This window comes from Gouania willdenowi, chromosome 16 (assembly GCF_900634775.1).
Source record: "Gouania willdenowi chromosome 16, fGouWil2.1, whole genome shotgun sequence".
NCBI lineage: Eukaryota > Metazoa > Chordata > Actinopteri > Blenniiformes > Gobiesocidae > Gouania > Gouania willdenowi.
This window is the reverse complement of record NC_041059.1, coordinates 38431751-38567987: the sequence shown is the minus strand read 5'-3', so window position 1 is coordinate 38567987 and position 136237 is coordinate 38431751. Positions and strand designations below refer to the sequence as shown.

General features: G+C 39.7%; 1 protein-coding gene and 1 pseudogene across 2 annotated transcripts; one reads left to right on the top strand and one right to left on the bottom strand.

Annotated features, from left to right (window-relative positions):
- The first annotated feature begins 8270 nt into the window (after nucleotides 1–8270).
- On the top strand, nucleotides 8271–14541 carry LOC114478468 (stonustoxin subunit alpha-like; annotated as a pseudogene).
- A 3298-nt stretch (nucleotides 14542–17839) lies between these two features.
- On the bottom strand, nucleotides 17840–100544 carry ntrk1 (neurotrophic tyrosine kinase, receptor, type 1). 2 transcript variants are annotated; one of them, XM_028470637.1, is made up of 17 exons: nucleotides 100324–100544; nucleotides 71694–71768; nucleotides 69546–69617; nucleotides 65145–65213; nucleotides 61927–62081; nucleotides 60751–60893; nucleotides 59637–59775; nucleotides 52835–53167; nucleotides 49718–49732; nucleotides 49568–49626; nucleotides 45039–45141; nucleotides 40853–41008; nucleotides 39473–39603; nucleotides 35903–36075; nucleotides 31448–31688; nucleotides 30735–30893; nucleotides 17840–20462 (listed from the first exon to the last, which is right to left on the bottom strand). In XM_028470637.1, the coding sequence occupies exons 1-17, from the start codon at nucleotides 100497–100499 to the stop codon at nucleotides 20277–20279; spliced, it is 2385 nt and encodes a 794-aa protein (XP_028326438.1). In that variant the 5' UTR covers nucleotides 100500–100544; the 3' UTR covers nucleotides 17840–20276. The 2 variants fall into 2 exon arrangements, with proteins under 2 accessions (XP_028326438.1, XP_028326439.1); XM_028470638.1 differs by lacking the exon at nucleotides 49718–49732.
- Nucleotides 100545–136237: the final 35693 nt, after the last annotated feature.

The following is a 136237-nucleotide window of genomic DNA, read 5'->3' as shown; positions in this document are numbered from 1 at the left end:
GCTTATTTAATAAAGGCTCAGTAATTGTGATTAATTGTAATTGAACTTTAGTAATTGAGAACGTATTTGTAATTGACTTTCAGAGAGAAAATCATAATTTTAATTGTGATTGTAAAGAATGTTGGTTAACGTAATCGTAATATAGCTGTAATAGAACATGGATAATTGAAGACGTAAATGTATTTTAAAAAACGTAATCTACCCCAACTCAGCAGCACACTTACCTTTTATAAGACCCCCCCATTGTGGGAACAGTTTGGGGGGAATGTTTATAAAACAAATTCAGAGTTTTAATGTGGAGTTAAAATCATGACAAAATGTGTCTTTAATGATTCACAAACACAAAACATCATTCACATGCAAATAAGAAACATACCTATTAAACTAATTCATCATGATTTACTCATACAAAAAAACGCATGCTTCTGTATGAAAACTATCCTTCAAATAAAAACAAACAGTTCTACAGCTACAAAAAAACTGTCACATGACCTTTTGCACTAATTACAGACTTCTAACAAATGGACTGTTCATTCAAAGACAAATGCCCCCAACTTTCCAAGAAATGTCCTGTTTTGTAGTTGAAAACATGTTTCTTTGTATGTGTTAAACATGTGATTTGATAGGTATGTTTCTTATTTGCAAAACCAAATGTTTGTGAATGATGGTTTGTGTTTGGAAAGCACACTGAGTTTGTGTTTGTGAATCGTATCCTGATTTTGACTCCGTAATGTAGAGAAATGAAAAGTTATTCACATGACTTGAGATTAAAAATTACTGCAATTACGTAACAATAAACATGATATTACAATCCTCCTCGAATATCAGAAAACTTTGTAAATCTGGAGAGACTGAGGTTATTTTTGTCATAATTTATATAATGTTTTTTATGTTCTTTTTAATTTAAACTAAATGCCTCAAAGGCTGAATTAAAGGCTCTAGAGGGCCAGATTGGGCCCCCGGGCCCCGGTTTGACACGACTGGTTTAGAAATCAACCAAAAGCAAATAAAAAAATAGAGAACCTATTTTGAAGCGCTTCATTATTCTAGGGTACATCATTTTTCATTATACTTTAATGTGACTATAAAAATGACAAATGTTTTTTTCTATAAAACAATCAGAAAGAAAAAGTTCTTACTTCTTTCTTCTAAATGTAATTTTTTTGGAGAATGATTTGTGCAATTTTTTTTTTAACACAATAATGATAATAATACGTATTCATGAGTGTTTTATGTTCCTTTTTCTCAACACAACAGAAACAACAGGATCAGTCAAACCTCCACAAAATGTGAACAAAGAAGTGACTAACACACAAAGATTTGTTCAAAATAACACAAAATAATAATAATTTAACAATATGCAAGAATAACATTCATTAAATGATAAAAATCAACACAGTCAACAAAAATACATCATTCAAATACTGAACTGAGTGTGTTTAATATTATTTTAAAACTTTTTTAAAAAGTTTTTTTTACATACATCATGAATAAAATGCACTATTATTATGATTTAATCAAACAGATAATTGTACTTTCTGAAAATTAATAAAACAAGTGTTCACGTTTACAAAATAAAAGCTTGTCAGTTTTTATCACAAATAAAACTGAAAACAATGTTCAGAGTTAGACGTAAATATCCTTAGACCATATAAATGAAAAGTGTCTTTCCTCAGAGGAACCCATGGCTGTATGTTTGAGGTGTGTGTGATGTTCTCCACAGGGCGGACACCGGGTGGAGAAGGTCCAGATCCTGGAGCAGACGGTCCTGTTCCTGCAGAGCTCTGCATCCAGAGCTGTGGAGAACAACAGCTTCCAGGACGGCTTCTCCTCCTGCCTGCATCGAGCTGCCAGCTTCCTGTCCCCGGAGGCCTCTGCTCTGAGGCTCGGGGCCACACTGCGGCCGTTGGCCCCCCAGGCCGACACCGACAGGGACGCCCCACTGCAGTACGACAGCAGAGGGCGTGCGCAGGACTCTGGACTCCCATACCGTCTCCCCCAGCCTGAGGCCAGGAACCGGGCCCAGGCTACAAGCTCCAAACGAAGCCCGGCCAGGGACTCCCTGGTCAGGCCGAGCCTGTGGAGACCCTGGTCCTGATCCAGACCTCTGAACTATTGCGCAATAACAACTTCCTGTTTGTTTAAAGTCCCAGAAACCAAAGAAATGCACATCTATCATTTGCAACATTTGCAACAGGAAGCTTTCTTTGAATTGATTAACTTGTGCTTGTCCTTCCTCGAAATGTAAATAGTGTCTGTCTGTGTCAACCCCCCCCCCCCCCCCTTACTCTCTCTTTATATTTAATCACCGTGAACGAGAACCAGGACCGGCCCACAGGTGAGTACTGACGTCACGTCTGTTGTCATGCTTCCAGCTGCTGGAGTTGATCCTGACTGTCACGTCACATTTGCAGGTGGTGAATTCATGCTGTGAGGAGCTCCGCCCCTCCGTGGCTCTGTGACCATTTTGCACATTAATTTATTGTTGATGTCTCCCTATGGCGAGCAGACTCCTCATGTTTGATATACAATAAACTTATCCCATGAATCCAGCGGCGTCTGTGTCCCTGTGTGTGTGAAAGTCAAACAGAATAAGACATCAAAAATATTAGCCAGTTAGCAATATTAGGTTAAGATGTTCACTTCTGCAAGAAAGCATGAACTCTTGTTGTTGTGGTTTCAACAATATATCCAGATCTTTTCAAACAGCAGAGCAGCAGCTCTGAACATCTTCTCCGTTGGCGGGCGCCATGTTTGTTTTGACACTGCTTGGCACAGGAAATATGACATTCTTTCTATACAGCTCTGATTGGCTCGGTCTTTTTTGAGCCAAGCAAGTGAGCAGAAAGTGGTTGCATTACCTTACCTACTTTCTTAAAAAAAGTAGGGAAGTGGGTGGGGCTTATCAGCAGGCTAGAGTGAAGTTACTCTAGTGTTCAAACCTATGTCACGAGACGGAACTGAGGCTCAAGCGCAGACAGCACAACAGGAGGCACAGATACAATTAACTGATTTATTTCACAAAAACTGAATACAACAGAAAACCTACCAGCGCCCTAAGTGGGGTGGTGGAGAAATTAAGTGCTGAGCTAACTGAGGGAGACCTAATACTAAGATTAACTAAAAACGATCAGGAAACTACTGATGAAAAAACAGAACCCTAGGTCTAAAGGCATAAACTCAGAATGACTAACCTAACAAAGGAAACCTCTGAACCCCAAATGGGCAGGAACACAGAGACGCTCGAGCTGCAGCCAACGCGACCGCAACGAAGGAGCCTGGCACAGGAGTGGGGAAGAACCAGCTGAAGGGTGGAGTGAGCTGAGGGATTCCAGCGGTGATGATGGTTCCAGGAGGGAAGGAAGCAGGAGAGCTCCCATCGGCTGAGAGGGTCAGAGTCTGCAATGCTTACAGTTTGGCGTCGGTTTGTGGTCTGCCGGTGTCTTAAGTAGTGGTGTGACCACTCCCCGCCGCAGCTGGAAGCAATCCTGATGATTAGAGTTGAGTAGTCTGGATAGTGAGGCATGGAGACCACCAGATGGTGCCAACGGACCAGTTCAGGAGATGCCAGAGGTAGAGGGCATGACAGTACCCCCCCTCCTACGTGCGCCTCCAGGCGCACGACCAAAACGTTCAGGACGCCGCCGCTTGAGATCCCTGATTAGGTCAGGGCAAAGGATCTGACTGCGGGGAACCCAGCTCCTCTCCTCAGGCCCGTAACCCTCCCAGTCCACGAGAAACTGGAGGCCGCGACCCCTGCGGCGGACATCCAGCAAGCGCCGAACCGAGTAGGCGGGCGAGTCATCCACCATCCTGGGAGGAGGGGGGGGGGGGACAGGAGGAGCCAGGGGGGAGTCCCTGGCGGGCCTGACCTGCGAGACATGGAACGTGGGGTGAATTTTCAAAGTTCTGGGAAGGGTGAGACGTACCGCTGTCGGACTGATGATCTTCTCCACGGGGAAGGGACCGATGAACCGGGGTGCCAGCTTTCTGGATTCGACCTTCAGAGGGAGGTCCTTGGCCCTCAACCAGACTCGTTGGCCCACAGAGTAGGTTGGTGCCGGGCAGCGACGGCGGTTGGCCTGCCGCTCCATCCTCTCAGTTGATTGAATAAGTCTGGCCCTGGCCCTGTCCCAGACCCTTTTGATCTGGCTGACGAAGGTCTGTACAGAGGGAACGGAGAGTTCCTGTTCCTGGGAGGGGAACAACGGAGGTTGATAGCCGAGGGAGCACTGAAAAGGAGACATCCCCAGAGAAGAGTTTATCTGTGAATTGTGTGCATACTCCACCCAGGCCAGATGCTCAACCCAGGCAGTGGGGTTGGAGGAGACCAGACACCGGAGGTACGTCTCCAGAGACTGATTGGCCCGCTCCGCTTGGCCATTAGACTGGGGGTGAAAGCCAGAGGTGAGACTGGGGGTGGCCCCTAGGGCAGCGCAGAAGGCCTTCCAGACTCCGGAGATGAACTGTGGACCCCGGTCCGAGACAATGTCTGCTGGTATCCCATGCAACCGGAAGACGTGGTCAACTAGGAGGGATGCCGTCTCCCTGGCTGAGGGGAGTTTGGGAAGGGCGACGAAGTGTGCTGCTTTGGAAAAACGATCAACAATGGTGAGGATGACCGTGTTACCTCCAGAGGGGGGTAGCCCCGTGACGAAATCCACAGCGATGTGTGACCAAGGCCGAGTGGGCACCGGGAGTGGTTGAAGGAGACCCGAGCTGGGTCTGTAAGGGGTCTTGCCCCGGGAGCAGGTGGGGCAAGCGGCGACAAAGTCCCGAGTGTCCCTTTCGAGAGAGGGCCACCAAAACCTCTGCCGAAGGATGGCTGTGGTCCGGAAGCCCCCAGGATGGCAGGCGAAGCGAGAGGTATGAGCCCACTGGAGCACCTGGGTACGCACAGACTCAGGAACATAGAGAACATTAGGCGGGCAGTTACCTGGGATTGGCTGTTGGGACTGTGCTTGACGGACCTGATCCTCCACTTGCCAGGTTAGAGAGGCGACAAGACGAGCAGGGGGAAGGATAGATTCAGGGTCACCAGAGGGTTCGTCGCAGGAGAACTGACGAGACAGGGCATCCGGCTTGATGTTACGGGACCCCGGGCGATACGTGAGGGAAAACTGGAAGCGACCAAAAAACAGCGCCCAGCGGGCCTGCCGAGAGTTCAATCTCCTGGCTGAACGAATGTACTCCAAGTTCTTATGGTCTGTCCAGACAATGAATGGGTGCTCTGCCCCCTCCAGCCAGTGCCGCCACTCCTCTAGAGCGAGCTTGACCGCCAACAGCTCCCGGTTCCCCACATCGTAGTTCCGTTCTGCTGGGGTCAGGCGGCGAGAGAAGAAGGCACAGGGATGCAGCTTTTGGTCAGATGGGGTCCTCTGGGAGAGTACGGCCCCAACCCCGGAGTCGGAGGCATCCACCTCGACCACAAACTGAAGGTGGGGATCTGGCTGAACAAGGATAGGCGCAGAGGTAAAGCGTACCTTGAGGGACTGAAATGCTTGCTCGGCCTTGGGGGTCCACTGGAAGGGAATTGAGGTGGAGGTCAGGGCTGTGAGAGGGGCTGCCACCCTACTATAGTCACGGATGAAGCGGCGGTAAAAGTTAGCGAAGCCCAAAAAACGCTGTAACTGTTTCCGGGTCTCTGGCTGGGGCCACTCGGAGACAGCCGATAGCTTGGCCGGGTCCATCATAACACGTCCTGGGGAGATGACAAAACCCAAAAATGATACTGTAGTAATGTGAAACTCACACTTCTCCGCTTTAGCAAAAAGGCGGTTCTTCCACAGGCGCTCCAAAACCAGGCGGACATGGCGGACGTGTTCCTCTTGGTCTCTGGAATAAATCAGGATATCGTCTATGTAAACAAACACAAAGTGGTTGATCATATCCCGGAGCACATCGTTAACCAGGTTCTGGAAGACGGCGGGGGCATTCGTGAGGCCAAAGGGCATTACTAAGTACTCAAAGTGTCCCAGGGGGGTATTAAAACCCGTCTTCCACTCATCTCCCTCTCTTATTCTCACTAAATGATAAGCATTTCTCAGGTCTAGTTTGGAGAACACTTTGGCCCCATGGAGGAGGGTGAAGGCCGAGTTTATCAGAGGTAGAGGGTACTTGTTCTTCACGGTTATATTATTTAGGCCCCGAAAGTCAATACAGGGTCGCAGGGACCCGTCCTTCTTATTTACGAAAAAGAATCCCGCACCTACCGGAGAAGTGGAGGGCCGAATGATACCTGCTGCCAGGGAGTCCCTTATGTAAGTTTCCATGGCGGCCTGCTCGGGTTTAGAGAGGTTGTACAGACGGCCAGAGGGCAAAGTGGCTCCAGGCAGGAGCTCGATGGCACAGTCGTAGGGCCGGTGAGGAGGCAAGGATAGGGCATCCTCTTTACTGAAGACTGGACCTAGGTCATGGTAAACCTCAGGAACGCCGGACAGGTCCGGAGGCCGAGGATCTGGCTTGGGATTTACTGGAGCAGGGGATGGGGCTGAACGGAGACAGTTAGCATGACACCCAGTACTCCAGGACTTAACCTGGCTGCCGCACCAGTCAATGGAGGGGTTATGTTTAATCAGCCAGGGGTGCCCCAGCACCAACTGTGGGCGAGAATGTTCCAACAAGTGAAAGGTTAGTGTTTCATGATGGTTACCTGCTAACCGGAGGGTGACAGGAACTGTTCTCCGGTGGATCGTGGCCAGGGGGAGGCCGTTGAGAGCACGGGCCTCCACGGGAGAATCCAGTGGCACCGACGGGATGTAGAGCTGCCTGGCGAGGTCCGAGTCAAGGAAGTTCTCCTCGGCCCCAGAATCCACCAGCACGGTCACAGAAAGTGAGTGGTTCTGATAGCTGAGTGTAGCGGGTAGCTGTAACAGATGAGGGGAGGTGGAAGCAGTCCGGCTCACTCGTAGACTCCCTGTCACGAGTGAGCCCTCTTTTTTGCTGGTCTCTTGGGGCAGGAAGCAATGAAGTGCCTCCATGGCCTCGGAGGCAGCCTCAGGGAACGGTGTGGGCGTAGCAGGCTGGAGAGTGGGACTCAGTCGGCGGGAGGGTGCTGAGTCCCTCCAGTGTGCGCGCTCTCTGCGCCTCTCCCTCAAGCGATTGTCAAGCCGGATGGCGAGGGAGATTAGGGCCTCCAGGCTGCCCACCTCCTCCTTGGTGGCGAGTTCATCCTTCAGAGCCTCGGACAGTCCCCTATAGAATGACCTCTGGAGGGCCGGATCGTTGAACCCACTGGTAGCTGCAAGGGCCTGGAATTCCACGGAGTACTCTGCAACACTGCGGGCCCCCTGCCTCAGGGCCATGAGGCGATCTCCAGCGTCTCGCCCCCGAACTGGGTGATCGAAGACGCGCCTCATGTCTGCAGAGAAGCGGGAGTAGGAGGTGCAGATCTCCCCCTGTTTCTCCCACACAGCTGTTCCCCAGTCCCGTGCAGGCCCCCGTAGAAGGCCAATTAGATATGCGATTTTAGCCCTATCGGACGCGTAGGAGGTCGGTTGTAACTCAAAGACGAGTGAAACCTGAGTCAAGAAGGCCTGGCAAGAGCCGAGATCTCCAGCATAGCGCTCAGGAACCGGAACCGTGGGTTCACGGCCTACTGTGGCCAGGGCAGAGGGAGAGCCTACAACCGTCGTCTCGGGGGCATTAATGGGGGTAGGCTGGCAACCTGACGCAGCTAGTGAAGAGGCTAACACGGACTGCTGACCAGTAAGGTGAGACATTTGGCTGATTAGAGCTTTAACGCTAGACACGAGAGTCTTGAGTAGCTCATCATGCCGGCCTAGAATTGCGTCATGACTAACTACAGCATGATGAGCGGCTGAGGCCTCATCTGTAGTGCGGTCTGCTGAGCTCATTATGGCCAAACTGTACTGTCACGAGACGGAACTGAGGCTCAAGCGCAGACAGCACAACAGGAGGCACAGATACAATTAACTGATTTATTTCACAAAAACTGAATACAACAGAAAACCTACCAGCGCCCTAAGTGGGGTGGTGGAGAAATTAAGTGCTGAGCTAACTGAGGGAGACCTAATACTAAGATTAACTAAAAACGATCAGGAAACTACTGATGAAAAAACAGAACCCTAGGTCTAAAGGCATAAACTCAGAATGACTAACCTAACAAAGGAAACCTCTGAACCCCAAATGGGCAGGAACACAGAGACGCTCGAGCTGCAGCCAACGCGACCGCAACGAAGGAGCCTGGCACAGGAGTGGGGAAGAACCAGCTGAAAGGTGGAGTGAGCTGAGGGATTCCAGCGGTGATGATGGTTCCAGGAGGGAAGGAAGCAGGAGAGCTCCCATCGGCTGAGAGGGTCAGAGTCTGCAATGCTTACAGTTTGGCGTCGGTTTGTGGTCTGCCGGTGTCTTAAGTAGTGGTGTGACCACTCCCCGCCGCAGCTGGAAGCAATCCTGATGATTAGAGTTGAGTAGTCTGGATAGTGAGGCATGGAGACCACCAGATGGTGCCAACGGACCAGTTCAGGAGATGCCAGAGGTAGAGGGCATGACAACCTAAGAAGCAGCAGAGAGAGAGTCAGAGGTTTTGTTTTGCTTCAATTGTTTATGAACAGATTTTAAATGAACATAAATAGAACAAAAGCTCTTCTGGTTGTTTTCCCGCCCTTTGTTAATTCTGAACACAGATTTTAAACTATACAAAGACACTTGCCTCCCGACTCGAACCCTTAATGGCCGCTTTTTCACTTTTTACACTTTCTGGCTAAGAAAATCCGGCAATCAGTCTCCCTTCACCCAATTGTTATACAGGACACTAAGCAATGCATCTCTTTGTATGCTGATATTTTGCTCTTTATCCAAAACATCTCTCAGTCCCTAGCTTATTTGTTAGATATTTTCCATAATTTCAGACAGATTTCTAGATATAAAATTAACTGGAATAAATCTGCACGACTGCCGTTAAATCCTTTTGACAGATTGTAAGCCATCTCCTTAAACATTCCTATTGTTGACGCTTTAAATATTAGGGAATCATGGTCAGCTCCTTGGTTTAATATACATTATCTTTAAATTACAAAAATGTACTTTCAGAGGTTAGGAATGACTTACAGAGATGGAAAAAGTTCCCCTTTCTCCTCAATTCCCACATATCAGTTATTAAAATGAATATCCTCCCACAAATTAATTTTTATTGCTTCATGCTTCCTCTACCCCCACCCAGTGGTTGCTGGAAAGAGTTGCACTCTGCTGTCTCTAAATGTATATGGGGGAAAAAGAAGGCTAGATAGAAACTCTCAACGCTCCAAAAAGCAAACAGGCTTGGTTGACGAGTCCAAACCTCCAACTCTGCTATTGGTCCTTTGTTTTACGCCCTGTTTCTAAATGGCTGAACCCTTCTATATTTGTTTCTTGGTGTCCAATTGAGAAAAACATCATCCACTCAGGTAAACTGCAGGACTTAATATATTCCAATATTTTCCCAAAACAAACACAAACAAAGTTTGGCATCATCATCACTGAGCTTATCTCCGTCTGGCAACACACAAGTTGCGATATTACCTCAAAATGGTTTCTGCATTCACCCATATTTCATAACTATTCTCTACAGGTAGGAGGACACCTAATCGCATTCTCCACATGGAGCAAGAAATGTGTGAAGACTTTTTGGGGTAGGGGGCTTATAATCATTCCAATAAATTTAAAATATATTTATCTTACCAGGAAGCTCTTTCTTTTTCTACCTTCAGCTGCGCTCAGCAATGGTGTTCCCTGGAACAACTTACTGTCCAGCCATTTATTTCATGCATTCATTACTAAACCCAACAGCATAGTTTCTACATTTTATACTTCAGTGAAAAGCTTTGTTTTTACCAGGGATGAATTCATCAGTCACCACCTTTGTTTATGTGATTTTCTGCTCTTTAGTGTTGCACACTTCATAGAGACAGTCACGCTCAAATTCCACTTTAGAAATGAACTTTTTATTTTCCTTCTACAAATGAAAGAATGGGAAACCACACAGCTGAGCATCCAATAACTGAGCAGCCACGAGTCCCATTTATTTAGTTAGAGCATGAAAAATACTGAAGAATACTGAAAAATGATGAAGATTTTTGTTTTTTACTGTTCATTAATTGATAAATTTGACATCTCAAACACACTGCATTGTGGGATGGGGTCAAAGGTCACAGAAAGCCAAAGTCGTGCATGAAAAAAGTCCAAACTGTGGAGGATTTTAAATGTCACAAGTTAACAAAGGTTTAAAGTTTAAGGAAAGTGAAAGGATGAACTCATAGCACTTTGGTTTACAGCCTGAGACCCAAAGTAGACAATTATTCCTTCAAAATAAGAGCAAATATCAGCTGCTAAACATGAACACAACAATCTGCTGGCTTTAGACAGCCTGAAAGTGTCTTTGGCATCTTCTTGACTGATGGTGGAGGAAAAAGACAGAGCTTGTTTGTGAATTGAAAGGAATATGCACACACAGAATCACGTAATAACACTTATTGAGGCTAAGTTATCTAGAATCACATTTGTATCATAAAGTTCATGACCATTTTGTTCCACGTTTGATGTTTTTCAGGATCTGGTCTCTCGGTGGGAAACATACACAATACAAACACTGGATCACATGTTCATCTCACAATAGTCTATTTAAAACCATTTCTACTGTTTCCATTTCACAAGTGCATCAGTGCTGTTTGAGCAGTCCCTAATGACACAATGTGGGTGGGGCTTATTGACTAAAGGCCTTTAAATACTCAACCATCTTCACAGCACTGCATTTACATTCATTACTCACAGTGAACTAAGTATTGCTGAGGTTCTTCAAGTTAATGTGAGATCTTAATCAAGTGATGAATAGATATGAAGTAGAATATTAGATGAGTTGTTAAATCTGTGGTTTTCCCACAGACTGAGTCTCTGTGGTCTCTCAGAGAGAAGCTGTGTAGCTCTGTCCTCAGTCCTCCAGTCTGAAACATCTGGACCTGAGTACCAACCAGCTGCAGGATTCAGGAGTGAAGCTGCTGTGTGAAGGACTGAAGAGTCCTCACAGTAAACTGGACTCTCTCAGGTCAGTTCCAGCACGTTGCTTCTCACCTACATTTTACTAGAACATTGTGTTGGTTGTTGTCCTCTTCCTGTCAGATGACAGATCTCCTCACTTGTTTCCTGAGTTCTTGATGTTCTTCTGAACCCAGTCTGTCAGGTTGTCTCATCACCGATGTGGGCTGTGCTTCTCTAACAGCAGCTTTGAGATCCAACTCTTCCAGTGTGAGAGAGCTGGACCTGAGCTACAACCATACAGGAGACTCAGCAGTGAAGCTGCTCTCTTCCAGACTGGAGGATCCACAGCACAAACTGCAGACTCTGAGGTGAGAGCACATCACAGGAGCTCATCTTTTCCTAAACACCTCCTTTCTTTACATGTTCTCAATCATCACTTTGATGTGACTAACATGGTTTCTCACGCTTGATTCAGGGTTGGCCTCAATTAGAATTGTAATCGCTTAATTGATAATTAATTATTATTATGGCCATATTATAAACGTAATTTAAAAAATCTGTCACCGTTGCCATCATAATTGAATTGTAAGTGAGTTCAGATAATTGACTTTATAATTGTTATTACCCTAGAAATTCTATAAACTGTCAATTACAAATTAATTCACCAAAAACAGGTCTATGGCTTACACATGTGTAGTTAACAAATCTTAAAATATGTTTCATATTAAGTTTTCCCACTACCTGCCAGTGAATTTTCACACCCATACAGATGTTGAAGGTTAGAAGAGTTAGGATATAAATAGAATGTTTTTTAATAGGGACGATGCAATTCTAGAGTAACAATACTGTGAAAGTAACTGATGCTTTGAAAGAGTTTATAGCTATTGCTTAATTCCACCTCTTTTACGGAATACATTATAATCAATGCACTAAAATATAAATGTAAAGATACTAAAATGACATCATACACACAAAAAAATCACATATAATCATCACAACGTTACATAAATAAAAGTTAGTAAAATTGTATTTGAACTTTAGTAACTGGGAACATATTTGTAATTGACTTACAGGGGCAAAATAATAGTATTTATAATTGGAAAAAATGCAGGTTATCATAATCTACCAATAAAAGCAAGAAATATGGCTTCAATTTAGTGCCAAAAACCCAAGCGCATAAAAACTGTAATCGCACAGAGTTAGATCACTTTCTGCGCGCGCCATGTCTTTCTGCGCGTGCGCGGTGCCTTTTTGCGCGCTTGCCATCTTGGTCTGTGCGCTTGCGGGGATCTCTCTGCGCGCGGCAATGTTGAGTTTTGGCACTTTGGGGGCGGGCATTGCATGGATGGCACCTCCTGTCTGATTGGTCACTTGAAAAATGGTCAGAGCCAATCAGAGGTACAGTAGGGCGGGTCATCACAGTATAAAGTCTGTGGCTGTTTCCTGGGACAAAAAATAAAAAGTTATCTCTCAGATTTCATTTGATTTTAATTTATTTTTTTAACTTTGTTAGCTAAACCGACTCCTGGTCATGGCACGTGCGCAGAAAGTGATCTAACTGTGTGCAATTACAGTTTTTATGTGCTTGGGTTTTTGGCACTAAATTGACGCCATAAAGAAAGTTCTGTATGCGTGTGTGTTTGTGGAACAAATATCTCCCCGGCGCTGTGTCTGTTCAACTTGAAACTTTGTCAACGGCTTTCAAAATACCAAGTGTGTGCATCCGTCATTTTGGAATAATTTGGTGGTGCAAAACGTTCATTTTAGTTTTAAGATTACGGCTCCCTCTCGGTACTGTACTGCTTCTTCCGGTTCCGGGTTCATGACGTCACTGTGTTGCAGTTTGTTTGGGTTTAAAAAATAAGGTCAATATTAAAAAAGTTTTTGTACTTCTAAAAGTTATTTAAGTTAATACTTCATGTTTTTTTTTTTTTTTTTTTATTATACCCATGATCCCAAACTTCCTTTAAATCACGGGTCACAAAGTCTACTTCCTCCACCCTCTCCATTACTGTGCGCAGCGGCACCATATTACCATGCTTCTTCAGACAGAGGAATATACCTTTTTTGTGAGCGGATGGGTCCACAACACGGCTCCATGATGATTATCGTTTGTTCTGCGCAAGGGTGAGTGATATACTAGCAAAGCTCTCGAGTCTAATTAGGTGCATGCGTGCGGCTGATGTGCATGCGTGTGTGTGAGATTGCGCCCACGGAGGAGTCCACGAACAGGTAGTGAGACACACACACACACGATAATCACCCCTGCACTAAGAAATGTTAAATGCTAAATGAATACTTTTATTTGTACGAATTTATGTCTTTTATCAAATTCTACCTAAACCGCTGCATTGGTACAAACTTTATTTATCAATTCATCATGCGCATGTCCCATAGAATTAAACCAGGGAAATTGCACACACTATTTTACTTTGCACCTGCAAATATATGTATGTATGTACACCTTTTTTGTACATCCAACCTTCAAACACGTACTCATTTGGCTATAATTGCTAACTCTAACCATGACTAAGCTCACGCTATATGAATACATACTTCCGATGGGCACTGTACTAGTCATAATTGAATTGTAATTGAAGAAGTAAGTAAAAAATGTAATTAACTTTAACCCTGGCTTGATCACACTTTGGGCTATTTGAACGATCTCTGTAACCAATCACAGGCTGGGATGTTGAAAATCCAGCTGTTTTTGTATTTCATCCTTTTACGATCTCACCGGCGCAAATGTAGAAAACGAATGAAAGTGTGTGTCAAAGTGAGGAGCTGTGCTTCATGTTGGACTGTAAATCACTGCCTGTGTTTGCTCCTGCAGGGGGCGGAGCCAGGCGGAGAGCAGTATTTAAAAGCTGGTGTGAGGAAGTGTAAGTGTGTCTGCACACACAGCTGATCGTTGAGCTGTTTATTCATTCAAAGTCTCCTCAGTATACTCTGAGTGAATGAACATGTCAGAGATAGAGAAAGAATGAAGCATCACATGTGTCCATGATAAACTACAGCGCTGTGCGTTTTGTGTCTCCATCAGATTTCTGTCACATTCAACTGGACAAAAACTCCATCAACACAAAGCTCAGACTGTCTGACAACAACAGGACGGTGACATATGTGAAGGAGGAGGAGCCTTATCCTGATCATCAGGACAGATTTGATTCCTGGGAGCAGGTGCTGTGTAATACTGGTCTGACTGGTCGCTGTTACTGGGAGGTGGAGTGGAATGGAGATGTTGATATATCAGTGAGTTACAGAAGAATCAGAAGGAAAGGAGGGAGTGATGATTCTGTGTTTGATCGTAATAATCAGACCTGGAGTCTGATCTGCTCTAAAGGTTTTTACGTCTTCATTCACAATATCAAACACACACAGACTTCCTGTCCCTGTCCTTCCTCTGGTAGAGTAGGAGTGTATGTGGACTGTCCTGCTGGACGTCTGTCCTTCTATGAAGTCTCCTCTGACTCTCTGAGACACTACAGCGTCTCCTTCACTGAGCCTTTGTATCCTGGGTTTGGATGTTGGTCCTCTGGTTCCTCAGTGTCTCTGTGTCCTCTGTGAGAGAAACGTGTGTGTGTGTGTGTGTGTGTGTGTGTGTGTGTGTGTGAGAGAGCACTAAATGACCAGCAGGGGGCGGAACAGCCCAACAATCATAATGTTTTCAGCCGAGGTTGAAAAGAGCTGCACATTTTTGTTTTTAGAATCAGAATCAGAATCAGAATCAGAAATGTTTTATTTGCCATGTACAGTTTTGAGGACAGTACAAGGAATTTGACTTGGTGGTTGGTGCACAAAACAAGCAACAAAAAGAAATAAAAGAAATAAAAACAAAACAACAAAGAACAACCCAGCAACAATAATAATAATAATAATGATAAATATAAAGGATGAGGGATAAATAAAGGATAGATAGAGAATAAAGGATAAATAGGATAAATATAAATATAAATATATATATACAGTGCAGCAGGTATCAAGCTGGTGGAGGTGGTGATCGGGTGGGGGGGGGGGGGGGGGGGGGGGGGGTTCAGTGGGTGACTTGGGGTGTGTTCATGTGGATGGTGGCAGAGGGAAAGAAGCTGTTTTTGTGTCTGGAGGTTCTGGTCCTGATGGACCGAAACCTCCTACCAGAAGGGAGAGATTGAAACAGTTTATGACCGGGGTGGGAGGGGTCGGCCACAATCTTTCCTGCACGCCTCAAAATCCTGGAGGCGTACAGGTCCTGGAGGGAGGGCAGATTGCAGCCGATGACCTTCTCTGCAGAGTGGATGATACGCTGCAGTCTGGCCTTGTCCTTGGCCGTAGCTGCAGCGTACCAGATGGTGATGGAGGAGCAGAGGATGGACTGGATGATGGAGCTGTAGAAGTTCACCATCATCTTTGTTGGCAGACTGAACTTCTTCAGCTGCCGCAAAAAGTACATCCTCTGCTGAGCTTTTTTGATAAGGGAGCTGATGTTCAGCTCCCACTTGAGGTCCTGAGTGATGATGGTCCCCAGGAAGCAGAAGTACTCTACAGAGCTCACTGTAGAGTCTCCCAGGGTGAGGGGGGTGAGAGGGGCTGGGTTCTTCCTGAAGTCTGCTATCATCTCCACTGTCTTTAAAGCATTGAGCTCCAGGTTGTTCTGGCTGCACCAGGACACCAGCCGGTCTGTCTCCCACCTGTAGTCGGACTCGTCTCCATCAGCGATGAGACCGATGATGGTCGTGTCGTCTGCAAACTTCAGGAGTTTGACCGACTGGTGAGAGGAGGTGCAGCTGTTGGTGTACAGGGAGAAGAGCAGAGGAGAAAGAACACAGCCCTGAGGAGATCCAGTGCTGATGGTCCGGGGAGCAGAGATGGTTTTTCCCAGCTTCACGTGCTGCTTCCTGTCAGACAGGAAGTCTGTGATCCACCTGCAGGTGGAGTCTGGCACGTTCAGCTGGGAAAGCTTGTCCTGAAGGAGAGCTGGGATTATTGTATTAAAAGCAGAGCTGAAGTCCACAAACAGGATCCTGGCGTAGGAGCCTGGGGAGTCCAGGTGCTGGAGGATGAAGTGGAGAGCCAGGTTTACAGCATCGTCTACTGACCTGTTGGATCTATAGGCAAACTGCAGGGGGTCCAGGTGGGGGTCGGTTTAGTATAAAAAGTTTAACTTCTCTGAATAAAATTCTGCTCCACAAAAGAAGCTGCTGGACTTTATGTGACAAACTGACATGAATATGATTTGTGCAGGAGGTGAAGTGTGTGTGTGTATATAAATATATACTGTATACATCTATAATTACAACTCATCATTATTGTTAAGTTGCTCATCAATAAAAATGAATAAAACTCATTTTGACTCAGCCCCAGGTTTTGCGGAGCCCATGGAAGTACGCCATGAAGGATGACCGGCTTGGGGCGAGCGTCAGGACACAGGCCAACGTGCCATTTGCAGTGTTGTAATGGTAATGGGCGTGGCCCAGCCAAGGGTGATTCAGTGCTAAATAGGAGTGGGCGTGGTCTATATCAGAAGATGTGACTGTATTTAGGAAACACATGGAATAAAGTTTATGAAGATGTGATTTAAAATGTGAAAGTTACAGGCCAAAATGCGTTTGCACTTGTTATAGTGCCACCTAGTGGTGCACTCACAGCCCTCAACATAATGCTTCAGCTGAAATAAATGTTTGTTGTTTATGTTCTATTAAGCCACACCCATTTTGACCAATTGTGATTTACTTCGAGATATGGCCTCCGAAGCAACCTACGGTCATACCAACAAAATTTGGTAAAAAAATCGCTCTTGCCATTTAAGAGATATAAATTTACCATATTTGCAGCGCCTCCTAGTGGCCTAAATTATTCCAATTTAGCTCATAACCCCACAGTCACATGCCGACCAAGGTTCTCAGCTTTGGTGTTGTTAGTATTTATTTTGACCAAGATATGCAACAGTTTGCATTTTTATAACTAGCTAGAAAACTTAACTTGTTATTAATTTACGCATATTTTGACTGAACAAAATTCTTTAGTAAACTAAACGCTGATTGGACAAAACCCCAAGGAGAAGTTTGAAAAAGTAGATTTTCCAGTTTTTGCAATTTTGCGTCACAAAATTATAGGCGGAAATGGCCCAGATGATTCAGTGCTATTCAGGGAATCTGTGGATACGGTTTTTGAATGTGCAACATACGGTGTGGGAGTTATAGGCTAAAACGCGTTGACCTTGGTTATTGCGCCACCTGCTGGCTGACACGTGAGTTTTTGCGTCCGAGGTAAGCGGAGGGGTCTGCACCAACCCTCCAAAGGGCATCGCCCTCCGTTGCACGGTTTAGCCTGTAGCACCACTTTTACCAATGAAATAATAAAAATGGAGAATAATAAAAATCTGAACAAAAACAACAGGTTTCAGGTGTTGTTTCCAGGAAACTGCCATGTTATAGCTACGTATATACATAAAGTGTTTTTCAGGTCATAGAAAGTCAGAGAAAATGCTCCATTTTATTGTTTATGTTTGGTTGGTAACCATTACGATATTTTTCACATACATTTGTAAAATATCAGGGTACTCATTGGAAAAAGTAACAATCCATATAAAATCCAGGTAAAGGACATCATTTAGTGAGTATGTGGTTCAGTCTGAATAACAACAGATGAATGGTTGTTTTTTAATCAACATGGTTTATTAATATGATCTCACAGGCAGATGATATACAAAGAATACATGAAGGCTTTAAGGATGGATACAGGTTTGTATTTACAGTATCTACACAGACTCTTTAGATTCAGAGCTTTGACTTTCACTTCATATGTTCACTTCTCATCACCCAAACCTCACGGAGCAGCTTCCACTGTGAACTTACCAACCAGCCCTGCATGGGAATATGGACTGGTTTTTCTTTCTTTCACAATGAACAGCCTTTCAATGAAATGTTGGAAAATACCTGAAAACTTCTTCTTCTTTCACCAGTTTTACTGTTTGACATTAGGACCAGTAGGTGGTGACAAATCAAAGCACGCTTATCACTTATTTTAAATGCATTTATTTAGAAAATAAACTAATGCAGTTCACCTGTTTGTAAACAGGAGGCGCTGGAGACACTTCCACTGTCATTATCAGACACATTTGAAAAAATATTTACATGATACGCAGGATCACAACGAGCTGCGTGTGGTTTCCTCTACGATCGATTCAACAACTTTTCTCGCTACATTAATCGACTCCCTAACAAATCACGCTTGGAGTTTAAGTAAAAGCTGTTCATCACATTTATCCATGCACATTTAAAACTCTCTCACATTTAAAACATCAGTAAACATCTGACGGGCAGGAGACGGCTCAGAGTAGAGGTTCTCAACTGGTGGGTCGGGGACGTGTGTGGAAAACTCTGAAGGAAGCTATTAAAGGTGGGATCCCCTCTGCGCTCCGTCTCACTCACATGCACGAGCACAGCTGCTCCAGAAGAGGAGCTCAGCTCATCGCTTGTATTGTGTAGAAACTTTGTCTCATTCAGCAGTAAGTAAACAATAAACTTTACCATTATATACTGTATGTTGAAAAACGTGACTAAAAACTTTAGTCTGTCACCGGTGACGTGCTTTGAGTGTGAGCTCATGCACGCGAGGGGTCGAGAACAAGCAGGGAGACGTGATTGGTTAAAAAAAAACGGTTGTTTTTTTTCCATTGGTCAAAGTTTTTACAGATTTACAGCTGCTACAGATTTTCTTCGTTCCTTTTTCAGAGCACATAAGATCTTAATTAGATCATGTTTTAGAACATTAAAACAATTTCAACCAAAAACTTAAAAAGAGTATCTGGAGAAAATCACCTACCCTCCCTTTAATGTTCTTAATGTTTATTAGACGGTGGTTATGGTCTGTTAGTGTTACAGTTTGATTGGTGATCCTGCTTTTTTGTGACTTGTTTCTTAGTTAGTATGATGGTCATTCAGTGTTATGGTTTGATTGGTGATCACACAATCTTATGACTAGTTCCTTAAGGTCTGTTAGTGTTGAGTTGAGCTGGTGAACATGTTTTTTTGTGCCATTGTTCCTTTGATGGTAGAGATAAACAGTTAATGTTATGGCTGAACTGGTGAACATGTTATCCTACGCACTGGTCCTCAGATGGCAATAATAGTACGGTGTTAAAGCTCAACTAGTGATCATGCTATCTCGTGACTGGTTCCTTCCGATGGTGTTGACAGTCTGTTAGTGTTAAGATGAGACTGGTGGTCAGGTTATCATCTGGTTGTTTCTCAGAAGGCAGTGGCAATGATAGTGTTGTGGTTGAATTGGGGATTGTGTTATCTTGTGACTGGTGTCTGATTACACAATAGGTAAACCTTCAGCCTTTTGCTGACTTGACTTTTATCCAAGTCTGATTTTTCTCTCCTTCATACAGAACTGCTGAGCCTGAATCAGTCGAGAAAAGCTGGTTTAGAGAAGCAGGCCTGTAACACCACGTTACATAACAAGAACGTTTTGAGTGTCCAATGCAATACAATGTATTATTATTATCATTATTATTATTACTAAGAAGGCATTTTTTAAATAACTCAACAAAATGTGATCAATGCTCACTTCATGATTTAATAACACCAACATTGTGTAATGATGTGTAGTTCTGTGATAACGCGACTGAAAAACAGGAACAAGCGGGTCTGAAAATGAATGAATGTTTCATTCTGTCATAACAGCACAATATTTTTAAAATAATATTTTAGTTTGATTTTGTTTAGTTTTAGTCCGTTCTAAGGCTGATGCTGGTCATATTTATCTGTACTTGGCATTTTTTTGTGTTTTTGTAACATTTGTTAATTGTTTTGCTTGCTTGTTTTAGGCCCTATTTTATATCTTTCAAATATTATCTGCTTGTATTTAGCTCATCTTTTGTTCCTTTTTTCTGTATTTTTGTCGTATACTGTATGCAGTATGTGTGTCATAATTTAAATTTATTGGACTGAAATAAACAAAATATGGGAGTAGCTTCTTTTGAAAATTTAAAATGTAATAATTGGTTTTATTCTGTAATAACGATCACAATTTGTCATAGTTTATCATAAAATGCAAATATGAGTCTATAAATTAATAAATGTCAGTCTATAAATGAGCAGGTGTCGGTGTTATAAAATCATGTAAACATGTATGACATTACGGTAGGTCGATGTATACTAATAGTTTTAGTAAATGATGTGGTGTTACAGGGTGGAACCTCTCGATCATCCATCGACTTTCACCAACTCTTCAAAGACCAATTGATCGGTTGGTTTGAACTCCTGACAGTAAAAGCAGACCCTCACAGATGCTGCAAGGCGCCCCATGGTGGTCGTCTAGCCGAGGATGTCCAGGTAGACAGGTGGGTTTCTGAGCAGGGCCAGCAGGCGGCTGTGGATCTCCTTGATGACGGTCCTCTGCTGAGGTTCCCGATGCCAGCAGCCCTGCATCAGCAGGTAGACCTCCTGGGGACAGGTCCGAGGCCGCTCCAGCTCACGGCCCTGTGTAATGCATTCAATGGCCTGTTGGGAGCAAATGTTATGAATTAATTTAAAACATTAACCAACAGCTGTTTAATGTTCATCACATACACCGTCACTGATAAAGAACAACACTTCTACATGCTAAGCTAACCCAAACATGTGAGAATGGTTGCTCCATGCTAAGCTAACCCAAACATGTGAGAATGGTTGCTACATGCTAAGCTAACCCAAACATGTGAGAATGGTTGCTACATGCTAAGCTAACCCAAACATGTGAGAATGGTTCCTACATGCTAAGCTAACCCACATACATGAGAATGGTTGCTACATGCTAAGCTAACCCAAACATGTGAGAATGGTTCCTACGTGCTACGCTAACCCAAACATGTGAGAATGGTTCCTACATGCTAAGCTAACCCAAATACATGAGAATGGTTGCTACATGCTAAGCTAACCCAAACATGTGAGAATGGTTGCTACATGCTAAGCTAACCCAAACATGTGAGAATGGTTGCTACATGCTAAGCTAACCCAAACATGTGAGAATGGTTGCTACATGCTAAGCTAACCCAAACATGTGAGAATGGTTCCTACATGCTAAGCTAACCCACATACATGAGAATGGTTGCTACATGCTAAGCTAACCCAAACATGTGAGAATGGTTCCTACGTGCTACGCTAACCCAAACATGTGAGAATGGTTCCTACATGCTAAGCTAACCCAAATACATGAGAATGGTTGCTACATGCTAAGCTAACCCAAACATGTGAGAATGGTTCCTACATGCTAAGCTAACCCAAATATGTGAGAATGGTTCCTACATTCTAAGCTAACCCACATACATGAGAATGGTTGCTAAATGCTAAGCTAACCCAGACATGTGGGAATGGTTCCTAAATGCTAAGCTAACCCAGACATGTGTGATTGGTTGTTACAACCCAGATGACTATGGTCCCATTGAGGTGTTGTGTGACTGCTTAGAAAAAGTAAACTGCTGGATGAGTGAAAACTTCCTTCAACTAAACCATGACAAGATGGAGGTGATTGTCTTTGGTAACAAGGAAAAGAGGACTATCAGCAAGTATCTGAGTCTAAAAGACTCTTAAAAGACCAAGTCAAAAACCTTGGTGTTCTGATTGACTCAGATCTGACATTCAGCATCAGATCAAATCTATCACAAAAACATCTTCAATCACCTAAAGAACATCTCCAGAGTGAAAGGTTTAATGACTCAGAAAGATCTTCTTCTTGCTTCTCTCAATGAGGACAGTCGCACTCTCTGTTTCTCCCTCCTTCCTTCTTATCTCTCTCCCAGCTGCTGCTTTGTCTGGTCTTGTGAGCCTAACAAGAGCCTCTCTCTGTAACTCATCCAAAACCGGAATAATGGAATTAATTAGTTGGTCTCTCAGTGCTATCGATCAGATTTTTTCGACAAAAAGAACCGGGGGTGGTGAACCCGCATGTCCAAGCGGGACGTTTGCGGCTGGATACACCCTCGACCCTTGGAACAAGTGGCGAGTTGTGTGTCTGTCCATCCTTTCCGTGGAAGACGTGGAGGACATCGACATGATTGGAATAATGATAGTAGGCATGCTGCTGATCGGAGCTGGTGGCTTCCTCATCTATCGAAAAGTCCGTACTACGCTGGCGACTGTTTTGGAAAAGCTGCCAGTGATTTCTGAAGGATGTAGCAGGGCTCTGAACACTCAGACTCATGTGTTGATCGATATCAAAAGCAAGCTTTTGGATCGTCTACGCGTTATGGATAACAACTGGGAGAAGTTGGAGACCTGGCTTGAAAGTGGCCATTCATTGGATTACAGCAGAGAGACCCAGGACAGAAGGCTATTGGAAATTGACATAGCCTGTATCAAATCACATTGCTTATCTCCCTTTCGGCTCCCCAGCCAGCCAAGGCTAAAGCCAAGGTTGTCTCATCTCTTATCACCAGGAAGTTTCTGCAGACGGCGGCTCTTACCCCCACTCCCTCCCCCCGCTCCTTCCCTACATTCCCACCTGGAACTGTTGATGCTGAACTTTTCCACACGTCATCTGGTTGTCAGTAACGCAGCTACAGGTCTTCAAATTCAAATGCCTCGTTGGCCATCTTTCCCCACCTCCCAACCGCAGCTGCATGGAGGCGTGGTTGCAGCGCCGACTGGCAGCATGCCCATGTCCCCAAATAGCTGGAATCCTGCTGTTCTTCCCACCTGACCCCCTCCCCCAGCCAACCTCCCACCCAACCCTTCCCACATGCCTTGTCTCGAGTTGTTTGACTGTGTCATGCTTACATTTATGTTTGCAGAGGCGGTTTTTTTCCTGGTTTCACACTGTTTTCTCTGTTTAAGGAAATCAGTTTCAAACTGGCAGTTTTTTTTCCCCTCACCCCTCCTCTCCTCCTGTTGTTGATCCCTTCTTCACCTAAATATGTGGGCGCCGCAAAAGGCTGCTCCGGTGTGTTGATGTGTCTTCTTTCACTGCAACTACCAAGTCAAATTCCTCGTATTGTTCTAAACTATACCTGGTCAATAAAGATTCTGATTCTGATTCTGATTCTGATTCTGATTCTGATTCTGATCAGGAGAAACTGGTCCATGCTTTTATCTCCAGCAGACTGGACTATTGTAATGGTCTTCATCAAACATCTACAGCTGGTTTCGAACCCTGCAGCTCAGGTCTGAACCAGAACAAAGAGGTCAGAACACATTAGTCCAGTTTTAAAATCTGTACACTTTCTCCCAGTCAGCCTCAGAATATACTTTAAAGTTCTGCTGCTGGTTATAAATGTGTGAATGGGTTTGGTCCAGAATACATCAGTGACATGTTAGTCAGGTATGAACCTAGCAGGTCTCTCAGATCTATGGACACAGGTCAGATAGTGGAGCCCAGAGTTCACAGTAAACATGGTGATGCTGTGTTTAGTTGTTATGCTGTAAAGAAGTGGAACAAACTGCAGCAGAGCTGAAGTCAGCATCACATGTAAACATTTTTAAATCAAAGTTAAAGGCACTTTTTTTTCTCTACTGCGTATGATTGAGAGATTTTTGATCATGTTGTTTATGTAATGTGTTTGTTGATGATTTGAATTGATTTTACTGATGATTTTAATGTTCTTTTTGATTTTAAGCTGTAGAATGTTTTATCATGTAAAGCACATTGAGTTGCCTTGTGTATGAAACTATACAAATATATTTGCCTTGCCTTATTTCACCCATCAGGGTGAATAAATCACTCTCTTCCGGGTGATTACCATGGTAGTTTGTGTAATCATCGATCCATTGATGATGGCTTTTTATCGAGCGCGTGCACGTCAGTAACCCAAGGTTTACATACTCAGGGTTGATTAACCCACTTCATACCAGCTGTAATTGAATCAGATACCCAGAGTTTCCTATCGCGGGGTATGTTGAGTTAATGGATAGACTCATAGTTTGTTAACCCTCCTTTATGGAATACCCTTCAGGCTAGCCATTGGTTTCCATGGTGATTTACCCCAGTAAGAAGTCAGCCAGCATTGTAGTACAGCACACACGCAATAAATCTCGGAATTTAGTGCGATAAGAGGAAATCTAGCCCGTAGTACAAGTCCAAAATATTTACAGTGAGAAAAAAACAACAAAAACATATTCCAAAGCAACAACAAAAACAAAGAAAACCAAGGTTAATTTGGAATGAAATTACAATGACAATAACAAAATGACAACTACAACACAAAAACGACTACAAAAACACAGAAAAACACCAAAAAGTTACAAAACACATTCAAACACACACACTAAAAAGATTCCTAGGGAGTATGTTTGTGTCAGTTTGCGTGTGTGTGAGTGTGCGTGTGTGTGTAATGTTGATATTAAGCGTGTAATTGAATAGAGCGGATCCCAAACGTCTGCTGCTTGTGTCTGCCCTGCAGGATGAAAGCTTGCTCGTTGTCACGTGTTGATGGTCTGATTTCATTGATTCGTCTGAGACTCGCTTAGACCGAAGGAGCCGGATCAGTCATAGCAGACCATTAAACACAAGCGCTTTCAGAAAGAGTGTGTGGAGCTTCAAATTCAGTGTCTCATATAGTTTTAGGGGAAATCCGTCTGAATTTAAAGGTCCAGTATTATGCTATTTTTCACCCATCTAAATTTGTTCTAAGAACCCCAACAACGATGTATTTGAGATTTATTTTCCCAAGCTCGCCTGTTTTCCAGAGTTTTAGCCTTTCAGAGCACTTCTAAAAACAGGCTATTTATTAGGACTTCTGTAGGCACAGACTCCACACCACAGCTGATCACCATAGCGATTGTCTTTTGCTATCCACACACTCTTGTTTGTTTTCAGCCAAAAAACTGCACAATACAGTAAAACACATGGATATTTAAGAGGCTATTGTGATTGTGGGTCCAACAAACAGTCACTTCCTCCTCTTCACCTCTTCTGACCACAGGAATAATCCATTTGTCCAATGGCTGCGTCACAAACACGTCAGATCACGTCATAAAGGTGATACGAGGTGATATAACAGCTGCTAAAAGTGAAACTGATTGTGAGCGCTCACACTGCGCTTCAGATTATCTATTACTGAACGTAAAGATATTAACTGTGATATTAACCTGCCTTCGCCATGTTTGTTTTAGCTGTGAGGTAGTTTAAAAGGGAGGAGCTCACATTCTTATGTAGGGTAGGAGGAGCCAGGATTGTCAGGAGGAGGAGTTTTCCCCTTATGAGTCATAAGGGGGGAAAAATCCAACACGCCTGTTTGGAGCTGACTTTTAACAAAATGTGGAATAACAAGGGATGGAGGAAACAGAACTTTTTCAACTTTGGCCCTCAGAAAGTGGCTAAAGGGATGTATATCATTGTAGCAAAACCATTATAAAACACATTTTTCATAATACTAATTGGTGAATGTGCTTTTGTTTGAATTTATTTTCATATTTTTTAAATCAAATCCCAGTTCAGAGAAGCATCTCAGAGCGCGTCCACAAGTGTCTACTTTAGCTTGTTTTAACCTCACCTGCTTTGTTAGTTCAGGTCTGAATGTTTGGAATCTGCTCTGAGCCATTACAGTAAACCACCGGTATGCAGACGTGGAGCAGAGAGGAGGAGCATATTTATCATTAGCTCCTCTGTACTTTGACGCTGGTTAACTTCTTACCGGGGTAACGTACACTGATCTATGAATGCAGCCTTTCACAGGTTCAGCTCATCTAAAGAGTGTGGGAAACTGAGGCAAACAACTTGAATAGAAACACGTCAGTGATGTAATAAAGTGAAAGTGACTGATGAGAGCGTTCTCTGTTTATTCTCTAATTAATTAATATTGTAATTTAACAGTTAGTTTTCCCTGCTTTGTTTGTGTATTTCTTTTGTTTGAGTGCTCGCCTTCCTCTTTTCTTTTTTTTTTTTTGAACGTCAAACCCTTTTGTTTATCGACTTGTAGTTTTAAATTAGTTTGTTTGGGGACTGGGACAAACACTTTCCTTGAAGCTCCTCCTAGACGAGTGTATGACAAGGTATTTTATTTTGAAAAATCCTATATAAAATTTACTTTTTGTCATGCCTCGCCTTGGTTTAGCTACAGCTCTTTTATCCGGTATTAGCAAACAGATGTTGGGCACCCTGTCCAGGGTGTAGCCCCGACCTAGTGCTGAAACTGGAGATAAGCACCAGCAGACCCCCGTCACCCTGAAAAGGAGCAAGCAGGTCAGAAAATGACAGATGTTTAACTGACGAGTCATGGGCTGTGTTCGAAATGTCACACGCCGTACTATGCACTGTCTATGTACTATGTCTTCTATATACAGTAAGTGTTGTTAGGTGGATTAGGATGATGAGCATTCCCACTGAAGTATACTTCAAACCTTTTCAAGATTAATTTGGAACCCACACTTTACATGAGAGCTTTAGTTCCCCTTTCATTCAGATTAAAAGTTAAATCCTCTTTAAACTGACCTTGTAAACACTTAATGAAAGGCTGCATCCAGCAGGTCATGTATGGTTCCGCAGCAAAAATGAAGTAGAAAGTGGCAATTGGCCTCATTTTATCACTAATTTAAAAATTATGCGTTGATGCAAAATATAGGAGTGAACATTATTAATTATGTTACTAATAATTTATGCATTACTGCATATGTTACACACATTGTGGTTGGCGTGGATCTCAATTTCAAATTAAGTGTTTTGGAATTTATGTTTGGACAAAAATATTGGGTGGGTTAAATTAGTTAGGTTTGAATATTGGGTGGGTTGTGACCCCCCCCATCCCCCCACGTATTTTACACCTATGAACGCACTACATACTCATTCTGACATCAGTCTTAGTCTATTCTTCTAATTCTTCTTTTTCCTGTACAGCAGTAGCGTCGTCTCCTTAACAGTATTTTGGGAGTATTTAGAGAACTTGATTATTTTCCGTGATCGGCTGAGAGAGATCAGTCTAACGAGGTTACAGCCGATTGGCTCGAGTCAAAGATGAGATCCAATCAGATTAGGATTGAGCGGAGTGAAAAGTGATCCAGTCGATTACTGAAAGCGAAGAGGCCGACGACTGTAATGTAGCGCTGCAGCCGCCGCACGTTGTCCCACATCACTGAGCGCCATCGATCAGTTGGAGAGGAGCGTTTCTACGAGAGATGAAATAACGTGACGTCACAGAAACGCCTCAGACGACCGTGGACCAGACACACAAATCAACTCCAACACAGTGAGTCCGGAAATAAGAGCTCAGCAGCCGCGATGGGCAAAAATGTAACTGTCTGATCTGATGGTCACATGATCAACATTCATGTCAGCATTAGAATAACGACCAATTAGCATTAATAAAGGAAACAACACCGGCTGTTTTTTTTTTTTTTTTTGTTTTGTCATTTTGTATTATTTACTCTTGTTTTATGTGTTGTGCATTCTGTTATTTTTGTGTGTTTTTCTTGTCATGTTGTGTATGTTTGCCATTGTTCTCTTTATTTTTGTAATTTTTATTTATATGTTGGTGGCCAGTTTTCCCATGTCTGTTCTATATAATGTATGAATGTAACGGTATTGTAAATACTGGTTTTGAAATTCACTAAAATTCACTACAGGTATCATTGGTGCTTGCGCCCCCTGGTGGTATCTCCGTGCATACATTTACGAATCGCTGCACACATGTGACTCTTCTGCACCAAGAGTGTATGTAGCAAAAGTCACAAGAAATCCCGCATTGAGATTCTTACAGGAAAAGTACATTTTATTTATTTGAGGAAGTGTTTTTTTTTGTTTCAAAAACTTAACCCTATAATGCAAAACATATCATATTTGATACATGAGTTTTGGAACTTTTACATTATCAATGTGATTTTTTTTTTTTTCTTCTTGAAAACCCAAATGTATACAATTATATACACTAGTGCAGTGCCCATAGGAAGTCTGTATTCATACATGCATGGGCAGACTATCTATACATACAGTCTGTCCATGCATGTATGAGTATATACAGTACATATGTAAGTGTTTGTGTACATGTACTGTATGTATATATGTATGTACTTGTGCAACCGGACGAAAATGTGTGAATGTTGATATATGCAAAATTCTGTACATAATATTTTCCCCTTTTATAACTCATACCTTAATTGTAAATTGTGTTCCGCATGTATAGAGTAAAAGCCTATTTTATTATTTTTCATTTTATGTTATTGTTTTGCACATCACAAATGTAGCTATTTTTTTTAACATTTAATCTTTTCATGTGAACATTGTTCTATGTTCCTGCGTCTCATGGCAATAAAGCTGTTTTAGCCACCCCCACCTCCAGCGGCACACGCTGGAGGTGGGGGTGGCTCTGGTGCTGGTTACTTTCCTCCCAGTGTGTTTTTTCCACTGCTGCAGCTGTATCTGTTGCGGAGCATTGTAGTGATTGGCTCTGCCGTACATGTGACTCTGGTGCGGACCACTCCCTTTGGACAGTTTTAATGAAATAATTCATGAACGGTACCATTGCAGTCCAAACAAATCTGACGTTGCACACCTTTGAACCAAGCAGCAGCCATGTTGAAAGTCTCAGGTCAATCTGAGCCTGATTCGCAGAGATATTTGAGACACAGACACACAGACAGACAGAGGCTGTGTCCGAATTTTCCCTCCTATCTCCTTTCCTAGCCACTTTTCCTTAACCCCATGGATGACGTCACGGGGTTAAGGAAAGGTGTAAGGAGAGGAGTTAGGAAAAGGTGATCACGTTTGTTTTGACAATCAGACGGACTTTGACGTAATAATCAGACGGCCATGAAGGTTAGTAACGTCTGCTGTGGTGAAAAAACTACGAACTACAAAAGCACATTTAAAACACTTTTCACTGATATAATCTCATAAATCACAAGATTTGAATGTAAATCAAAGGAAAAGAGGTTACCATGGCTACGAGGAACAACAGTGAAACTAAAACAACGTCACATTGAGAATGGTTGATCTCTTACCTTCAACTCACTAATATGAATTATGTTGAATAAAACATCATGTGGTTAAAAATGTCTCTGATTTCTTTTTCTTGAACCACAGAGTGTCTGTTTTATGTCAGTTATAATCTGATAATATGTCTACATATAATAATATATGGGTTTTAGATGATTTATTTAAAGTTGTTCAAGGCATATTATTGCATTGGTAACTTACATGATCTCTGTTATTTGTTTCCGTAAGAACTTGGGTGTGCGTTTCCCTTTAAATGTTGTCGCCACAAGGAATTGTGGGTCAGCATTATCTCGTCTCCTTTGGTAAAAGATGCATCAGTGTTTCCTGGGCTAAAGGAGGTAAAAAAGGAATCATTGAGCATCTTTTCCTGAGTTTAAAGAGAACTCGGACGTTCTTTATTATGGCCACCACTTAAACACTTCCGGGGGTGAAGGAACAGTGGATAGGAAAGGAGATAGGAAAGGAGATTGGAGGGACTATTCCGACTCAGCCAGAGATTCCTTGCTTTATAGACAGATACTAGGCTAATCCACCAGGGCAGTAATTAGTTGAGCAGAGGCCTTTCCAGCAACTCTACAAGATTCCAATTTTTAAAACATTAAGGTAAGAAAAACATTCACATTTTCACTGAAACATCAATAGGAAGAGTTACTATGTTGATGCAGTGTGATATTACTTTATATTTCATAATCTATGTTTTAGCTCATTGTGACTCTAAATCCGTCAATTGTTATTTTATTGCATTTCATGCATTTTACATATCATCAAGCAACAAAAAGTATCTTTTATTTTTAAGTTAACAAAATAAATGTTTAAAATGCATAACTTGGTAACCAACATGGGAAGCAGACAGAGATGTACGCACTGTGCAGGCCACTATCCCCATGTGTACTGTGAGAGAGCATCTCTGTATGAACAAAGAACTGTTTTTACCACCATAAAAAATAAAAAACAACGTGATTCACAAAATGAGGAAAAATCAGTAAAATGTTATACATTATAAACTTCACCGTGCCAGTTCCATTGGTAGATAGCTCATTGTTGCATGAAAATAGCACTTATGTATGTATAGAATTACCAGTTTGTTGACATTTTGGTTATTCATTATGTTTTTGTTGGTTAAACAAAACAATATTTGAGCACTGAGGCAGGATGTATCAAATATGACACAAATTAAAACTCATAAATGGAAAATTATATTTGAATGTTGTTGTTCATAAGGACCAATAAAGGATCCAGTTTAAAAACTTGGGAATTTTCTGTCAAATATCTAATGATTCAGGCTTTACAGGGTTAAAAACCACTGATTCTCTGCAATATTCTCTGCACTGTAAACCTTTAAAATGTGATGGATTTGATCCATATCTCATTAAATTGTTGTGAATCCGAGCTCTTAACTTTATTGTTATGAACAAATTCAAGGCAAAGGTGATTTTTAGTTTATACAAAGTTATGTCAAACAATAAAGTCACGTAATAATAATAACATAACAAAAATGGCACAACTTTTGCTGCAAATCTGTTTTAAAAGCCATAAGATCTTAGAGGCACGTGTCACTTAATGTTTGACACCATGGCATTTTTTTCCAAGTCATCTTTTGATTTTTTTTACAATAATACCATATTATGGCTTTAATACCGTGACGATATCGTATCGTGAAATTTTGATATCGTTTCATCCCTATTATTATGTTTATAGAAAGATGATTGTGGGTCAAAGTCGCACACAGGCCAATTCATGAACATCAGCGTCACAATATCACCATGTGACCCACTGAAGTCTGTAAGGGACAGCACGTGTGAGTGAGTTGTGTTGAAGCAGCAACACACACTTCCTATTGTGAGTCTATGAAGGGTGTGACTAACTCCACCCACCTCGCTGTTGGACAGTTGGTACCACGGCTGTTTGCCGTAGGTGAAGATTTCCCAGAGAACCACGCCGAAGCTCCAGATGTCGCTCTCAGTGGTAAACTTCCTGTACATGATGCTCTCCGGAGGCATCCATCGGATCGGCAGCATCGTACGACCGCCAACCTGAACGTGAAGGAGCGATGACACCGTCATCATTCAACTTTCATCAACCTTCTTTTTTTATTGAGCAATACCAGTAGAACCAGTAGAACCAGTAGAACCAGTAGAACCAGTAGAACCAGTACACAGACTGGGAGAGTTCATCAAAGGAAGGGCGGTCCCTCACTGCATCAAACTGGTGTCTGTGTTAACGGATGAATCAGACTCTGTCACCAGATAACCTGATCACCAGTTGATTCAACACACCCCTGGAGTCCCTCGGCGTTATTCCGCTACTGCAAACTAGTCAACACTCAACGACTGGCTCTTCCCTCTCTGTCATTTTGTGTGTTTTTGTTGTTTGTTTGGTCTGATTTTGGGGCATTTTTGTTGTATCTCGTCTTTAGGATTTATTGGTTGTTTTGCAACAAAAAAAATCTTATTTAATATCTTTTTGTTGCCATTTTGTCTTTTCAGTGTTTTTATGTAAATTGTTTAACTGTTTTGTATATTTTTAATATTATTGTTTCTTTGTTGTTGTATTTATGATGTTTTTGTTCATTCTTGGTTTAACTCACCCTGTAGTAGTCCGTGCTGTAGATGTCTCGAGACATGCCGAAGTCTCCGATCTTCACCACCAGACCTTCTCCCACCAGACAGTTGCGGGTTGCCAGGTCACGGTGTACAAAATGCAGCGATGCCAGGTAAAGCATTCCCGATGCGATCTGAGCCGCGATGTGCAGCATCTGAGGCAGAGTGAGCTGTCCCACGGGGGGCATCTTACACTCCTCCAGGATCCGAGCGTCCGGACCGTGAGCTCTGCAAAGACAACAAAAGAAGGACCTCTTCATCGGTTTGGCTTCACCGGATCGTAAATGTCTCTTACGACTTTTTCTATAAGGGACGGTTTTTGTCGGAAGAGACACTTTTCTTGAATCAGACATTTTTAACGTAACATTTGTGTCATAACAGACATTGGTATTGTAAGCATTTTAGATGTGACGTACATTTTTGACACTTTTCACGTGAGGGACATTTTTCTTTTATCAGACGTTTTTGACACAAGGGACATTCTGTCATATCGAACATATTTGTCGTAAAAAAAGAATATTTTGTTGTAGCGGACATTTTACTATGGGACATTTTTTATGTAATGCACATTTTTGGCATAATGGACATTTTTCTCGTTAGTGGCACATTTTTGTCTTTAGGTACATTTTTGTTGCAAAATATTTTTTTTAACCTATGGGACATTTTCGTCTTAAGGGAACCTTTTGTTTTAAAAGAAAAAAATATGTAAGGGACAATTTTGGCAAATAGACATTTTTCTCAATAGAGGCACATTTTTGTCTTAAAGGACATTTTTGTCTTTAGGTACACTCTTCAAAAAAGAAAAAAAAAATATATGTAAGGGACATTTTTGTTGAAACAAACATATTAGTTTTAATAATAATATCAACCACTTCTGTGGGAATGAAAGTTTTTGAAGTATCAGACATTTTTGGTCTTGAATTATAAATCAAGGTTAGAAAAGCATGTCTTAGGGACATTTTTGTCTTAGGGACATTTTTGTCTTAAGGGACATTTTTGTCTTAAGGGACATTTTCAGGGAGTGGTGGTCTAGTGGTTAAGGACGCTGGGCTTGGCTTGTAAAGAGTGTTGCCAGTTCAAGCCTCACCTGGGCCACAAAAAAAGGCTGCCCACTGCTCCTCAGGGATGGGTTAAATGCAGAGGACAAATTCCATGTATGTAATAACATTACATGGCCAATTAAAGGCGAAAGTAATTAATTTGTCTTAAGGGACATTTTTCTGGTGAGAGATATATTTTTGTCTTTAGGGACAATGTGTTAAGGGCCATGTTTGTTGCAAAATACATTTTTACATAAGGGACATTTTTTTAGTAAAGGACATTTTTGTCTTAAGGGACACTTTTGTTGTAAAAGAAAAATAGTACTTTAGAGACATTTTTGACAAAATGAACATTTTTCTTGTTTGAGGCACATTTTTGTTTTTAGAGACATTTTTTTCATAATATATATATATATATATATATATACATTTTTGTTTTAAGGAACACTTTTGTTGAAAAAGAAAAAAAATGACATAAGGGACATTTTTGTTAAAACAAACAAACTGGTTTTAATGGTAATATCAACCACTTTTTTGTGGGATCAGACATTTTTGGGCTTGAATTATAAATCAAGGTTATAAGAGCATTAAATGTATTTATTTTTTTTATAGGTGAACTCAATCAGAGCTGCTCTATTGTGTTCACATGTTAAATTTGATGCTGTCCCTGGTTCTCACACTGGTCTTTGCTGCGCGCCGTCTGCAGCGATGGAGGGAAATCACATTTCCAGCAGACGGTGCAGCTGCCACCTGCCCTTTAAACTAATCCTGTGTGTGAAGGAGGGACAGATGAGGATGGATGGACACACATCAGCATCTGCCACAGGATTCAGACTCAAAGACACCAAAAGTACTCACACACAGTCTGCTCCCAATCACATTACCTCCAATCAGCTGTAGGCGTTTGACCAGCCTGATGGTCCGATTAAAACCAACGCTGTTAGACGTTTGCCCTGCTCTCACACACACACACTTCAACATGTTCAAATGTACTCTGGTAAAGTTACTGACGTGTAAAAGTACTCCAGCTCGAGCACAGGTGAAACTATGTCAGAAACAATCAATGACAAGGTTTCAGCCCCTCAGGGCCACAGTAGCTGAAGGTCCAGTTTATAAAAGCCTCCACCATCTCAGCGTTCCATCAAAGCATGAAGAATAGCCGAGGTCGGAGGGGTCGCTCCCTACAAATAGAAATGTTCGCACTTATTCGCACACAATGCAATGCGCTTGGCTCTTAAAGCACAGAAAAGCATCACTTAAGCGTATTTAAGTCCAACACTCCATATTTATTTACAATCACTGAAAACAATCCATCTCCACTATGAGGACCTTGAACTGTCCTTAAAAAGCTATGAACATTACAGTCCAATGTGGGAGTGAGAGTTACGGGTGAAAAGTGATGTTGAAATGCTCTGCAGAATCGGTTAATCAAAATGCTGTATGCCGCCATGGCAACAGGCGGCATCAGTATGCTGCCTTTGAAGTGAGCAGGTTGGCTTTGAACGTCACAGCTTCTATTGAGCAGTGGTATAAACAAAGGCTGTGAGCACATCTCTGCTTGTCTCACATATTTGCTAACGCTGCATTAAAGAGCTGTAGCTACATGAAAGATCACTGAGACAGTTCTCATACTAACATGCACTACTGCAATTTAGAGAACCCTGGGAACTTTGGGAACATTACGAATGTTTGGAATGGTGGGAACACATGGAACATTGGGGAACCTTATGAATGTTAAGAATACTGAGAATTTTGAGAACACTGGGAACGTTGAGAAGATTAGGAATGTTGGGAACACTGGGAAAGTTGAAAACTTTAGGAATGCTGGGAACATTGGGAACATTGGGAACACTGATAATGCTGGGAACACCAGTAATGTTGGGAACATTATGAATGTTTGTAATACTGGGAATGTTGGCAACACTAGGAATGTTGTGAACACTGGTATAGTGGGGAATACTGAGAATACTGAAAATTTTGAAAGAACTGGGAATGTTCGAAACATTTGGACTGATTTAAAAACCTGGAATGTTGACAATTTTATTAATAAGGGGAATGTTGGAAACATCGAAAATACTGGGAATGTTGGGAACATTTGAAATGTTTGGAACACAGGGACTGTTGAAAACGTTAGGGATGTTGGTAATATTCGGAACATTAGGAACACTGGGAATGTTGGGAACACCAAAAATACTGAGAGAGATGGGAACGCTGGGAATACTGTGAATCAAATCAAATCAAATGTATTCTTCCATGTAATCCTGTTCACAATATCAGCATTATAATGAGCAGTACACGCCCCTTTTTGTTAAACAAAACAATGTACAAGTGGATGGTCGCCGATCAATTCTGCAATTTTTATTTTTTACATTATAACAGGTACAATGTTATTAAATCCATTTTGTTTGTTACAAAAAAATATTTGTTTAATTTATAAATGTCTGTATTTTTCAATCAATAACTTTTTTACATACGTTTAATTTGAACAATAATATGACAATGTTTTGATGAGTTCCATAACCTGATCCCAGTGACAACAACACCTCTCTGAGGGAAGTGTGAGCAAAAGTTTCCTTTCCTCCAGCTGTTTTCATCTGTGATTAGCATACATTTATCATAAATGTGTTTAGAATTAATATATTTTTGATTTTCCACACGGTCAAGACAATTTTTAAATGGACAAAATCTACAAATTTCAAAATATTAGCTTTAATGAAAAGTTCATTCTTGGACCTTTGTGATTTATGATTCTTATGGTTTTCTTTTGGAGCAGGATTAGGGATATATAAATTCTGAACAATCCTCTTTCATCTAAAGTATACTTTACTTTATGTAATATGCCAATACATTTACTTGTTTTTTTCTTTATGTATTCAATGTGACTCTTCCAATTAATTTTATCATCTAGCATGACTCCTAAAAATTTCATCTCTGAAACATTTTTAATATCTGTATGTATCTGTATGGTAATCTCCTTCTGATCCTTTTTTGTCCCAAAAATCATACATTTTGTTTATTTTTCATTTAAATACAGATTATTCCTGTCAAGCCATGTTTTTAAATCTGTCATTTCAGTTGCCATAAAATTGATTAGTGTTTCTGGATCAGATTTGTACACGGTTGTGTCATCTGCAAATAAAAGAAAATCATTGTTTTTGGTAATCTCATAGATGTCATTGATAAATAAAATCCAAAGTTATGGCCCATTTACTGAACCTTGTGGAATTCCCGATATTATTGCTTGATTATTTATTTGAACAACAAGATTTGCCAACAATAGTTTATGATTTACAGTATAAAATGATTTCTGTAAATCTAATCAAGTCCTTTCTGTCAATAACATCCTGGTCCTGCTCGTGGCTCTGATCTGTGTCCCTCACAGACTGTTCCTGTTGTTCTTACCGGAGGAAGCGGTTCAGGTCTCCGTGCCGCATGTACTCGAACACCATAGCGAGCGGCTCTCCGTCCGTGCACACGCCGTAGAAGCGCACGATGTGCTGATGCTGCAGCACTGTCAGTAGCTCCGCCTCCCGCTGGAAGTCCTGACGAGTCGACTCGTTGGCGTCCTTCAGAGTCTGTGAAAGAGCGGTGACGTTTATCACTCAAGCACTGGGAATTCCTACCCTAGCTGTATTTCTATTATAGATTTTTGCAAAATAAAAGCGATATTTCTATATGTTGATGAAGTATGATTGTGCTTTGAACGCGTTTCCATTGAAGGTTGTTTTGCCTCGTAACTCCAGTGAAATCTCATCACGTGAGACTTCTCTGCAGGAAGACGGACGCTCCAAACTTCCTTATAAAGGTGCGTTCACACCGAACGCGACTGAAGCGACTAGATTACATTCTAAATCAATGTAAATGACGCAATCTCAAGAGACCTCCCTTCAAGGTCCTGCGCAACCTAGTCGCTCAAAGTTGATGGGTTAGGGTTAGATTACATTATGATTAGTGCTGTAAACGTACAGCCAGAGAAGAAGTGATCAGTCCTCTCTCTCCCCTGTCACTGGCTCCGCACACATTCTGTTTCCTGGTCATCACGTCACTAAAGTGATGAAGTGACCAAAAAGCTCCACTATGTTCAAGCGACTCTTCACGGGTGATTGAAGTGACTGCAGTCACGTTCAGTGTGTGAACTCACCTTTACATTTTACACGTATTCCTTTGTTGTTTCACATCTAATGTTACAATAATCTATCAATAAAAGCAAAAAAGATCTGTGTGTGTGTGTGTGTGGAGCAAATATCTCCTCGACGCAGTGCCTGTTCCACCTGAAATTTTGTCAACAGCTTCCAAATACCCCAAGGGTGTGTATCCATTATTTTGGAGTAATTTGGTTATTTCAAAATGTGTTTTTTAATTACATTTCACTTCTGAACAGCCCAGAAGTGAAATGTATTCAACTTTTGACCTCAGTGTGTGATTGGGCGCTAGTGCACCATCTATATCTATTTCACTACACAGCTCACTTCCAGTGTGTGCCAGAGCTCCTGTGGACTTCTCTTTTGAGGAAAAATTATTTTTTACTTTTCCTTATTTGGTGATATTTCAAAACGTTTATTTTCATGTTAGTTTGACCGCTCGCTATTTAGACCGGACAGACCTCACCCGCAAGTTATTGACGGCTGCTGTAGAAAAGGCTCCAAAGTTATTAATAATAAGTACAGTTGTTTGTGGAGGTCTGTTTATCTATTTTTGTGTGCAGAAGATGTTTTCACCGCTGTTAACGCGAGAGGTGGACTTACCCACGTGATCAGTACGAGACTCGGGGAATGGGTGTTATGTAGTAAGTGGTTGACGAGTTGATCAGTGCTCCGACGGTAAAGTGACGAGTTAACTAGGAGTCGTGTGCGTAAATGAAAGCGTGAGTACCCACCTCTTGTACAGTTGTCATATTGTTGGTGTTTACTTGTGTTCATGTGAGTTTGGTTGGTTAATGTGGGTGGAAGCACGAGCCAACGTGCTCGCGGTGTGCGCGGTGCGTTCATGGTGACGCACCTGGCTCTGTGCGTACGTTCTGCAGGTATTATGTCTGATTGAGAGCATGTTTATTTGCATGTGAATTAAGTGTGTTTAATCACGCTGCTGGTCAGTTAAGCAAATTCAGTGACAGGATGTAGAAGCATGCTGGGTATTTCACAATAAAAGCAGCCTGTGGGTTACCGCAGTTAAAGAGGTTCATATAACCAGAAATGTTACATAAAGTTGGTTAATAATAACTTGATCTAAGATTGGTATGTTTAGGTAACTGTGAATTCTGTGTTTTATATGTTAGTTCATAATGGTGTGAATGAGAAGGAGAAATGTGATATTAACAACTGAATTACTTTATCTGTGTGAATATATATATATTTTATATTACGTTGATAATGTTACTTTACATAGGTGAAGTCAATTTATGTTTGCTATTCTTTAATATTGTAATTGTATTTTGTTATTCTGTCATTATAGAAACCAAACACACACACACACACACACACACACACACACACACACACACACACACACACACACACACACACACACACACACACACACACAACAAAATATGACTCAAAATACACAAAACTAAATATTTTTACAAAAAATACACAAAAAACAACAGAAACGCAAAAAACTACACTAAAAAAAGATACAGGGAGCAGGGAGGAGAGACTCAAGGCCGGAAATAGAAAGGGTGGGAAAGAATTGATAATTTTAAAGTGAGGTGAGATGTGAAGTTGTAGAACATATTGTGCTTATTATGTTGTCTAGTCAAGCCAGTATAGTGACAAGTGTGAAGCTTAGCTATAATGGTGGTGGCTGTGAACAGGGGGAATGAGTGAGTGGTAGTACCTAAAGCAGGTATTTGGGATCAACATGTCTAGAGTTAAGCCCAGTACGAGTTTTATCCCACATCCCAAGGCGTGCCAGTGCATCGTAGACCAGTGTATGTGCAAAACCCGCTACTGCAAAACCAGGCGCCACCCCGGGCCCGCAGATGCAGCCAGGCCAACAGAAAGAGTGGGGACCAAGGAGCCCCAGGCCACCCCCCCATGGCTGAGCAGCCCCGCAGATGCCCCCGAGATCCCAGGCCGAGAAGCAGCCACCGCCCCCCACATACACATCTGAGAAAGCCCAAGGAGCCGAGCACCCGGCTAGGCTCCATCCTGCCACTGACCCCAACCCCCAACCCCAAGGGTTGCCGTGGGCACCCCAACAGCACACATCCGGTGCGAAACAGCAGTACCCAGCCAAAGGCGCCCAGGACCCACCCACCAATCTGCAGACAGCATGACAGACGTACCAAGCGGCCGATACCGACCTCAACCACCGGAACAGCTACAGCCGCCCCTAGCAAACAGCATCATCCTGGAGCGCCAACCAACCCCGCCCCAACCCCAGCACAGACTCCAGCACCCCCCCAGCGCGCCCACCCCTCACACGGCAGGCGGCCCCAAACCCGCAGAAAAGATACAAAATGACTCCAGAATCACACTACAATGGCAACAAAAAACAATAATTATACAAAAAATGCACAAAAAGACAACAGAAAGATACAAAAATACACATAATGACTCCAAAAAACAGACATAACAGAAAAACACAACAAACCATCATGCGCATGTCTTTAAACCAGGAAATTGCACACGCTATTTTACTTTTCACCTGCAAATATACCCCTATATAATGCTACAGAGTATGTTGTTATTATTATGCCCTTAATTGACAACTCTACTTAAGCTCCCACTATATGAACACATACTTCGGAAAAAGTGTTTCCATAGCATTTTCGCGACACATTTCAATATCGAAATGCCTGAAATTCCTCCTCATGAAAGCATAAAAACCATATTTCAATGTTTTTTTTTTTTTAAATTGGGTTATTTAGACTTTGCACATTTCCAATGGTAATGGAAACTCAGCTCCTGAAGGAGTGAATATTCTACTGATACAATAGACACACAGTAGAGGACATGACCCTGAACTCACCTTGATGGCCACCAGCATCTTGTCGCTGTCAGGGCTGAGGTTCGCACACTCTGCCAGGTAAACTTTACCAAACGCTCCTTCGCCGAGCTCCCATTTCAGCACGATGTCCTGCCGTTTGATGTGCTGCACACCTGAGAGAGCACCAACACCAAGGGATGATTAGTCTACCCTCAACGCCAACATGTCAACACGCTGACAAAGTCCACCAAAGAGTCTCATTTCCTTCTGATTGTGAACGCTGATTTAATCACGTGGTTAATGTTTGATTTATTTGTTACTACGTGGGTCATTATATTTTTTGTTTTGTGTTCATTTTGGTTTGTTTGTGTTATTTGGTTGTTTAATGCAGTGGTTCTCAACCTTTTCAGCCTGCGACCCCCAAAATAAAGGTGCATTAAGTCAGCAAAATGATGGTCCATTGTTCTATGAATCTGTGATATTTATTTATTTATCTGAATAATATCCACTGTTATCCAGGAAGTTTAGCATTATTTGGGTCATAGTATATAGTCATCTTAAAGATTTAAATCCTTGTTTTAATCAGAAATAAAACTTGACCAAAAATGGTGGAAAAGGGGGTGAAATGGGATTTTAAAAACCACAGAAATTGGTTAAAAGTTGCAAATTAGAGTGGACAAAAACACAGAAAAAGTGGTAAAAATGGTTCAAAGTGTCAATACTAGCCTAAAAAGGGCAGAAAAAGTAGGAACAATTAGTTTAAACTGGCAAATAATGACATGACAAATCGTGAATGTGGTTAAATTGGCTAAAAACTAAGCCAGAAATATGGTGAAAAGAGGTTAAAATTGACAATAATGGGTCAACAGATGACATTGGGTGTAAAAGTGGTGGAAATAATTTATAAGTCCCAAAAAGGTCTTGAAAGTAGAAAGAATTTGAAGAAGTGGCAGAAATGTAACAAAAATGCATTAAAAGGAGCAAAAATATGGCAAGAAAAAGTGATGAAAATAGGTTAAAATCTTGAAAGTTTGGTGTTGTTCCAGAAAAAGGGTAAAAATAAGCAAAAATATTTTTGGTTTCTTGAAGGTGTCTGGTGACCCCCTCCCACTGTCTCGTGTCCCCAAATGGGTTTCTGACCCCAAGGTTGAGAACCCCTGGTTTAATGTATTGTATGCATTTTGTGTTGCGTCTCTGTTGTGTTTTTCTAGCTCACAATTTATCATAGAAAATACTAGAAAATCTGTTTGTTTGTATTTTCCATGTTTCCTGTTGCTTCTTGAAATCTTATTATCTTTTCTTTCAGAAACAAATGTAGGTGATCCTCTTGGTGAATTATACACAGTCCTAACATTTGATTAATAATTAATAAAATAAGGTTGAAAATGACTTTTGTCTTTGAATGAATGACACAGCACTCACACATGTCCTTGTCCTTTATGATGCCACAGAAGTACTGTGGATTCTCCACGAAGCTGGACAAACCAGAGTCCTCGTCCGAGGACGGCGGGCTGGTGCCGAAGTTCATGAACCGCAGCGACACGGCCAGATCGTCCTCGGTGCCCAACACGGACGAGCCTGAAGAGACGAGCACATGTGAGACTACAGAGGATTAAAAGGTCAGTCCCAGTCCACATTCTGGTGTCAAACTGTACGCACTCCAAACGTGAGAACCTTTAATAATACATGTTGTGTTTACAACAAATATAGAGAAAAGAATCTCATTATCAATCAATCAATGTCAAACTCAAGGCCTGTGGGCCAAATCTGGACCGTGACAGCATCTATTTTGGCCAACAGTAGAAAGAAAATATAAATAATTGTGTAAATTACAACTAATTTAGTTGTAAATATCTCAGCCTCTCCAAATACACAAATTCAATGAAACTCCACAATATTTACAGGGTTCACAGTTTTCCTGTAGTTATATCACATGATGTAATCAGAAATTCTTGAAAGAACACCACATTAAATGAAATTGGTCACAAAATCAAGGAAACTTTACATATTTATATGTGAAAGTACAAACTAGGGCATTTTGAAATTACTCGTTTTCATGGCTAAAATCTGGAGCCCACAAAGTGCTTCATATTTAGCTGCTAAATTAAAATAAGTTTAACAGTTCTGCTTCAGAAAGTCCACGTTTAATTAGGATTCTTGAACCAGTGAACTTTGTAGCCTTAACAGACACTAAACAAGCTCCAGTGCTTGGAAAGCCTGAAAATCATAGGTGGAGTTTGAGATAAAAAAACTAAAACAATTAGTAACATAATAGATAATGTGGATTACGCATCGTTTAATGTTGTAAATTGATGATAAAATCAGGCCGGAGCCGCTTTCTGCTTCATTTTTGCAGCAAATGCAGCTTGAAATGTTCAGCAAACTCCTGTAACTTAAACAATGACAGAGTAAAGTTGCTCAAATTATGCAGTGTTATTATTTATTATGTTCTACATTATATGTCATACAAAACTGGATACATGTGCTTTAATATGTGAGATACACTTTAACATGGAGGGATAGACTTGCTGGTAATTGTAAATCATGAAGTTAGACACAGGTAGGATAGAGCAAAAGAATACATAAAGATTAAAAAGCATTTAAAAGTCCAACAACGTAGATAAAGACATTCATAGTTAACGTTACTCAGCCTTCGCTGAACGCATACACACTCCTGGCGGCCGGTGGATGCCGATTTTGTCAGGGAGTAGATCAGAACAACAACCGCACAATCCTCCGCTTTGTAACCACTGATCGTGGTGTTTGCTTGTTCTCTGTTTCAACTGGAAGCATGAGGGTCAAATGTCATCGGCTGAAGTCCTTTAAACATTTTTACTTGATTTGATTTTGTGAATTTCATATCACCATTGTTTTATTTCTTATTTACTGTGTTTTTGGCACTCAAAATATTTGTATATTATGTAAATTATATTAAGAATTGGGAAAACTGAAATGAAAACCTTTGACCACCTGTGGGGGCAATGCCCCCCTGCGCCCCACAAACTCTGTGTATGCTTAAAATGTTGACAGGAAGTTCAGCATTTAAAGAGTAACTAAACCTATTTAGTTTTTTAATTACAAAGGTATCTGGGTTTGAATTAGTTGTATTAGTAGATATTACAATCAAATTCAGCTATTGGTTGAGAATGTTTTTGTGGTTTGTGACGTTTCAGTGGCTTTTTACGTCACTGTTAGCCCCGTCCCTTCCTATCAACACTACCACCTGTGGACTCGGCAATCTGTGATGAGTAGGTTGGATTGAGAGTATTGAGTAGCTAGTTAGCTTAGCATAGCATGGACTTTTCTTTGGAGATTTTACAACATAGACTGGGTGCGTCTTAACTGTTTCAGGAGCCCCGCCCACATTCAAGGCTTTTTAAAAAAATGAATAATAAATTTCCAGCCTTGATGCACGTCATCCAAAACCTCAGGGTGTAGTTGCAGTTTAATGTGTCTAGTTTTCTTTACATGGATGTGTGGACATCCTGACATAAACCGTAAAGAGCAGAAAGGGCAGATATTTGGGTAAATATGTAAAAAGTTAAAGTGAAAGGAGATGTGTGACACACAATCAGTCTCTGATTGGATTGGCCATCAAAGGAAGAAACTCCAAACCCATATTTTCCAACAGAGGGAGTAAAATTCCCGTTTGTTGGTGCCATGGTGACACATGATGACAGCCCTAAATAATCACCATCATCAGCTGCTGCAATCAGGCAACATTGAGCAACAACGGGAAAGCTGGTGGTGTGTATTAAAAGCCAAATAAGTGGAGCCCGAATGGGAACGACTCTCACTCAACACGGCAAACCGCCGAACCCCGAGAGTCCTGCACGCTGGAAAATGGATCAACAAAGACGGAGACGCAGGGAAGCAACGAGGGAGCGTCCACTTAGGCAATCAGGCCCACTTAGGCACTCAGTGAGAAGGTGTGTGTGTGTGTGTGTGTGAAGTCCATATGTAGTCTAGCTGTTCCTCCATCCATCTTCTTTAATGGCCCTGACCACGTGCTGCTGCAGTAATTAAGGCACTTTAGCAGTGAGCGGACTTCATGCACGTTGGAGATCTTTTATTAGTCTGACGGTGCTTTTCCCTTCCCGGTGACTGACAGGCCCATTCGGCGCTTTGGAAATCACATTTTATTTGATTACAGCTTTTTCACAACTCTTTTTTTTTCTGATTCCCAGAGAGAAAATCCATCCGAGTGCAGCAGGTTCCTTTTATCACTTTGGTAACAAAACACGACTACAAACAAAGCTTTGAGTTCAGTCAGTGAGGAACAGAAATCCTTCAGTTTGGAAGTGAGTTGGTGAAGAAAAACTCAAACCAGTTCACTAAACACAACTCATTTACAGACAGAAACAAGCCACATGGTATTTTTCGTCTACATACTGTATCTCCTTTAGTTAAGCTGCTAATGTGCACTTTGTTATGAATTTAATTTCTTCTCTGCTCGTTGTTTAAAAGATGATTCACTCTATAAGGTCAGCACTCTGCAGATGATTAATTCTTCTGGACATAAAGGTACCTGTAGTGGAAATGGTCAGTAAAAGCTCTGAAAGGTTATGTAGGACTAGAAAAAACATCTACTCTTCATTTGTCTAACAAAATGCAGGAACAGATCTATTGTGTATATTTCTGTAACAAAAGTCGGGAACAGATCTATTATTTACGTGTCTATAAGAAAGTAACAGCAACAGATCGATTCTTTAAATGTCTGTGACAAAGAACAGTAACACATCTATTCTGTATACATCTGAAACAAAGAACAGGAACAGATCTATTCTGTATACATCTGAAACAAAGAACAGGAACAGATCTATTCTGTATACATCTGAAACAAAGAACAGTAACACATCTATTCTGTATACATCTGAAACAAAGAACAGGAACAGATCTATTCTGTATACATCTGAAACAAAGAACAGGAACAGATCTATTCTGTATATATCTGAAACAAAGAACAGGAACAGAGCTATTCTGTATACATCTGAAACAAAGAACAGGAACAGATCTATTCTGTATACATCTGAAACAAAGAACAGGAACAGATCTATTCTGTATACATCTGAAACAAAGAACAGGAACAGATCTATTCTGTATATATCTGAAACAAAGAACAGGAACAGATCTATTCTGTATATATCTGAAACAAAGAACAGGAACAGATCTATTCTGTATACATCTGAAACAAAGAACAGGAACAGATCTATTCTGTATACATCTGAAACAAAGAACAGGAACAGATCTATTCTGTATACATCTGAAACAAAGAACAGGAACAGATCTATTCTGTATACATCTGAAATAAAGAACAGGAACAGATCTATTCTGTATACATCTGAAACAAAGAACAGGAACAGATCTATTCTGTATACATCTGAAACAAAGAACAGGAACAGATCTATTCTGTATATATCTGAAACAAAGAACAGGAACAGATCTATTCTGTATATATCTGAAACAAAGAACAGGAACAGAGCTATTCTGTATACATCTGAAACAAAGAACAGGAACAGATCTATTCTGTATACATCTGAAACAAAGAACAGGAACAGATCTATTCTGTATACATCTGAAACAAACTCAGATAGTGTGATGTACTTACGATGGATGCCAAACTTTGACTTCTGTCCACATTTATTGATCACCACGGCCAGGACGAGCAGAAAGGCACAGGCGAACACGGCCAGACCTATGGCTACAGACACCTGCAGCACAGACACATCTGTCATTAGTGGATGCACCGTAATTAGTAAGGCTGGAACCATTCATCTATTAGATCAATCTATATTCCTACAATCCAACTACATCCATCTGTCCTCAGCAAGTTGTCCTGATGACATTGAAAAATCTAAAATCATTTTAAAAGGTAATCAATCAATTGCAACGATACAAGGAAATAATGCATTGGATTTAAACACAGCAGACTTTATATGGATGTGTTTTAAAAGCTCTTTTAATATTAAAGACGTTACTGTCTGTGAGGTCATGTGTCAGCAGACATTAAACAAAGCGGGCGACCGTGGCTCAGGTGGTAGAGGGTCGTCTTCTGATCGAGAGGTTGGGGGTTCGATCCCAGTACCTGACTATGTGTCGAAGAGTCCTGGGGCAAGACACTGAACCCTAAGTTGCTCCCAATGGTCGACTAGCGCCTTGCATGGCAGTCCTGTCCCACTGGTGTTTGAATGTGAGAGTGACTGGGTGAATGAGCTGATATGTAAAGCGCTTTGAGACTGCTTCAGTGTGGTGATATAAATCTAGTCCAGTCCAAAACGAAGAAGCCGGCGAGCCATAAATGGATGGAACCACCTTTGAGTTCAGTGTGTGACACACTTTGGCTTTAACATGGATGTAGATGTTCAAAAGGAGTCGCTCACTGTGTCCACCATCAAGACCTTCTGACAGCATTCACTGCAGCACATGTAGCATTAGCTCTGCAGAAGCCTCATGATAAGCATCATGTTAAAAGGAAAAGTATCAGGTTGAACCACTGTTCATTTAAAGAGGCAGTATTATGAAAAAAATCACTTTATAATGGTTTTGCTACAGTGATAAACAGCCTTTAGCCTCGTTCAGAGAGACAAAGTTGAAAAAGTTCTGTTTCCTCCCTCCCTTGTTATTCCACATTCTGTAAAAAAGTCAGCTTTAAATGGACGAGTTGGATTTTTGCCCCAATATTACGTCATAAGGTGGAAACTCCTCCTCCTAAGAATGTGAGCTCCTCCCTCTCAAACTAGCTCACAGCTAAAACGAACACTGCGGTTTAATATAGAATATAGGTTATACTTTATTGTCATATATGTAAAGTATTTAACCCCTCCCTGAGGAGCAGCCACGGTGTAGAACCCATGGAGCAGTTAGAGTTAATATAAGGGACTGATCAACATCCCACAGTGATGGACCAGGGAGATTAGAACCAGTGACCCTATGTGTACAAGCCTGCTCCCTTAACCACTAGTCCCTTTATCTACAGATAATATATTTACATTCAACATATTGATAATCCAAAGCATAACGTGAGCGCTCACAGTCAGTTTCATTTTTAGTAACCGTTATACCACCTCGTATCGCCTTTGACATGATTTGACGTGTTTGTGACCTAATGTGACGCAGCCATAAGACAAAACAAAAGAATATCATCTTAAATGGACTATTCCTGTGTTAGAAGAGGTGAGGAGGAGAAGAAAGTGACTCAGCAGCTCTGGTGAGTGTTTGAAACAGCTGAAACAGCTGACTGACTCTGCTGCTGCTGCTGTGATAAACACACACCGTTTGTCGGACTCATAATCACAATAGCCTCTTAAATATCCATGTGTTTTACTGTAATGTGCAGTTTTATGGCTGAAAACAATAACAAGAGAGTGTGGATAGCAAAAGAAAATTGCTATGGTGATAAAGCTGTGGCATGAAGTCAGCGTCTACAGACACGCCCACTCACGCATGTGCAGGAAGGCTTCTAAAACAGCCAGTTTTTAGAAGCGTCATGAAAGTGACTTTTTAGACTGATAAAACTCTGGAAAACAGACGAGTTTGGGAAAATAAACCTCAAATACTATGTTGTTGGATAATAGAGGTGGGAACCTCTGGCAACCTCACAATACGATACGCGATACAAACCTCACAATAACGATTATCTCACGATATGACAATACTGCGATTATCAATTTATTGGTCAGAAATCAATCTAGATAATCTATGACATAACAAAATAAAAAGATTAAGTGAAAAAATACAATTTTTATTTATATCTCTGAAATATAATAAATTGAAAAAGTGTCCTATGAACAGTGACACTATTTTAGTGCCACATTTCTGTAAATAAGTGTCAACATACCGATGTAAACAAATAATTATCTCCAATAGTGCTTTATGTAAACAAAAAATTGTCTTTCTTACCAGTGACATCATTATAGTGCAATATTCCACTAAACAATATATTGGTTCCTTCAACAAACAGTGACAACATTTATGTGAAGACGTACCTGCACATTTTAGTGAAAAAGCAGAAAAGGTTTTTCAAAAAAAGAAAAAATCGATAATTAGCCGGAGCATATCAATAATCGATCATGCGGAAAAATATCAAGATATATCGCCGTGTCGAGATATTCTCACACTCCTACTGGATAATACTGGACCTTTAACCTTTAACCCTTAATGTTAATATTGTATTATTTTGATTAGTCAGGTCAGGCTAACTGCCTGCTACCCCTAACATGTAACCCGATGCTATCCTGCTGCAGGTCAGATTGGTGACGACTAAACCGACAACCCCACTAGGCTTGCCTACAGTATGTTAAGGCGGTGTGAATGGTCGAGGTGTAAAGAGCTCTGATATATCTACTCAAGTAGAAGTACTGTTGCTTGATTGAAATTGTAATCAAGTACAATAAGTCATACATAAAATATTCAAGTACAAGTAGAAAGTAGCTAATGAAGTAGTTCGCAAAGTAAAAGTTACTAGTTACTTTCACCCCCCACCTTTATTTTTTGTAATAAATCGTTGCCACGGTTACCTTGCATACAGTAAACTTCTCTTGTATAAACTTAAAAAGGAAGAGACCAACTCCGCCACAATTGGAACTTAATTTATTTTACACAAAGGCATCTGTATAAAATAAAAGGTTTTTCAAAATGTACCATTCGTTAAAAAAAATATTAATAACACCAATCAATTCAATTCAAAATAAAAATAATTTCAGGCTCTAAGTATAGCTAACTGTATAAACTTTAAAACTGAGAAAATAACCTCCATTTAATGCTGTTTCGGCACCGTGCATTACATTTAATCTGATTGGTCGGCTATGATGTGATGCATTTGATTGTTGTCAGGTTATTTCATTTTTTTGTAGTTTCACAATGTCTGTTAATTATTTTAAAACAAAAAATATGTAATTGACTCTGTAACAGGTTGGGTGTAGAAATGCAATGAATTACTTTAATTATTTTAAAAATGTACAATTACTTACTGGCTTTTTCTGTAGGAATTTATTTATTTTTTTCATCACCCTGAACAACTCACAAAAACTGAATCTTTCTCCGTGCAGAGTCTTGTTCTGTATTTTATTTTCATGTGTGTCAAAGCTGAAAATCCACTTTCACACAAGTACGTGGTAGCGAAGGGCATCAAAGTCTTGATAAAATGTTTGGCTTGCGCAAAGTTTCACTGTCACCACAGAGGGAAGTCTTACAGAGGCCAATGTGTAATTTATGGCAATGCACGGAGGCTCCTGATATTCCAGTTTCTTTTATTTCTATTCACGTACCCCCTATGACAATTTGCGTACCCCACTTTGGGAACCTAGGATGTAAAGTATCTCTAAAATTCAAAGACCAAATAGAAAAGTTTGACTTTGATCAACAAGTTCAGTGAGCTGTGGAATTTCCCAAAACAAGAAAGACGATACAGAAGTAAAAATAATTATGGAATTTTGTTTACTATTTTTACTGCAGACATAGGCAACTGGCGGCCCAGGGGTCACATGTGGCCCTTGTTCTAATTTTGAGGCCCTCAAAACAAATCCGCAAAAATTGTATTTCAAGAAGTTGGATGTAATATAAAGTCCAACATAATACACAAAATACCTCCAAAAACACACAAATTGAGAGCAAAATGTAAAAAGTACACAAAAACACACACAAAATGACTCATAAAACACAAAATGCCAACAAAGACAGACAACAACCACTTAAACAAACAAAATGACTATGAAAACACAAAAAACACAGGTTACAAAATAGCTCCGAAGACACACAAACTGTTCACAAAATGACAAGAAATTCAGAAAGTGACCCAAGAACGCACAAGTTGACAACAAAAATGCAGAAAATTATGGGAAAATACACAAAATTACACCAAAAACACACAAAATCACTAAAAACTTACAAAACATCAAAACCACAGACTGACATGCTGACATGAATATTGATAATGTGGCCCTCGAATCAGATACAACAAGATGTATGTGGACCCGCTGTGATAGAGTTGCCTATGCCTGATCTACTGCCTCTTTTCCTATAAAGAGATTCAAACACATGTTTAGGATCTGCTTTTTTTTTGTCTGTTTGTTTTAACTGAGTTTAAGAACTGGATAATTATAGGTTTTCATATGGCTTCTTTGAGTCAACGACACGTACCACAAACACTCGACTCTCTGGGTTCTCCGTCACGTCCAAGTCGAACTTGCTTGTGGGACCTGAATGAGAAGAAGAAGCAGAGAAGGAAAGTTTGTCAGGACCAGGAAGGACACGTAGCGAGATGTTTCTCACCCAACCAAGAAAACTTACTGGGATGCAGCAGGACTGAAGCGTGCGGGAGAGAGAAAACACACGTTGACCATCACATGTCAGATCATCCAGGTGCTCACAGAAGCTAATGCTAAAGCTAAACGTGAGCTCCATTAACCAGTATTTAAGATGAAACAACTGCTAATGCTAATCACCAATGCTACATGTCTACCATTGATACTTATTTATGTCCAATAGTATGAAAAACCTGAAAACCATCACGAGACCAGAACACACCAAGGGATCTGAGAGTTGCTGATTTTACATTTGAAAACAAAAACAAGGAGTTTGCAACTCTTTCGAAAGACAACATGCAAAAATCTCTAATGTTGACAAATGTCTTTAACTAAATTCTTGTAAAAAATAAATCTTTAGTGTTTAAAATCCACTGATAAATCCAGGATGATTTTAAATGTGTAAATATTAGATGTTTATCAGGTGAATGAGGTCCATGCAGGCCGACCTGCTAATACTGTATCATGTTTTTCTGCAGTCAGTGCCTTCTCCTCGTCTTTCTCTCTTTTTTCTGTTCCAGGTGTCTTGAAGCTGGAGCTGATCAATGGTTCACGGCTCAACTAGTCTGGGTCACCGTTGGTCTATCTCTCTCTATCCTGTTCTTTTCTCCTCTTTCTGTCAACCAACCCCAACCAGTCAAAGCAGACGTTCTCCACCTCTGAGCCTGGTTCTAACAGCGATTTATTTCTGTTTAAAGGGAGTTTTTTCTCTCCACTGTAACTGATGCATTTTCATGTGCATTTGTTGGGTTTTTTCTTAAGAATGTTATATTTTGATAGCGCTTTGAGATGACTATTGTCAGTGACGTGCAGTCAGGGTAGGCGAGGTAGGCAGTGCCTATCCAAGGGTGAATTGATATTTTGATTATTTGTTTTACTTACAATATAATTATAAATGATTTATTTTTTAAGTTCCGATAGCCTACAATACATATAAGCTTGAAAGTGGTTTTAAAATTAAATCTTGTGTTTGTGTGATATTTGGATATTTAAGGGAAACTATGGACGAGAGCTTCATGTTTTAAGGTCATATTTTTGGCCATAGTGGACCACCACCGTACAATATGCGAAAGCACACGACATATGAGAAGATTCATTGTATTGTTTCAAAAATTAAAATATGGTGCAGCAGCCTACATGGAGGAGAATAACCAGTTCAAACCTTCATATGCTGTTTCAATACTGTAAGGACATTGATCTTGGGAGAGCTGACCACAGTGTCACAATTCCGATGACCGATACGGACTGCCGATTTTCTTGAGCCGATATTTGGAGCCGATACTACTTTTGCTCCCTCAATTAACATCATAAAAATTACAAGATGATAACAAATAGTACAAAACTCAATTAAAAAAAAAGGAACATTTATTGAAATTAACAAAGGTGAGGTAGAACGACACCAAGTAAAACATTTTTAACAATTAATAAAAACAGGAATAAGTAAAAAATAGACTTTTTATGAAATATTAAGAACTGTTCGTCCTTGTCCTGAAAATAGCTTTGACAAAAGTTGGCCTGACTGAAGATATTTTATTAACAGGATTATTGAGTATAAAGATAGATAATTATTGTATTAAATACAAAAAGAAACCATGAATGATAGTCTATTCCAACACAACCCCAGAACATAAATTAACAGAGGAAAATAACGTGATGTCAGATGTAAATTAAGCAACAAACTGTTCTAGTTTCTGTAATAAATTACATCAACATTAACAAGAATAAATATTCAAACACGTAGTAAAATGCTTCTCAAAGAGTGAGAAGCAGAGAGAGAGGGCAAGAAACACACACGCCAAACCTCCAGCCAGCTGCTCGTTAACTAAGAGTGCGACACAACACGTGGACCCACGGAACAACCGCTAAGTTAAGCAGTTAAAAGATGCTTTGAAGTACCCCTGACTGCAGTTATACAGTTAAAAATAATCAACTCAAAATAAATAAATTGTGCCATATTAATATTTTTATATGTGACAAAATTCTATAGGCATAAAAATTAAATATGGGTTATGGTTAGGCTTAGGGTAAGGGCTAGGGTAAGTCTGAACGCGATTGGTTTATTGAACATTGAGCGTCACCCCGAAAATTCTCTCTGCACTCTGTCTGCAACAACACGGAGCCCTGTGGCAGCCGCACTGTTTAGTGTTTATAAAGTGGATCGGCGCACGCAGCAGCGTGCGTCGGCCGATGCCGATACATGTAAAACACCCAAAAATCGGCCGATTAAACTGGGCTTTACCCGGTGTGCCAAACGGCCAGTCCATGAAACGCAGCAGAGTAAAAGTCCGCCTCCGTCTGTGGGTTCACTCTGGGTGGTGAGCTTAAAACATGAAGCTCTCGTCTTCCTTAAATATCTAAATATCACATAAACAGAACAAGATTTAATTTTAAAACAAAAATACTGTGCTTGTCTGGTATTTGATTTTTCTGTATTTCTGTTTTGGTTTTAAGTCATTAAAACAAAATAACCACATTGTCTAATTGTTATTTTGATTTGGATTTTAAAACGAAATAAGCAAAGAATGAAGGGTACACAGATTGCGATCGCGTCCAATTCTCACTCAAAGTCCAGACTTGACGTGATTGCTCCCGAGGCTGGTAGTTCACAGTAAGAACAGACGGACGGAGTGGTGCATCAGTCTGGTTTCAGTAAAAAGTGACCATAAAAAGCAGTAACTGACTGATATGCAGATGTGGAGTAGTGAGGAGGAGACTTCATGTGGAGACGGAAACTCATCAGGTGAAATACATGGAGACCTCAGTTAAAGTGAACAGGAGTACAGCAGCCTAGATGCAACCTAGGTGACGGTGCTGCCTTCATGTGGATTTCTCTTGGAAAAATGCTAAATTATCGGAATGTGGCCAATGCATTGCTGCATTCAATACCCTGGAAAATATGCTACATTCAAAATAATAAATACCAGATTTTTTGGCAAATATGTCGCATTTTTTTCCATTCAAATGTTGATTATTGAGTCCAGCAGCAGCATCTAGCTAGTAAACACAGCAGCATCATTTTCAGGGACACAATGGTGTTCTTCAGTTCTCCGAGAATGAATATTTGTGATACTTTTCCCACGTCAGCACCATGAAGGGAACCCACCTGGAATAATGCCCTCAGGATCGAACGGATCGAAGGGATTGTCCATGAACATCCCCGTGGCGGTGGCCTGGGCCCGTCCCAGCCGGTTCTGGACAATCAGGGTGTAGTTCCCGTTGTTGATGTGTGTGGGTTTGTTGAGAAAGAGGCAGCCGTGTTTCACCGAGCCGTCTAGTAGGTCCGGGATCAGCTGCGTGTAGGCGTACTTGCTCTCCTTGAGCCGGGCGCCATTGTACAGCCACGTGATGTTCGGCTCTGGGTTTCCATCCACGGCGAATGGGAAGCACCAGTTGTGCTGTGGCACGGCATTTCTGAGGAAGAGGATCTTCACTGGAACTGTGGGGAGAGCAGCGGGAAATGACACTATTATAGAGGCTCTGATTTTCCATGAAATAATATCACAACAATATTGGCATTTCAGTTTCAGGAAGCGGATTCTGTTTTTTTTTTTTTGTGTTTTCCGTGATAACAGAAAACCAGAGGCCCTACAGTTGATCATTCTGCCTTTATTCTAATGCTATATACACGCTACCATGTGAGTTAGAGCAGTGGTTCTCAAACTTTTCACAGACATTTCACCTGCAGCCATGTACCTCCTACTCCTGCACACTTAAAAACATAATAATAATGTCATACACATTGCGTCCTGTTGAGGATAGGTGAGGAAGGCATTATTTCATAGATTCTGTGAAGGTAAAAACCACATGGGTAAAGTGGTTAGACATTTATTTGCAAAAAAGCATTTTTTAGGGCGGCCTTCCGGACTCAAAACGCCACTAAAATCACTACTCCTCTGTTATTCGTGAACGGATCGGGTTGAATTTTGATAGCTATAATCTATGGATGTGTACGCATTGACGCTCAAAGCCCGATTTCTGATTTGGGGCCCCAAAAGAAAAAAAAAAGTTGATTTCTCATTTATATTCTAAATATTACGACGGTTGGTGGTACCGAATCATTGGCACATACCAATATATGATTGGGGCCCATTACCCCATGCATATTAACTATCAATATAATATATTTACCGTAATGCCTAAAAATGATTCTATGTCCAGCAACAGTAAGTGTGTGCTGCACTGCAAAAAAAAAAAAAAAAAAGTGTTGCACTTCAGCTGATACTGCACAGTCCTCAGAGCAGAGAGGGAATTAAGACAAATTAAGACAGGCTTGAAGCACAAGCATCCACTGTCAAATCAATCCTTTTTTTGTACAAGAACATGGATTATCCTTATATTTGATACTGGTTTATGTAAATAGATCCACTGCTGTCTCTGGCCCCGCAGCGTGCACTGCGCACCTGTGTTTGACGTGCGTTTGTTTCCCCGTGTGCTGATCTGATGTTGACATTAACAGTTTATTAATAAAAGCAGGCTTTCCACTAAAACAAACATAAAAATGTCATTTAAATGAGGAAAAAAAAGGTTTTAATTGTCGGTTTCTGGTCGGGCTCAGATATAAATACCTAATGTCTGTTGGACCTGTAGGTTTAACTTTTACTTTGTCGGGTTCTGGTCAAAGCTTGAACAAGGTTCATATCATAAAAGGTCTGTGTTTAAAAGCAAATCGGCACCACAAAATGCCAAAACTAAATATTTGTTTATCTTTTTCTTTCTCCTCGTCCTCCTCTGCATCTGCTCATTCATTCTTTTATTTTGGTCGACTAATCGCTACGTGTGCCATAGTCTTGGTCGACCAACCATTTCCTTGGTTGACTACAGCCCCAGTAATTTGACATGGATATTCTTTGTCAAGAGCCTCTCTGAGTCCTTTTTGAAAGAGAGGTCTTTTCTAAATTTATCAAAACATAGTCGGGTGATATATCGTTGAAAAGGCAATTCAACGTAGATTTTACGTCGCACAAATTCATTTGTTTCACTCGGTGGAACCAAGTGATTTCACTGAATTCTTGGGAACGTGGTACGTGCTATTCGGCACGGAGACGTTCCGCGTGCCCAGGCCGTAGTTCATCAGAACTTGTTTGCTCTTGAAAGTGAATTTAGTTAATCAGTTATGTTTACACTCATTCTGTATGTTTGGAGGGATTCACAACATCCTGAAATATATGCAGATATATTTGTCAGCGACAAGACTATTGCCTTGATGTAGTGATCCTAAATATGAAAAATGGCTCATCTTACCTCACTCTCCCCTCCAGATTATCATTATACAAAAAGAACAATCTGTAAACTCACAATAAAGGATCGTATTCAGAATTATTAGTCTAATTATTTCATTAATCATCCTACTGGCATTTTCAGTGAGAAACAATCTTCGTTTGGGAAAAAGAAATATACCAAGCCAAAAGCAATCTAGCTCTTGCCATATTTTTGCTTATTGAGATTGAGATTGTCTCTGCTAGATTTGTAATTTGTGGCAATGCATGGAGGCTCCTGACAACTGGCCTATTTATTTTCTAGTTTACAATGTTGTTTTGTTGTTTTTAACATCTATTCACACACTCCCCTGGGGGCACCCATACCCCGCTTTGGAAACCGAGGAGTTAGAGCATCAGGAAAGCAGTGACTCTGTAACTGACAATGTTCTCCTGTCTGTCTTATGGTCTGTACCTGAAACTCCACTGGGGTCACATAAAGAAGTCTACCCAGGGATGTCCTCTTTTTACATCTAGTGACCGCACTGTCCGTCCGGATTTTAAAAATTAATTCAGATGTCTGCGTTTCCTAGGGACCCTGAATGCATCTCAGGAACAGTTCATTTAAAGGACCGTAACTCAGCTAATATTTGCTGCAAGGAGTTGCTCCTTACAACCATGTCATTATGGCAATTTTACGCACACGTGAAAGATTTATTAAAATCATTAAAGCCGTTTTGACAAAACCGTCAGACACGTAGAAGAGAAGAGAAAGACTTAAGTCCAAGATGCATTGAAAGAAACTAAATACTGGTGGATTTAATTTAAAAAAAAAATGTTAGCAGGAAGATCCTCCTGGATAATAAAACCTCCATGGAGGTCCGGGGAGGGGTTTGAAAACCACGGAACCACTGAGAGAAACTAAGAAAGATGGAAGTTAAGGGTACGTGTACATGAATTGTTTATGCTTTTTAAACCTTATGGACAATAACAACTTATTTATCTACTACTGTATATTGTATTTTGCCGTTACAAGGTAGATTCAAGAAAACGTTGAGTACTTTTTGAGTATGCCGAGGTCTGCTCAACTGTCCTTTTTGGAAATCAAAATATGGTGACTCGAGATTTTTCCAGACTTTCCGTGAATCAATGTTCTCCATCTGCGCTGGAAACCTGCGCTGCCATAAATAATGGATCGTGGAGACCCCGCGACCACAGAGGCTACCTGGAAGCAGGACTTACAGGAAGCGTCTGTGTATGGATCGAAGGCCAGTGTGGAGACCCTGTCGCTCTGCTGCTCTTAACCTGTGACCCCACAAAGTGCTACGCTCAGGAACCGTTAGGAAGTCTGTGAAAGCAGAGAGAACGACTGCTGCCCATCGCAGTTAGCTAGCCGTCCATTAGCGACCTCCAAGTTCTCCTGCAGGGGTTAAAAGGAGCCTTTTCCATTTCTTTTCTCCAATTTTAAACATTTATAGCAGCTGGAAACACACCAGCTCATCACTCCACCACAGTAGGGACATGAGGCAGTCTCTGGTAAGATGGCGGCGTCGTGATGACGTTCACGTTCTCCTGTGTATTTCTCACAATCAGACGCTTTCACAGTTGTTATGTTTCCATAGCAACAATGTTTGTCCATCATTGACCCATAGAACGCCATGAGTAGAAATTGCACTCTGACTGGTGGTGAGTATCGCCATGGTTACAGAGCAAACAGAGAACACAAGCGAATGACTTTTTAGCATCCTACCAGCACAATACGATGCAAAACAACACAAAAAGCACTAAACACTTAAGAAACAACACAAAACAAATCTATTAAAAAAGCTACACATTATAACACAAAACAAGTTAAAAATGAGAAAAAATTACAAACTTTCACAAATCTAAAAACCAACACACACAAATACCCAAAACCATTATGAAACATAAGACTATTTAAACATATCAGAAATATATTCAAAAACAACACATAACAAAACATAGTCACAGTACACAAAACTGTTTCAAATCAACATTTTATTCACAAATCCACTAAAAAACAAACAACCACAAAGACAACGAAAAACAACACAAAACTACTTAGAAACAACACAAAACAATGAAGAAATTCTAACAAATCTTCTAAAATAAACAATGCATAGCAATAACAAAAAATCAATCTAAAAACAACACAACCATTTAAAAATACAATCAAATGTGAAATATCACAAATCTACCAAACAACAGCACAAAACAACTTAAAGAGCTTAAAACTAACATAAAACAACACAAAATCATTTACAATAACCACCAAAAACAACACAAGACAATTGAAAAATATCAGAAATCTACTAAAAACTACAATTTAAAACCAATAAAATAAAAATCAGTTGCTGCTTTATCTTTCAACAACAATGTGTTTCTCTATTAAAAAAGTAAATCCAGAACAAAGTTTTCATATTATTTTACAAATAAATAAATAAAACAAACTGTAAGATGATTTAAATACCTTGGTTTGTACTCCAGCTGGGCTTGTAAATGTTCCCTGATGTAAACTTTCTTTGGAATAATCAAAGATTTAATGAGAATTTTTCATGCTTTGTGTGCTCCATCATAAAGAAGTGTGAGCACGCCGCGCTCGCCTCAGCTGAGGAAACGTAGCCGTAGCAGTAAATAGATCAGACCTACAGTGCCATTCTATGATTTTCAGTGTGCTCTAAAAGGCAGTAAAGAGCCACTGCTCAGGGAGCTCATTAGTAGTAATTAAAGGCCTGTCCGTCCACCGGGGGGGCTGATGTTGATAGATCAGCCGCACTAACATTCACAGGCTGCCAATCACGGCGGATGAAGCGCTTTTCCGGAGTAGGAGGGAAAAGTCCATTAGCAGGGCTTTAAATCAGATCTGAGCGCGTTCATCAGCCCCATTTTCCTGATGCTCCTCATCTGTCCCCTGATGCTCGTGCTGATTGGCGCCCACGCTCTTTTTGGCTTTATTTTCTAATGAGTGTCACTGACTTGGTGATATATGATACTGATTGGGTGCTAATGTATCTGCCTGTTGTTTGGGAGGGCCGCACATCGCACTAACGTTGGATTCTCCGCTGCTCTCACAACCATAGGCAGAGTTTGACAAACTGAAGAATAACAGAACAGCAAAATCCAACAATCTTAAAAACCACCTAAAACGCCGCATACAAAACAAATCAATGCAAATCAACAAGATGAAATTTTAACAGCAACACAAAACAATCCATCAACACAAAACTACCAAATATAAACACACAAAAAACTTGAAATCAACACAAAACGTTGAACAACACTAAACATCCCAAAACTAAAGCCCCATAAAAATAGGCTTGTATTACGAAGCTGGATTTCCTCTTGTCGCACTAATGAACAGGATTTATTAGGTGTGTGCTGTACCACAATGCTGGTTAACTTCTTACTGGGCTAAATCACCATGGTTACTTAGGCTGAACTCCTAACCAGGTCGGAACCAGGTTATGAAGTGGATCAGATCTGAGTGAGAACCAATTGTTAGAAGATCCTGGTTGGCGTTTAGGAAAGAAACATTCTTATTGGATAAATGTAATCAATTCATTTACTGATGACACCTTTAGGGAAAGATATAGATTTACATCTGATGAACTGATCAGTATTCTGTTTGTCCTTCTGTTCACTAACCCCAACCAGTCAAAGCAGATGTTCTCCACCTCTGAACCTGGTTCTGCTGGAGATTTCTTCCTATAAAAAAGAGGGAGTTTTTTCTTCCCACTGTCGCTAAATGCTTGTTCATGTGGATCTTGTTGGGTTCTTTCTTCTTTTTTACTATGGACTTTATATTTTGTTCAGCGCTTTGAGATGACTTTGTTGTATTTTGCGCTATATAAATAAAGTTGAATTGAATCTACAGTCAGCTGATGAAGCCTGTGAAGAGACGCTCTCCGTATGTACTAACGGATCAACTCATTCATTCATTCATACGTATGATATAGTGATGCTAACAGCATCAGCAGGAACATACTACAGTAAAACAATGTGCTCTCATCTTAGTGTGTGTGTGATAAATAGAGGAGGACTACCTTTATGATTGGTCTGACGCTGCAAGCTCCGCCCCTGCCACAAGAACGCACACGTAGCCAGGCTGAAATCACCTGGCTTAATTGAACATGTTGATAACCTGCTTCGTAGTACAGGTGATTTGTCATGGAAAAAGTTTTGGTTAGGTGAAGCCCGCTGAAGGAGAGATATCAGTATATATTTATCCAGCTTTGTAGTACAGGCCCAAAATGACAAAAAACACAAAACAACTTAAAAGCAACAAAAACATTTAGAAAAAAAAAATAAAAATCTGTGATTATTCAGCCTGTACTAGTTGGAAATGTCAGTGATGTCAGCACTGAACACATGTCAGCATGGAGGTTGGAAACTCTAATGCGTCTGAAATGGGAAAACAGTGAAGTTCATGCTGTAGTGAAGGACTTTGAGCTCCTTTGTGCAGCGATTGGATAAAAGCACTTCAGTGGTATTATTCCAACACTTCCAGCACAGCTCGAGTGAGTGGCAGGTGACAGGGAGCTCCATTAGAAGCTCTGCGTGTATCTGCAGAAGAAACCAGCCTTTGAAAAAGGCTCCCAGTGTGCTCCAGTCCTCGCCTCCATTAAGCCTCACCACTCCAAAGCAGCGCCGTCCCTTTCCTTTCAGCGTCTTCATTTGTCCCACACTTACATTCAATGTCCAGTTGGACCGTGCCCTCCCGCGGCCCTGCCTGGTTCTCGGCTTCACACGTCAGGTTGTGCAGGTTGTCCTTGGAGGAAACGTTGGTGAGGAAGAGTACCAGCTCCAACGTGGAACCCCAGATCCTCTCCTGTACCCACACACACACACACACACGCACACACACATGCACAGACGCACACACACACACACACACACACACACACACACACACACACACACACACACACACACACACGCACACACACATGCACAGACACACACACACAAACGCAGACACACGGACATGCACATACAGAATTAAGAGGCCCATCATGTACAAAAAGAATAATCAAGAACCCATCCAAGTTTCAACTATCAATCAAACATCCAATATCCATCCATCCATCAAACATCTGTCCATCCCATTGCAATTTCATTGATCAGATGCTTTTATCCAAAGTGACGTACAACAAAAGCAATCAGGGTTAAAGCTGCAGTATGTAGGTTTTTTGGCTTCATTTGCTCCTTCTCTTGGCTCTGTATTAGAGCTTTAGAAATCCAGGATTTACTATTAGCTGCTCGACTGAAGTCGATGCGCGTTCACGTTTTCTGTAGTAAAAACACAAAGGCGGGAATTCCAGCAGGAGAAATCTCGGCACGGCAAAGCAAGCAAAAAAAAAGGAGACCAATGTGGGGAAGCAACAGTATGTAACACTTTACTTGAAGTTTTATATATAAAGCTGACATTATGAAGTCCTTATTATGACATGACATTATTCTCACAGGAAGCTGCAGACCATCTCCTCTTTTATTGAGTCCTGGACCTGTTTTATTGGAGGTCTTATTGGAGAGACGGGTGTTTCTATACAAGTCTCACAATTTACAGGACTTGGCCTAGGTTGGATTTGAACCAATGACCCTCTGACTACAAACACGCTTCTTTAAGGTTACACCACCACCGCCATCCATCCATCCATCCATCCATCCATCCATCCATCCATCCATCCATCCATCCATCCATCCATCCATTCACAACTCGCTACAGTCCCACTTCGTGATTCTCAGCCTATCACAGGTGTTCATAATGTAATGGCCGACCAGTGAACATGACGTCAGGCTTTACCTGTGTGAGGAAGTGAGAGCTCAGATACTCGGTTCTCCATCTCACGGCGGGGGTGGGGCTCCCGGTCACCTGACAGGCAAACGTCAGGTTACCTCCTTCCTGGATTTTTTCCTGAGACGATATGATGGCGACCTCGGGCAGACCTGGGGGAGGGAGGGGTGGGAACTGATTTTAATTAATATAATTAATATTATTAATGAATCCAGTTTGCATTTGTGTGTTTTGAACTGTGCTGTTCTTTATTCAGATTAAATAAGACTTTTAAACAGTATACAAAAAAAAAAACAGATTTTAAACAAATGCAAAGCTGAAGCGCAGCATGTTGACCCAGGATGGCAATGTCATTATAGGTGAGGTCTCTCTGCATGTACGTCTGCATGTACATTGTTTATGCATGTATGTATGTATGTATGTATGTATGTATGTAATATCTGTGTGTTTGTAAAGTATGTATGTAGTACAGTATGTACAGTATGTATAGGTATGGATGCATATATTTGGTTATACTGGTTATAAGAGCCAGTGAGCCGGAGATAGGCACCGGCAGACCCCCGCGACCCTGAAAAACAGGAACAAGCGGGTCTGAAAATGGATGGATGGATGGATGGATGGATGGATGGATGGATTGTTGCTGTTTTTACATGTTCAAAAACAAATAAATCAAAATCAAATAAATTCTCAGCAGCTCTAACTAAAAAAATCTAGTCTGGGTTTTAATGCACACATTTATAAAAGTCTTGTATTGACTTGTATTTATTAATAGTACTATTATCATACAGTATGTATATATATATATATATATTGCATATAATGTATATATATACTATTATCAGTACTATTAGTACAATTTCATTGAGCTGCTTTTTACATGTACTTGAGTATTTTATTTATGATCTGTACTCGAGTACAATTTCAATCAAGTAACAGTACTTCTACTAGAGTAGGATATATCAGTACTCTTTACACCTCTGATGTTTACACAGACTGGGAGTGTTGCATTCAAGGTCAGAACTTCAGTCAAATTTCGAGTAAAGAAAAGTGAACTTGTTTTCATTTGATGTTTTTGTGATTTTTTTAAAAAAAATTTAAAATGAAAATGTTTTAAAATGTTTTTAAAAATGAACTCATTTTGAAAGTGCACGACACGTTTTAATCTTGAATCCAAATCAAACTCACTGCAGTTGTCGATGACCAAAGTGTGTAAAGGCAGCTCGATTCCGTCGGACAAACAGAAGAACAGTTGACTGTCCAGGTCTCCACGCCTGCTGTTCTGCCACTGCTGCAGCCAGTGCAGGTCACATGAGCACAGCAGGAAGTTGTCCCTCAGCACGCTGACAAGGACAAGGTCAAAGGTCAACAATACTGTATCTGCAACGGATGGAAACACTCGCCAAAACAAGGTGCAATTTCTTAATTACAGTTTTTCTCAATTGTTTCTGAAAAATAGCACACATATCCCTTAACACTGCACCCTATTTTCTTTATTAGGACACAATTCACAGAGAACTACACACTTGAGTCAAAAGTGCACTTTATTGTCAAAGTTTCAACTTTGTTTTCAAAATGAGCACAGAGCAAAAGTAGCACAAAACACTGTCTCTCCCTGTGTGTTCACATGAAGTATAAAAAACAATGATACAGTCCTCAAAAATGACAACTTACAGTAAACACAAACGCTTCCTATAAATGAATCACGGGACCATTGCAATGCCTGATTGTACATTACTAAATAAAAATAATCTTACATTAAATTACAGTGCTGTATTGTACACAGTCAGTACAACACAGTATTTGTGTTCACTTTGTGAAAAATGTGTGCTATGAGTGAAAAGTGGGTTCAAATTAGCAAAAAGAGTCCTATTATTGAGAAATGTGTGCAGTCAGTTGGTGCCTGTGTGCAGTGAATAGAACTTAATGTCTTATCAATCGAGAAAAACTGTAAGACAAGATATTAGCACGTAAAGCACTTTATCATCTGCCTGATGCACTTTTAGCTGCAATGGTCATTTTATTTCTGGTTTGTCCTCAGCTAAATGTTGTTATATTTAAGTATTTGTATTTTATTGTACTATCCATTTTGAAGTTGTTTGTTTTTTCCGTTGTTTTTAAGGGCCTATACTACGATGCTAGATTTCCTTATCGCGCTAACTTCCGGGATTTAATCAGTGTGTACTGGACTACGAAGCTGGCTAATGTCTTACGGCACGTTCACACCAAACGCATCCAAAGCGTCAAAAGCGTCAGGTGTACATACACAATATATGGTGGACGTGCTTCTAGGAGCGTCAGAGGTTTGGCTGCGCATCCCGCGCCTCCTGTGCCGCGCGTTTTGAAGCTTTACGCAAGGCTGACGCAGCGCGATTTGAGATTTCAAACTTTTGACGTGCGTCCGGCGTTGAAGCTAGAGTTGGGATTGCTGAACTTTTGGGGTATATTGTGACGCATCGACCAATCAGGAGCGTTCCCCAACCGTGACGAATTCAGAATAATGAAAAGAAAAAAACAATAACAGGAGACAGGCTGTTCTGCTGGAATAGAGCGCCTGTAGTTTGTGTCCTGGTAGGAGATGTGAGCGGGTCAGCAGGTCTTCAAACTGGGCACGGGAGAGACGGAAGTAGGGCTGAAAGCGACCCTCGCACAAGCGCAGCTCTGGTGAATCCAGAAAGGGCGCCGAAGCGCAAATAAAGCCAAGCCCCTCTTTGGATAATGTAGAGCCAATGATTGGGAGTTGTAGGAGGCGTTTTCAGCAAGGAACTCTAAACTTTATTCTCCATTCAACCACACTTCACTATAGCCCTCTGACATCACAGTGCACATGCTGAGTCACACCAAAATACATCTGACCTGAAACACCGCCTTCTCAACACAATAATGTTGAATGTAACTGATTGCCACAATATCATCCATTGTGTGAACAAAACCGGCAATAGCGAAGCCCCTCCCCTAAACGCGCTCAACATACTCTCTTACCAACTTGTTTGGACGCGCATCCAGAGCATCTCCAACACTGGTGACAAGCGTCTTGATTCAATGAGCACAAGCGTCCAACTACGGGCGTGAGGCACAATTTTGACACCGGAAATGCGTTTGGTATGAACACAGCATTATGAGGCTAAAACACCATGGTAACTTAGGCTGAATGACTAACCTGGTCGGGACCAAGTTTTGTTCTGGCTAAGATCTGAGTGAGTCAAATGTCCCGCCTCCTGACCAATCAGTTCTCTTGGAAAACAACCTGTCCAATAAAAGAAGGATCATTGTGATCACGTCTCTGTGTTGATCTGATGTGAGGCTGACAGGAGAGAAAATATTTATCCTTTATTTACCATCAGATTCTATAGGAAACATAGAGATATTTATATCTGATGGACTGATTAAAATACATAAACTAAGTCAGCTGATAAAGCCTGAATCTGGCGCTTTCAGACCAATACATTGATTAATTAATCCATTCATTCATTCATTCATTCATTCATTCATTCATTCATTCATTCATTCATTCATTCATTCGTTCATTCATTCATTCATTCATTCATGTATTCTGTGGAGCCTCAGTCCTGTCAGATAATATAAAAAATTAAATATATTATGATGTAGGCTGATCTGACGCAGCATCAGAGACACAGACAAGGTAAAAGTGAAACTCTGTTTATTCTCTGTTTATAATCTCTCTAATTTAATCATGAACACGCGTAAATTCCTGCATTCATTCCTTCCTGTTTGTACTGCAGCAACAGTGTTGTTTTTGGTCTGAATTATGGATTTTAATTCTTCACAAATTTAAATAATTCTTCCTCAATTGTGATGTAATTTGCACTCCAGTTTCTCAGTGATTGTGATTGGTCTGACGCTGTAATCTCCTCCTCTGTCACTAGAGCGCGCACGTAGCCAGGCTGAAATCATCACGCTTAACTTAGCGAGTTGTAATCCAGATTCATAGGACAGCTTCAGTCTGACTGGTTAGGTGAAGCTAACGGAGATAAATCCAGGATATAATTATCTAGCTTGGTAGTGTAGGCCCTAAATATAATTTATCTTGTTCACAACATCAACCAGTCGTGAACTATGGATGGAAACAATCCATGACTACAATCTGGCACAATTACTTGTTTATGTCCAAAACTGTGCATTGTCCCTTGTCAAAAATAAATAAATACATAGAAAAACAATAACAAATGTACAGAAACGACTCACAAAATAACAACAAATACAATAGAAGTAGAAGAACTTTATGGACAGGAAGTGTTACTTTAGGCTTCAGTGATGAAGAGCATTTACAACCACCAGGCTGATAAACAGCACCCAGTTATACATGTCACATAGTTATGTATTTATATTGCCATTATTCATCATTCAGAATGTAAGGCTGATATGAATAAAGAGGATGAACTCACAGGTTGAGCAGAGGAAGATAGTGAAACACCTTCCAGCTGATGAGCTCCAGAGCGTTGGAGGCCAAGTTCCTGTGGACAAAACCAGCGTTTATTTATGAAACATGAATTACATGTTTATATATATATATATATATATATATATAAATAGATGCTGATGTAGTTTAGAAATAAAGATATGCACATATTGATGTTGACATAGATGAAATTAATTCAAATGTATTAAAATAGATAGGGATGTCAATGTAGATATATATAAATACAGACAAATATACAAATATATAAATATATATTGATATGAATATAGGCATAGTTGTAGATATATAGGTCTAATGATAAATAAAAATATAGATGCAATTTTAAAAAAGTGAAGATGTAAGGATATACATTTATACAAATAGATGTATAAATATAGATGCAGATGTTTAAATGTAGATATACATATTATAGACATAAATATGCATGCAGATGAATGTAGATCTATAAATATAAATGTAGGTATAGATATACAGGCCTAATGATAGATACAAATATAGATGTAAATTTAGAAATAGTGCAGATATATGGATATAAATGTATAGATAAATATAGATGCAAATCTATATGAATGTAGATATTTATGTAGAGTGTAAGGAAAGAATGTGGTACATTTGACTCAGATTTTATTTTATTTTTTTACTGATTATTTATAAATGTAAAAGCCTCGACTTTCTGCTTCAAATCAAGAAATCCAATTCTTCATCTGTTGATTCTGAATAAACGATCTGTGCTAATGGGTCAGTGTAACAGGCGCCACTGATGAAGGTATATGGTTGCATTAAAGATAATTATTTAAAAAGCACTTCAGAGGCTTCAGTCCATTGATATGAGAAAGAGAAACTCAGGATATTATCTTATCCATAATAAATAACACGTCTGAAATGCATATAAAACATTAAAAAACGGTGAACTTTAAGGAGGGATCTCTGTGTCTGTGAATAAGATTCCCTCAGAAGACGACACCAAGACGCACTGGGGAGCGCGGGCGGGAAAACCAATCCCTGAAAACCCTCCGACAGGCCATGGGTTCAATTATTTGTTTTCCTCGCTCTCAAAAGTTCATGTCAGAGGGTTTTTCCTACGGGAATGATCCATTACAGCTCAGGTCAGAGAGGGAAAGCTGGGAATATCAGTTCATCACACACACACTCAGACACACACACACACACACACACGTCTGAGCTCATCAGCCATCCAGTCAGATACACATACAGATATGTAGCACAAGCTATAGCAATATACTAATAGACACAGAGATACATAGATAATAAGGGCATGCCAAAATATTGATACGACGATATATCGCAAGGTTTCATCTAGTGGTACGTTATCGATTCACTGGCACCAAATATTGATATTTATTTATTTATTTTAATTTATTTTTTAAAGTATTTATACGGTTGCCGTACGGACAACCCCTGGTGCTATTGGTACGGTTACCGAAGTACAAGTACGTAGCGTCTTTTGGTTAAGGTTAGGTTTAGGTTTAGGGTTAGGGTTAGGGTTAGGGTTAGGTTATAACCCAATAACGCAACTATTTTTAGGGTTAGGGTAAGGTTTAGTCTTAGTCACTTGACCTAAACTGGCAAATGACTGACTTATCACATGACCTAAACTGGCCAAATAGGGGCGCTGTGTACGGATAGAATGTCGGTATTTAGATTCAACAACCGTACGGTGCCTTTATTTTTTCCATTATTACACAAGTTAAGTATAGGGCCCTATGAAATCCACGTTAATGGAATCGCGGACGGAGTCAAATGGACAGAATCAGCATGAAATGCGTCACCGTGAGGCAAGGAGGAGCGCTTATTAGGTGCACTGCCCTCCCTCTCCCGTCTTGGCTGCATTAAACAACGCCTAAACCACCTGAAAACTCGTCTAAACTGCCAAAAAACTATGCAAATCATCACTGACTCCTAAATACAGAGTCAATTAGTGCCTGCTTAACTTTAGTGTGCCTGTGAAACTGTCCGTTTCTTGCCAAGCGCTGATGTGCTCTGAGCAGCTTCACCTTCCAGTTTTCATAAAATAAGTGAATTGTGCTAGTTAAGAAGCACTGATATGTTTCCGTGTTTACAGAGAAGTTGATAATATTAGCAGTGAAATGAGTATTTTCTGCATTCATTTTGTTTTTAATAATTTAAAGTTAATTTGCACAAACATCATTAACAATATTTTGGTGAAGCATTGTTTTGTATCAGTCTCTCTTAAAAACTTAAACATAACACAAGGACATGTGACTAGTTGTGGTCAGTGTGTGTTAAGAAGAGTCACTGTACAGTATATACATGGCTGTCAATCATGAGAAATTTTGTAATTCCTGTGAAATGGATTCAGTGCAGTAGATAAATTCTAGTAAGTGACACAGATATCGTGATGTATCGTGGATGAATTTTTCATTGTGATAATATCGTTGGCGTGGGCAAAAATATTGCGATATATCAAATCGTGAGGTACCTGGCAATACCCAGCCTTAATAGATATGGATATATAGATACATAGATATGGATGTATATATATACATAGATAAATAAATATAGATGATAATATATAGATAGTTAAGGACACACTGATCCAGATATATAGATAAAACAGACATATAAACACAGATACATAGATATGGATATATAGCTAGGTAGATGAAGAAATATAGATAAGGAGATATAGGTGATGATGTATAGATAGTATGCATCGTTACAGATATGTAGCTATATAGATAAAGATGTATAAATAAAGATACATTATTAAAGACATATACACACAGGGATACATAGATATGGATATATAGATACATAGATAGAGAAATATTGATGAGGATTTACAAATTCTTGGATAAGGACACATAGATCCGGCTATACAGTATATATATATATATATATATATATATATATATGAAGATAGATAAAGTCCTGTATAGATAAAGATATAGAGATACAGATTACATACATATTGGAGATTATATCTAGAAAATGTAGCGTTTAGATATGTTGACAAAGATTTAAATATTATTGCTGAGATATAGATGTAGATATAGATATATATGGGTTGCATGGATGGATGGATGGATGGTGGAACCAAAGCTGGGGTGTCTGGTACCCTCAGGCGCTCTCCTATTATCCTATTACAGCGATGCCCATGTTGGGTCCTGGAGAGCTCCTGTCCTGCATGTTCTAGATGCTGATTGGTTATCAGGCTTTCAGCAGAGCATCATGATGACACCATCATCCCAAACTGGGAGAGGAACATCATCTGAAATCTGAGGAACAGCTCAGATACTGGAGAACGCCTCGTCCACATCTGTAAATGCTCGTTTTATATTCCCTCTCAGATTAAACCAGTTCATATTGAAGTTTATTTATTCATTGAAGTCTGGAGAGAAGGCGGTTGAACGTGTTTTTGTGGCTTCGTCATCACATGTGCATGTGTGTGTCTGTGTGTGTGTGTGTGTGTGCGCGCTGCACAGTGAGTTATTGATCAGGAGATAATGGACCCTAGTGGAGTCTATTTATTATGCATCAGAAGTCGATAATCGGCCAAAGCGAGTGAGTAAAAGGTGGCTCTGCTGGAAGTCTTGTCTCTGACTCTCACCTGTAACCAGATGTTACCACTCAGCCCAAAATTAAAGCTTTTATAGAAACATAATTTCCCCCCAATTTTAACGTTTAAACCAATTTTTCTGACGAACTGAGACTTTTTGGTGATTATTTTTGCGGTCAGCTTGGATGTTTTTGTTATTCTTTTCTTGTTGTTTATTATTTTTTTCAGTTTTTTTGAGCCCTGCTTGTGTTATTGAAGTGTATTCTTGTTGTTTAGTGTATTTTTGGTTCCTTCTTTGTTGTCAAACCATCCATTGTTAGACCTGCGTGCTCCTTTTTTTCCAGGGTCGCAGGGTTTGTATTGTCATTTTGGATTATTTTACTTATTTTTTTTACAATCTTCACATTATTTCAGTTAATTTAGTGTATTCTTGTTTAGTGTATTTTTGTGTGTTCTTGTAATTGTTTGGTGTGTTTTTGGCCTCATTTTTTCCTTCTGTGTATTTGGTGTTTTATTGGAGCTGTTTTTGTGTTATTGCTCTTGTTTTGTGTCCCTGTGGTGATTCTTAGTGTGTTCTTGCATACTTTGGTTTAATTTCAGTGTTGTTTTATTAAGTGAAGGGATAAGAACACTTGTAGGTGTTTTCTCCCTTCTGAGAATCGTTTATGATGTCATTTTGTGTGGTTTTGGAGTTTTTTCTTCTCGTTTTTGTGTTGTTGTTCTGGTATTTCTTGGAGTTCACTCCTTTCCAGTTGAGTTGTGTTGTGTGCTGTGTTGACATGAGGATGAGCTCAGGTTGAGCTCCTGTGATGAAGGGACACTCACACATACTGAAGCTTGGTGTTGTTCTGGAAAGCGTTGGAGGAGATGAACCTCAGCCTGCACAGAGTGACCGTCCTAAGGGTGGAAAAATAAACCATTCATCCCAGAAATCATCACCTCCTTCACACCCAGACACTTAAATGGGCAGTATTATGAAAAAAACACTTTATAATGGTTATAATGGTTTAGTGTATGTAATGGCTACATACATGTGTTCTCTGCACTTAACCCCACCCTGAGGAGCAGTAGTGTGAGCGCTCACAATCAGTTCCACTTTTAGTAGCCGTTATACCCCTCTTATTGCCTTTGACATGATCTGGCATGTTTGTGACCCAATGCGAAGCAGCAGTTGGACAAAACAGTGGACGATCATCTTCAATGGACTATTCCTGTGGTTAGACGAGGTAAGGAGGACGAAAAAGCAACATAGCAGCTCTGGTGAGTGTTTGAAACAGCTGAGTGACGCCGCTGCTGCTGCTGTGATAAACACACACTGTGGAGCAGCGTTTTTGTCGGACTCACAATCACAATAGCCTCTTAAATATCCATGTGTTTTACTGTAATGTGCAGTTTTTTAGCTAAAAACAATAACAAGAGAGTGTGGATAGCAAAAGACAATTGAGATGGTGATCCCCCTCTCAGAGCGAGGCATGAAGTCAGCGTCTACAGACACGCCCCCTCATGCATATGCAATGCGGCCCTAAAACAGCCTGTTTTTAGAAGCGTCATTAAAGTGACTTTTCAGAGGCTAAAACTCTGGAAAATAGGTGAATTTTGGAACATAAACCTTGAATACTATGTTTTAGGGTTCTTAGAAGAAATGGAGATGTGTGAAAAATAGCATAATACTGGACCTATAACTGTTTCAGATTCATATTATAAATACTGGTCATAGAGGTTAGCTTAACTGTGTCACCTGTGATAATTAACCTGACCAACAGAGTGCTAAGCTAACTCTTTGAGTCCATGAGGAAAGCAGTGTGTGTCTGTTCAGACACAAAAAACCCAACCTGGCAACGCAGCTCCTCCAGCGATGAACCTTCCGCTCTCCTCTCTTAGTTCCAGGGTTGGTGTCAATTACATTTTTCAATTACAGTTATGTTTTCATTTATCCATGGCCAATTACAATTACAATGACCAGCATAGTTTTCTAATTACAATTAAAATTGAAATTATCATTTCCCCCTGAATGGCAATTACAATTACATTGTCAATTGCTAAAGTTAAATTACAATTACTTGTAATAATCACAATTACTGAGCCTTTAATAAATAAACCCATAAAACGTAACCTAGCTTTCTGTTAGCATCTCTTATGATAACGAGTCAGTTTTGACCCATGACTTAAATAAGCTGTAAAATACACTAACAAATATTATTCATTCAAATTCAATTCAAAACAGATTTATTTCTATTAGAAACAAGTTTACATTGCAAACCACATTTAATACCACTTATTACATTATAAGTGGTATTAAAGGGGAAAAGATTATGTACAGAATTGTACATATATCAATATACACTCACATGTATATACATACTGTATATACATACAGTGCATGTACACAAACACTTGTATATATTCATACATGCATGGACAGACTACCTATATATATACATAAATGTAGTGATATTATGATATTATCTATCATCTAATTTGTTTCTCAGCTCTTGGTTATCTTGTTAGGGTTCCTAATCAATAACAATATTGGTATTAATTGGTTTTTTTTTTTTCTGAGCCATTTTTCTCTCAGTATAGAGAGAAGTGACAGGTAGTGGGAAAAGTTGTAATGAAACATTTTGATTTTAATAATTATTAACTACATATGTGTAAGCAATAGAACTGTAACATGGTACCCGGTTTTAAAGAATGTTCTTGCCAATTACAAAGTCAATTAAATTACAGGTCGATTATGATTACAACATAAATATACATTTTCAATTACAATTATATTTATAAATACTTCATAATTCACAATTACGTAGCTAAAATCATAATCGACCCCAACCTTGATTAGTTCTGTTACTTTTTTGACATTTGTGTGAGAAATCAAAGGAAATGCGGAGGTTCCTATTGGCTCAAACTGAAATAAAGGCTTTGATGCGTGAGTGCAGAGAGCTTGTGTCTGTGATAGAGAGATGTGGCACTCACAGGTTCTTCAGCTCTCTGTAGTTCCCCAGGTCCAGCTCTGTGATGTTCTCCAGGCCTGCTTGGTTTTCAATGTAACTGCGAGGAAACAGAGAAATACACATGGAGTTCAAATACCTCGTATGCAGAAGCAAAAGTAATGGATTATAAGTACTCACGTTACTGTAATTGAGTTGCTTTTATGGCGTACTTGTAATTTTTTGAGTAAATTTCTAAATCAGCAATTTTACTTGTACTTAAAGCTGCAGTATGTACGTTTTTTTTGGCGTCATTTGGTCAAAAATCCATAATCATCTTTGAGCATACTCTAAGCCAAAGTGTTCCAAGTGGACAGTGAATCTCTTCTCCTGGTCATGTAAATGAGCTTTAAAAATACAGGAGCGTGATGCTGGACTTTAGGCAATCAGAGATCTTTCTACCAACAGCAATCCATGAGCTGTTTTAGGCATTACTATTGGCTGCTTGAGCTGCTCGTCAAACGTCTATGCGTGTACACGATCTGAGAGTAGGGAAAGTGTAATTGGCAGATGTTCCAACATAAGTCTCCATCGTGGCTTTTGGCACAGCGGATACAGAGCAATGCAAGAGAAAAAAGGAAGACCGAGGCAGAGAAGCAACAGAGTAAAGGCACAACTGCGTTCAGTCGGTGCACAGTCTGCCCCACACACCGGGTCAGTGATAACAGATGGGATGAATTGCTTGTAAACCTCAGAGAAACAATATCTAAGATGGAGAGAACAGACTCAATGAATTTGCAGTGTGGATGTGGAGTGTGTGTCTGCTCTGATCAGCTCGGCTCGGCTGCTTGTGTGAGGAGCGGCTGTGGCTGTGAGCCTCTTACTGTCCTCACAGAATAAAGAAAGAGCAGGAGGTTGATTTATTCCACTAACATACCTGCATTCATTTACAGATGCAGAAGCACCAACGTCTGATTGACCCGCCCAGCCATAATGGAATTAAGGGATTTCCCATCGTCCAGTGGGCCGTATATCATCTATTGTTCCCGGGTGGAGGCATCGACTGGCAATTGGGAAAATGTGATTTATAACTGGGCTCGGGATGAATTCCGGGCCCTGTTGCTGGGTTAATGGCCTCTTGTTTGTTCTCACTGCAGCTTTGGCATGGTTAAATATACGCTTCCACTGAGCACGGTACACACTCTCACTGTTATGCAGATGATGCACAGATCTATGTTTGTATAAATCAGATAAATCACCATGAACTCAAGCCTGCCTTTAAGTCATTAATCAATCAGAGTGAATGTCCTCGCAGCCTGTGTGTGTGGGCTGCTTCACAGTGCACAGCCAATCAGGAGCAGCCTGTGTGGCTGTACACAAAACTACGACGACAATACACAAATTGACTCCAAGAACCTACACGATGAATATAAATATACTGAAAAGTAACTGAAATACATTCAAAACAACAAGGACATCACACAAGACAACAAAAATACACACATTTACTCTACAAACGCCCAACAACAAACATACAGATAAAAATATATAGAAAAGTAACTGAAAAATATGTAAAACAAGAAAAATACACAGAAGAACACACGACAACAAATCTAAAACACAAAACTACTCCAAAAACTCACAAGACAACAAAAATACACACAATTATTCTAAAACACGTACAACAAACATATTAAAAAAAAAATATGCAAATTAACAGGTGAAAAATGCACAGAATGACAACAAAAGCACACAAAATTACTCCAAAAACAAAATAAGACAAAAACAAATAATGCTAAATTATTCTAAAAGCACAAAACAGCAATAACATACAGAAATAAATACTGACAAGTATACAAAACAACACCATAAATACACATAAATGACTCCAGAAACACACAATTAGAAAATATGCACAAGCCAACAATGAAAATACACAAAACTAGAGAGAACAATAAAACCTTTTGTTCTTTCCTGGTTTACAGCTCATGACATGAATGTTGGTATTGTGATGGTGAAGCTAATCTTTATAAAAGCAGGAAGGACAGATGAGATTAACCAATCAGGGCATGTGCATTACTATTTTAATTATTTCTAACAAATTAAATTAAATTTAAATCAATCAAGTACTGACTTTTTTATGCAGAAAATATTGCATGTGTGTGTATGTACATGGATGTATATACTACAAACGTGTATTTAGTAAAAACTCATTATTAATCATTGTGAATCAAACATGATCTGTTCTATAGATGCCATGTTTTTTCACATGTGAATGTTTGCATGATTTGATCCCACTGTGCAGGTTTCTGTGCGTTTTCCTTTAATCTAATTGCGTTGAATCGAGTTGTTGTTGGAGCAGCATCAGAACAGGAGCTCATCGATTGAAGTTTCAGGGAGAATGTCACGCCTGCCTTTGAGCTCTGAGAAAACCTTCAGCTGCAGATACCAGGAAAACACCTGAGTGGAGGAGCAGAGCAGGGTGGTGGGAGAGAAGAAGAAGAAGAAAAGAAAGAAAAAGCTCCTGCTAAACATGTGCTAATTGCTGCGATCGGGGAGCGGGAACAAAGAGAGAACAGCGTGTTGGAGCGAAGGCTGACATTTAGTTTCCATGCGGCCGCTGATGGTGGGCTGTGTAATAATACAGCAGACTGCTTTAAATCACAGGCAGTCGCTTGTTTCCTGCTTTTCCTCATAAGTGAGGTTTTTCAAACTAAAGTTAGAAGAACAATGACTGTCTGTCATCTGTCAAACACAAAGTACCGACATCAACGTCACACGCTCCGAGGGGGTGAGGGCACGACTCCCCAAAACACAACAAAACAGAAGAAGTGTATGAATCTAATCAAAAAACATTCAAGACAACAACAAAAATACACAAAAAAACAAAATATATGCAAAATACACAAAACCAGAGCATTCAGAGAGCGCAAAAAATCTGCTCTTATCCAGATATTGTCAGTTATCTAGATAGATGATCCTGATCATGATTCTATTCCCACTTTAAAGGGGCAGTATTGTGAAAAAAATCCTTTATAATGGTTTTACTACAGTGATATACTGTACATCCCCTTAGGGTCCCTTGTTATTCCACATTTTGTAAAAATTTCCTGCTGACAATCCTGGCTCCTCCTACCCTTATAAAAAATGTGAGCTCCTCCCTCTCAACCTATACCTCACAGCTAAAAATATAAAATATATATTATACTTTGCCATATATGTAAAGCTACCTACATACAGTACACAAAATGTGTTCTCTGCATTGTGTGAAAAGAAACAGGCTCATTGAATATATATATATATATATATATATACAGTATATATATGCAGGTGAAGAAATGATCAATCTCGGTTCGGGTTGGGGCAGGTAATTTTTTTGAACTGAAAGTATAGGCATCTGCTATTTTACGACTGTCCATGAATGCATCGCAGCTGTGATCCAGTGCTGATTGGCTGTACAGCACGCGCCACACAACCAATCAGCGCTGGCTCAGGCTCACAGCTCACATCATGTGATCTCTACGTTGATCGTAAAGCGTGATGCCGTTGGGTTGAGGTGGGTTCTGAAAATAGAGGTAGCAGCTCGGGGCAGGCCCCGCGGGTTGGAAGAATCCTGGCCTGCGCTTCACTAATGCACGCTCACAATGTCCACGCCCCAGCCTGGACATGCAGCTTTATAGCAGGCTCCTGCAGCTCCAGTATGATACACATACAGCAGAATCCACGCCAGCTGCGGACTGTTGTCGGGTGAAACGGCCACAAGATCCTTCTCTTTTCTTCCACCCTAAACTTCCAACCCCCACCTTCCCCCTGACTCCTATGGTGCATGTACGCTCAGTACAGAACCTGCCTTTTCCCCTCTCCTCTCCTCCTGTTGTCCTTCCACTTTTCATCTAAATAGGGGCGCTGCCTTTGTGGCGACCCACAGTTCTTCCACACAAAACTTTTTGTTGTTTCCTGTGTTAATGCTCAAATTGGTTTCTTTTCTAATGCTGACATGAATATTGATCATGTGACCCTCAGATCAGATACAATCACATGTTTTTCGCCCTGCTGTGAAAGTTACCGTACAAGTACAAGTGAAACAACACTTTGATATGATATTAACCCAGAGATCCTAGTGTTCTTTAACCACTGGGCCCCAAAGGCAAAAAATACACATTTTCCAGGTGTTTTATTTTAAAAAATACCTACTTCTGATTTTAGCACACTTCACTAACGCGAAAGCATGCACGCACGTCGCGAGCGCGCGCGCACACACACACACACACACACACACACACACACACACACACACACACACACACACACACACACAACTAACCAATTTTCTTTGGTATAATACAGAGCCCAATCCCTCTTCTAATATTTCCTTCCTCCGCCCGATGATGGTTATTTTCCTTCTACTTCATTTAATGAAAATTTGAGAAGATTTCAGGCGGACTGACCTTGGCGGTTCTTCATCAGAGGAGGAATTTACATCAGAGACTCGAATATGAGAAATAGACTGAATTCAATTAGACTGAACAGAGCCAGCATTCAAGTCTCATCCTTTATTCTTGTGGATCAAAGGAAACTAAAGCATATACAGATATATTTATTTAAACTAGTGCAGTGCCCGTAGGTAGTATGTGTTCATACATGCATGGGGAGACATATCTATATATACAGTCTGCCCATGCATGTATGAATATATACATATGTGGGTGTTTGTGTACATGTACTGTATGTGTATATGTATGTACTTGTTCAACCGGACACGTGTGTATATTGATATATGTAAAATTCTGTACATAACCTTTTCCCCTTTTTTTTACACCCATAACTTAATTGTACATTTTGTTCCACATATAACCGGTGAAAGCCTAAAATTATTTATTATTTTTGATTTCATTTTATTGTTTTGCACATCATAAATGTAGCTATTTTTTTTTTCACATGTTATCTTTTTGTGTGTACATTGTTCTATGTCACACTTGCTTTGGCACTGTAGAGAAAGAGAGAGAGAGAGAGAGAGAGAGAGAGAGAGAGAGAGAGGGATGTGTAAGGCATGAGCCAGCTCTCAGAGTCGTTTCTTTCGCGACCGACACATTACTCCTTTGATTCCTTCGTGCGGCTGAGATGAGTCCACTGAGGCTAGGAGGTGGCCTCTCCAGCGATTGGCTCTGCCGCGCATGTGGCTACGGTGTGCAGCGATTGGTTCTTGCACGTGCATGACTGTGGTGCCTCCGGTGGACAATAAACAACGGCATTTATTAAATAATTTCTCAACTGTATTATTGCAGTTCAAACAAATCCGACGTCGCACGCCCTTGAATCAAGCTGCAGCCATGTTGAAAGTCTTATGGCAGTCTGATATGAAGGTAGATATGTTGCAAAATGTGACAGCTTGTAAAATGTGATGTGAGAGCCGACCAACCAAGCTCTCACATCACATTTTACAAGCTGTCACATTTTTCAACATATCTACCTTCATAGCCTGAGCCTTATCCGCAGAGATATTTGAGGAATACAAATGCTGCTCCGTAGACTCATGGCTGTTTGTAGTGATGCACCGAGAAAACAAGCGGCTGGAACAGCAAATGAGCAAACCCCGCTCAGTGCGCAATTTTCTGGATATAAAGCATTGGATTGAGCGGAGTTGTTCCAATCTGTTCCTTATCATCATTCTCCCTGTCTGCTGCCTCCATCTGCCTCTACATTTGGGTCCACATCAGCACATTGTGACAGAAACGGGAAAAGCAATATTAGACCCCAGTATGGCACAGGAATACCTCACCAGCACATTTATAAACAATGTCACACCCTCAGAAAACAGGTGATTGAATGTCTAACAAGTGTCACCAACAAAAAAAATTTCACTCATTTTGTGAAAAAAAACCCTGAAAATAATTCACCGATTGGTGAATGTAAATATCTCTCTGACATGGACTAAACCCTCACTTCTATGTTTTTGGAGCATATTACACGTTTCTATGGTAGTTTTCCTGTAAAAGTCATCTGGACCCTATTCATGTTTGGTACAATTCCAGGAAGTTTGCAGTTTTTATCACTTGTTTAAACACAAACACTGGTACTTGAGAAACAATGACCACAACATGTATCTCATGCACTGTGATCATAAGAGATGCTAACAGAAAGCTAACACAAGAGGAAGGTTAGGTTTTTTTTTTTTTTCAGGCTCAGTAATTGTGATTAATTGAGTAATTGTAATTGACTTTCTGAGGATAGAAAATGATTGTAATTTAATTGTAATTGGAAAAAATGCAGGTCACTGTAATCATAATTTAATTGTAATTGAACATGGGTAATTGAAAATGTAATTGTAACTGAAAAATGTAATTGACTCAGACCCTGCTCCTGTCACACAGTTTTGCAATAAACAATCAGAACTTGAGCATGAAAACAGGAGAGCTTTTCTGTTTTGGAGAAATGGAGCCAAAACACTGGAAACAGGCAGAGCCAGAGGAGTGAGAGGAAGAGGAAGAGGAAGAGGAAAAGGAAGAGGAAGAGGAAGAGGAAAAGGAGTAGGAGGAAAGCAGAGGACAGTAATATCTGATGAGATCTAAGCCACATTGGTTGACCATGTGATCAATCGTGGTGTTTACAATGAGAGAGGCTGGACAAAGGGAACAACAAATATAATCAGATTAACAGTGGCATCATCAGGACTTTACAAAATGTGATGAGGTAAGAAATCTACTCTCACTGAAAAATTACAGTACTGCATATCCAGAGGTGAATGTAATAAAAGTACTCAAATTACTGTTATTGAGTTGCTTTTATGGGTGCTAAACGGCACTACTTAATACCCAAATACATACTGTATGTATTCAGCAGAAAAAATGGGTTTGGGGTTTAGTTTGTCTTTAAGTACGTTTTAAAAGAAATATTGAGTAATTAGTTACATTTCTACACCCAACCGTTACTGAGAAAATTATTATTTTTTGTTTTGAAATGATCAACAGACATTGTGAAACTACAAAAAATAAAATAACCAGACAATCGAATGCATCACATCATAATTGACCAATCAGATTAAAAGTAATGCATCACATCATAGTTGACCAATCAGATTCAACATAATGCATCACATCATAGTCGACCAATCAGATTCAACATAATGCATCACATCATAGCCGACCAATCAGATTAAACGTAATGAATCACATCATAATTGACCAATCAGATTAAACGTAATGCGTCACATCATAGTTGACCAGATTAAACGTAATGCATCACATCATAATTGACCAATCAGATTAAAAGTAATGCATCACATCATAGTTGACCAATCAGATTCAACATAATGCATCACATCATAGTCGACCAATCAGATTAAACGTAATGCATCACATCATTGTCGACCAATCAGATTAAACGTAATGCATCACATCATAGCCGACCAATCAGATTAAACGTAATGCATCACATCATAGTCGACCAATCAGATTAAACACAATGCATCACATCATAGTCGACCAATCAGATTAAACGTAATGCATCACATCATAGCCGACCAATCAGATTAAACGTAATGAATCACATCATAATTGACCAATCAGATTAAACGTAATGCGTCACATCATAGTTGACCAGATTAAACGTAATGCATCACATCATAATTGACCAATCAGATTAAAAGTAATGCATCACATCATAGTTGACCAATCAGATTCAACATAATGCATCACATCATAGTCAACCAATCAGATTAAACGTAATGCATCACATCATAGCCGACCAATCAGATTAAATGTAATGCATCACATCATAGTCGACCAATCAGATTAAACACAATGCATCACATCATAGTCGACCAATCAGATTAAACGTAATGCATCACATCATAGCCGACCAATCAGATTAAACATAATGCATCACATCATAGTTGATCAATCAGATTAAACGTAATGCATCACATCATAGCCGACCAATCAGATTAAACATAATGCATCACATCATATTAGACCAATCAGATTAAACGTAATGCATCACATCATAGCCAACCAATCAGATTAAACGTAATGCACCACATCATAGCCGACCAATCAGATTAAACGTAGTGCATCACATCATAGTTGACAAATCAGATTAAATGCAATGCATCACATCATAGCCGACCAATCAGATTAAACATAATGCATCACATCATAGTCGACCAATCAGAATAAAAGTAATGCATCACATCATAGTTGACCAATCAGATTAAACGTAATGCGTCACATCATAGCTGACCAATCAGATTAAACGTAATGCATCACATCATAGTCGACCAATCAGATTAAACACAATGCATCATATCATAGTTGACCAATCAGATTAAACGTAATGCATCACATCATAGTCGACCAATCAGATTAAACTTAATGCATCACATCATAGCCGACCAATCAGATTAAACGTAATGCATCACATCATAGTCGACCAATCAGATAAAATGTAATGCATCACATCATAGTTGACCAATCAGATTCAACATATTGCATCACATCATAGGCGATTAATCAGATTAAACGTAATGCCTCACATCATAGCCGACCAATCAGATTAAACTTAATGCATCACATCATAATTGACCAATCAGATTAAACGTAATGCATCAAATCATAGCCGACCAATCAGATTAAACATAATGCATCACATCATAGCCAACCAATCAGATTAAACGTAATGCGTCACATCATAGCCGACCAATCAAATTAAACGTAATGCATCACATCATAGTTGACCAGATTAAACTAATGCATCACATCATAGTCGACCAATCAGATTAAACGTAATGCATCACATCATAGTCGACCAATCAGATTAAACGTAATGCATCACATCATAGTCGACCAATCAGATTAAACGTAATGCAGCACATCATAGCCGACCAATCAGATTAAACTTAATGCATCACATCATAATTGACCAATCAGATTAAACGTAATGCATCAAATCATAGCCGACCAATCAGATTAAACATAATGCATCACATCATAGCCAACCAATCAGATTAAACGTAATGCATCACATCATAGTCGACCAATCAGATTTAACGTAATACGTCACATCATTGCCAACCAATCAGATTAAATGTAATGCATCACATCATAGCCGACCAATCAGACAAAATGTAATGTGTCACATCATAGCCGACCAATCAGATTTAACGTAATACGTCACATCATTGCCAACCAATCAGATTAAATGTAATGCATCACATCATAGCCGACCAATCAGACTAAACGTAATGTGTCACATCATAGCCGACCAATCAGATTAAACGTAATGCATCACATCATAGTTGACCAATCAGATTTAACGTAATACGTCACATCATTGCCAACCAATCAGATTAAATGTAATGCATCACATCATAGCCGACCAATCAGACTAAACGTAATGTGTCACATCATAGCCGACCAATCAGATTTAACGTAATACGTCACATCATTGCCAACCAATCAGATAAAATGTAATGCATCACATCATAGCCGACCAATCAGACTAAACATAATGTGTCACATCATAGCCGACCAATCAGATTAAACGTAATGCATCACATCATAGTCGACCAATCAGATTAAACACAATGCATCACATCATAGTTGACCAATCAGATTAAACGTAATGCATCACATCATAGTCGACCAATCAGATTAAACGTAATGCATCACATCATAGTCGACCAATCAGATTAAACACAATGCATCACATCATATTAGACCAATCAGATTAAACGTAATGCATCACATCATAGCCGACCAATCAGATTAAACATGATGCATCACATCACAGCCGACCAATCAGATTAAACATAATGCATCACATCATAGTCGACCAATCAGAATAAAAGTAATGCATCACATCATAGCCGACCAATCAGATTAAACGTAATGCATCACATCATAGTTGACCAGATTAAACTAATGCATCACATCATAGTCGACCAATCAGCTTAAACGTAATGCATCACATCATAGTCGACCAATCAGATTAAACGTAATGCATCACATCATAGTTGACCAGATTAAACTAATGCATCACATCATAGTCGACCAATCAGATTAAACGTAATGCATCACATCATAGTCGACCAATCAGAATAAAAGTAATGCATCACATCATAGCCGACCAATCAAATTAAACGTAATGCATCACATCATAGTTGACCAGATTAAACTAATGCATCACATCATAGTCGACCAATCAGATTAAACGTAATGCATCACATCATAGTCGACCAATCAGAATAAAAGTAATGCATCACATCATAGCCGACCAATCAAATTAAACGTAATGCATCACATCATAGTTGACCAGATTAAACTAATGCATCACATCATAGTCGACCAATCAGATTAAACGTAATGCATCACATCATAGTCGACCAATCAGATTAAACGTAATGCAGCACATCATAGTTGACCAATCAGATTAAACGCAATGCATCACATCATATTAGACCAATCAGATTAAACGTAAAGCATCACATCATAGTCGACCAATCAGATTAAACGTAATGCATCACATCAAAGTTGACCAATTAGATTTAACGTAATACGTCACATCATAGCCAACCAATCAGATTAAATGTAATGCATCACATCATAGCCGACCAATCAGACTAAACGTAATGTGTCACATCATAGCCGACCAATCAGATTAAACATAATGCATCACATCATAGTCGACCAATCAGAATAAACACAATGCATCACATCATAGTTGACCAATCAGATTAAACGTAATGCATCACATCATTGCCGACCAATCAGATTAAACATGATGCATCACATCACAGCCGACCAATCAGATTAAACATAATGCATCACATCATAGTCGACCAGTCAGATTAAACGTAATGCATCACATCATAGTCGACCAATCAGATTAAACGTAATGCATCACATCATAGTCGACCAATCAGATTCAACACAATGCATCACATCATATTAGACCAATCAGATTAAACGTAATGCATCACATCATAACCGACCAATCAGATTAAACATGATGCATCACATCACAGCCGACCAATCAGATTAAACATAATGCATCACATCATATTAGACCAATCAGATTAAACGTAATGCATCACATCATAGCCAACCAATCAGATTAAACGTAATGCGTCACATCATAGCCGACCAATCAGATTAAACGTAATGCATCACATCATAGCCGACCAATCAGATTAAACATAATGCATCACATCATATTAGACCAATCAGATTAAACGTAATGCATCACATCATAGCCAACCAATCAGATTAAACGTAATGCGTCACATCATAGCCGACCAATCAAATTAAACGTAATGCATCACATCATAGTTGACCAGATTAAACTAATGCATCACATCATAGTCGACCAATCAGATTAAACGTAATGCATCACATCATAGTCGACCAATCAGATTAAACGTAATGCATCACATCATAGTCGACCAATCAGATTAAACGTAATGCAGCACATCATAGTTGACCAATCAGAATAAACGCAATGCATCACATCATTTTAGACCAATCAGATTAAACGTAATGCATCACATCATAGCCGACCAATCAGATTAAATGTAATGCATCACATCATAGTTGACCAATCAGATTAAACGTAATGCATCACATCATAGTCGACCAATCAGATTAAACGTAATGCATCACATCATAGTCGACCAATCAGATTAAACACAATGCATCACATCATTATAGACCAATCAGATTAAACGTAATGCATCACATCATAGCCGACCAATCAGATTAAACATGATGCATCACATCACAGCCGACCAATCAGATTAAACATAATGCATCACATCATAGTCGACCAATCAGATTAAACGTAATGCATCACATCATAGTCGACCAATCAGATTAAACGTAATGCATCACATCATAGTCGACCAATCAGATTAAACACAATGCATCACATCATATTAGACCAATCAGATTAAAAGTAATGCATCACATCATAACCGACCAATCAGATTAAACATGATGCATCACATCACAGCCGACCAATCAGATTAAACATAATGCATCACATCATAGTCGACCAATCAGAATAAAAGTAATGCATCACATCATAGTTGACCAATCAGATTAAACATAATGCATCACATCATAGCCGACCAATCAGATTAAACATAATGCATCACATCATATTAGACCAATCAGATTAAACACAATGCATCACATCATATTAGACCAATCAGATTAAACGTAATGCATCACATCATAGCCGACCAATCAGATTAAACATGATGCATCACATCACAGCTGACCAATCAGATTAAACATAATGCATCACATCATAGTCGACCAATCAGATTAAACGTAATGCATCACATCATAGTCGACCAATCAGATTAAATGTAATGCATCACATCATAGTCGACCAATCAGATTAAACACAATGCATCACATCATATTAGACCAATCAGATTAAAAGTAATGCATCACATCATAACCGACCAATCAGATTAAACATGATGCATCACATCACAGCCGACCAATCAGATTAAACATAATGCATCACATCATAGTCGACCAATCAGAATAAAAGTAATGCATCACATCTTAGTTGACCAATCAGATTAAACATAATGCATCACATCATAGCCGACCAATCAGATTAAACATAATGCATCACATCATATTAGACCAATCAGATTAAACGTAATGCATCACATCATAGCCAACCAATCAGATTAAACGTAATGCGTCACATCATAGTTGACCAATCAAATTAAACGTAATGCATCACATCATTGTTGACCAGATTAAACTAATGCATCACATCATAGTCGACCAATCAGATTAAACGTAATGCATCACATCATAGTCGACCAATCAGATTAAACGTAATGCATCACATCATAGTCGACCAATCAGATTAAACGTAATGCAGCACATCATAGTTGACCAATCAGAATAAACGCAATGCATCACATCATAGTCGACCAATCAGATTAAACGTAATGCATCACATCATAGTCGACCAATCAGAATAAAAGTAATGCATCACATCATAGTTGACCAATCAGATTTAACGTAATACGTCACATCATAGCCAACCAATCAGATTAAATGTAATGCATCACATCATAGCCGACCAATCAGACAAAACATAATGTGTCACATCATAGCCGACCAATCAGATTAAACGTAATGCATCACATCATAGCCGACCAATCAGATTAAACACAATGCATCACATCATAGTTGACCAATCAGATTAAACGTAATGCATCACATCATTGTCGACCAATCAGATTAAACGTAATGCATCACATCATAGTCGACTAATCAGATTAAACACAATGCATCACATCATATTAGACCAATCAGATTAAACGTAATGCATCACATCATAACCGACCAATCAGATTAAACATGATGCATCACATCACAGCCGACCAATCAGATTAAACATAATGCATCACATCATAGTCGACCAATAAGAATAAAAGTAATGCATCACATCATAGTTGACCAATCAGATTAAACGTAATGCATCACATCATAGCCGACCAATCAGATTAAACATAATGCATCACATCATATTAGACCAATCAGATTAAACGTATTGCATCACATCATAGCCAACCAATCAGATTAAACGTAATGCGTCACATCATAGTTGACCAATCAAATTAAACGTAATGCATCACATCATAGTTGACCAGATTAAACTAATGCATCACATCATACTCGACCAATCAGATTAAACGTAATGCATCACATCATAGTCGACCAATCAGATTAAACGTAATGCATCACATCATAGTTGACCAATCAGATTTAACGTAATACGTCACATCATAGCCAACCAATCAGATTAAATGTAATGCATCACATCATAGCCGACCAATCAGATTAAACGTAATGCATCACATCATAGTCGACCAATCAGATTAAACGTAATGCATCACATCATAGCCGACCAATCAGATTAAACGTAATGCATCACATCATAGCCGACCAATCAGATTAAACACAATGCATCACATCATAGTTGACCAATCAGATTAAACGTAATGCATCACATCATTGTCGACCAATCAGATTAAACGTAATGCATCACATCATAGTCGACCAATCAGATTAAACACAATGCATCACATCATATTAGACCAATCAGATTAAACGTAATGCATCACATCATAGCCGACCAATCAGATTAAACATGATGCATCACATCACAGCCGACCAATCAGATTAAACATAATGCATCACATCATAGTCGACCAATCAGAATAAAAGTAATGCATCATATCATAGTTGACCAATCAGATTAAACGTAATGCATCACATCATAGCCGACCAATCAGATTAAACATAATGCATCACTTCATAGTTTACCTATCAGATTAAACATAATGCGTCACATCATAGCGACCAATCAGATTAAACATAATGCATCACATCATAGTTGACCAATCAGATTAAACATAATGCATCACATCATAGTCGACCAATCAGATTAAACATGATGCATCACATCACATCTGACCAATCAGATTAAATGTAATGCATCACATCATAGTTTAGCAATCAGATTAAACATAATGCATCACATCATAGTCGACCAATCAGATTAAACGTAATGCATCAGATCATAGTCGACCAATCAGATTAAACGTAATGTATCACATCATAGTCGACCAATCAGATTAAACGGAATGCATCACATCATAGTAGACCAATCAGATTAAACGTAATGCATCACATCATATTAGACCAATCAGATTAAACGTAATGCATCACATCATAGCCGACCAATCAGATTAAACATGATGCATCACATCACAGCCGACCAATCAGATTAAACATAATGCATCACATCATAGTCGACCAATCAGAATAAAAGTAATGCATCATATCATAGTTGACCAATCAGATTAAACGTAATGCATCACATCATAGCCGACCAATCAGATTAAACATAATGCATCACTTCATAGTTTACCTATCAGATTAAACATAATGCGTCACATCATAGCGACCAATCAGATTAAACATAATGCATCACATCATAGTTGACCAATCAGATTAAACATAATGCATCACATCATAGTCGACCAATCAGATTAAACATGATGCATCACATCACATCTGACCAATCAGATTAAATGTAATGCATCACATCATAGTTTAGCAATCAGATTAAACATAATGCATCACATCATAGTCGACCAATCAGATTAAACGTAATGCATCAGATCATAGTCGACCAATCAGATTAAACGTAATGTATCACATCATAGTCGACCAATCAGATTAAACGGAATGCATCACATCATAGTAGACCAATCAGATTAAACGTAATGCATCACATCATATTAGACCAATCAGATTAATCGTAATGCGTCACATCATAGCCGACCAATCAGATTAAACATAATGCATCACATCATAGTTGACCAATCAGATTAAATATAATGCGTCACATCATAGCCGACCAATCAGATTAAACGTATTGCATCACATCATAATTGACCAATCCGATTAAACGTAATGCATCACATCATGGTCGACCAATCAGATTAAACGTAATGCATCACATCATAGCCGACCAATCAGATTAAATGTAATGCATCACATCATAGCTGACCAATCAGATTAATCGTAACGCGTCACATCATAGCCGACCAATCAGATTAAACATAATGCATCACATCATAGCCGACCAATCAGATTAAACGTAATGCATCACATCATAGTTGACTAATCAGATTAAACGTAATGCATCACATCATAGTTGACCAATCAGATTAAACACAATGCATCACATCATATTAGACCAATCAGATTAAACGTAATGCATCACATCATAGCCGACCAATCAGATTAAACATGATGCATCACATCACAGCCGACCAATCAGATTAAACATAATGCATCACATCATAGTCGACCAATCAGAATAAAAGTAATGCATCACATCATAGCCGACCAATCAGATTAAACGTAATGCATCACATCATAGTTGACCAGATTAAACTAATGCATCACATCATAGTCGACCAATCAGCTTAAACGTAATGCATCACATCATAGTCGACCAATCAGATTAAACGTAATGCATCACATCATAGTTGACCAGATTAAACTAATGCATCACATCATAGTCGACCAATCAGATTAAACGTAATGCATCACATCATAGTCGACCAATCAGAATAAAAGTAATGCATCACATCATAGCCGACCAATCAAATTAAACGTAATGCATCACATCATAGTTGACCAGATTAAACTAATGCATCACATCATAGTCGACCAATCAGATTAAACGTAATGCATCACATCATAGTCGACCAATCAGAATAAAAGTAATGCATCACATCATAGCCGACCAATCAAATTAAACGTAATGCATCACATCATAGTTGACCAGATTAAACTAATGCATCACATCATAGTCGACCAATCAGATTAAACGTAATGCATCACATCATAGTCGACCAATCAGATTAAACGTAATGCAGCACATCATAGTTGACCAATCAGATTAAACGCAATGCATCACATCATATTAGACCAATCAGATTAAACGTAAAGCATCACATCATAGTCGACCAATCAGATTAAACGTAATGCATCACATCAAAGTTGACCAATTAGATTTAACGTAATACGTCACATCATAGCCAACCAATCAGATTAAATGTAATGCATCACATCATAGCCGACCAATCAGACTAAACGTAATGTGTCACATCATAGCCGACCAATCAGATTAAACATAATGCATCACATCATAGTCGACCAATCAGAATAAACACAATGCATCACATCATAGTTGACCAATCAGATTAAACGTAATGCATCACATCATTGCCGACCAATCAGATTAAACATGATGCATCACATCACAGCCGACCAATCAGATTAAACATAATGCATCACATCATAGTCGACCAGTCAGATTAAACGTAATGCATCACATCATAGTCGACCAATCAGATTAAACGTAATGCATCACATCATAGTCGACCAATCAGATTCAACACAATGCATCACATCATATTAGACCAATCAGATTAAACGTAATGCATCACATCATAACCGACCAATCAGATTAAACATGATGCATCACATCACAGCCGACCAATCAGATTAAACATAATGCATCACATCATATTAGACCAATCAGATTAAACGTAATGCATCACATCATAGCCAACCAATCAGATTAAACGTAATGCGTCACATCATAGCCGACCAATCAGATTAAACGTAATGCATCACATCATAGCCGACCAATCAGATTAAACATAATGCATCACATCATATTAGACCAATCAGATTAAACGTAATGCATCACATCATAGCCAACCAATCAGATTAAACGTAATGCGTCACATCATAGCCGACCAATCAAATTAAACGTAATGCATCACATCATAGTTGACCAGATTAAACTAATGCATCACATCATAGTCGACCAATCAGATTAAACGTAATGCATCACATCATAGTCGACCAATCAGATTAAACGTAATGCATCACATCATAGTCGACCAATCAGATTAAACGTAATGCAGCACATCATAGTTGACCAATCAGAATAAACGCAATGCATCACATCATTTTAGACCAATCAGATTAAACGTAATGCATCACATCATAGCCGACCAATCAGATTAAATGTAATGCATCACATCATAGTTGACCAATCAGATTAAACGTAATGCATCACATCATAGTCGACCAATCAGATTAAACGTAATGCATCACATCATAGTCGACCAATCAGATTAAACACAATGCATCACATCATTATAGACCAATCAGATTAAACGTAATGCATCACATCATAGCCGACCAATCAGATTAAACATGATGCATCACATCACAGCCGACCAATCAGATTAAACATAATGCATCACATCATAGTCGACCAATCAGATTAAACGTAATGCATCACATCATAGTCGACCAATCAGATTAAACGTAATGCATCACATCATAGTCGACCAATCAGATTAAACACAATGCATCACATCATATTAGACCAATCAGATTAAAAGTAATGCATCACATCATAACCGACCAATCAGATTAAACATGATGCATCACATCACAGCCGACCAATCAGATTAAACATAATGCATCACATCATAGTCGACCAATCAGAATAAAAGTAATGCATCACATCATAGTTGACCAATCAGATTAAACATAATGCATCACATCATAGCCGACCAATCAGATTAAACATAATGCATCACATCATATTAGACCAATCAGATTAAACACAATGCATCACATCATATTAGACCAATCAGATTAAACGTAATGCATCACATCATAGCCGACCAATCAGATTAAACATGATGCATCACATCACAGCTGACCAATCAGATTAAACATAATGCATCACATCATAGTCGACCAATCAGATTAAACGTAATGCATCACATCATAGTCGACCAATCAGATTAAACGTAATGCATCACATCATAGTCGACCAATCAGATTAAACACAATGCATCACATCATATTAGACCAATCAGATTAAAAGTAATGCATCACATCATAACCGACCAATCAGATTAAACATGATGCATCACATCACAGCCGACCAATCAGATTAAACATAATGCATCACATCATAGTCGACCAATCAGAATAAAAGTAATGCATCACATCATAGTTGACCAATCAGATTAAACATAATGCATCACATCATAGCCGACCAATCAGATTAAACATAATGCATCACATCATATTAGACCAATCAGATTAAACGTAATGCATCACATCATAGCCAACCAATCAGATTAAACGTAATGCGTCACATCATAGTTGACCAATCAAATTAAACGTAATGCATCACATCATTGTTGACCAGATTAAACTAATGCATCACATCATAGTCGACCAATCAGATTAAACGTAATGCATCACATCATAGTCGACCAATCAGATTAAACGTAATGCATCACATCATAGTCGACCAATCAGATTAAACGTAATGCAGCACATCATAGTTGACCAATCAGAATAAACGCAATGCATCACATCATAGTCGACCAATCAGATTAAACGTAATGCATCACATCATAGTCGACCAATCAGAATAAAAGTAATGCATCACATCATAGTTGACCAATCAGATTTAACGTAATACGTCACATCATAGCCAACCAATCAGATTAAATGTAATGCATCACATCATAGCCGACCAATCAGACTAAACATAATGTGTCACATCATAGCCGACCAATCAGATTAAACGTAATGCATCACATCATAGCCGACCAATCAGATTAAACACAATGCATCACATCATAGTTGACCAATCAGATTAAACGTAATGCATCACATCATTGTCGACCAATCAGATTAAACGTAATGCATCACATCATAGTCGACTAATCAGATTAAACACAATGCATCACATCATATTAGACCAATCAGATTAAACGTAATGCATCACATCATAACCGACCAATCAGATTAAACATGATGCATCACATCACAGCCGACCAATCAGATTAAACATAATGCATCACATCATAGTCGACCAATAAGAATAAAAGTAATGCATCACATCATAGTTGACCAATCAGATTAAACGTAATGCATCACATCATAGCCGACCAATCAGATTAAACATAATGCATCACATCATATTAGACCAATCAGATTAAACGTATTGCATCACATCATAGCCAACCAATCAGATTAAACGTAATGCGTCACATCATAGTTGACCAATCAAATTAAACGTAATGCATCACATCATAGTTGACCAGATTAAACTAATGCATCACATCATACTCGACCAATCAGATTAAACGTAATGCATCACATCATAGTCGACCAATCAGATTAAACGTAATGCATCACATCATAGTTGACCAATCAGATTTAACGTAATACGTCACATCATAGCCAACCAATCAGATTAAATGTAATGCATCACATCATAGCCGACCAATCAGATTAAACGTAATGCATCACATCATAGTCGACCAATCAGATTAAACGTAATGCATCACATCATAGCCGACCAATCAGATTAAACGTAATGCATCACATCATAGCCGACCAATCAGATTAAACACAATGCATCACATCATAGTTGACCAATCAGATTAAACGTAATGCATCACATCATTGTCGACCAATCAGATTAAACGTAATGCATCACATCATAGTCGACCAATCAGATTAAACACAATGCATCACATCATATTAGACCAATCAGATTAAACGTAATGCATCACATCATAGCCGACCAATCAGATTAAACATGATGCATCACATCACAGCCGACCAATCAGATTAAACATAATGCATCACATCATAGTCGACCAATCAGAATAAAAGTAATGCATCATATCATAGTTGACCAATCAGATTAAACGTAATGCATCACATCATAGCCGACCAATCAGATTAAACATAATGCATCACTTCATAGTTTACCTATCAGATTAAACATAATGCGTCACATCATAGCGACCAATCAGATTAAACATAATGCATCACATCATAGTTGACCAATCAGATTAAACATAATGCATCACATCATAGTCGACCAATCAGATTAAACATGATGCATCACATCACAGCTGACCAATCAGATTAAATGTAATGCATCACATCATAGTTTAGCAATCAGATTAAACATAATGCATCACATCATAGTCGACCAATCAGATTAAACGTAATGCATCAGATCATAGTCGACCAATCAGATTAAACGTAATGTATCACATCATAGTCGACCAATCAGATTAAACGGAATGCATCACATCATAGTAGACCAATCAGATTAAACGTAATGCATCACATCATATTAGACCAATCAGATTAATCGTAATGCGTCACATCATAGCCGACCAATCAGATTAAACATAATGCATCACATCATAGTTGACCAATCAGATTAAATATAATGCGTCACATCATAGCCGACCAATCAGATTAAACGTATTGCATCACATCATAATTGACCAATCCGATTAAACGTAATGCATCACATCATGGTCGACCAATCAGATTAAACGTAATGCATCACATCATAGCCGACCAATCAGATTAAATGTAATGCATCACATCATAGCTGACCAATCAGATTAATCGTAACGCGTCACATCATAGCCGACCAATCAGATTAAACATAATGCATCACATCATAGCCGACCAATCAGATTAAACGTAATGCATCACATCATAGTTGACTAATCAGATTAAACGTAATGCATCACATCATAGTTGACTAATCAGATTAAACGTAATGCATCACATCATAGTTGACTAATCAGATTAAACGTAATATACTGCCACAAAAATGATTTAGAATTATTATTTAGAATTATTTCATTTTAAATTTAATTCATTGTTGTTTTATTAAAACTTTTTTATTTCATACAGATGCCTTTGTGGAAAATAAATTAAGTTCCAATTGTGTTAGATTTGGTCTCTTCCTTTTTTAGTTTATATATGAGATGTTTACTGTATGTAAGGTAACCGTGGCAACGATTTATTACCATAAATAAACGTGGGGGTGAAAGTAACAAGTAACTTTTACTTTTAGTGCCATTTAATTGAACTATTTTTTACTTAAGTATTTAATGTATGACTTCCTTTTCATTTTCAATCAAGTAACAATACTTCTACTTGAGTAGGATATATTATTACTCTTCACACCTGAATCATTATGATACATGGAGAAGAAGTGTTTTCCATTCCTCATAGTGTTTTACACTGAGTACATCAGTGTTCAATCAAAGTCTAGTCATATGGTGGTTTTGACCATTTTGAGAAGAAATAACATTGTTTTAAATGACGTTTCGATAATAAAATGTGTCGTAAAAGCGCAATAGAAACACTGGCACATTAGACGTGAAACAACAAAGGAATACAGAGAGTTCTAAGGAGGTTTGGAACGTCCATCTTCCTGCAGCGAAGTTTCACAAGATGAGATTTCACGGGAGTTTGTGAAAATCTGTAATGGAAACCAATTTGTGACGTCTTCAGAGTTTGGTTTGACAAGTGAGAACGTTTCTTCTGACGGAGGTTTTGCTGAGACATGAGTCAGTTTCAATGCTTAATTTGTAAATCATGAGATCTCAGAACAAACACCGGGCGTTGTTCAGACAGTAAGAGAGGCAAGACAAGGCAAACGTATTTGTACAGTGCATTTCATACCCAAGGCAACTCAATGTGCTTTACATGATCAAAAAGTGCAACAGAAAACATTCAACAGCTTAAAAATCGATAAGAACATTAAAATCAGCAGCAAAAAACAGTTAAAATCATCAACAAACACATGACATCAACAACATGACCAAAAATCTCTCTCTCAATCATACGCAGTAGAGAAAAAAAGTTCCTTAAATTCTGATTTAAAAATGTTCACATGTGATCCTGACTTCAGCTCTGCTGCAGTTTGTTCCACTTTTTTGCAGCATAACAACTAAAAGCAGCATCACCATGTTTACTGTGAGCTCTGGGCTCCACTATCTGACCTGTGTCCATAGATCTGAGAGACCGGCTGGGTTCATACCTGACTAACATGTCACTGATATATTCTGGACCAAACCCATTCACACATTTATAACCAGCAGCAGAACTTTAAAGTGTATTCTGAGGCTGACTGGAAGCCAGTGTAAAGACAGACAGAGAGAGACAAAGATGTCATGGAATACATTTCTTAAAGCGCCTTTTGTTAACTAAATGGGCCAATGATATCACGTGAACACAACCAACCAATTAACCTGTGTTTAATAAAAGAATGATGAATCAGCGTTAAAGAAGCACAGACAATCACTCTGAGTGACAGCTGTCACGTCTGTTAGGTTTCAGCAACAAGTACAGCGCAAAATCACAGCTAATTTCCCCATTCATCACACATGTCACTATACATCCAGAACACAAAAGCCCTGCAAATACAACATATTTACAAACTTTCACACCATAACTTCTCTAATAAATCAGCAGCTCAGCAGAAAATGAAAATAAAATGCGTGCTTACCTTTTATTTGTCAAAACAGCCAAAAAACAACCATGGAGAACTTTGTATCCTTGCAACTATTTCCATATTTCACAGCCTTTCATAAGCCTAGAGTTGTAGGTTGTTGGTTCTCCTGCATTAGCATCATTGCTACTGGTGCTGCTACGAGCTAAGCTAGTTGCTAGCTAACTGCTGCTGCTCAGCGATATCCACAAAAACAAGCTTGGACTTGCTTCACTTATTGGCATAAAAAAGCCATTTCTTTTTGCCTTTTTCAACTGTCTCCCAAGCAAAATAACACTTTAGAAGTAGCGTGGGCGTGGCTTGACTTTTGTTCTCTCTTACTCGCTCTCAGTTTTTAAATGGTAAATGGACTTGATTTTTATAGCGCTTTTATCACCACACTGAAGCAGTCCCAAAGCGCTTTACATATCAGCTCATTCACCCAATCACTCTCACATTCACACACCAGTGGGACAGGACTGCCATGCAAGGCGCTAGTCGACCATTGGGAGCAACTTAGGGTTCTTTGGGTTCAGTGTCTTGCCCAAGGACACTTCGACACATAGTCAGGTACTGGGATCGAACCCCCAAATTCTCGATCAGAAGACGACCCTCTACCACCTGAGCCACGGTCGCCCAGTTGTGTGTACAGTGACATTTCCAGTGATTTCAACTCATTATCCAGCCATCCATCAAATGGATGGATGGATGGATGGAAATTGAGGTGCTGGATCCAATTAATTAAGTATCGTTCAAACTCTGGCAGATCCCAAATTCTGTTGGAGCACAAATTAAGCTCTGGTCGGTTTGGTCTGACCAATAAGGTTTTCCTGACACCTCGTACCACACTCTGAGACCTGAGGATGTCCCAAAATGTACACCGTACAAAACATTTCTATAGTTGGGTTTCTATTACCCTTGGAAAGTTACAAAATCAAAATAGAGCAAAAAAAAAAAAAAAAACTGCAAATGGAAACACCTGAATTGTCATAAGGAGGAATTTAAGATATTTCCATATTAAAATGTATCACCAAAGCACAATGGAAACAGTTCTCCGCAAATACACGTCACAGAATGTGATGCGTCTGATCACATGACCAATTATCTCTGAGAAAACATGGAGCGGTACGTGTGGACAGAAGAGAGACCGAGACATGTCTTAGCATTATACTTAAAAATGGTTAGTGCCACATTAGACGTGAAACAACAAAAGAATGCAGAGTGTTATAAGGAGGTTGGGAACGTCCATCTTCCTGCAGCAAAGTAAAGCGGGATGAGATTTCACGGGAGTTACAAGGCTCCAAATCAACATTCGTTCAACACGTTGAAAACGCATTTGTATTTTGTCGAAATTCAGAAATATCACTTTTACTTTGCAAAAAACTGTGATGGAAACAAAGCTATTGACACAAATTGAATGTCACATGTTTTCATGGGATTTTTCTCATTAACCAAGGCTGAGTGTCTAGTAAGTTTAGTAAACTGATTATCTGATTATCTGATTATCCATGTGTGCGGAGGCACAGGTTGGGTTTGAGGTTTGAGCATCTAAACCACGAGGGTCAAACTCATTTTAGTTCAGGGGCCGAATACAGAAAGGGCCACAGATTATAGAGGAGAAAACAAGCATTTTCAACATTGATGTGCCCTTGTTTGCACTTGTGGGTAGAAATGATATATAAAGTATGTATAAGGTTAAGACAATAACAAGGCAATAAGTGGCAGATATCAGTCCCTGCAGGATCTTCACTTTAAATGTCCTTGATTTTGTGACCAATTTATATTCAACTTGGGAACATTTTGTGTAATAATTTTCAGGAATAAAGAAAGAATAAATGGAGGAGCTTTTTGGGGCTCATCCATCAAGTCAACAAAATGATGATCAATTGTTCTATGAATCTGTGATGAAGTCGACTCACAAAACAACAATAATCCAAAATAGGTATGATTTTATGAAATTGTTACATTTATGGAAGATATAGGCCTACATAAGGTTGTAGACATGCACATGTACAACCACACAAAGCATTCCTAGGTGAATGAAATGTGTTGAATAAAATATAATTTGGCTTTTAGAGAAGGAGGGAATTGTCAGACACATCTCATATTTCCTTTCCTATCCACTGTTCCTGAACCACCGGAAGTGTTTAAGTGGTGGCCATGATAAGGAGCGTTCAAAATCTCTTTACGCTAAGGAAAGGAGGCTTATTGCTTCCTTTATAACCTCCTTTAGCCTAGGAAACACTGGTGCATCCTTTACCAAAGCAGACTTGATAATGCTGACCCACAATTCCTTGTGGCGACAACATTTAAAGCAACCCGCACACCTGAGCGCTTACGGAAACTCACGATGACCAACAAATAACAGAGATCATGTAATTTACCAATGCAATAATATTCCTTAAACAACTTTAAATAAATAATCTAGAACCCATATATTACTATATGTAGACATATTATCAGATTATAACTGACATAAAACAGACACTCTGTGGTTCAAGAAAAAGAAATCAGAGACATTTTTAGCCACATTATGTTTTATTCAACATAATTCATATTAGTGAGTTGAAGGTGAGAGATCAACCATTCTCAATGTGACGTTCTTTTAGTTTCACTTTTGTTTTTTCACCACGGCAGATGTCACTAACCTAACGGATTATTACATCACCTAGTGGAAGTGCATCTGATTGTCAAAACAAATGCAATCGTTTTTTCCTAACTCCTCTCCTAACACCTTTCCTTAACCCCATGACATCATCCATGGGGTTAAGAAAAAGTGGATAGGAAAGGAGATAGGAGGGACTATACAGACATAGCCCTTGTCTTTCTGTTCCCAGGTATTCCTTCTCTTGTCTCTTCTTCCCAGTGATGTCAGCGTGTTTGGGTTGTGAGTGATTAGCTGCCTCATGTTTTCCACCCAGGTGTGGCCCGTTTCCAATCAAGCCTCCCTCTCTATTGAACGGAGTGTTTAGACACTGAACGATTGCTTGTTAATTGTTCATGTGCTGCAGCGTTTTCGTCCCCTACTCCCAGTTTTTCTTGTACTTCCTTCTGTCTTTTGGATTTGGGTGTTTATTTGTTTAGCGTGCCTGCTGCCTCTATACCTTTTCTGAGATTGGGTCCTCCACTACCATATCCACCAGGCGTGACGCAGAAGTTGTTGGAGTAACTCAAAGTTGTGAGTGACATTCATTCAGATTTCTGCTTAAGTGAACCTGCATTGATTAGGTTTCTGCTTCTGACGTCTCTTTCTCGAGAATTTATCCAGAAAATCTATAGAAATTAAAGTTGACTTTATGTTTAGGTTTATTTTTTCTGACAACTTGTTTTTTTTTTTCCCTTTGTAATTGAATTGTTAAGAAAGAAAGAATTATTTTTAATGTTACTACAAAAAGGTATTTTCATTAAACATCATAGTATCAAGCTATAAGGCAAGTGGTGGCCTACTGATTATGGAAGTGGACTTGTAACCAAGGGGTTGCTGATTCCTCAAGGAAAGAAAAAATGGAAGCAAAACGATACAGTAGTTTCTGCTTATAGAAAAGAGCTGGAATTTACATTTTGATTATACAAATTATCCAGTTGGAAAAAATGTATTGACTGGCCTTCATTTCAAGTTGAACTAATAATGCAAAACAATAAATATATTAAGTCCATGCCAATAAAATCCATTGTGTTCTTCTAACTTTCCCGCAGCATGGGAAGAACATGCAAATTCCACACAGAAAGGACCCAAGCGTCCACCCCAGGGCTTGAACCCAGAACCATCTTGCCGTAAGGCGGACATGCTCTATTTGCCAATGCTTGTAAATCCAAAAAGCCGTGCAGCTGTGCTGTTTTTGGCTATTCTCCCCCGGTACTTAAGTCAGTCACTGAGCGCCTTCATCCCAGTTACTCACTGTGGGTGGAGCAGCCCTGAAATGTAGGTGTTCCCATTCAAATCTGGCTTCATGCGCATTCTCACGCAGCAGCAGCTGTAATCACTCAGCTGCTGCTGCTGCGTGATGAATTAAAACTCTGACAGATGCAGACTTCTGTCCACGTTGGTCACAGTGATTCATCTATTTTCATACTATGTCCAACGTAAAGTCACAGTTTGATCCACTACAGAGTGAAACAAGCTGTCATATGCAAATGAGGATGGACCACAAACTGTTCCCACACATATTTTAATAAAGCTCAGCTCAGGTCGCTTTAAACTATTTATATTTAAAACTACGTATTATGCAGGGGTGGCCAATCCTCAAGAGCCACTATCCAGCATGTTTTAGATGTTTCCCTCTTCCCACACACCTGATTCAAATGATTAACTCATCATCAAGCTCTGCAGAAGCCTGATAACCATCCTGATCATTTCAATCAGGTGTGTTGGAAAAGGGAAACACCTAAAACATGCTGAATAGTGGCTCTTGAGGACCAGGATTGGCCACCCCTGGTATTATGGAAGCCAATAGTTCTGTTTCACTGCAAACATCCCTCTGTGTTAGGACGCTCTGTGGCCGGGTTATTTCCTCATATCTCCAGCGCATCTAACTCGGTCACACTTTACAGCGATGATGAAGATGATGATGATCAAGGAGAGATATTTTAACTGTAGCTCAGTCACACTGCAATAATCTGATCAAATCAACCTGTTACATTGTTTATCAATGAAGGTGTTTCAAATTAAAAGTGGACTTTTTCATTTTCACGGAATTCAAATAAATTTACAAGCATTAGGAAAACTCCATAATCCGTGATTTCTAGACAGACCCAAATGACATCACCTTTCCTTCAGACCACCTTCATTCACACATACGTGCTTTTTGGCTCCTTACGCGCGGTGGGCATGTCAGCAGCCTGGACCACAGAATACGTGTTGAAGAGAAGCGCGAAACTGCAGGCGCACAAAAAAGCGCTTATGTCCAGACGGGAGAATAGCTAAGTCACCGTGCGCAAGTTTATTCTAAATTACTAACTGCATTAAAAAACGTCATTTATTTAGGTTTTACCAACTAAAAACATTCATTTAACTTGGTCCAACTACTTTTATTCAGTTACAACATGTTGATTTGTTGATGTAATTAGATACATGAGCTCCACTCTGATATCATTGTTTGTTACTGAGCTTGTTGTTAAACAGTAATAGAAAAACACACAAATGATGAGTAACTTCTTCACGTTAATTCCGCTCTACGTGACACAGTCATCAATCAGTCAATTGGTCTGTATGTGATCTTAATCGTGAAAAGCTCGTTCCAAGTATGTTCAAAGCGGCTCTTAATCATCTCAGAGGTTTGCGGAAAGTGAGATGTCTTCTGTCTGAGCCTGATGCAGATAAGTTAGTCCGTTCTTTGCCGTCCACGAGACTAGAATACTGTCCATCGCGCTCTGCTGGACGGGTAAACAAACTCCCTGAATAAATCATGACTGGTCCACAAGTACAGCGCCAAAGTTTGAGATCTTCAGGTAAAGGCCAAGAATTCTTAATTTTCAAGGCTCCTTTTCTCTGACACTCACCCAAAGCCTACTTTTACGTCCATCAATCTACATAAGGCAAATTGAGGACTAAACTCAGTCCACATGAGTCTTGACACTGTGGCCCATGTCTGTGGCCCGTACGATCACTTAGACCAAAGTGTTCCGTCCCTGCTCAAGCAAACAGCCCATGAATCACTTTCTCAATAACCAAAGCCAAAGGTGAGAAATGTTGGTTGTGTACTCACATCTCTGTCACGTTCTCACCCTCCTGCGGGGTCAGCAGTGGGATGCTGCTGATGCCATTGGGCTCCAAACATGTAAGCATGGTGAAGGAGCACCTACAAGCCATCGGGCATCCTGCCCAGGCCGGCGCCGGGGTCAGGGCGAGCAAGACGAGTGCCAGGAAAAGCTGGGAGGCCATGATGAAGGCAGAGAGTGTGTGTGAGGGCTGCTCTCTGAGCTCGGTGTGGTGTTTGATCACAGCAGCAGCAGCAGCAGGCGGAGGGCCCCTCGGGACACGACCACACTCAGCCTCTCCTCTTCACCCCGCTGAAGGGAGGAGCAACCCAGCACAGGTCACCAGACACCAGAGGGAGGAGAGGGGGAGACGGTCATCTGCCACAAACATGACACGATAAGGAACGCAGCACAACGACACCGTCAATAATCACCACTCCATCATCTTCCAGTGGAAGTATTCAGCCACAACCACTGTTTCATTCAACCTAAAAAGTCTATTTGTTTAAAGAATGACCAAAAAACTAAATATCAGCACATTTATTCAACATATAAAGTACTTTTTTGAAAGATTTTGTACCTTGAAGCCATGTAAGGCTGATATGACGCTAAGTCGTTGATTCTGGTGTTTTTAGTCATTTCTTAGATTTTCCTCTTTCTTGTAGATTGTGTAGTGCTTTCTTCTTCACCTTTTCTTTAATCTGGTTTTATTTGGACAACACAAGGATATGTGATGGAGCTCCTTCAGACGTGGATAGTTGTTATTGAGAGCTCTTGTTGTGCAGCCGGCTTCACTGTTTATATATGAGATACCACAGAGATGCTCTGCACCACAGCAGAAAGGAGGACAGACAGTGGGAGGACATTCAAGATGTTTAGGGTGCTTCCTTCACATATACCTCTTTGGTCCACACCAGGCTTTGTGTCCTCGGTTAGTTGATATGTACTCACAGGATTCTCACTGGTCAGTTCTGGTCAGACGGCCCTAAGCAGGCCAGTGACCATTGTACACTGATAGCATTCATCAAGGTCTCAACCTGAGGAGGCTCTGCTATGTTATAACTACTGCTATCAGCAACATACATAACTCTGAGAGCACTGAACAGCAGCAGATTCACTGACTGGCCTGTTCCCCAAACCCCTTTGATCAATCAAACCGGGTGTCCGGATCTGACCAGCAACACTAAATCTGGACTGTCTCATTCATCCAAACCGCCACAACAGTCTGTTTTCAGCTTATTCGAAGTCTGGTGTGGACCAAATATAGGACGTGACGTTGAAATGCAAATATCATTGGGACAAGGAAACATAAACAACAAAATTGTGCATGAGTGTGTTCAGTAAATAAAAGCGGTACAGGGACAGACGTGGACGGACAAACTAAAAATATCTGGACCGCAAAGATTTAGCACTGCTTCGTTTATTCTGACCAAAGTGTTCTTTTCTTCTTCGTCTGAGTGTTGACAGTATTACACTCAAGCAAAAAAGGAGGCTGGATTATTGTGTCTAATAGACAAGCAACTGTTTTGCCCACGTGACATTGTTTAAAAAGTTCGGTGCACTTGTTTGGTTTAATTTGGTGAGCAATGTGAGGATGGACCAGACCAATTTGGAATGCAACAATGCTGCAGATTCACCGCCTGAACTGCACAGAGTCCACCGACTATATGTGAAAGCACCTTTAGAGGTGGACAATCCACTGGAGAAGAACCCGTTGCAGCTAAATACAACAACCCAAACTTTACCAGTGTCCGAGTTGAGCAAAATGAAGTAGCTATTTCTCCTCCTGGCTGTTCTACACAAGGACTTTTAAAGAAAGACTAAACATCTAGTATTATAGATTATTTTAATAGAGGTCCCTACAGGTATCCTTTAAGGATATCTTAATACAAATACTGTCTCTGATACCGTGGTGTGGGACTTGCTCCGATGCCACAGAAATAATGTGAATTTATTTAAATAATGAGGCAGTTTGACGGTAAAAAAAAAGCGATGTCAGCAGCTTTGTAAATACATGTAATTTTGAGTCAAATAATAGCAGAAAAGTCTAAGAGCGATGGTGGAAGTGTTTGAAAGAAAGAGACGTTGGTTTGGAATTGGAGCAGTAACACTGGGATCTCAGCCAGTGTTAGGGTTGAAGTGGTGACCATTCAACCTGGTGACTGACTTCTACTTGCACCGCTAGATACTGTGGCAGTGGAGCAGAGCAGTGCATCGACATTCTGACATAATTGAATCATGAGGAGCCTAAAGATTCCCACCCCTCCTTGTGTCAGTGAGTTGTCCAGTCTGAGAACTGGTGCTGGGAAAGTGCTGTGGGACGTCTCTGAGTCTCACTGGAAGCTTCCTTTCTCTGCACTAAAACCCACAAGTCTTTAAGCAACAGGAACAGCCTGCAGAGACGCACTGCCGTCCATCACGTGTGTTCTTTACATGAGTGGAGCCGCTTGGCACCCATGGGACAAATAAGGAGCCCCACCCCTGCTGCACAGGAGGAAGGTTATAGTGTCGCAACCACAATTACTGACCATCCGCTGAATGGCCTTTTTTTTGCTGCTGTCATCAGGATTATGTGGTGGCTTAATTACTCTTCCTTTTAACGTTGGCTTTTGGTGGCCTGAGCTCAGCAGAATGTTGCGCAGGAACAGGACGCTTATTCACGCTGGGAGTGCCTGAAAGCACCACAGAGACCAGGGGCTGAGCGCAGACGCAACGGAGGCATGTAAAAAAAAAAACACGTGCATTATCTGTGATCAACGCTTTGTGTTTACTTGATGCACTTTATCAGACAAACCGTGGGAAGGACTGGAAGCATCTCTGGGCGGGATCTCCCTGTTAGAGCCAGACGTCAGAATTATGTTATTGGAGAATTTACCTTTAAAGAAAGAAAGCACACTGCGTTAAAATGTCTTTGATGCATTTTAATAGAACTTGTACAAGTTCAAACAAAGTTGGAGAATACAATCTAACGTTGATTCAGAAAGTTTGCCTACTCCAGCAGTTGTCGATTGATCCTTTATACCATGTACTATCAGTGATGTATTGATTGGTCAAAGTCTAATCAAATACTTAGCTTCAGATGACATGACAAAGGTCACTTTGTCATCAGCAGTGTAAACAGGAACTTTAGCACTGTGTGTGCACAAAGTGGTGTCTAAAGTTAAACTGAATATGTGTGTGAGTATTATTATACACATGATCACTGATTATAACCATCACCAGTTAGAACATTACCAATTAGAACCATCACCTGTTAGAACTACTACCTGTTGGAACCATCACCTGTTAGAACTATTACCTGTTGGAACCATCACCTGTTAGAACCATCACCTGTTAGAACCATCACCTGTTAGAACTATTACCTGTTAGAACCATCACCTGTTAGAACTATTACCTGTTAGAACCATCACCTGGTAGAACCATCACCAAGCAATTAGAACCATCACCAGTTGTACTAATGTGACACCATAGACGTATTCAAGGACAACCTGCAAATACTGCAGATTGTTATGAACATTACTTAGACTGTATCTCCTGTTGCTATGGAAACAATGAGCTACTTCAGTTCCTGGTGACCTCAGTTGAATCATGTGGTTCAGGTCTCCATGTTCTCTCTCATCCTCTGGCCGCCCTTGGATACCCAGTCCCTTTCCACGTTCACGGCTCCTTCTCCCAGTGATCCCAGTACATTCTCATCCATCCATCACCTCATCTTTAGATTTACTCTTACCAGGAAATCCTCAGGATGCATTTGAGGCCAAAGGAAGATGTCTAACATGTTGGAGATGTTAGACTTAGACAGTCTTAGAGACGTAGAGGCATCGCTCAAATCGGCATGTATCAATATTGCGTTTTCTGCCGAAAATGAAAAACTGATTAAAAAAAAGCCTGTATTGGAGATCCATGGTGTGACCTAAGGTTAGTTTGGGACTTAAAAGCCTGCGTATTGTGACAACCTCAGTTTAAACCTCACATCCTTTGAAAATGGTGAAGATTCAACTGATGACGGTAACCTCATTACCACGCTGGCTTGTAATGGGATTAGCCTTTCTGTGCATTGTGGTGATTGATGAGCGCCGTAGGGGTTAATTGCCACACTTGGCTTTTGACTCAATCTCCCGCAGTCACGCCAAAGATGAGAAACCCCGATTAGAGCAGGGAGGGAGAACGAGGGCCGAGCAACCAGCAGCATAGAAACAGGGACCAGCTTCACTGGTTTCAGGATTATTTATTTTTTATTTTTTTATTTATTCAGTTTATTTCCGACATGGTTACATTCACTTTATTTTTTATTTTTATTTTTTTTTACATTTTTTGTACATGCCGAAAAAGGAGACGAGAGAAGCAGTTTGCTTATCTGGGTCCCGTCCCCTGTTTTACCATCGCAAATTTACATGGGTTTACATGTCTCTCTGGTCAAACATTCTTGAGTTGTTCTGAACAGTCCTTTCTTGTGTATTCTCATCTGTAGTCAGTGTTGTCTTGTTTTTATTCCTCTTCGTCTCTATCGTTGTTCATGTTGGCCTTGTTCCCTGCCAGACGTTGTTAGCATTCCTCCAGTTCAAGAATAGTTCCTCTTTCGAAGTTGTTTGGAAGTTTTTTTTTTTTTTTCCCTTTTCATCCATAATGTCACCACTCGGGAATGTCTCTTTTGGACACACAAGTTTGCAGCTTGTTTTGTCTCTACGTGAAGGTTAATCCAGCTGTTGTTAGTTATATTGGCAGTGTTGTATTTTCCACTGTTAGATTTAACTTGTATAAACACATTATTATATCTTAGTTCATAAGCAAGGTAGTAATTTCATTGTATTATATCTTAGTTCATAAGCAAGGTAGTAATTTCATTGTACAGGAAAACGTGTTTCTAACTGCACATATGACAATAAACACTTTGAATTTAAATTTAATGTAATCCTTAATCACCCCACCACCTAGCAATTGAAATGAGTAAATGACAGACCTTTTTTACTCTTGGTTTCCACATTTAATTCAGTCTCCGTAAAATAATCACTGTGAGTTTTGTTTCCAGTGTTTATATAGATCTGGGTCCAAATCCATGATTACCATCAGTAATGTTGTTGTTTAGGTGGATCCTTCGTATTTTCCCAAGTCTTCCATCGTTTTGATGAGGATTGGTTTTCCGTCGTCTTCTCCCAGTAGTGTGATGTAAATCCTGCAGTTTCTTGTCCAAGTCTTCACAATTTTTCCTCCTTTTTTTATTTTGCGTGCCTTCCATGCAATGCTTGCATTTTGTTTCGTCAGATTTTCATTGATGTACACCTTCGTTCCCTTGAGTTTATTTCCTTGCTTCAATAGTTGTCCTTTGAATTTCATATTCGTGAAGGTTATTTTTACAGCTCTGTTATCATTTTTCTTTGGCAGGAGATGGCAGGAGTTGATGTTGTCAGGGTTCAGGACAATGTCCTTCGAATCCAGGTAGTCAATGACCTGTTGTTCAATCGATTTTAAGAATTAAATTCTTAATCATCTATGATCAATCGGCGCATATTGTGTTCAGTCGATATCCATAGAAACATATCGATGGGAGTTTTCATGAAAACTAATCAGTTTACATAGAAAACATCAGGTTTTTCCTTCCTTCCTTATTGATTCCTTTATATTTATTGATGCAATTATTTATAAATAGTTATATATCTCTGTATCCCCGCGACCGTGATAAACGGGAATAAGCGGGTTTGAAGATGGATGGATGGATGGATATATCGCTGTATTATTATTATTATTATTATTATTATTATTATTATTATTATTATTATTATTTCCGCCCTTTCAGGGATATAAATGTCTGTGTTGACCAAATAAAAGTCAGATAAAGTCTTGTGCAGATCTACCACAGTGTCACTTTAATAGTTACATAATAATAATGACATTTTTAATTTTTTTTTGTAATGACTTTAATCAGAGAAGGATTAGTGCCGTGTAAAGATGTAGGAAGTGCAATATTTGACAAAGCTCAACCAATCAGAAAAAAAAAAAAAACATGAAATAGAAATTAGTAACGACAACCAACCAACCCAAGTTGGAGCCTTTGACGCATCATCATCCCGCTTTTTCACAATCAAGGAAAAATAGTCGGAAATTGTGGAATTCCTTTTCTGAAACGGAAAGAGCTATATGACACAGAATATACCCTCACATGTTTTGAGAGAACATCACACAATTGCGCTACATTTATGTATGTAAAGCTTGAAGCAGATTGTGTAGCTAGTCTAGCAAGGACACGTCAATTCTCATGAGATTTTGTGTGATTTCAGTGTGCAGATCAAGACTTCCTCCTCCCCGCACGGTGACGTAGAGCCAGAGGACGGCCCGCCCTCTGAAAAGTCACTTTCTGAGTAACTCTACACAAACAGGCTGATTTGTGGCCTACTTATGCATATTCATGAGTAGGCGTGTCTATAGACGGGTTACTGACTTCCTCCTCCCTGGCCCGCCCTCCTCCCACCCGCCCCGTAGCCGAGCTCATGCTGCTTTATAAACACAAGACAGAGAGTGGGGGCAGGGTTTTTGCAGGTACATACATAGACTGTAGAAAATACATGCACTGAAATGCTCACCTTCGTCTGTTTACATGTCAATCACGGCAGAGAGCTTCCTGGAGGTGCGGCTTCTCCAGCTCAGTGCTATGTCAAATTTGTCATCAAAGTGGGAACGCGTCATCAAATTGTAGCGAGGTGTTTGTGCTCACCCTGTAGTAAGAAAGGAGCAAATCACCCTCTAACTAACGATTGAGGGAATCAATGAAAAAAACACTTTGGCCATGTGTCTGAAGCCCTAATAGACCTTTATCATGTTTAAAGCACAGAAATGTTAATTTACCATAATATGGGCCCTTTAACTCAAATAATTGCTCACAAGCATTGAAACAGGGTGCTTCTTGTTTGACCCCCAAGTTTAAATATATCTCAATGGTACACTGACTCAAAAATGAAGCCCTCTAAGCTCTTTGCTATGATGTATTAAAACAGTTCATCTTAGCTGAAAAGAATGTAAAACTTATAATATCGAGATGTTAAATACTTTGATACACTTCACATATTTGACATAAAGTGGTTCTCAAATTGTGGGACATGCCCTCATGCAAATTGATTGATTCATCTTTGTTGCAGTTTTTATTTGCACAAAAATAACTTTATAATTTCTGTTCATTAATAATGTGATGGCACATTTGATGTCATTTCTATGTTTTGAAGAAAAATAATTAAAATGTTTACCTTTTTCAGTGAACGTTACATTTTTTTACCCATTTCGTTGAGATGGGAAGGCTGAAAAATAATAATATTTGTGAGCGAGTTAGTGACCAATCACAGGCTGTTTAAGTGTCACATGTTGTTTGTTGGTCCTCTTTTCCAACCTCCAGGCCTTGGACAATGTGGCACCTACTCCTATGGAAACGGTGCATTGTTTCCACTCACATTTGATTTTATCTGTGATTTAAGTTTTATTGAGTTGATATTACACACTGATATTACACTGCTGGCAGAAAAACAGTGTTTATGACGAATTATGGGGATGAAAGGCACAACCAGTCTGAACTGCAGAGGGTTAAAGCCTGTCCTGCTGATGTAAACACTGGCGGACGCGTGTCACACGTGTCTGATCTGATCAGTACAAGCTGATGGAACAAGATATGCAGAGTGGACGGAGAACCCTTATCTACAAATCTGGACGTCTCAGGCCTTCCTTCAAACTCCTGTCAGACTAAGTCCTCCCCGGCCTGATCAATAAAACATCTCAGGTTCTTCAAACGCCACTCCCATTTTCCATCTGTGGCTGGATCACCAACACCCAGGGCCCCCCACTCAGTGGGCCATGCATGTGTGTATGCGTGTGTGTGGGGGGTGTGTGCAGTCAGTGTATACACAGGCAGGATCAATACTTAGAATAAGATGTGTAGCCTACTGTAAATATGTATATGCTCTAATCCTAAAGTGTGTGTTTGACCAAATGAAATGAGTAATCCTACGATCAATGTGTGTGTGTGTGTGTGTGTGTGTGTGTGTGTGTGTGTGTGTGTGTGTGTGTGTGTGTGTGTGTGTGTGTGTGTGTGTGTGTGTGTGTGTGTGTGCGTGTGCGTGTGTGCGTAACCAGATCTCAGCTTCTCATTAGCAGCCGCACTGAGACCTCAGAGAGTGGAGCAGTAACGGGAGGAGCTGAAGGAGGACGAGAGTCAAATCTGATCCCTCTTTCTCTCTTTTTGGGCTTTTATTCCTCTCATTTCTCGCTACATTAAGGTTTAGTGATGGCCGGCGTGCATGGACATAGAAAAGGAGGCGGTGGGAGTAGATTCCAACAGAAAGTCCTTATTTAATGAACTCAAAATTACAGAAACAGTCCAACAAAGCACTAAAAACAGGTGGACAAGAGTAGAAACAGAAGAAAAGCTGCATTCTCTGAGTCTACCTTTGGCTCCGCCCAGCCTCAAGTTGCCTTGAAAGCAGCATCAGTGTTGTAAAAAAGTGCTGTAACAGAGATGAAGGAAGACACGTTATTTCAGTGTGTGTGTGGTGCCGCTACTGGTTCCACCTGCATTTGTAGGTGAGTAAAACGCTGGCATTACAGTAACACCTGTCTGTCGTACAGAGTTTTCAATAGACCGTTTGATTGTTTATAAACGTTGACGTAATTTGTTGGGCGGGGCTTAACCTGGAGGCAAAACCACAATTGTCTTCTTTTTTCTGAGCACGAGTATCTGCTGGAATCCTAAAAAACTTTAATAATTTGCGCTAAGTAACATTATTCCTCCTATTCTGGTACCCAAACACACAACAAGACGACATTCTAAAGCTGTAACATTACTAACCTTCACAGTCTTTAGCCAGCGGCGTTTTCTGTTTTATCCTCCTGCCACGTCACTCATGACGGGGGCCATTAAGGGGTCTATAGATTTGTCATGTCATGCCTTTGCCCACCCTGTCAGGTCTTCATCTGAGTCTTTAGTGTGACAGCCTGATGGCAGATTAGCAGGAGGACACGCACGCACGCACGCACGCATGCACACACACACACACACACACACGCACACACACACACACACACACACACGCACACGCACACGCACACACACACACGACGGAGAGAAGACAGTGTCCTTTCTGATCCAAACAACCCAAAATGTCATCACACAGTGAACCCATATCAAATTACCGTGCACACATTCAAATTGGTTTCATTTCAGGTCCCAGTACTTGAACGTGTAATGAGGGTTTGATATTTCCTCCCACTGGAAAGAACAAGAACACCTGGTTAGTAAAAAACTGGGAGTAGTGGGAAGAAGAAGCATCATTTCCACGATATACACTGTACATACATTTACTGTCAAATATATGAAACATTAACACATTTTCCTGAAGCTTTCATTTGTCAATATACAATTATTGGATAATAATAATAATATTAATAATGAAAATAGTAATAATAAATAATTTAAACACATTTTAACAGTACTTTAACAAGTTTAATAGATAAAAAATAGAAAACAATTGAAGTTTAATTCTATTAGCTTAGCATTACCGTAGCTATGATGCTTAACATTAGCATTAACTAGCATTAGCATTCAGCTAGCATTAATATAGCATTATCATAGCATTGATATTAACCTAGCATTAACACTAACCTAGCATTAGCCTAGCAATAGCATTAACCTAGCAATAGCACTAACCTAACATTAGCACTTACCTAGCATTAGCCTAGCAATAGCATTAACCTAGCATTAGCACTAACTTAGCATTAACCCAATATGAGAATTAATTTAGCATTGCATTAACAGTAGCCTAGCTATAACATTAACCTAGATTTAGCATTAGCCAAACATTACAGTAGCCTAGCTATAACATTAACCTAGATTTAGCATTAGCCAAACATTACAGTAGCCTAGCTATAACATTAACCTAGATTTAGCATTAGCCAAACATTACAGTAGCCTAACTATAGCATAAACCTAGATTTAGCATTAGCCAAACATTAACAGTAGCCTAGCTATAGCATTAACCTTGATTTATCATTAGCCAAACATTAACAGTAGCCTAGCTATAGCATTAACCTTGATTTATCATTAGGCAAACATTAACAGTAGCCTAGCTATAGCATTAACCTAGATTTAGCATTAGCCCAATATGAGAATTAATTTAGCATTGCATTAACAGTGACCTAGCAATAACATTGACCTTGATTTAGCCTAGCAGTAACATTAGCCTAGAATGAACATTAGTATAGCATTAGCATTTACCTAGCATTAGAAATAACCTCGCATTTGCATTAGCCTAACATTAGCTAACCATTAATCTAGCAATAGTTTAACATTAGCAATAAGTATTATTGTTCAGCCAAACTTCCTGTGAGCTGCCTGCCTTCCTCCTGTTAAGCAGGGGGAGGAGCCAGGTGTAAGCCCCTCCCACTAGTGATTCTTTAATCACTTTTAACCAGTCCCTGCGGGTGAACTGATGCAATGGCAGTGATTGTTTAATACAGAGGAGAGCATTCTTTACCCTCCGTTTAGACTGAACTTTAATGTAAAGAATATTTAGATGAACATATGTTCAGAGCCTCACAATATAACATGGGTTTATTATAAACTACTGTTGTTTGGACAATTCATTCAGAACTAATCAGGAAACTTGGACTTAAACACTGTTTAGCATGAGCTTAAGTTAAATACATTTCTTCTTCATTTATTTGTAAAATTCTGGAAATTGTTGTTTATTGTTTAATAAGCAATCCAAGGAAAATTTATTGAGTTTGATATTTGTTTAATTTGAAGATTTATTAAGCTTATTTCAGGTGCCATGCTAACATGTACTGATTTAAAACTGTAAAATAAAATGTAATACTTTTGAAAAGGTTAAAAAGTTTCAATGGTTGAATGTTTGTCTAATTGTTCTTGTACTGTTTATTTTCCTTTTGAGGTTTTTCACTTACACTGATGTATCTTTAGCTACAAACAATACGTAATAAGAGACGTTCTTTTCAAGTCAAGAACAGCAAAAAAATGATAAGATCGACTTGACAATTCTAATTATCTTCATCAGTAGGTTTTAAATGGTCAATTCAGTTCAGACATAGGAGTCGAACACATTGCATCATATATATATAACCATCTAACAGAGGTGAAAGTAATGGACGTTACTGTAATTAAGTTGCTTTTATGGGTACTTGTACTTTTTTGAATATATTTCTAAATCAGTGATTTTACGTGTACTTAAGTATGTTTTAAAAGAAGTAATTTGTTACATTTCTACACCCTACTAAAGTAAATTATATATTTTTTGTTTTAAAATAATCAACAAACATTGAAAAATGAACTACAAAAAATGAAATAACCAGACAACAATCAAATGCATCACAACATAGCCGACCAATCAGATTAAACATAATGTACGGTACCAAAACATCATTAAATGGAGGTTATTTTCTCTGTTTATAAATGTTGCTAAACTTAGAGCCTGAGAATGTGTTTTTATTTATTTGTTTTGAATTTAATTTATTTGTGCATTTTGACAAAGCTTTTATTTTATACAGATGCCTTTGTGGAAAATAAATGAAGCTCCAATTGTGGTAGATTTGATCTCTTCCATTTTAAGTTTATACATGAGATGTTTACTGTATGTAAGGTAACCGTGGCAACGATTCATTATCAAAAATAAACATGGGGTGAAAGTAACAAGTAACTTTTACTTTGAATAGAGATATGAATTGAGATATGTTTTACTTGTACTTGAGTACAATTTAAATCAAGTAACAGTATTTCTACTTGAGTAGATATATGAGCACTCTTTACACCTCTGTCACCAAATTAGATAATACTAGATGTGAAAATGATATAAATAAATGATTTTTTTCACCTTTTAGTTTTCAGATCTAGAAATGTGAAAAAATAATAGTAATAATAATAATAGTTATTATTATTATTGTCTTTCTGTATATAACCTGGTTTCTTGTTCTCTGCTCTGAAGCTTAAATTAAAGGTTAATTGGGAGAAACTCACACATAAACACTAATTTTCCAAACCAAAAGTACAGTTTTATTGTGATCTCTGTGATATTTTCACATGTAGATGAAGGGTTAAAGGAGCGTCACCCTGTTTCTCCATCTGCAGCTCATATCCCTGCATACTAAGAGCTCCTCTCCATTATCCTAATTGAAAAATGAGAGTAAAGTGCCACTTTATTCTCAACACACGGCCACGACCCTTCAATTCATCTCATGCACTGTACTTCACCTCCGAACAGTGCACAGAAACACTCACAACTGTCCTTCTACACACACACACACACACACACACACACACACACACACACACACACGGCCAGGGAGGCCAGAGTCGTCCTGGTGCCCCACAGGCCCAGTCCACCTGAGCTGAGCTGGTGATGGGAGGGAACGTTTGTTACTGCCATTCCACTAATCCTGAAAATCCATGTATTTATTATCATTCTGTAAAAAAAATCGAGACATGGGCAACCCGCGGCCCTCGCACTAATTTTGTGCAGCCCTCAAAGTAAATGCACAAAATAACTCTAAAAACAGACAAAATGAATACAAATAAATGACAAGAAAAACACACAATATGTGAGGAAAACATACTGAATGATAACAAATGATACCAAAAATACACAAACTGAATTGTCAACGAAAACACATGATGAGAGAAAAATCTACTAAATTACAACAAAAATACACAATATGAGAGAAAAACATACTACATAACAAAAACACACAAAATGACAATAAAAAATGTCAAAATGACAAAAAGTTTAAAAAAATACAAAAATGACAATAATAATGCTCACATTGGTCATTATTCTAATGCTGACTTGTACCAGGTTGTTGATAATGTGGTTCTCAGATCAGATAAAATCACACTTTATGGTCCATCTCTGATATTAATCAGTGTCTTTTTCCACCAATAATCCTTTGGGTAACATTTACCTGACTTTGGGTCTTTACACTTTTTATCTGCGTCCTGCGTGGAGTCAGATAATCCAGATGTGACACGTGGCCTTGTTCTTCCATCTCTCTTGAGATGTTTCTGTTTTCATGTTTACGGCTGAGTTTTAACCTCAGCTTGAATATTTCCAGACGGATCAATGGGTAACGGCTCAGGTCAGCATTGATCAGGGACAAAGATAACATCCTCACTCAATAACCGGCGAGAAGCGACTGGAGTTATTTCTGTGGAGACTGTCGAAGAATAGAAAACAGAATGAAAACTGCAAGCAGTGATAATCAATCAATCAATCAATCAATCTTTTATTTGTATAGCGCCAAATCATAACCAATGGTATCTCAAGACACTTTACAGTAGAGCAGTCTTAAGGACGGACTCTTCATTTTATGGATACACACATATGCATATATACGTATATACACATACATACTGTATGTATCCCACACCAACATGAATTCATCATGGCGGCAAGGAAAACCTTCTGTTAAGCAGCAGGAACCTTGTGTGGATCCCATTCCTATGATGAACAGCCTTCCACGTTATGCTGTGTTGGGTGTGTGCAGAGGAAAGGGTGGAGACAGAGTTGTTGAGACTCTGTAACTCCACACTGAGGATCCCACGGACCTGCAAGACAAAAGCCAGAAGGAGTACAGGAGCAAACACACAAGGGAAGAAGCAGACATAGAGGGAGTGTTTGAGAGAGGAATGGGACCCTCTCCGGTCCCTCTCTAACCTAAATGACCTCTCTCTTAATGCCCTCTCCAACCGAGCATGCCAGACCCCCCCCCCCCCCCCCCACCGGCAGTCTATGCCTATTGCATCTTAATTATGAGCTATGAGCTGGTTCCTAACTAAAAGCTTTACCAAAGAGGAATGTTTTGAGCCTAACCTTAAAGGTAGAGAGGGTGTCTGCCCCCCGAACCGTGGTTGGTAGATGGTTCCAGAGAAGTGGGGCCTGATAACTGAAAGCTCTTCCTCCTATACTACTTCTAGAGACAAATGGAACAACGAGTAGTCCAGCATTTTGAGAGCGTAGTGTTCTGGGGGGATTGTATGGCACTACAAGCTCCTTGAGATAGACTGGTGCCTGTCCATTTAGGGCTTTATAAGTGAGAAGAAGAATCTTGAATTCTATTCTATATTTTATGGGAAGCCAATGCAGAGAGGCTAATACAGGAGTAATGTGATGTCTTCTCCTAGTTTTAGTCAGTACACGTGCTGCAGCATTTTGAACCAGCTGAAGTGTCTTAAGCGACTTGCTCGGGCAGCCTGCTAAAAGAGAATTACAATAATCCAGTCTAGAGGTAACAAAAGCATGGACTAGTTTTTCGGCGTCGCCCTGAGACAGGATAGATCTGATTTTAGCAATGTTACGGAGATGAAAGAAGGCAGTTCTTGAAGTTTGTTTTATGTGAGAGTTGAAGGATAAATCCTGATCAAATAGAACCCCAAGGTTTCTAACAGTTGTGCTTCGTGTCAGAGTAATGCCATCTAGGGCAGTTAGGCTAGCATAGGTTTCTCTAAGGTGTCGTGGGCCCAGTACAATGATCTCAGTCTTGTCTGAGTTAAGAAGAAGAAAATTTTGGTCCATCCAGGCCCTAATGTCCTTTAGACAGGCCTCAAGTTTAGATAGCTGATTTGTCTCACCTGGCTTCATTGATACATACAGTTGGGTATCATCAGCATAGCAGTGAAAGTTAACAGAGTATTTTCTCATAACATTACCAAGGGGGAGCATATAGATACAGAAGAGGATTGGACCTAGCACAGAGCCCTGAGGAACCCCGTAGCTTACTTTAGTGTACACAGAAGACTTATTATTCACGTGTACAAACTGGTACCTATCAGATAGGTAGGACTTAAACCAGTTTAGGGCAGTCCCTGTGATTCCAAGTAATTCCTCTAATCTCTCTAGTAGAATATAGTGATCTATAGTGTCAAAAGCTGCACTAAGATCTAATAAAACCAGCACTGAGAGTCGTCCTTCATCTGAAGCCCAGAGTAGATCATTAGTTACTTTAACTAAAGCAGTCTCTGTGCTGTGTTGAGCTCTAAAACCTGACTGGAAGTCCTCGAACAGGTTGTTGTTTTGAAGGAAGTCACAGAGCTGAGCCGCCACAACTTTCTCAAGAATCTTTGAAATAAAAGGAAGATTAGATATAGGCCTGTAGTTTGCTAAAGTGCTGGAATCAAGAGTAGGTTTTTTGAGAAGGGGTTTGATTACAGCTACTTTAAAGGACTGTGGCACGTAGCCTATTGATAGGGATATATTTATTGTCTCCAGCAAAGATGGGCAGACCAGGGGAACAACTTCTTTAAACAGCTTAGTTGGGATCAGATCTGAAAGGCAGGTCGATGGTTTGGAGGATGAAATAATAGAGTTAAGTTCCTGAAGTCCTATATGTGTGAAACAGTTTAGGTTAGGCCTATTTACATTTAATGGTACAGCAGGCCCAGGTGAAGGCAGGGAGTGGCTAATTTTATCTCTAATCTTGTGAATTTTATCGTTAAAAAATGTCATAAAGTCCTCACAGCTGAGGGCTAGAGGAATCATGGGCTCAATAGAGCTCTGACTTTGTGTTAGCCTGGCTACAGTGCTGAAAAGGTACCTCGGATTATTTTTATTTTCTTCAATTAGTGAGGAGTAGTATGTAGATCGACTATGTCGTAAGGCTGTCATGTATTTACTATGGCTTTCTTGCCAGAGTATTCGTGACTCCTCTGTTTTATTGGAGCGCCACATTCTCTCTAATTTACGGGTTGTTTGTTTGAGTGTGTGAGTTTCAGAGCTAAACCACGGAGCTTTCCTCTGACGTTTAATAGTTTTTTCCCTCAATGGGGCAATTGAGTCCAAGGTGGATTTTAGTAGACTAGCACAGCTATCGACAAGCAGATCCAGTTGAGAGGGGTTATAATTAATATCATAGTTATTTATTGGATGGTGCACTGAGTTTAAGGCAGCAGGAATGGCCTCTTTAAATTTAGCCACAGCACTATTGGACAGATTTCTACTCGTAACTATTTTATTGCACAGTGCGAGATCCTCTAGGATAATGTTAAAAGATATTAAAAAGTGATCTGATAGCAGAGGATTTTCAGGGTAGACTTTTAGTTCATTAATATCAAGGCCATATGTTAGAACAAGATCAAGAGTATGATTTAAACGATGAGTAGCTTCATTAATAGTTTGAAAAAAGCCAACTGAGTCTATTAGGGACATAAAGGCTGAGCTCAGGCTATCACTATCTTTGTCCACATGGATATTAAAATCTCCTACTATCAGTATTTTATCAGAACTGAGGACTAAGTTTGATATAAACTCAGAGAATTCTGATAGAAATTCAGAATAAGGGCCTGGAGGACGGTAAATTATCGCAAATAAGACTGGCTGGCAGGTTTTTGATTCGGTATGAGATAAATTTAGAACCAGGCTTTCAAAGGAAGTGTAACTGGCCTTTGGTTTAGGATAGATTAGGAGAGAGGAATGATAAATAGCTGCTACACCACCTCCACGGCCTATGTCTTGTAGCATATGAGTATTTAAATGACTGGGAGGAGTGGCTTCATTTAAACTAATATATTCATCTTGATACAGCCATGTTTCAGTTAAACAGAATAAATCAAAGTTATTTTCTGAGATAAGGTCATTTACTAGTAGAGATTTGGATCTCAGTGATCTAATATTTAATAGAGCACATCTAATGGTTTTATGTTTTGGTGTTTCTAGATTTGAGATTTTAATTTTTTTCAGATTTTTATAATTGATAGCTCTTTTATTTGATTTTATGTTAAAATCATTGTGAAATATGGGTCGGGGGACAGACACCGTCTCCATAAAATAATATTCACCACCATCACAACAGTTGCCATGGCGATGAACACAGCTATCCTGATAGCAATGGGAGGGAAACTGTCCTAAGGCAAGCGCAGAGGGGCGTGGAGGACTCCACCTCTGTAACATGGTCTCATTCATGAGATGTCATAACAGTGACTGTGCCATGTTTTCTGATAGTAGAGATGCTCCCTCCAAAGTAGGATGGATTCCATCTCTTCCTATCAGGTTCGGTTTTCCCCAGAAGGATCTCCAATTATCAATGAAGCCCACCTCGTTTTCTGGACACCACCTCGATAGCCAGCGGTTAAATGATGACATGCGGCTATACATGTCATCACTGGTCAGATTTGGTAAGGGACCAGAGAAAATTACGGAGTCCGACATTGTTTTAGCATAAGCACAAACTGATTCAATGTTCACTTTGGTTGCTTTCGACTGACGACGTCGGGAGTCATTAGTGCCGACATGGAGGACTATCCTATCAAACTTACGGTTACTCTTTGCCAGCAACTTTAGATTTGATTCTATGTCGCCCGCTCTGGCCCCTGGGATGCACCTCACGATGCCCGCTGACTTCGCTAGCTTCACGTTTCTCACTATGGAGTCGCCAATTATCAGAGTTTGTTCCCCGGTGAGTGTGTTGTCCTCACGGAGGGGGGAGAACCTGTTTGAGACGTGAACATGGTGGTGTCCCGAGCGGCTTTTTGACCTTCGACTATGCTTACCACGGACAGTAACCCACTCATTGCTGGCCGGGGGGGAGGCTAAGCTAGAGCTAGCACGATCCGCACTGGCTAGGTCCTGCTTGCTAGCTTCGGTTTTGGTGTCAGGGGTGCGGAACCGCTTCTCCAGATTGTTGATCCTCGCCTCCATATCTAACAGTACGCTACACTTTATGCAACTACCATGATAAGGAGCACCTGCTGCGCCCGTTGAGGCACGAGGTGACTCCTTGCTCTAGAACAGGGGTTTTCAAAGTGTGGGGCGTGCCTCCGCTGGGGGGTGCCAGAGTTCTTCAGGGGAGTTTTTTGGTGAATGGCGCTCTGCCGTAGGAAGTGCGTTCCGTAAAAACTCATCATCTTCCTGAGAAATGATCGTCCACTTGTCCAGAGCATTTCTGAGCACATTTAGTAAGTGTGAGTTGAAAACTGTCAACATTATGCATAATTTAAAAGTGCTTTTCTATCACCACCAGGGGGCAGTAAGACTTGTCACGTAAATTGTCAGGTCATTCGGTGCAGAACGCGTTTCCAGTTCTGCACATGACTTTGGGTTTTGATTGAATGAGTTTTGACTGAGTTATTAAAAGAAAATCCAGTTTTAAAATTGATGAAACTGTGGTAAAAACTTGCAGTTTTTAGGAACAACGGATCTCCAACTTGTTAAGAATGTAAATCCTAAATTTCATGTGGAAATTATAAACACTCTAGGAAGAGTTTGCTTTTAAAGATGGTGTGATTTGGCCAAAAATTGAGAAAAGTGCTAAATTTGGCACGCTAAATTCAAAATTGCAGACTTCTTGTGAAATTTAGGTTACAGGTCCAAATTAAATATTTTCTAGTCAGAGTCCACAGCAAATACCTCCTGAATGCCATCCTGCTAGTTCAAACCACTGAAAAGTACAAACTCTAGGTGGCGCTAACAAGTCCTGTAATGCATTCAAAAAAAACTACAGGATACATTTTTCACCAAACCACCATTCTGCCAAATTTCATGAAATTGCACCCTGGGAAGGTCCTGAAAAATCCAAGTAAAGTGGCTGTTACTGTAAAGAAACTATGGATTGTTGGATTGTCAACTAATAAGTGTGTATTAGTGTAAGATGAGATTTATTTATTTTTATTATTTTTTTTACCATCTAAGGCAAGTTACAAAATTTCATGTAAGTGTTATTTTTAATGACAGTTTTTATGGTACACTTTCACTTTAAAAGTTTGGCGGTTATACAGCTTTCAGGAGCAGTGAGGACATAAGGTTGTTTGGATGGTGAGGAATAAAGAAAGTCAGATGTTATGTTAAACGATGTTAATAAAAGTGTTAAAGAAGACCTACAACAGTTGTCCCCATGCTCTTTGATTGCCCACAGCCTCAAACACAGTAACCTGGAGAGTTAGAATTAGAATATACTGTGATACATTGAACCATCAGTACACTAACTGACAACGTAAAGAACACGTCCACGGGTTCTCAGCAGATGTTCCACCTCAAAACTGTAGTTGTTCTGTCTGATGAACAGTATCTGATTATTCACTGTGTCTGCCTGAGCAGACGTAACTGCTACCGTCAATGAACGCCAGCGTTGGGGTCAATTACATTTATAAATTACAATTATCCATGTTCAATTACAATTACGTTGACTGGCATTTTCTCCAAATTATTATTTTTCCCCTAAAAGTCAATTACAATTACATTCTCAATGACTAAAGTTCAATTACAATTAATCACAATTACTGAGCCTCTATAATAAATATGCCTGTAAAACATAACCTTCCTCATGTGTTAGCTTTCTGTTAGCATCTCTAATGATAACAGGTCAGTTTGACCTTTGTCTTAAATCAGCTGTAAAATACACTAAAGAATATGATCTATCATCTTAATTTATTTGTTTGTCTTAAAAACACCTTTAAGATTCCTTATCCCTTACCTGAACAGATACCATCAAAATGTCATTGTTTGGAATATGAAACGGCCGCTGCACAGACTGCAGGAAAAAGTCCTCAGACAATTCACAACGGCAACAAAAATACACAAAATGACAACAGAAATATTCAAAATTACTATTAAAAAAAAATGACAGTAAAAAAACAGAGAAATACACAAAACAATTCCAACAACACAGCATCTCTTATGATAGCAGGTCAGTTTGACCCATGTCTTAAATCAACTGTAAAATAAACTAATACATGTTATCAATCATTTAATTCATTTTTATTTTCTTGGTTCCCTTGTTAGGCTTCCTAATCAATGTATTAATATTTTTGGTGTGGGCGTTTTTTGTCAGTATATCCCTCCATTTTAAAATGATAAAATCATTCTAAAGAGAACTGACAGGCAAACTTGATATGAAACATATTTGAATAATTATTAACTACATATGTGGAAGCCATAGAACTGCAATATGGTTCCAAAGTTCTACATTTAATTCAATTGTAATTGCCAGTTTTTATAGAATGTTAACGCTAATTACAATTAGAAAGTCAATAATCTGAACTTAATTACAATTCAATTAATGTTACAACAGCAACATGTTTTTTTTTCACTTACAACTACAATTATAATTATGTTATAATTATGATTATAATTTACTGGCTGAACAGCATTTACAAGAAGAACATTTCCCTGAGAATCACTAGAATGTGATGATCATAGAGTTTGTTCAATTTGAGTAGATTTTATTTACCTGATAGTGACTGGATTTTTAAATGCATGTAAACAGGTTAGCTCCATAATGGGATTAACAATCAAGGCCACTTGGACGCACGAGCAAAGTGATTTCCTGCAGCTAAATGCTAAAGCTAAATGCAAAAGCTAAATGCTAAAGCTAAATGCTAAAGTTAAAGGCTAAAGCTAAATGCTAAAGCTAAATGCTAAAGCTAAATGCTAAAGCTAAATGCTAAAGCTAAATGCTAAAGTTGAAGGCTAAAGCTAAATGCTAAAGTTGAAGGCTAAAGCTAAATGCTAAAGCTAAATGCTAGAACTAAAGCTGCTCAACATCTGAAAATACAAGGAATGGAAACAACCCAGAAAATAAAAAATATCATTTTTGTCTATTCTTCAAAAAACATTAACTGTACAAATTCATCCAATAATAATATTTTTTTTAATATATATTTTTTAATCAGTGATTGATTGATATGTTTTTTTCAGGCATTTTATGTATTTTTGTTGTCAATTCTCTCCAATTCTCTGTTATTTTTGTGTATTTTTAGTTGTCTTGTTCAACTTTCGGCTAATTTTGTGTATTTCTGTCCACATTTTATATATTTCTGTGTTATTTTTGTTTCTTTAAATTGTATGTAATTTTGTTGTCAATTCATACATTACTTATTTTTATTTTTGTGTAATTTTAGTCAGCTTGTGCAACTTTTGGGTAATTTTGCATGTTTTTGTTCACATTTCAGATTTCTTTTGTGCGTGTTTGTTATCCTTTTCTGTATTTTTCTGTAAATTTATGTTTTTTTGAGTCATTTTGTGAATTTTTGTTGTCATTTTGTAAATGTTCCTGTCATTTTTGTGTTTTATTTTTTTGTGTGTTTCTTTTAATCATTTTGTTCATTTACTTTGGGGGACCCCCAAAATGATACCGTGGGCCACATGTGAACCCCGAGCCTCTGGTTGCCTATGTCTGAGCTAGAGGTGATAAAATGAGCAATATATACATATATATTTCAGTAATTACTAGACATTTCAGGTGACTCCAAGGATGAAAAACATTGCTTTACTCATTTTAAAAAATGCACATGTTTTTTTTCTGTGTAAGTTTTGTGACCAATGTGTTTCTTTGAATAAAAAGTGAATGTTATTTTTTTATAACTTACATTTTCCTTTAAAATGTCCCTTAATACGCCTGCAAAATGTCATTTGTGTAGCTGCAAAGGTCGTTGAATAACCCTGTAATATGTTACTTTTAAAGTATTTTAAGTGGTGTGAGAGGTTCAATAAAAGCTGTTTATATAAGCTCTCCATGGGCTCTCCATATGTTCCTCCATAAGTGCTTTTCTGACATAAAAAGGTAAGATGATGATTGAAATCATTAATGTGGCTGCAGCTCTCCAGCCTTTTATCATGTTGGAGGCCACAAAAGACAGCGCTGCTGCAAAGCGCAAAGCATGATGGGATAGAAACGAAGGGCATTGAGAGGGAAAGGATAAAGAAAAGCTTGTGAACAATAATCCTTTTTAGCTTTACAGTGAAACGGTACAAAACCTCTGATTTACTGATTATTCACTGACGTTAGTTAGAAATCAAAGAATTGATCAGTGAATAGTTCCTCCTATCTCCTTTCATATTCACCTTTCCTTAACCCTGTGGATGACATCACAGGGTTAAGGAAAGGTGATAGGAAAAGGCCCTCACGTACTTTTGACAATCAGACACACTTCCAAACGGACGGCGGAAAAAGTTAGTGACGTCTGCTGTGGTGAAAAAACACATTTCTAACACTTTCCCTTGTGCCTCTAACAACTGATATACGTCTCTTTAAATGTTGTCGCCGCAAGGAATTGTGGGTCAGCATTATTTCGTCTCCTTTGGTAAAGGATGCACCAGTGTTTCCTAGGCTAAAGGAGGTAAAAAAGGAAGCATTAAGCCTCTTTTCCTGAGCTTAAAGAGAACATGGCCATCACTTAAACACTTCCGGGGGTGAAGGAACAGTGGATAGGAAAGGAGATAGGAAAGGAGATAGGAGGGAGTATTCGGATGCAGCCTCTGTCTGATAAAATCCTAGAAGGCCTGGATTCAGATTTGTTTGGTGAAACGTTCCACCAATGAAAGCCTTTCCACCTCCATGCGCTGCAGACCAATGAAGAACCAGCGTTGTTGTCAGGCAAACGTTGGTTGTTTTTGTATTTTTGTTTTGTGTTGTTTGTTTGGTTGTTCTGGACGTTTTCTTTAAATTGTTTGATAATGTTTGTGGGAGGGTGGGATGTCAGAGAAATATATATATTCTCCCTGTTTGGTCTGTAACCATGACGATAACCTCGACCAATAAAAGTTTCCTTATCTCTCACCTGAAAAGAGGCCAACGTCTACAAGAACACAAAGGACCAGTTCAGATTATAGTTGGTAAAATGAACAATTTTATCATTATTGTGCTCGAGTTTGCACTTCCATGTATAATAGAATTTAAATTGTTTAAGGCACCAATTTTAATTTTAATTTAGGAATACTCACAACAATTTGAGATTAAAAATGAGAGCCATCATGTGACATAATCATGGGAAAGCTGTGAGCCCAGGGGAAAACGTGCACTTTCATTGACTGTGTATATGGAGGTACTGAAGTATCTACAACTGAATTATTTGGTAATTTACACAATGAGTCGTGTTTAATCTGTCATGTTTATTTTCTCCTGCGGGCCAAATTAGGAGCTTTAAAGGGCCGGATTTGGCCCCTGGGCCATAGAGTTGTTCTTGAAGTTTTGGCTGTTTATAAATTGTTTGATAATGTTTGTGGGAAGGTGTGATGTCAGAGAAATACTGTATATATATATATATATATTCTCCCTGTTTGGTCTGTAGCCATGACGATAGCCTTGACCAATAAAAGTTTCCTGAAAATAGGCCAACGACAACAAGAACACACACAACGACAACAAAATGACAGTAATAATAGCAATACAAAAGTGAGTCCAAAAAGACAAAACTTAAACAAAAATACAGAAAATGACTACAAAATGGCAAAAACTCCAAAGGTCAAAACAACACATAAAACGTCTGCGTATAGGAGGAATGCTTAGATTTCCAGAGGAGGGAAAACATCATATCCCTTTACCTGAAAAGATGCCATCAAAATGTCAATGTTTGGATTATGAAACGGCCGCTGCACAGACTGCCACAAAAAGCCCTCAGATTATTCACAACACACAAAACTACAACAAAAATGGACAAACGGCAACAAAAATACACAAAATGACAACAGAAATATTCAAAATTACTAAAAAATTTGAATTTAAATACACAAATCAATTCCAAAAACACAAATAACTACAACAAAAATGGACAAACAACAGCAAAAACCCAGAAAATGACAACAAAAAGATACACAGTAAAAAATACACAAAATGACAATAGAAATACACAAAAGTACTTTAAAAAAAAACTGTAAAAAAAACAAACTAATACACAAAACAACTGCAAAAACACAACTAACTACAACACTGGACTAACGACCACAATATGTTGTAGAATAATTGTTGCAAATGAAAAAAGCACAGAAACATGGATAAATGAAGTAAGAAAAGCTTTTTGTCTATTGTGTGAGCTGGTGGATGTAGCGAGGAGCAGAGAGCGGGGGTGATTTGTGGCTCTCAAAAGGCCCTCGAGGGCAGCATGGAGAGCCTGGTGATTGTTGGAGTGTAACCGGAGCCTGGGCTCCTTTCACTCATAGATTTATTTACATTTCAGCGCCTGAAAAAAAAAAAAAAGAAAAAATGATGGAGGCAGCCAGGGGCTCAATGTTTGGTCGTAGCATCGATCCAGCTCGGCCTCTTTAGTTTCAGGACTATGACTTAATGGTGCATGCATGACAGCAGAGTAATTCAGGGACGTTTGAAAGCATCTCAGGCTCTTATTAAGGCTTTATTACATTCAGACTTTTGCCAGCGGCTGCAGAGAGCCGAGGCCATGACAGCAACTACATCTGTGAGTCTCTAAATCTATCAAATAATAATGTTATTTAATAATATCAAATTAAGACAGTGAAACACATTGTAGAATAAATGTCTTTTACAGCGTTTATATGTGAATTAATGATCATATTTATTATTTATCATATCCAGATAATATTAAAAATGATGTATTATATCATTCATTAAATAATAATATGTCAAATTAAGACCGTGAAACACACTGTAGGATTCATGTGTTTTACAGCATTGATATATTAAATAATCATTGTATTTGTTATTATTTATCATATCCAGATAATATTAAAAATTATGTATTATATCATTCATTAATCAGTGTTTATCTTCCTCCTTTGTATCTAAAAACAAGGAAAAGGAATAAATAAATGAATAAATATATTTAAAATAATTAAATAATAACAATACCTTCCCTTTTGTGTTACCTTTGTCATTTCATAATAATGTTATTCGAATGTTGAAAGTTAAAAAGTCAAGATCAGTGAGCGAATGTTTGAAAAAAAGATTTTTTAAATATATTTCTTGTGTTTCTTTTTTTTTTTTTTAAAGTTTACTAAATGTCCCTACATGTTTCTAATGTATACAGTTAATAGAATTGGCCCCTCATTGAAAGTAAAATGCATTAAAATTTACTAAAATTTATAAAGGAGATTTTTTTTTACTGGCCGACTTAGTCACCAATCGTCCTAATATTAACCATTTACAAATGTTTGTCTTTTTTAGAGCTTTTCACTTATTGAACAATTTGCCTGTTATGCAAATTGAAAAAGATGCTTTCAAATATTTTCTTGTAACAAATCTTAATGTATATATCATGTATTTTTTTATGTATTTGTTGGTGTAAGGAAAATGTGTCTTGATGTAGATTTTTATGTAATGTTTCTGTACATATTTTTTAACTGTTTTAAATGTTTTCTGTACTAGAATCTTTTATCTTTATAGAGCCCAGGAACATTAGCAACCGCCACGGTGGAAGCTAATGGGAACAAATAAACAAAGAAACAAATATGATACAGCTTTAGCAACAACAACAACAAAAATCAGTCCAAATGAAGCAAATGCTGCTCAATGGGATCCATAATCACTGCACAATGATACAAACAATGTCATTCATTTGTCTGTAACATGTTGTTTCCCTGCTCTTCCAGTAAATGTGTGCGTATCCCGCCCTGCAGCTGAAGCACAGAGTGGTTTTCCAAACGCAGAGCACAGATAAAGGAGGAGGAGGAGGAGGAGGAGGAGGAGGAGACGGCTCCCAGTCTTAAGTGGACTCTCTCCATTTAGGATCGTGGGCGCTTGGGCCTGACAGCCATTAAATATGAATTAAAAACCACACAGGCCTCTTTGCCTCGCACAATGTCATTACATGTCTTTATGGTTGTTGAATAAGCAGTTGGCAGCGGTCCCCAGGGGGCCAGGGTGGAGTCGGCACTGGAAGGGTGTGTGTGTTTGGACCTGTTTTATGACATTTCTGTACATTTTCATGATAACACAACCAACAGCAGTATATGTATAATGATGTGTGTGTGTGTGTGTGTGTGTGTGCGTGTGTGTGTGTGTGTGTGTGTGTGTGTGCGTGTGTCTGTGTGTGTGTGTGTGTGTGTGTGTGTGTGTGTGTGTGTGTGTGTGCGTGTGTGTGTGTGTGTGTGTGTGTGTGTGTGTGTGTGTGTGTGTGTGTGTGTGTGTGTGTGTGTGTGTGTGTGTGTGTGTGTGTGCGTGTGTGTGTGTGTGTGTGTGTGCGTGTGTCTGTGTGTGTGTGTGTGCGTTTAGACCTGTTTTATGTAGGAGTGTGACGATATCTCGATATGGTGATATGTCATGATATTTTTCGCACAATCGATTATGGATATGCTCGCGCTATCAATTTTTTTAAGTTTTCATTTTTTTCATATATTTATTTTTGGATTTAAGCTTTATTTTATTATTTTAAAAACCATTTCTGCTTTTTCACTAAAATGTGCAGGTACGTCTTCACATAAAGGTTGTCACTGTTTGTTGAAGGAACCAATATATTATTTACTGTAATATTTCACTATAATGATGTCACTGGTAAGAAAGACTCTATTTATTGTTTACATAAAGCACTATTAGTGATACTTATTCATTTACATTGGTATGTTGACACTTATTTACAGAAATGTTGCACTAAAATAGTGTCACTGTTCATAGGACACTTTTTATATTTATTGTCTTTCAGAGATATAAAATAAAAATTGTATTCTTTCACTTAATCCTTTTTTTTCTTGTTATGTCATAGATTATCGTAGATTGATTTCTGACCAATAAATTAATAATCCTAGTATCGTCATATCGTGAGATAATCGTTATTGTAAGCGTTTGTATCGTGTATTGTATTGTATTGTATTGTGAGGTACCCAGAGGTTCCCACCCCTAGTTTTATGACATTTCTGGACATTTTCATGATAACACCACCAGTGTGTGTGTGTGTGTGTGTGTGTGTGTGTGTGTGTGTGCCCCCTGACCCTTTTAGTCCTGCCTCGCCCTATAACAGGACTAATGTAGTTAACAGTGTGTCTGTTCCTAAAGCAGCTCTAACTCACTTTACAGATCTTTATTATACATGTCATTGAAGGGTACCTGGAGAACATTTTAATGGTAAGCTCCAGGGTCGGGGTCAATTATAATTGCAATTGGTAATTACTTACAATTATACCATGATAATGCAATTGTAATTGTAATTGAAAAAAATCAGTTTCTGCTGTAATCGTAATTAGATTGTATTTGGCATGAACTTTTGATAAAAAACTACATTACACATAAAACTGTTTTTATTTTTTTAAATGTAGGTAATTATTAAAATATGTTTCATATGAAGTTAACCTTTCAGTTCTCTTAAGTAACTTTTTTACCATTTAGAAATCAGTTTAAATGTATGGCTCTAGTGACAGTAAAGATTTTGCACTGATTATCACAAGGTGAATGCAGTAGCTGTGCCACATGCACATATTGATGACTGGGTCTTTGACAATCCAGGGGTTCAACTTAAAAATTGTAGACAAAAAGGGCTCTCAGAATGTAATAGATGATGCCCTGTCACATAATTAGTGTTTGATTCCAACAATAGTTAGAATCATCACTCATCACTGGAGCCAGTCTTAATAAAGGACTACCAGAGTGTCTCTCTCTCTCTCTCTCCTGTCACTGCATGAGCTGCTTTAGGAAACTTCTACTGTTGCTTGTTGTAAAAAGGTTTGTTGATTCAGGCACGTTGGGTACCCTACATTTGCAGCACGTAGATAACTTGGTGTCTATAAACATTGGGTCAGAGGTTGGTGCTACAAAAAGAGCCTTTTTTTGTTTCTACTGAGATTAGAGACGTTAATAGACTTGGGTTTTGTTTTGTATATTACATTGATTTGACACAACCTATGGGTCCCTACCTCTGCTGTGCTCTGTCAATAAATAAAAGGCTCTCGTTGTGGTGTTTGTTTGTTCAGTTGCGTCGACATGTTTGTAGCCATAACGTAACCAAGAGATGAGAATCAAATTGAATGATTGATGATATTTTTTTGTGTAATTTACAGCTGATTTTAGACGTTTTTCTCTACAAGGACTTTTGAATAAAATAACCTGATTGAACCTCTAGTTTCATAACTTATCTTTGATAGAGTTTCCAGTTAAAATTCACTACAGATACTCTTTAAAAAGTTATAATTGGCATCGACATGCTTTAAAAATAATCAGGTCCAATAAACAGGGGCTCTCAACCTTGGGGTCGGGACCCCATTTGGGGTCACAAGACACTGGGCGAGGCCGCCAGATGCCTGCAAGAAACTAAGCATATTTTTTTAAACAATTTCAGTCCAGTTTTGGTTATTTTTACCCCTTTTCTGCAACTACACCAAACTTTAACAAATTTTCATCTCTTTTTCTTGCCATATTTTTAATGCGTTTTTGCTACATTAATCCCATTTCTGCCACTTCTCCATTAATCTACATTTTTGGCCCTTATAAACCCTTCCCACCGCTTTACCCACCTAATATAGCATATAGCCTCTTTTTACAATATTTCACGCTTTTTGCCAATTGAATTACATTCACGATTTGTCATGCCCAATATTTCCCAGTTTCAACTAATTGTTCCATTTGACACTTTGAACCCTTTCTACCACTTTTTCTGTCTGTCTTTTGCCGCTCTTCAGGCACAGTGGGGGGGTCCCCGGTCTCTGGCACCTTTATTTTGGAGGTCACAGACTTAAAAGGTTCAGAACCATTGCAATAAAGGACGAGAAATTTTGCCACGTACTTGCTCATGATCCTCTAAGGTACATGTCCTAAGCGTGTACGTCACCTCGATGTACACGTAAATCTTCTTTTGTATCTTGCGGAGGATAACGATGAATTCTGATAACTCTGATCACACTGACGAGTCTATGTTGCAGTTTGATTAGTGACATATTTAGAGCTTGTACCAGTTGATGCTACAGTTCAACTAGTTTTGAGCTTTTCTTGTGATAATTTTCTGATACTTGAAGTGCTTATACCAGTTACCAGTGTTACGGTTCAAGCAGTGATCATGTTATCCTGTGATCCATAAAAAAAAGATAGATCTGAAGTGCACAGTCGTTAAAACAACTGAAACATCTTGAAACAGTTCAAATGTATCTACTTGTCCTTTTCCTGTGTCTTTAAGAGGAAAATGCTGAACCTATATGTCATTAGGGTGTTGCAGTTTGACTGGTAAACATGCTATCTAGTGTCTGGATACTGATTTTAATGAAAGACATTAAACAAAAGAATATATATAACTGTCGTGAAATGTGTTTTTATTGGACTGTGGATCACCAACCTTTCTGAAACTGAGCTACTTCATAGGTACTGAACAGTCCAAAAGGCTACAAGTTAGAAAAACACTTCTTAAATACTAAATGTTCATGGTTTCACTTGAATTAGAGGGAAAGAAAAAAAGGAAGGCTATAGTAACTAGGAACTGTTTAAGTTTCAATATTCAACACTTTATTTCTTCTAATTTATGCAAATGTTTCATTTTCATCACATTTCAAAGACAATGATCATCTTCCTATTTTACCAGCTACTAACAAACAACTTTTAACTAGTTGTATAACATAAAATATTTGTAACATTTGTAACAACTATATCATATTTTACCAGTGGCGTGCAGTCAGGGTAGGCAAGGTAGGCAGTGCCTAAGGCTGAATTGATATTTTGATTATTTGTTTTAATTACAGTATAATTATAATTTTTTTATTTTTCAATTTCCGATAGCCTACAGTACCTATAAGTTTGAGTGTCAGAAATTTGTGTGTTTCATAGACCAAATGACTAAACATCGCTATTTCCTGGTACGGCTTCACAGTCTCAATCCGCTGTAAGGCAGGAGGAGGCCACGCCCCCTCCCAAAAGCACATTGCTGCTCTGCCTCTGTTCCCATTGCGTGTTTTTATGTGTTTGCGCATGTGCAGTCAGTTCCCCAACATGAAAACCATTTCACATAAAAATGCAACTCTCTACGCTGCCTTTGAACGTAACCGCGCTATGCTAAATGCTATAAGTACTTTCACAGTGCATTAGTGAATTGATCAGCGTGGCTGCTACTGCTGCTACATTCTCTAGCTAGTGGGCGGGATAACTCTACAGTCAGGATGACAGCGCTTGAGACGATAAAGAAACTTTTTTTTGAGGAAAAACAACAGCTTTTAAAAGATGGAGACCAACACCTGAGTTACCAGACCTTCAGCAAAGATAAGATCAGAACATTATTGGTACTTTCTACAGTGAATGGAATAAAAGGAAGGATTGGCTTTGTGGATGATCCTCACTGAGGCTGTTCACAGTTGTTGTTGTTGTTGTTGTTGTTGTTGTTGTTGTTGTTGTTGTTGTTGTTGTTGTTGTTGTTGTTGTTGTCTTTTTCTCCATGTTTCTGTGTTTCTAACACAAAGAACGGATGTGCTGCCGTGTCATGAGATATATCTTGTTGGGAGAGTATGGAGGCTATATTAAATAATTGCTTATGTTTCTTTAATGGTGTTTATGATGTTGATTTTGTTTGATTAACGTTTGCCAGCAGAAACATATGGAATTGTCGTTGGTGGTCTCGATTTGCAACGTGCCTACCCGACCTTAGTGGTCACCGCATGTCACTGTATATTACAAAAATCCACCTTGCATTTTTAAAAATATATCACTGACCATACACCAAATCTGCAACACATTTGTCACAATGTTTCAGTGAAAATAAACATTTAAAGATGGTTAATTTAAGAGTACAATTTCACCTCCTGCAGCAGTATTTAACTCTACTAAGTACTAAGTACTAAGTACTAACATCTGTCATATGTATTTATGTTTGAGAGTTTGAATCGTGGAAAATAAATCAGATTATAGATGGAGCTCATTGGTGACTAGAGCTCCTGTGGGCCGATCACATGGTCCATGCGGGCTACCTGGTGCCTACGAGCACTGTGTTGGTGACCCCTGGTTTAGATTCATGTAAACACTGGGTGACTGCATGAAAGCCTCACTTCGGGCCATGACGTGTCTCCAAATACAATGATCACCAGTTGAACGGATACACCTAACATGAAAAATTCTCTATCTGTAGCTTTATTGTTGAGAAGACCAAGACCACACAGTAAGTCTCTGTTCTTCTGATGTTAAAAAAAATAAAATAATTTAATTTCATATAATTTCATATTTACAGTCTTTCTCTCCAAAATAAATTTACGTCCAAGTGTTACATTTGACCTCCTTTGTGAAAAGAAAAAGGTCCGTTTTGACCCGTCACATGACTGCTGGGGCTCGGATTTGGTCCCTGAAACATGCCCGACCGTTCCTGCCACATGTGGAGGGAGCATCACTCTGAGTCTGAGCTAATAGCATCTAAAATGGAATCTACATTAGCTAACCGAGCGCAGTACACGAGGGGCCGGGCCTCCAAAGAAGCAAATAATAGCGCTGGCTTGAAGTGGTACTTCATCTTCTCTCAGCAGATGAACTAAGGGAGGAGGGAATGGGTTTGAAAAGAGAAGAGGAATGGAGGGAGCACTTCACAGAGACGGTGCGCATCTCAGTATTTTCTGGGTTGTTAAAAATATCCAGAAAGGTCAGCGTGTGCCGAGCGACTCATTTCATGGCCCAGCTGTAATTATCCGAGCTGCACCTCTAAACTGTGACGCCATTGTTCATGGAATAAAGACACCACCTCCAGGCCTGGGATTCAGTGCGGCCTTTGTGCTTTAACGGCGCTCATTTCACTGAAGCTCAAGTGCTGTCGTTAGCCCAGTTTAACCCACAGGCTAATGTTTCAAGACGGGCCAAAAATTATCTACATAATATTCATGGGGCTTTGTTCCCCTCGTGCCTAAAAAGACACTTGTCTAATGTGGATGAAACAAAAGGTAGCGAAACACTTTGTTTGCTTTGTTTAGTTTATCATGTTTTATGTGAACATTTTAGTGACCTTCAGTTATTTTTCTTCTTTTATAAAACATTGTTAAAAATGAGAAAATAGGAATCACCACAGGTGTAAAGAGTACTGATGTATCCTACTCAAGTAGAAGTACTGTTACTTGATTGAAATGAAATCAAGTGTAAGTAAAAAGTAGCTTAATTACGTAGTACTCAAAGTAAAAGGAACTAATTACTTTCACACCCCACCATTTTTTTATTTTTTTTTTTGCTTTTTGTAATAAAACGTTGCCATGGTTCCCTTGCACACAGTAAATATCTCATGTATAAACTATAAAAGCAGGAGATGAAATCTTGCACAATTTAAACTTCATTTATTTTCCACAATGTATAAAATATAAGGTTTGTCAAAATGCACAATTCTTTTTTAAATAAAATAAAATAAATTAATTTAATTCAAAATAAAAAAAAATAAATAAAAAAAAATCTTATAGAAATGAGAAATGATGATAATAAAATCAGTTAGATTGGTACATTTGTTTTCATTCCTTATTTGTGAGCAAAACTGGAGAAATTCTATATATTCATTTATTTTTTATTTATATTTATTTTTGCAGCCCCCCCTGGCAAGAATCTCAAACCCGGCCTATGATCTGTAGGCTCTTGTAATACTATGAATGGAGTACATTCATAGACTATTACCCTTTCAGGGTAGACCTCATTTTATCAAGTGTAAGAAAAACCATTGTGTCTCTTTCTTTGAAAGCTGGGGGAGTGCGTACTTCTTCAAGCAGAGGAGAACGAGCCGTCTTTTAATCAGGTTTTTTTTTCTCTTTGTGATGAGTCTAAATACTGGATACAGGGTTGGGAATTATTGTTTTTAACCATTTTGCCGTAGGCAGTAAAAATTTTAGCCCAGAACGAGTATAACTTTGGGCATTACAAAAAAACATTTGTGTATATATATATATATATTGATACAGTAAATTATTGCTGTATTTTGTCTTTGGATAAATAAAATAAAATCTAATCTCACGCAATAAAATTTACTGGGACCTTTTTTTGGAATAATTTAAATTTGAATTATTCTTCTTCAAATCAAATAAAAATAACATACAATTTGAAATCACATATTTTAGAACAGGAACACAGCTCTTAATTAATAGAGTGTAAAGAATAAACAATTTTCTATTTTTCAAGCATTCATACATTCAAAGTTTAAAATGGAAGGGTGGGGAAGAGTTGATTATTGTAAAGTGAGAGTGAGATGTGACGTTGTAGGAGTGAGGCTTAACTATAATGGTGGTGGCTGTGGGCAGAGGGAAGGAGTGAGTGGTAATACCTGAAACAGGTATTTAGGATCAACGTGTCTAAAGTTAAGCCCACTACAAGTTTTATCCCACAGTCCAAGGCGTGCTAGTGCATCATAGACCAATGTATGTGCAAGAAACTGCCACTGTAAACCCAAGTGCTGCCCCGGACCCGAAGACGCAGCCAGGCTAGCAGAAAGAGCGGAGGCCAGGGAGCCCAGGACACCTCCCCACGGCCGAGCAGCCCTCCAGACGCCCCCAAGACACCAAGCCGAGAGGCAGCCACTGCCCCCCACATACACACCCGTGAAAGCACCAAGGAGCCGAGGACCCAGCGCATCCCGCCACCGACCCCAACCCCCAACCCCATGGCCACCCACCGACATCCACCCCCACCCAATTCCCCAAGGGGAGGGCCCAGAGGGCCCCCCGCCCGAGACCCCAGCAGAGGGGCCAAGGCCCACGCCCAGCAGACAGCCAGAACCGCGCCGATCAGGCAGCCTGCGGGCACCCGCCAGCGGGCCCAGAGACAGTAGGGACCGGACCCCAGGCCAGACGGACCCGGAACAGAAGCAGCACCGGGAAAAGCCCGCCCAAGGACAACGACCACACCCCCGGCCACCCTGGGCAACAAGGGGACGCTGCACGCCGCACCGCCAGCCCCCAGGACCACCAACCCAGCCCCCCAGAGCGCCCGAGTCACCTTTTTTTTTTGATACCGCAATGCGCCTTAGTTATTGCTAAAGTCACACCCCCACCCCACTCCCCCCAAGGGCCCAGCCAAACCGCCACACCAGCATGCGGCGCCAGACCAGAGGCGGTAATCCCCAGACCCTGGCCTCACCGGGTACCGCCCAAGCAGGGGCCACCCCACTGGCATGCAAGAGCGCGGGCCCGCGCCACCCACCCTGGAAGACCCCCGCCAAGACCGGCCAAGCCTGCCGGTCTACATGACCATGGACCGTAAACCCCCAAGGTTAAAATCCCGGGCGAAGCCCTCCAGGGAGAGCCCCCCCACCCCAGCCCACAAACAAGCCACAGTCCAGCAGGATCACACAGCCCCAAGGACAGTAGCCCAGGCCCCGCCGCCCACCGGACAGCGCAAGCCACAGAGAAAGCCACCCACCGGCGTGCAAGCAACCGGCGACCGCCACCGTAGGAAGGAGGCACTCCAACGACACCCACCCAGTGCGGAACAGCAGCCACCAACCAAGGGCGCCCCAGACCCACCCACCGGTCCGCAGATAGCAGGACAGACCTTCCAGGCAGCCAACAGCAACCGCAACCAGCGGAACAGCTAGCGCCACCCCCCCAGCAAACAGCATCATCTTGAAGCGCCAAGCAACCCCGCCCAACCTCACTACAGACGCCAGCACCCTCCAGCGCACCCACCCCCACACCGGCGAGGCAGGCCGCCCCGGGCCCGCACACACCGGCGAGGCAGGCCGCCCCAGGCCCGCACACACCGAGGACAGCCTCCAAGGCAACCAGGAGATGAGACAAGGACCAAGCCACACCCATAGGGAAGAGGCACCCCCACGCCCCGCCGGGCCGACACCGCCCGGAGAGACCCCGCGAAGAGAGCCCCCAGGTGTTCATTTAGGAGGCCTGTCGGGTGCGAGCCCAGCCCATCCACACGGTGGGCCACCGAAGAGGGTAGATGGCGCAGACGAGCACACGGCACAGCGGACCCCACCCCGCGGCACCCCCCAAACCACACCGGCCCCACGAAGCACGGCGGCACCCCCACCCCCCAGGTGCGGCCAGGCACCAGCCACACACAGGGAGCCAGACCAAACCGCAGCCAGTTCCCGGGCGGACGGAGAACGCGCCCCAAAATGCCCCACCCAAAGACCCCCGGGGCATTCCCGGGCATAGCGCTCAATACCCGGTGCACCGCGCCAGCAGACCAACCACCCCCGACGCGGATCCGCCAGGGCAAGAACCACAGGCCGCGGCCCCACACATTCACCCAGCACAACTCCATGGGAGGCCCCTGCATGGGAAAAGCCCCATCGCGGTCACCTATCCCACCTCTGGCACACGCCACACACCGGCCCACGCGGTCCCCCAAGTGAGGCAAGCGGCCCACCGCGCTAGTAATATTTCCGGCGATGGCGCGCCAATTATCTTAAAAAGTGTTCTTCATTTGACGATAAAGATCATTAACACTAAACAAAACGCCTACACACAAAGAAAGTAATACTGAAAAGCCTTAAAATGTAGCAGAAATTAAAAGAGCATTAAATTATTAGACAGTGGAACTAAAGCGCAACAATGTACTGTATTTATTATTTTCCCTTGTCTGAACATGGTGAACATTTACAAACATTTACTAGATGACTTAAAAAAAACATTTTCCTTTTCTGTTTTCTTAAGCTTTTTGGATTGCAGATTGCAAAGTGATTACTTTAGTTTAGTTTTTGATTGTTACTTGTTCCCTGTTAGTTCCATACATTTAGAAACGTGTTATTTATCAGGATTATTTGAGGGACAATGGGTGCAGGTGAGGCTTGAAAGTTCACCTTCGTTCAAAGTGGGAAATACCCCAAAAACTTTACTTTATAGTGACACACTATATTATATATCATATATATCATTCTGCCCAGTGGGAGCTTTGCAAAAATGTATGATAGCAATGATGGGAGTTAATGGAGAGACATGGAGGTTTTGGACCTAATAAGTACAGTATGTAGGGTGACTCTTCCATTCAAGCAAAGCTTGAAGGTTCAGAGTGTAACTGGTGTGTGTTTAAAATCATAACAGCACTGCAGAGAGCAGAAACAAACAATGTGGCTCTACTTTTCTTTTTTCTCATCCTCCTCTGCAGCTGCTCATTCATTCTCCAGCTCCTTACAGACAAACGCAACAATGTGCATCTGTTGATCTGTTTGTTTGGATCTCCATTAGCTTTGGCTGGAGCCATTGCTACTCTTCCTGGAGTCCACACCCAATGCAATTGTCGTATTAGTGCAGTATATAATTACATAATTATAACACATCACACAACAAAGCAAACAAACAACAACTACAACAATTTACAAAACAAAAACAACATTCA

Excerpts from the sequence above, each read along its gene's own strand:
- ntrk1 (XM_028470637.1), bottom strand. The coding sequence starts at position 100,499 with ATGGCCTCCCAGCTTTTCCTGGCACTCGTCTTGCTCGCCCTGACCCCG. Across the intron at positions 60,894-61,926 it reads TTTGGTCATCGACAACTGCA|GTCTGCCCGAGGTCGCCATC; the intron begins GTGAGTTTGATT and ends TCCCTCCCCCAG. Across the intron at positions 20,463-30,734 it reads ACCAACTGTCCAACAGCGAG|GCCATTGAATGCATTACACA; the intron begins GTGGGTGGAGTT and ends TGCTCCCAACAG.